Raw genomic sequence first — 134,305 nt, forward strand, 5'->3', positions numbered from 1 at the left:
CACACCAAGGTGCTGCTGCAAGCAAAGTTACAGAGGTTTCCCAGAGTGTTGCTTTTCTCGAGAAAAGAGCGCTTTACAGCGCTTTCTGGCTGCTAGAGACATGCAGAAAGAGCAAGTGTGGCAGAATGTGTTCCAAAGCAGCTGGAGCTACCACGGGCTCCGGACAGGCTTATTTTCACTTGGAGAACACAGAAAACACACCAAGGTGCTGCTGCAAGCAAAGTTACAGAAGTCCCCCTGAGTGTTGCTTTTTTGGGGGAAAAGAGCGCTTTACAGTGCTTTCTGGCTGCTAGAGACATGCAGAAAGAGCAAGTTGTGGCAGAATGTGTTCCAAAGCAGCTGGAGCTACTTAAAAATGAAAACTACACGCTCAGGTCTGAACCCCTAAAGGGCATGCAATCACTCTCAATTTTTGTTGCATAAGGGCATGCAGATTGGAACAGTCACCTCTAGTGGCAGATGAATCCATTGTTTTCATTGTAATTGAATTCCAGTCCTTCACTTTATCAGCACAAAAAAAGAGAAAGGAAGTGTTTGCTACATTCTCAGCTTTAGTAAGATAAAAATTAAAAGAATCATCTGCAGATAATCCCTATCTCTTGCTAGCAATCCCATCTGGTATCCTGCTATAATTTCTGACCCATATATAAAGTCCAATTTGTAAGTGTCACAGCCAAGGATGAATGGCTTCAATGTGAAATATTTTTTTTAAAACTCAATTTCAATTGAACTAAGATTCTGCAATCACTGATGTGTTTATATGTGTCAGACTGCTGTCAGTCATTCCTTCCTCCAGATGACTATTGGAACCTCTTAGCCAAATTAGCTGCCTAACTTCTCACAGGGCCTCCAGTCTCAAAGCACTAAAAATGTCTACAAATTTCATTAAAAGAGCTGGGCACGTTTAAGAGATTCGGTAACTTACTGAGTTCAGTAAGTATGCCGCAGTATCTGCTTCACGCAAAACTCAACTACATTAGGCACAAAAATTGTCTGCGGATGTGGCATTACAGCCGAAAGCTCCAGCTAGGACCCACAGTATTCCAAACTGGAGTGTCCCACAATGGGATATTTAGCCATAAAAGCAAGGTTTCATAGTTACCACTAGGTCACAGAATAATATTCACAGCACCAGTTGAAGAAAGGAAGCAGGATGCAGCTTCAGCATGTTATTTTTCTCTCTTACCTGGCTGGTTGGAAGACTTCACTCCCACTGTATTTGTGCTCTTGCCCTGTCCCAGCAGGCAAGAAGATGTATTAGTTGTTCCTGTTGGACGGATGTTCTCTCCTGAAAACTTCTCAGATGTCCTGGTTACTGCAGTAACAGGAAGGTGGGGCATCTGTAAGGTGACTGCAGGGGCATGGGCTTCAGGGGAAGAAGGTTCTGACATCTGAAAACAGGTCAGTTCACGAGTGACTTTTGCCTGACCTGAATAAAAAACGGGAGAGAGGCAGAAAATTTGCTTGCAGATTTGTAACAAAGTTACAAGCCAATGTCCAGGCAACATTTTACAAATCATTGGACTTAATCCCCTGTGAAACATTGTACCATCTATGTAGCAGAAACAACCCTAGTGCAAGTGATCCTAGCAGCTATCAAACTTACTCTACGTGAATCTCAGCAGGAACAATGTCTATAGATCATTAATATACTAGCATTTGCATTCAGTGAGCTTCTCTTCCTCTGCGCAGCCCTCACTCCCAATCTCCTGCCCCTGTTAAGGAAGCAGCATTTTTGTTCTTTTCATGGTTTTTCGAAACACTGTATGACTCTCTAAACTGGAGATGGTTAAGTCCTTCCTCCGCTGACGGATGATGGAAGTGGAGGGGTGACTTGCAAGATGTTTTGGATGCAAGACTACAATGGCACCCAGCATAGCAGGCCTTATCACTCGTGTCTCAAGTTAATGCAGCAGTAATAGCCTCTAATTTATGAAACATTATAGCACATGCTTTACAGTAAAGCCAAAGTTTTAGCATTAAACTCGAAATTATGAAATAAAGTGTCGGCGCCACAGGACAATATCCATCCTGAAACTACAGCAAATTCTAACCCTTCCCAAATGTGAGATTTGCTCTATGACTGACAAGATCGTGTACTTTACAGGCAGTGATGCTTCATTTCATGCCCTGTTCCTACCTGATGATGAAGATCGATGCCCATTTTCAATGATGGAAGAACTAAACACTCTTCTAAACTCAGGTTTCTGGTGGTCATCCAGGTCTACGCTCTGTCAGAACAGACAACAGACACGGCAACTAAATTTCAAACGGCAACAAAAGTGAGAAGAGTATCCAGAAACACCTGCCAAGAACAGATCTTCCTCATGCAAGTGACCTCAAAATAAGAAAGGAACAATTACCTAACCCCAGGAGCCAAGGCTGCATACAAAACATTGGCAATGCATAACTTAAATCAATCTTCACACACTTGTCCTTAACAGACCCCAAGCACCTAGGAGGTGTTATCTTTTATTAGATAAAGGTATCACCATCCACTGTGATGGTGATAAACAGAAGACCTTGTGTAACAGTGGAGAAATTGATTGAGATTGCCTGGAATACTGCTCTGCATTTTTTTTTCTATTTGCTGCAGAAAGAAATTACACTGTGAAAACATATTGTACAAGCATTACAAAGTAATTCCAGTCCTAGCACATTACATATTATATTATAATCTGTAACTTCTGTAAGGATAACTTTTTTTTCCTGGGAAAAGCATAAATTTTCCTCATAATGTCTGTCAATATAATTCCAGAAAAATCAGCCAGGAATTTTTTCGTGGGTTTAGTGGGAAGTTGCCGTTTTGTTTTTTGGGTTTTGTTTGAGTTTTTTGGCTGGCTGGGCTGGGGGTTTTTGGGGGGTTGAAGCGGAACATTAAACCACGAGAAACTGCGCAATTTTTGGCTGCATAACTAAAGGAAGAAGAAAACTGCTTCACGGATGCATGATTACTGCAGTTAAGTTTCCAAGAAGCAGGAGCTACAATTAGTAGTGAGAAATTCTCCAACACGCAGTTCACAAAAAGTCTCATTGATTGTGTAGTTGCATCAACATGTTTTAAATTCTGGAAAAAACCCAACTATTTTGAAACTTTTGTATTTATCAAGAAAATGGTACTGTGTGAGAATACATTCAGTTATCACTAGCTGCCAGGATTGAGAGAATTACAACAAATACTAGTTATAGAAACCATGCAGAGTCAGGACTTCGAAGCTTTTATTGCTGCATTTAGCGCAATTGAGATCCCAGTCAACAATTATTGCCCATATTCACAACTGAAATGTAAAGCATAGCTAATGCAGCTCCCTAGAATCTACCCATGGTATACAGTTAGAACCGTTTAGCCATTCATGTCAGCCATTATGACCTGAATGTGAAGAATGCCTGTGCAGGCTGTAAACATCAATCTACTTTTATAAGCTGGGGAGGTGTGGGTGAGTAAAATCGTCAAACGACATAGTCATTGCAAAGGTCACGCAGCATTCTACACACTGCACTGGCTTTCCAATGCAATGACAAGTCCTGCATTACCTTATTTCATGCAAACCCGACCGCTATGGTTTGGCTAACGGTGCCAAAAGATAAACTGATACCAGGCTGGAGGATGGGGAAGAAGGCCCACGTGCTGACAGAACAGTGGGATCAGATTCTGATGTGCATTTAGTGGTGTCAGGCTGAAGTACTTTCAAAATCCACTTTGGAGATGCCAAGATTCTGACAAACCCATGTGTTTAGCAACACTTCTATCAGGGGTGGTCACATAGATTATAAATAGCAGAGTGATAACTACATATATCTGTACTTCATAATAAAAAGCACTCATTTGTACAACTCATGTGACAACAACACGAAGAACTGGTCAAGTTGAAGAAAAGAAAGTGAACACTAATATTTCAGATGCCTTATCCAAGCCTGCTTGCAGAACTAATCTCTGTGTAGCTCAGATCTCCATGTAATGGATGATAAGACTTTCCATAGTTGTAGGGCTGCTGGAATTCCTTCTTTGCTGCAAAGAAGTTATACTTTGGAGATCCATAACCGGAAGCTGCAATTATTGCAAGCCAGTGGCAAAAACTCAACACGTTCAGAAAAAGTAAGCGCCAGATCACAAGATTAGAAACAAAAGAAATATCACTTATTTCCTCGCTGAACCTCTAAGGTGCATGTCTGTTATGTCTTCAAGATTTTGTCCACAACAAGGTCAATTTCTAGAAGGATGACAGACACAAATGATACTACTCTCTCAAATGAGAGATTTCAGTCATTCAGTGTCTTTCATAAAACCACCAGCTACCACAAGGGTCACAATAAAAGTCTTCGGCTCTAGAAATGCTGTTTATCTAGGAGAAGTACATCCACAGAAAGGTTTGGGTCAGAAGGGATAGTAAAGATCACCCTGTTTCAACCCCTTGCCACGCACAGGGATTCCACGCATCAGATCGGGTTGCTCGGGAGCCCATTCTGGCCTCAAACACTGACAGGGATGGGTCATCCACAACTTCCCTGGGCAACCTGTGCTTCACCACCCTCTGAATGAACAGTTTCTTCCTAACAACCAATCTAACCCACCCTCTTTCAGTTTAAAACCATTGCCCCTCGTCCTGTTGCTATCTGCCTGTACAAAAACAAGTCCCTCACCCCCCTTTTTGTAAGCCCCCTAAAGTACTCAAAGGTCGCAATGAAGTCTCCCTGAAGCCTTCTCTTCTCCAGGCTGAACAACTCCAGCTCTCTAAGCTTATCTTTGCTGGAAATACGTAGGTCATTATGTACACCTGAGTCACGTCTTATGCAGTTACTCACAGGCTGACTAACTGCTGGGTGCCATTGGGTCACCAGGGAGCCAATGGGAAATACTCGTTTAGACCTTCATAGGTGGTCATAGCCAGCTATCTCTCTCTCTCTGCAGCTTTGACCACTGCAGGCAGACTCTCTGCAGCCGTCTGTCCAACAGACAGAAACTTCTCTGACGGTTTTAAAACAGAACACCCTTAAAGTACTTTTAGTCCTCCCTCTTAACAAAGGCATCACACTCAATCACAAAAACTACGGAAATATCATAACTTGCAAAGCTCCTGCCAAAATGTAAAATCAGATCAAGAACAACAAAAAAGATATCAAAACTCTTCTTTTGTAAGTGCTCAGTAGCTCAGGTATGGCTCCACGATCCAGATTTTCAAAACTAACTCTTCAAATATCTCCTATTTTCCACCTTTGTGGAAGCAGCTCTCAAGATTCTGGTCTAGTTAAGAGAGCTGAATTGAAGGCTGGTATCAAACCAACAGGAAGACTCACCTCCAAATCAGAACAGCTAATGGCCATTTAAAATTTCACCTAAACCAGCTTTTAGACCACTGTATAACAGCTTTCGAGGACATCATAGCAGAAACTACCCAGATTAAAATTAAATGGAGATTTGTGTCCTTACTTCTGAACTATGCTTGGAACTCCCTGGATTCATTTTTTCCCCCCCAGTTAAATTACCATGAAAAAATCTAGCAATATTAGAAAATAATGCTTCAGATACCAAAGATGCTCAGAATCTCCAGTATCTAATTAATGCTGCATCAACCACACAGTAAAAAGGAATTCAACTGATAAATCTTTTCGGGAGCAAAAGAGCTCGTCTTGGTTTGCTGCTATTTCCAGGTCAGTATTATTTGCTTCTCATATCTCACACTTACGTAGAAGTATTTACTAAGATAAAAGTATCATCAGTTTTACCATAGATATTCGTGTTTCTGAAAACATACACAGTGCCATTTATGTTATTCCATTTGAAATGTTTTGGTCATATAACCAGAAACTGGAATCAACTGAAGGAACAGTGTTCATTACAGAGAACGCAGGTGACTGGCACAGCAACCAAAGCTCGCTCTTTTGCCATTTGTGTGCAGCCACATCAGAACCTGACCCACAAATTCATGTTTTCACTGCACAAATTTGGTGTGTATAGCTGTAGCGGCACCTCCCATAGTTCTCAGTACTGAAATTCCCTTTTGGTCAGCTCTGCTAACTTGGGAACTTCTCCAACCTAAATTGTTGGGAGGGCACTGAATAACGATCAGCACCTAATTGATCTTCCCTGAACCCTCAAAGCAAAGCAGGAGGGTACTCACACAAACAAAAGCTCATACTGAGCTTTAACATGGACACGGATACCTAAAGCTGGACATTACCGTAACATTGACGCGAGATTCTCCATACTGGGAAGTATACTAGACCGTGAAATGGAACGGGGAACAACAATCCCTTGTCCCTTCCGTATCACCCAGCTTACACCTATTCCTTGCAATATAAGCAAGCGTGGATAGCTCCGCAGAACAGAAAGGAAGCAGTCTATAAATTGTATGGATGGTGTTTACCTTTTTCACATGGGGGGAAAAGTGGCAGTTTCTACAATGTATCAAACGGCAGCTTTACCTTTTACCCAGAGGTAGGAAGCCCAATGTCCGCATTCACGGGTCAGTAGGAATGAAGAGGGCAGGAATGCAATACAGACTCTCTGCTCATTCCCAATTCTAGTGAATTTAATTTCCAAGCTTTTACTTTTTAACTCCAAGTCTGCATAGACCGCAGACCAGTTTTTTAAGCTTCAACAGTCTTAAACCCCCCTCAAGACATGCTTAACCAAGAGGACCTAAACAAGCTGTCTAAACAAGCTGTCATCTGTGAAAGCCAAGTCTCTGGTACCCCGGTTTTATGTGCCCAAATCACAGCGTACTGTCCGGTAGTACTCTCCTGGCATCAAGGTTTGCACAGGAACTCTCAACTCTTCTCGCAGAGACAGACACTGAAAAAGGATTACATAAAACATCTCAGTACCAGATGAGCTTTCCACTAAGTGGTGTTTCTATGCGCCACGCGTTACAACGTTCTGTTACACTGCAGGAAGTTTTATCACTGGGAGGAATGACTGACTACGTCTGTGCGAGTTTAGCTACCACTGACCCCGCGCCGCAGAAGAGGAACTCCGTGTCCTTAAACGTTACCCCGTGCCAACGCAGTCTGGCAACAGTCGTGAAGTATCCTCTTATGCATGCCCTTGGCCCTCCCTCCTGCCGTCTCCCAGGCCGCTTACTTGGCTCCGGCCAGCGACCGCTAGCTTGGCACGACTGGAGAATGTGTCGTCGGCCGAACCTTGCCCCGGCGAGCCGGGCCCCACGGCCGCCTCGTTCACCCAGTCCTGCGGCAGCCCCGCCGACCGGCCCAGGGCCTCCACCTGCCGAGACAGGCGCTCCAGCTGTACCCGCAGGCGCAGGTTCTCCTGCTGCAGCTCAGAGACAGCGTGTGCCAGGGGGCTGGTGAGGCGCAGCACCTCCTCCACCTGCCGGCCTACCCCCTGCTTGAACAGCTGGATGTCCACATGGATGTCCCGGACGGCGCCCCGCAGCATGTCCTCATAGCGTCCCAGGCCGTCACAGACGGTCTGAGCCTCCCGGCTGTTCAGATCCTCGATCTCGCCGGCCATGGTGTCCACGGGCCGCAGGCTACGCGGGCAAGGACGGAGGGGCTCGGGAGCGGCCAGCGGCGGAAGCCTGATTGTCTCCCCGCTCGCCGCCGCCTGTCCTTCTCTTCGAGAGCTCCCTGTGCCTCCTGGCGGCCCTGACCCGGCCCCCGGCGCCGCCGGGCACGGCCCGCTCTCCTGGGGCGCAGGAGGCACAGAAGCGGCGCGAGTGGCGCGGCTGCAAGGTCCGCCCCGCTCCGTGTTCACTCCTTCAGAGGGGGAGATGGAATTTGGGGAGGCAATGGTGGAACAAGCCGGGAGAAGGGGCGGGGCCACGGGCTCGTTCACAGCTGCCCAGGGACTTTAGGGCCCGAGAGGGCCGGGCGCTGCGGGCTGCGGGTGGGGCCGCGGGAGCGAGACGGCACGAAGCGGGCGCCAGCGCCGGGCTGGGTGAAGGAAGAAGTGGGAGATGTGGGTCGGAAAGGAATAGGAGAGAGACAGAACGAGGGGAGGAGCGGTTAGTACCAGAGCCTTCCCAAGTTGCTTGGTCGATGACCATGTGAAAGTATGCACAGGCTGTCTCTTTCGCGGGAACTCGGGGGCAAAAGTAAAAGAGAAAGGTCTTTGAGGGCATAGAGACAGAAATGCACGCACATACACCCTTAGACAAACCGCCAAGTTGCTGCCCATGAAAGCGCAGAAACTCATAACCGGCATGTTCACACTTAAACGTTTCCCATACTAGGCTGCAATTCGATGGGCATTAGTATTGAGCTGCCAAGTCGTCTGGCAGATCCAATCTGTGTGCATGCGGGAAGAGACACATTTCTGCCAAACTAGCCAGAGCCACAATGCAGAATGCTTTCAAGCATATTCTTTACTGCAGCACAAGACAAAAAAAAAGCCTCACAGAAAAAAGGAATCTGAGAAATACTTTAAAGACATTTGTGTCATCAAGTAGCCTATATCTGTCAGCCCTCTATGTCAAATAGCTACAACTTCTTTGGTAAAATTAAACAGTTGGCAATAGTAGTTCTCTTGCAGCAGCAAGTAGCTAAGCCTATAAACCTGGAATATGCAGGGAAAGTTGTAGTTCTGCCCTAGTCAGTATGGGTAAAACCCTAAAGCAATAATAACATAATTCAATTACCATTAGCTCACAGGCAATTTCTTAGCATATACAACCTTATCTAAAAATACATATATGTGTGTGTGTTTATTGATCTTGGCAGCTCATAGTCCTAATAGTGTAATTCTTTGGAAAATACTCTTCCTGGATGGTAAATATTTCCATTTTTACAATATTTTCAATTACTAAAGAAAACTTACACTTCATCACAGAATAACTATCTAGTAGAAAATTCAGCTTTCTGATAAAAGGTGTTTTGAAAAAAAGTTTCCAACCTATTCTCAGTTAGGTCTAGCAGAGCCAAGCAAATCAAATTTTGTTGCTTCTTATAGCTGACAGGCAACTTTTCTGTGTCTTTTTACTCATAGCAGGAATTATCGTAACATTGACATCACGGTGGCAGAAGGCAACAGAGTGTGCACAAGGCACGTGTCCGCAGATGTACGTGCAATCGCATACATCCAAAGGCAGCAATAGGAGAAGCCATTCCCTGATTTGTGCAAGGTATTCAGCTCCTTTGGCCCTGCTCGCTCACCACAAGAAGGACTAACGATCTCCGTTATACCTAAGGATGCCAAGCCCTGTAAAGGGTAACATTTAAGAGACAACAGCCGCTGCCATGGCTGCAAACTTTGTTTTCTCAATACTGATCTCGGGTATCTGAGACCTGGTCATCCTCTCCTTAGCAATCACTATCCGATCGTGTGTCTGACAGCGTTCCACAGGCTGTTCCAATTCTTTCCAGATCAGAGTTCTAGCTTTTCATGGCATAAAGCAACCCGATACTCTGGGATAGCTCCAGCTTACACAAAACTGCCAGCCAAGGGGAAGGCCTCAGCAGTAGGACTTTTTTTGTCAGCACCTGTCTCAAAGCTCTCTACTGCAGAAGAAGTGGAAAAAAATCTACAGTCACTTCGCCCAGACCAGTTCCTTATTCACACCTCCTCCTTAGCACTTGCTTCACCAAGCACAGCATCTTACAATGTGGTTTATTATTTTGCACAGCACTCAGCTTACCCCATCTGGAAAGAGGTGATACCACTTGAAATTCTGAGACCGGGGCAGAGGGGGGCAAAAAGGAGAAGCAACTGCAAAACTTATGGGGATCTGGTGCGCTGTGAGAGTGATTCACAGGCTAAGTATCTCTTGAGCAAATCTATTATTAGGAGGATCAAAACCTACTATTGTATTAATTCACTTTTGGGTTTTGCATTTGAAAGGAGTAGGATTGCCCAACACTATGCTATGGGAAGGCAACAGCACCCCGGCATTGTCCAGCTGGGATATTGCTGCATGTTTTCATGGCTGGGTTGTTTACCCTGTGGAGTTGCCAAAAGACGTACAAAACTCCCGCCAAAGCGTCCCCACACCAGCTAACTACAGTTCTCATTCTAAGAAACAACATTACCAAGCATCTGGAGACATTCGGGAATGCCAAAAGAGCAGTAGCAGGACGTTTTTCTCATTCCTCCAGTGTAATCTTCTGCTAGGTACCCCACTATTTCACTTTGCATTGTGTTACAGAGTTCATCAGGGCTATTTGACATTTATCGGGCCAGGGCTAGGTGATGGCTTTCCTGTCATGATAATGATCGTTGATGATCTCCTCAAGCACCCTTCCTAAATACTCCAACACATTCCTGTGTACCACGTAAGACTCCCACAGCTTGATAGAGGCCTGACCGGTATGTCTGTCTTTTCCTGACTGGGATTCACTTTTTCCTGAATGGTCTGTTTTTCCAACTTGTTATTCTTCCCACTTGCTACAATCTGTCCCACTCTCTTGTTCTATAGCAAACTAATTCCATTATGCCTCCTTTTAGGAGGGAGATCCCAAGCGCTAAAACATGTTTACAGTCTGTCACAAACCCATATAAAATTGATACTGTGCCAAACAGAGAGCAGCCAGCTTCCTTCCTTCAACAGGAGACCTGTAGCCCTTGGCTTCTGCTGTGGCATTTTGGCCCACGTAACACAGGTAACGTTCATCGTATGGCTGACCGGACATAGCAATTGACAATACAGTCAGACATTTGCCAAGGGCAGCCACGTAATGATCCCGGTACAGCTTCTAAAGGGTTGGGAAAAACTTCTACTGCAGATAGAACCCTGACTTTGCATTAAGCTTAACAGAAGGAATGATCTGAAGCTCCTAATTGAGGTAAATATGCACATGCTGGTAATTTAAAAGGTAACAGGGCAAATTTCAATCTCAGCTATAATATTATTATTAATGTGAAATTATTCTTTCAATTCATGCAGTTACTTGATATTTACTGTTATCGCCCTAAAATCAGAATGCAGGCCTTGGTCTTAATTTTGAAGAGTGCCCATACCAAGTACCGGATTTTTTTTTCCTCCCTTGTGTGCCAGAAAATAAACAACAAAGGAAGGTGATCTATATGTAGGCTTACAAGAACATTCACAAAAAGAGGCAGAGGAAAACACTTGTGTTTTGCTTCATCAAAAATATTTTATCCCAACTGTTATTCATTATCAGAGCAATGAACACAGATGTGGAGAGCAGCAGTGGGCTCAACGGTTTGGCTTCAACTCTTTTAATATAGAGCCAAGCTCATAATCAATTTCTTTGATGCATATACTTCTTATTGCAAGCGGAAGGGGCATCACTAAGTTCCTTAAGAAAGCAAAGACTTTTTTCCTGTCTTTATAGACAGGACAGAAACAGAGGCATTTCCTGAGTGCTGTAACTCACTAGTCTACAGCACCAGTGGTTAAACTGCTGAGTAAGAACTCCGCTTCGTACAGTTCTCATCTGGCTTTCTAGCGCCAGGCCTAAGCTTTGCCTCTCCGCTGCTTCCCTGAGTGTCCCGACAGCCGAGGCAGTGCACCTAGCCAACTGCATCTCTCAGCACCTTAAGCTATGTCCGTAAGCAAAGAAATATTTAGGACTTCCCTGACAGATTGAAGCCAATACAACTTCCTCATACTTCAACCCTAAAATGAGAGAAAATATGGGGACCTTTCATAAGCTTCTGGTTCAAAACTTTCCCATGAACATCAGCATCAAATCCCTCCAGAATCCTCCTGCCACCATTCCTCACAACAGGTTTAGAAAGGTGGCATTTCCTTCCATAATTTGCACAATTACGGCAGTTCCTTTACCCGTATATCCTGTACTGCTTGGTACAGGTTGGAAGCTTTGCTGCAAAATAACTTTGCAAGTAATAATCAGAAGCATTGAGATGCACGGCAGAACAGGAGGCATTTGACAAGTGTTATCCTGAAACCTGTGGAATATACAAAGCCTAGGTTCTCACCCTACTGTATTCCTAATGAGCTTCTTTACGGCATAGACCAGCACTGGGCTGCCCACACCAACAGTGGGCAGTTTGCGTCATGGGTAACAGCGGTATGCCTCTTTCTACATGGGAGCTTGCTTTCCCGTTGTGTTATTCCCATTGACAAATCAGAAGCTGTGTCAATGGGAATAACCGGTAGTATTTAGTACCGGTAGTCTGGACCTGAAGCATACCTTTCTTTAGAGTATATGCAGAGTAAACTAGGCCCTCATTTGAGAGATCATTGAAGATTTGCTAACATTCAGAAAGCTCACGGGCAGTTAGAGCCTAGCTCACACGGCCAAGGAACACGCAACTTTGTTCCGATTTGTTCCGAAGGTTTTTAGCAGTCAACAGAAATAGCGCTCGGTAAAGGTCAGCAACTCATCTTTCTAGACCTAATAACAATAACGGGGCCAGCAAGGTTGTTCTGTGATGACACCCGTGGTGATTTATGACCTACAAGGGGCTGTCTTACACCAGGGGCACACAAAATGCGGTAATGCTGGTTGCAGCTTGGAGGGGTTAACAAAACCTGCGGCCGAGGGTAGCAAAGGCTTTTCTGCCTTCGCTAGCTAATGTTTCCGTGTGGCTTTTAATAGGTTCCTTCTCTCACAGAGAACTGAGAGCCATTGAAGCCAACGAGTTTAGCGAGAAAGTTGTGAAAAGACCAGGAAGCTCAGCTTTCGATTATGACTTGCAAGTACACTTTTATGGCCTACAGGCAGTTCTGTTTTCATGTGTATTTTGTTGGCAGAAAGGAGAGAAGATGACAAAATTGGTAACTTATGGACTGAATAACTTGGTTGGGGGAAATACAGGGCAGAGTCGCATGCTGGAAGGACTGCCTTCTAATTTTGTGCCACAGATGGACAGATGGAAAATTACTCCTGACAGCTGAATGCAATGTGCATTCATTACATGCAGCTTCCCCTAGCAAGCATGACACTGTAGCATCAGGAGCGAAGACTGAGCTGAAGAATTACCTGCTATCAATCAAATTACAAAAGGGTGAGGGGCAAGAAAAAAGACAAAAAAAACCCTAACCAAACTCTCCTCTCATCTGTGCCAGGCAGGCCCATTAATGGGACTAGAATCTACGAGAGGCTGAAATAAAGTGAGCAAACTCATCCTCTGCACTTCATCAGCACAGCTGAAGAACTGATATGCAAAGAAACAGAACTAAAGGAAGAACAGGAGCACTGACGGCCAGGATGATAAAAGGATAAACTTGCCAGCTGTCACCAGCTGTCTTCCTACAACCCAAGTAGCTGTCAGTGAATCCTCTCTGGACATAGCACATGCTCCACAGATAGCCTTGTCAGTCACGGTGTGCTTCTAAGGGTAAGCTTAGTCTCTGACCATGTAACAAATCTTTTAAGAAAGGCAGTAACTGGCTCCAAATGAAAATTCCCTCCAGAGTGGAGACTGTAACTAAATGTGCAATGCAGAAAAGCCACTGTGTGAAGGACCCTTTGCTCACATGACAAACTCAAGGAGGCCTCTCTTGTAGAAATCTGGCAGTCAAGATAGATACACTAAAGATACGCTGAAAAGGCTCTTGGAAAAACTGGATTTAATGGCCCCATCAAGACTGTCCAGTACCAAAATAGGCCACTGACAGCTTTGGCTCAAGACTCTTGTTCAGACCTCAGTGCTTCTATAAGTCACAAGCCATTTGAACCTCTGCAGAAAGCTTGTTCCCCTCTCCTGTGGAACCACACTTCAGGTAGCACTTCCTCTGCCCACTCCTGAGGCTATCTAGCCTGCCTGAAAAGAGTAATGGCTGATCCCAGAATTACAGAAGGCAGAGACTGGAAAGGACCCTTTTTCTTCCAACCAGAAAGTCCAAAGCCATCAAAGAACCATTAAGTGAACACCTGAGCAATTACCTGAGCAGCACCTGGAGATGAGAGACCAGGCACTCCTGACTTCCAAGAGCTCCCAGAGCTGCCTTGCTACTCACCTTTAGCCTTGGACAGCAAGACAATCCTAGAGACAGAAATCCAGGTTCCTGCTGCTTCTGGAACGAGCCACCAAACAACTCCTGGCTGCTGGTGCCTGAACACAGCAGCAAAACCAGGATGCTCTTCCTTGGGCAACACTCCAGCCTCTAGAAAGCCAGGAACACAGGACAACCCTGCCTCTCCACTGGGGCATATAGATCCAGCTCCACTGCCATATGGACATTTGAGACAGGAATCCATAACCCTCTGTGAAATCAAATCACAGCCCCAGATGTTTTCCTGCTCGTGTCCTTAGCCCGTCACTTACCTTTCATAGGCTTCTGCCAAGTGCTTGCAAATGCTTTGCTTCTATCCAAAAAGATTAATACCACCTTATTTCAAGGTTTCAAGAAGTCACATCAAGTCATCTGGGTCACGTGTTCCACATCAGATTCTCCTGTAGAAAAAAAAAATATATTTTTCATTGCAGATCATTTCTTAAGCTCACAGGAACACCAGGATCTCACATATCCCCACAGAAATTCTCTCAATACCATTTGCTACTTCTCTCTCTACCAGGGCACCAACAAGTTCTGGGTCAGTTCTTGTTCCATGTTGGCCAGGGACCTTAAGAGATAAAAGAGGGCACTATTATTACTACTAATTACAGCCACAGGCTTTAAAATTTCCACAAATTACAAGCTTCTGGAAGCAGAAGCAGATACACCTCACCCTGCTGGAGCTGACTTGTCCATTCCCTGCTCTGCTCTCACAAACCCTTCAGCCTTGCTGCCAAACCCAGTGCTCATGTCCAGAGCACACATATCCAGAGCAGCCCCCAGTGCTTATTTTACATCCCCCCGAGCGTGGCCAAAGCCCCCCAAGTGCATAGGAACAACAAATCCTCACAGTGAACCAACAGCAGCACCAACAGGTTTAATCCATTCAGACAACAACTGATGCATTTCACTGCTGTGCACTGGCACTGCTCGGTGTGGGAGGGTCAACTGAGCTTCTGCACGTCCTGAAGGACAAAACATGAAAACAAAATTAATTCTTTCCACAAAACAAAAAGGCATAAAAATCATAAAAAAATATGCCCTAGAAATGCCCTCTTCATTTTGAAATTAGTGTCCTCGAACTTAAACAATCATTAAAAACAGAAAACACATGAGATGGACAAAAGCACCAGATAACGGACAAACCTTCAGGCTCACATCCTTCTGGAAAATGGTTTCTCCAAGTCTTTTCCCTCATTCCAAGCCCTTCTCCATCCTCAGGGATCACTGCACTCACCCCAAGGAGCTCACCAGGGAAAAGGAGCAAGTGGAGACTTGGTGGCTGCCCTGGGATCTCTCCTTGCACCACTCCAGGCAGTGACCAGTGACCGAGTGTTTTTCCGGTCCACAGTGGCAGGAGAATGGACACAGACACCAACAGGGAGAATGGCCTTATTTTACTATTAATGGGGAGGCAAAACAGAGGTAAAAGGACACATTTGGAAAAACAATGAGCTTATCACTCGCTTGGCTTTAACATTTCAGCAGGTCACAAATCACTGCAGGGACATTCAATCTCACGGGGAATACGATAAAATATGCTGCAGAGACAGGAACCTTGCACATGTTGATAGCAGCACATCAGCTACAGAGCATTCCAAACATTTGGAAGGAAAGGAACTGAAGTCTCTCAGCAGCAGCAAGTGCTGCTCGATCCCTTTAGGACAGAAGGTTACTCTAAGCCAGGACTAGAGAAAAACCCCACACATTCAAGGACCTTCCAGGGCTCCGTTCGTTTGCCCAAGCAATCCTGAGCTGTGGAGAGGTTGAGAAGCTGGCTGAGAAATGGGAAAGAAGATAAAGGACACAATAGCTTTCAGAAAAGACACAATGGCTCTCAGAACTAGAAGCTAGGACAAGGCCAGCATGAGGATGAGGGAGAGGAACTGAGATCATGAGAAAGAGGAGTTAAATGCTACAAGGTAATACAAACTGTTGCAATATGCTGATATAACATGAAGTAAACTACTGTATAGTCACTACCAATTAGGAGCTTAGCTTTTGCAATATGTATGAGTTAATTAAGCAAAGTATATAACTCAAGATTGTACTTAAATAAACTGAGTTCTGCTGATGACCATATGGTGTCGCGTTCTCCCTTCTCCAACAAATGGCGCCCGAACAGGGACCCAAACAGGAACCTGAATCTGAAGCTGCCTCTCGTCTCGACTAAAAGAAAAAGGGGGAGCACGTCTGCCTGCGCCTGGCGAAAGAAGAGCTTCCGCGAAAGAAGAGCTTCCGCGCCCTGGTGCACGTCTGCCACGGTTGGAGAAGTAGGGTTGGGGCCTGATGCAACCGGGTCGGCGTTAAACGAGGAAGGGATAACGCCCTCAGGAGCCATATAGGTGGTCCTGAGCCATACGTGCTGCCGAAGCCGGAGAGTTGCAACAGCGCGCGCTGACGACATAATGGACAGGCAAGCAGCATATGATTTATTTATAACAGGGTTAGAGAAACGGGGGGTTAAGGAGATAAGGAAAGACCTCCCGGGGTTGTTAGAATGGGGATATGCTAAAGGTTATTTTGTTAATCCACATTCGGTGCATGAACTCACTGAGTGGAAAAAGTTAGGTGATGAGTTATTTACTTTAGTTTTGGGGGAGGATAAAACAGCAAAAAAGTTAGCTAAGACATGGCAAATTGTTCAAAATACTTTGTTGCAACAAGAGGCTGAAAAGCGGGCTGCTAAAGAAGCCTTAAAGGCACAAACTAGGAATGAACAGTATACAGCTACTGAGGAGCCAAAAGCCCCAGCTGTAACAAAAGTGCTGATACCTTTGCCGGGAACATCGGGAGCCACAAATAGTTCGGTAGAACCCTCTGCGCCTCTGCCCGAAATATCTACACAGTCATCGCAGGTGTCTAGTGAGCCACAGGCGCCACAATTATCCCTTATCCCTAAGTCACAAAGTAGCCTGTGGGAGGAGACGGTAAGACAGCGCAAAGAGGCATGGAATGCAGTAGCAAAACATGGCTTTGAACAGGGAGATGAGGCGCAGATTGATGCAGGAAAGCTATGGGCTTTTCCAGTGGCTTATACGCAAGGTGTAGATGCACAAGGTAATCCGATTCAAGTAGGAGAATATACTCCGTTAGATTGGAAAATGCTGGTTCAATTGCGACAGACTGTTAGTCAATTTGGCTTTAAGAGTGAGCCTGCTCGACAGATGCTAGATTATCTTTTTAACACTCAGCTGTTAATTCCTACTGATTTGCGAAGTGTGGTAAAGCTGATACTCACACAGCATCAACAATTGGTTTTTAATGCACATTGGCAAGCACAGGTTAATGAATCTGTTGCAGTACAAAGAGGGGCAGGAGATCCGTTGCATGGGATAACAATAGATGAACTGATGGGATTGGGACCTTATCAGAGAACAGAAGCTCAGATGATTATGGGTCCGGATAAAATAAGAGAGGCTATGAGATTGGTGAGGGCAGCTTTGGATGCTGTAAAGGATAGTTCTGGGATACCTATGTATATGGGAATCAAACAAGGAAGAGATGAGTCTTTTGGAAATTTTGTGGATAAAGTTGCTTCTGCAATCCAGAGAGCAGGTGTTCCAGAATATATGTATGGAATATTGCTTAGGCAGTGTGTGTTGCAGAATAGTAATGATCATACGAAAAGAGTGTTAGCTACATTGGGTGCAAATTGGACTATTGAAGAGGCTATAGAAAGAATGTCACTACAGCCTGCAGGGTCACAGGTTTTTATAGTTGAGGCAATTAAGGAATTAGGAAAGGAAATTGGAAAAGGGTTACAAAAACAGTCAGAGTCAAATCAGGCTCAAGTCCTTGCAGCTCTTGCTCCTCTCCGTGCCTCAGCAGCAGCTCCTGTGGTTTCTACAAATCACAAGCCACCTTCCATACGATGTTACCGATGTGGAGTCAGTGGACATATACGAAGAAATTGCAGAGCAACTAAAGTTTGGTGTCAGTCCTGTCAGAGTGATAATCATAATTCCTCTGCATGCCGCCAACGATCGGGAAACTTCAGGCGGAGCGCGAACTCAGGCAGCCGCGCAAAGACACAAATTGCCGCCATAGCAACACCGCCCGTTCCCGCTCTACCGCCACCTCCTGCCTTCAGCCAGCCACAGCAGGGAGCCTGGGACTCGACTTGGCAGCAGCAATAAAGGTTACGTTAATGACTACGAGGCCCACTAAAATTCCAACAGGCGTGTTTGGACCTATACAAATACAAGGAATAAATTATGGGGGGCTGATTTTGGGGCGATCTTCAACAACACTTTTGGGACTGACTGTGCTAACAGGAGTTATTGATGCTGATTATACAGGTGAAATTCAAATAATGGCTTACACCCTATATCCTCCTCTTGCTATTGAAGCAGGTCAACGTATTGCTCAATTTATACCTTTGCCACAAATTACAACAGGATTAATGCCAAAACAAAAAGAGTTGCGAGGAGAAAGGGGATTTGGTTCATCAGGGGTAGCAATGCTCACACTGGATTTAAGCACTAGGCCAAAGACTAAAGTCACAATCACTTATGTCAAGAAGTCAGTAGACTTATGGGGACTTTTGGATACTGGAGCAGATACTAGTATTGTCTCCCCTGAGAATTGGCCCTCTGATTGGCCAATAAAACATACCACAGATACAGTCACAGGGGTCGGGGGGTTTACCTTAGCCAAGAAAACTCCCCTGGTCTCAGTAACAATTGATGGACAAACATTAGTTACAGTATTGACTGTGGTGCCTTTGCCCCCGACAGTACAATTGTTAATCGGAAGGGACATCTTGTCACAGCTTGGAGTTGTACTGTCAAACCAGCACCCTTTAGGGTAATTGCCATTGCTTGGACTTTCCCAATTCCACTCACCTGGACAAGTGATACCCCAGTGATGGTTAAGCAATGGCCTTTAAAAAGGGAAAGTTTAATCCATGCCCATCAATTAGTGGAGGAACAATATTGTCAGGGTCATCTCCAGCTGTCCACTAGTCCATGGAATACTCCCATTTTTGTTATTAAAAAGAAATCTGGAAAATATAGACTGTTACATGATTTACGTGCAGTGAATGCTCAAATGGAAGCTATGGGAGCCTTGCAACCAGGTTTACCTAATCCAGCTATGCTCCCACAAGACTGGTCTCTTTTGGTGGTGGATTTAAAAGATTGCTTTTTTACTATTCATTTGCACCCTCAGGACACCAAGCGATTTGCCTTTACTTTACCTGCAATTAATCGTGGGGAACCAGATAAACGTTTTGAATGGAAGGTTCTTCCACAGGGAATGCGGAACTCCCCCACACTTTGTCAATTATATGTTGATGCTGCGATACAGCCATTACGACAGCAGTGGCCTGAGGTAATTATTTATCACTATATGGATGATATTTTATTCTCGCAGCCCACTCCTTTTTCCCCACAACATGTACAGATGATCAGAGAGACTCTAGCTAGAGCTTCTCTGATAATTGCAGATGAAAAAATTCAACATACGGCCCCTTGGAAATATTTGGGTTGGTCAATTACAGAACAGGTTATTCGACCTCAGAAATTGCAACTGCATACTAAACTTTCTACCTTAACAGATGCACAGAAACTTTTAGGAGATTTACAGTGGTTGAAACCTGTGGTAGGCATACCTAACTCCTTGTTGGAGGTGTTGCGCCCATTGTTAAAAGGTACCGACCCTGCTACTCCTATCACTGTTACAAAGACACAACGTCAAGCGCTTCAGAGCATCATAGACTGTGTTCAAAAAGGGTTTGTCTCGCGTCGTATTCCGGACCAGCCAGTTGGACTTATTCTGTGGTCCACGTTGCATCATTTATTGGGAGCTTTAGTCCAATTGCAACCAAAAACTGGGGAACTGAGGGTTTTGGAGTGGCTCTCCCCACCATTGCAAACTCACCGAACAATTAGTACAAAAATAGAGCAAATGGCAAAACTTATTGAAAAAGGCCGCATGAGAGTAATTGAACTCTTGGGAGTAGAACCAGACAAAATATATCTCCCGATGAAACAGGAGACTTTAGACTGGTATTTACTTAACTCAGAACAATTGCAAGTAGCATTATTGGGGTCTGGAGCACAAATACTAACAGGTTCGGTTGCTCCCCGCCAATTGCAATGGTTAAAAGACTGGGACTGGATAGTCACACCATTGCGTTCAGACACTCCCATAGCAAATGGACTTACAGCCTTCACAGATGCAGGAAAGAAATCTCGAAAAGCAGCTGTGACGTGGAAAGATGGACTCAAATGGAGACATCAACTGATAGACGCTACTCCACAAGACAGTTTACAGACATTGGAACTGGTTTCTGTAATTTGGGCTTTAGGCAATTTGGAAGACCCATTAAATGTGGTAACAGACTCTCTTTATGTTGCAGGAGTTACTACAAGGATAGAAGATGCATCAATAAGGGAAGTTCAAAATCAGAGACTTTATATGTTGCTTTTACAATTGAGAAGGACAATAGCTCAGAGAAGTCAGCCATATTGTGTTATCCATATTAGGAGTCATAAGTGGGACAGTGGATTAGGAGAAGGCAATGCCAGGGCAGATAAACTGGTGATGCACAGCACAGAAAATCAATTATTGCAAGCAAGAATATCTCATGATAGAATGCATCAAAATGCTAAGGGGCTGGTTCGAGAGTTTAAAATCACAATACAAGATGCTAAAGCAATAGTGCGGGCATGCCCAACTTGCAGTTTTCACAATACAGGAGTGGGTTTAGGTTGTGGTGTAAACCCCCGAGGTTTAAAAAGTAATGCATTGTGGCAAATGGATGTAACTCACTTTGCAGAATTTGGAAGGCTCAAATATGTACATGTCACTATTGATACATATAGTAAATTTATTTGGGCAACTGCACAAGCTGGGGAAAAAGCAATACATGTGATTAGACATTTAACAAGCTGTTTTGCTGTAATGGGATTGCCCAAGGAAATCAAGACAGACAATGGACCTGCATATGTTAGCAGGAAAATAGGGCGATTTCTAGAAGAATGGGGAATTAAGCACATCACCGGTATTCCTCACTCTCCCACAGGACAAGCGATTGTAGAGCGTGCCAATGGTACATTGAAACAATACTTAGCAAAACACAAAGGGATAGCAGATCCACAAGAGAGACTTTCTAAGGTGCTTTATGTTTTAAATTACTTATGTGTGTTTGGCGAGGGCCAAGAACCACCTGCAATACAACATTTTGAAGCACCTGACAAGAAACAGAAACAATGTTCTGTGTGGGTCCATTACAAAGATCCAAAGACAGGTTTATGGTCTGGCCCTGCAGAAGTCATATATTGGGGAAAAGGTTATGTTTGTGTGCTTACTCCAGCAGGTACACTGTGGGTTCCAGCTAAGTGGATCAAACCAGCCCTAAATGTACAACCTGTGGAGAAGTCTATCTCTAGAGGATCAGAACAGGATTCAACAGAAGCTGACGCTTGTCTTGCGACCGTATTTGGACATCTTGGCGACGACAGATAAAGATGCGCAATCAGCCTTACTGAATCCTCCTCTGGACTGGTTAAGTTGGTTCCAAGCAGCAGCACAGCAATTTTGTTGTTGGAATCAACAGGCTTGTGCAGCATGCAATAATCATTTATGTAGTGCATGGATAGCTTTTAAATGTGGTTTATGTAATAGGCTATTTTGGGCTAATCAATTGCTTATTGTTGAATTGCTGTGTCGTAGGTGTCTATCGGAAGTCCTGAGACGAAGAGATTGGGCTAACGCTTTTGAAAGGGAATCTGGGATATCAATAGACCGCTGGCAAGAGGTTTATGATTCCCCTGAACAAATAATCTTAGCATGGATGAGATGGGAATTTAGGTTTTTGCTTTGGAAGCGACACATATTGACAAATTCTCATATTGTAAAAGCAAAATGTTGTAGTAAGGTACCACTGAAGGATGCAAGGTGGATTGGGCCTATCAGACAAGGCCAAGACCCGGAGCAAATATTACAAAATCAGATTGATAATTTGAGACGATTATCTATTGGGAAACATTATAAGAAAAAATGATGACACCTTTGGAGTTATTGGGAGTATTTGGTTATATCTGCATAGGTTATTGTTTTTATGTTCCTCCACAGCCAAAACAAAATGTATGGGTAACTTTGGCAAATCAAACAGGTCAGGATGCAATTTGTTTATCTTTAAGTTCTCCAGGTAATCCCTTCTCTACTTGTTTGGTGGGAGTGCCTTTGGAGGAATGGCCATGTCCCAATTTGCAGCCTTTGTCGTGCCCTTCGGGAATTGACACAACATCTACAAGTTAGCAATGGATGGGATATTTTCGATTGGCTAAAAAGCTTAGGATTGTCAGGATGGTTGCGTTCATTACTCATGTTTGGACTGTTGTGTTTAGCTGTGCTTATAATGCTAGTTGTTTGTATTCCATGTTTTTGTTCGTGTATACAACAAGTGATGAAACAGACAATGACTAAAATGTGGCATAACACACTGTTGGCACAAAAAGAAAATGGGAAAAATATGGAAGATTTGATTGAGGAGTGGTTAAAAGGAAAAGGCCACAGTCGAATAGATTTAATAGCGATGTAAGTTTAAGGTAAGCCTAAGAACAAGATGCTGAGACGGCAGCTGTTTGCAAATTCACCTCGGACAGACGAGTTCCAAGAGCTCAGAACTCGTCTCCTGTAATCTGCAGGACGGTGATCAGGAAACTTCCGAACTGAATTTGAGAACTCTTGCAATGTGAGTGGAACAGCCAGTTATGTGTTAACCACAAAAATGTAAAAGTTTGGCTTCCAACAGTGCCTATGATGATAATAGCTGATAACCAATGATGAGCTATGATTTTTGTTTATGATTTTAATTATCATTCTATATGTAGTCAGTCTTTAATGCTAGTAATTCTTAAAAGAAAAAGGGGGAATTGTGGAGAGGTTGAGAAGCTGGCTGAGAAATGGGAAAGAAGATAAAGGACACAATAGCTTTCAGAAAAGACACAATGGCTCTCAGAACTAGAAGCTAGGACAAGGCCAGCATGAGGATGAGGGAGAGGAACTGAGATCATGAGAAAGAGGAGTTAAATGCTACAAGGTAATACAAACTGTTGCAATATGCTGATATAACATGAAGTAAACTATTGTATAGTCACTACCAATTAGGAGCTTAGCTTTTGCAATATGTATGAGTTAATTAAGCAAAGTATATAACTCAAGATTGTACTTAAATAAACTGAGTTCTGCTGATGACCATATGGTGTCGCGTTCTCCCTTCTCCAACACTGAGCTAGATGGAAATGTGCATCTCCCTACTCAAAGCAGCAGAGAACCCCCAAGGAGAAGCTCAGCAGTGTCCCTCAGCACTGCTACCCAAGATCACCTACAGGGACTGAGGTCCAACACCAGGGACTCTGAGGCTTCCTCACCCTCCATAGCCACACAGCAGCTGGGAATCCCCTGTCACAGCCCAGCCCTGGAGAACTGGGAATTCCCACGAGTGTGTCCACCATCAGGCAAAGAGGCTCTGGCCATGCCGGGACAGGGCCCAGGTCACACAGTTGCGGGCAATGAACGGGCTCACGCAACTCCCACTGCAGGCACAGCTGGGCTCAGCCTCCTCCTGGATGTGCCCAAAGCCTGGCCAGGGCTTCAAGAGCCACGCAAGAGCTGCCTTTGGCACTGCATCTCCCAACGAGGCCACAGGACTGATCTCGGGGCCCTGTCCGGCCTCTGAACGCAGGAAGGTCAAGCCATGCTTCACTAATGAGCACTGACCTAGTCCAGAACACTAATGATCCTGGCTATTTCACTACTGAGGGGATGCAAACACAACATCTGGTTTAAACCTTTATCTCCAGGTCAACTTGAGCTCAGGGCCTGTTGTTCAGGCCTTGGCACTTCACAAGTTATGGCAAACTTGCAGATGCCCAATACCTTGAAAAGGAAAACTTAAACTAGCAGAAATAACTCACATTACTCAAAAGCTGCCTCCTCTTCTAATAAGTACCTCTTACAAATTCTATAGTAACTTCCACAGAAATTTTATTATTCAAGTTACTTTATGAATCAACCTCAAAAGACTGTTTCTTCCTGCCATGTTCTGTCCCAGTTAAAGCCTAATTAATACATTCAGCATCAGACCCCAGCGAGACCCATGCACTGCAAGAGATTAAAGGGAAAAAACCAAGGTAGGCAAAGTTCTGTACCTTCCCCAAACAACATACCCCAAAAGTACGTGTCTCCCTCTCACTTGCAAAAACACCAAGGCTCAGCATATTCATACTCCCAGCATATTCCCAGCCGCCCAGAGGAAAAGGTCGTGCAATTCTAAGGCAAATTCCGACCAAGGCACAGAACAACGGGCTCTCAACCCAACCCCAGCTGCACCTGTTACTACCCACCATATAACGTATACCTCAATACAGTCCCACACACCATACCCTGCAGGGAAATAAATGAGGATAGTCTTACCGCACTAAAACAGCCCAGGGACACCCCACAGACCGCCCAGAGAGCTCCACACCGAGCCATAAACCCAGAAGCCTCTTCCGGGACCCTTTTGAAGCCCCGCCCAGCCCGCGATTGGCGGGCTCGCTCAGGCATGGGCAGCGCTGATTGGACAGCGGGCCCCAAGAACCGCCCCGGCCCCGCCCCGCCCCGCCCTGAGGGCCCGGGAGCTCCGCCCCTCCCTCAGCGCCGACCCCGGTTCCCCCCGGCCCCGGTTCCCCGGCCCTGGCACTGGCCTCGATCCCCCCGGCCCCGGTTCCCCGGCCCCGCCCCGCCCGCGCTGAGGGCCCGGGGGCTCCGCTCTCCCTCGGTTCCCCCCGGCCCCGCTTTCCCCCGGCCCCGATTCCCCCGGTCCCGATCCCCTGCCCCGGCCTCCCCCCAGCCCCGGCAGAGATCCCGGCTCCGGTTCCCCCCGGCCCCACTCCCCCACAGGTGTGAGCCACTAGGATGAGGAGGGGACAGACCAGGCTGTAATGGACAGTGGGAGCTGTAATGGATAATGAGGGGCGGTTCTGGCCGGGGACGGTTTAAGAGGGGGAGCCTCAGCTCGGTTTGGTATCGGCCGTGGGGTGTGAGGAGCTCATCCTGAGGTCTTGGACGTGGTTCATGGAGTGAAGGTGGGAGCACGTGGATTTGGAGCATCACTTTGGGAGGTAATGAGGGATAAGCCTTTATACCGAGCATCAGCAGAAGGTAAGCCAGTGTGGGTTTATAGAGGGGGCTTTGTTTCCTTTTCAGCTTTATCTTAGTAATTCCTCCCTGGTGCTCCTAGAAAAAAAAAGGAGTTATGGAAATAAAAGAAGTTGAAATTGCGAAAAAAAAAAAATTCCTCTTCTGTAGTTTTCTATGTTTGAACTGGAGGAAACTCATTTTCACCTAGAATTTTAATGAGTTGTGTATGTTTATGTGTTCTTTATTCAGTATTGAGTTCTTTGGTAGTATGTAGCATTTTGTTTGACTTTTTTGGTGTTATTTATTGTGTGCAACTTGGTTTTTGAGTAAAGATGATGTTATAGTGGATTTTTTTGTATTTGAGGTAGAACTAATTTAAGTAGCTTTTTTTTGAGAGGCTTCTGGTGTGTATTATTGGGGTTTTGTGTATTATATGTAGGGATTCAGGTTGGACAGAGCTAGTTTTTTCTTTTTTGTGGTTTTAAGGTGGTTTTTAATGTTTTATTGTGTAGTGTTATTTATTTTGTAGATGCCACATGATGAGGGAAATATGGTGTATTTATTTCATGTTGGGTTTCATAGTTTGCATGTTGGCCAGAGTATTTTTGAACTGAGTTTTGTTGTTGAACTGCTTTTTAGGGAAAATGTGTTTTTCAAGGGTATGTTTTCAAAGGTTTACAGTGGTGTAATAGGCTGTGGTGTGAGGTATGGGGGAGGTTTTTTTAGTGGTGGCTTTTATCATGGCAAGTGTGTTATGTTTGTTTTAGCGGCCTAGACACAGTGTGATGTAGGTAATTTTATAGGATTTATTAAAATTTATAATTAGATTATTGTTTATTGTATTATAGGGGGTTGTTTTTTTAGCGTGCTTGACTATGGTACATGTTTTATAGTTATGGATAATTTAGGAGATATCGTTTGTACTCAAATGAATCTCTTGGTTTTGTGTGAATTTAGGTGGTTTGTTTGTTTTGATGGCTTTGAGATATTGTGAGTTTATTAGAGTAGAAATAATTTGTTTTGGTGCTGTTAATTTTTGATAGGTTAATGAATTTATATAGGTCAAAAGACATGGGTTTTCTGCTTCTTATTTGTTTAGAGACAGGTCTTTAAGTTGGGGGGGTTCTGAGTCTATATTTTGGAGGCTTTTTGAGGGGAATGGACATTGGGTTATTTTTATTATATTTGGTAGCTTGGCTATAAGTACGAAGACTTGGTACTTTTTTTGGTGGACTTTTGTTTGTGTTTTTGTTTCTAAAATTGATATATTTGTGTGGTCAGGGTAGTGCTGTTTCTGGTGTAACTCTAAGCCTCCATTATTGTTTGGGTGTTTCATGTCGTCCACTTGTATTACACTGAGATCCTCTCACCCGCCTGCCAACAGCCCTGCTGAGATCATCCGTGGATGTTTGGTTTTCTTTATGGCACCTGACTGAGACAGCAGGAATTTCCCTGAGGCAGAGACAGCCTTCCTTGGCCCCTGATGTGGATTCTCATCCCTGAACATCCCAGAGATAAGTGAAGGGCTCAAAGCCACAGAGGGGGTGAAAGTGGGGTGTGGGTTGGGAGTCACCGGAAGGGATTTTTTGGTCGGGTTTGGAGATGGGGATGTCCAAGATGTGACCCCTTTAGGGCACGTGAAGGGAAGGTCTCACAGTGCTGAGGTGTGCAGGGCAGAGCAGTCCCAGGGCACGTCGTGTCACTTGTCTGTTGTGCACTCTGTGTCTGTTGTGTGTTTTGTTTTGTGTGTCTTTTGCCTTAACCCTTCAAGGGGTCTTTTGGAAACCCCAGGCATCGTTCTTAACATCTCCCTGTTCCTTGGACAGGCACTGATATCATTGAACTTTGACTCAGGTGCTCAGACACACATCAGAATCCATCTCTCTCCACAACCATCCAGGCTGGTGCCTTTCCAGGTCTTGTTCTGAGCTGTATCCACAGCTGTGCCCTGCTGTGATCCATTCTGGCGGATTAGGTCTTCTAAAAGTGCACAGCTCAGTGGAGGATTCTGACCGTAGGATTCTCGGGCATCCATCTCTGCATTTCTTGGGATCAGTGATCCCATTGGCATCTTCTTCCTGCAGGGTTCTCTGAGCCTGGTCAGCTCTCCATCGGTCTGACCTTGGTCATCTCATTGCGAGTTCTCTCGGTCCTCAGGGTCATTCTTCTTGCCCAGATATTTCTGTCCCTGTTGTGTCCCCCCTTTTGTCCTGTCCTGTGTCACGGGTGTTGGTGTGTTTGGCCTGGAGCTGCTCTGCCTTGTTGCTCAGTCTGGGTGTGGGGGGAATGGGACAAGTCCTGGGGACTTGAAATTTGTCATGTGGGGTGTAGTTGGGCTGTAGAGGGTATTCCTGGATTGACACAAAGTGTCTGGAGCTGTCGAGTTCTCCTTGGTAAAAATCAATTTAAGGACTGAAAACATGAGGGGCTGACAAGTTATGCACACCAGAGACACTTTTTTTTTTTTTTATATATAGCTGTGAGACTTACATCTTGATTTTGAGTCTCTTTCTTGGCCAACTTATTTTGTTAAAAATCTTATTTTGAAGTGCCTCAAACCAAGGACATCCTGTTTGAAACTTTATCCCTGTTGTTTTTCCTCTTGCAGGTAGTTGGCAAAAAAGGATGGAGCCAGTAGGAAGCAAAGCCCCTGGAAGGCCTTATCCCAGTCCAGCTGTTGTTTTGTGTTCTTTAAAAGATTTTATATTTATTTTTAATTTTTAACTTTTTTTTAATATTACGTTTAGGGTTTTTTTTATTTTTATTTTATTTCCATGGGGTTTTTTTTTTTGCATTTTTAATTTTTAAAACCTTTTTCCTAATTTTTATTCAATTTTATTTATTTTTATTTTTTCATGTTTTCTTTGTTCCTTTTAAAAATTCTATTTCTTACCCAGAGTAGGTGGAAGTTTGGCCCTACAGGAGAGGAAAACCAGGAAAGAATGACATGAAAGAACACTAAAATAATTTCTGCCATGCTTTAATATAAAAAGAATAAAGAATAACATGAATAAAGACCAACCATTCTCTGTTTTCCAGGAGCCTCCCATTCTCTGCACACTGACCACCCTTCTGGTGGACTTCTACACAGAAACCTTTAACTTTTTAATCCTATTTTTCCCTCCTCATGTTTTTTATGTTTTATTTGTTCATTTTTTTTTATTATTATTTTTCTCCATTCTCTTTCTTACCCCGGGTAGGTGGAAGTTTGGCTGTTGGCAAGAAAGAAGTTGAAAAATGACCTCCCTGTCCATTGGGTGTCTGGAAATAATTGAGAGTGCAGTTAGCAAAAAACCTCTGTATTATCTGCTAAATTAAAAAGCTTTAACAGCGAAAGGTGTAAAGACTGTGGTGCCCTTTTTTTCCTCTCAGGTCTCATTCTCCCCATGCACAGTATTACCAGGAGTAACTTGAGGTCAGGTGTTTTTCAGAGGTAGCAATAAAATTAAACCTTTTATTTTCTAACTCTCTGAACCTCCTTGTTAATTAGCCAAGAAATCCAAAACTAAGCAAACAAGAAAAACCCAGAACAAAACCCCCCCCCAAACAATTCCCCCCTCCCCAAAATCGAGATTATTATTTTAATAAAGATTAAATATTTACCCCTTAGAAAACCAGGGTCCTTCAATTCTAATTAAGTGTGGTTCTGATGTGTTTGGTGAATGAATTCATATAATTTAAAATATCAAGAAGTAAACAGAAATTGAAAAAAAAGTAGCAAAAAGAGAACTATAAAATACAAAAAATTATATCAATAGATGCAATCAATATTATTAAATGTTCCATATATTACAATATGTAAAATATATGGAATATAATGTACATGATATAATAGATAAATGGTAATGATTAACAGAAATATCCAACTAAGAAATAGAAGAAATATTGAAGTGTAGCCTAAAATGAAGGCTTTTTTGATTTTGGCTCGGTTGATGGCAGGGTTGTCGTAGTTGTTGTGGTTGGGGGTCTTTTGGGGCCTTTATTTTCGGGGATGTTTGGAAGGGGAATTTTGGCCACGTTCTTTTCTGCCTGCGCTCCCTGCGGCAGCTCTGCCACCGTGTGGACACAGAGCGGTACTGCAGCTCTCCCCCGAGCCTATCTGTAAGGCAATGCTGCCATCCTGTGGATAAAGATCGGTACTGCAGCTCTCCCCCAGGCTGTGATCTGTAAGGCAATGCTGCCATCTCGTGGATAAATTTCGGTACTGCAGGTCTCCGCCGTAGCAGCCCCGGGCAGTTTTGCCGCCCGAGCGCCGAAAGATCACGGCCAAAAAGGCCGGAAAACAAATGTGAGCAGCCGGACACGTGGCAGCCGGCTCCCTGCGCGCGACCTGGACTACGGAGCCGCCCGGGAGCGATTTTTCCGCGGCGTACGCAGGTGAGTGGACACGGGATGGGGGCTGAGCGGCGCCACGGAAGTGTTCGGGCAGGCGATGTGGTCCGGCGCCTGTGCGAGCAGCCGAGGGGCACATTTGGGGGGGGTGCCACAACCAAGATGGCGGCGCGGCTCGCGGCGCTTGACCTTTTAAAGAGGGCGGCCAAAAGGGCGGGAAACAGAGAGGACCTTTAGTGTGTCTATCTAACTGCCTGCATAAAAATCCCGACCACGGCGCCGCTCGGGGACAATTTTCTGTGGCGTTTCCAGATGTACGGACACGCGCTGTGGGTTCAGCTAGACGCAGCTGGGTTCAGGGTAGGCGTTTTCGTCAGGCGTCTGTGTTAAACATCGATGGGGTCCTTAAGTGTGCCACAACCAAGATGGCGGCGCGGCTCGCTGCGCCTGACCTTCTAAAGATGGCGGCAGGGAGGGGCGAAAGTGACGTAATGCTCTTAGCAATCGGAAAGAGCCGGAGAGTGACGAAAATGACCGAGTGTTGCCGAACAGCTGAGAATAGCCGACGGCTGACGGAAATCGCCGAACAGCCGAACCCAGCCGAGTTTCCCCGAACGTCGCCCCCTCAGCCGAACCGAACGAGCCCAGGGCAGTTCCGGGCCGGATTTGCCCCCTTTCTTATTTTCTGAGGTTTTACATATGCATAATGTCTTACAGGCTTTCTTCGTACATATTTATTTTTTGATCTTGGTTATTTTCGTTTGGAAGAGTAATTACTTTATCTTTTTCTGCGCACGGTCAGTTTTTAGTGGTGGTGGTCTCCAGGCCGTGGGGGGGGGTCTTTTTTTATTCATTTTTTCACCTTTCTCTTTCTCACGTGTGCTTTGGCTTTTTTGGCACAATTTTAAGAGAACATATTATTTTAGAGTCTGTTTCATTTCTTTATTTGTGCTCTTAATGCTGTTATTCTGTTGTTTGGGTTAGTTCTTCTAGTTCATTGTCTGATTATTTGAAGGTTTCTTATTTGTAATGTTTAAATATATGCAAAAAAGTAATAAGCACAGTGTTACTAAATATATTAATAATATATTAATATATATATAAAATATATTATGTATATGTAATATATAATAATAAATTTATCTTATATATTTTAAAATACTACTTGGAATGTATTCTAATATACTATATTGTATACTATATAATATACTATATACTATACTATACTAATATACATAATGTATATGGTCTTTAGTTTACTATAAAGAATTAGTTGTGATTTTTCAGTTTATGCCTCAGAGGCCGGTTTAGATTAAATATCAGGAAGGAATTGTTCCCTGTGAGGGCGGCGGGACCCTGGCACAGGTTCCCCAGAGAAGCTGTGGCTGCCCCTGGATCTGCTGGAAGGTGTCCGTGCCCTGGGTGGGGCTGGAATGGGATGAGCTTTCCCTTCCACAATTCAGTGATTCTGGTGGTCTGGCTGAGCTCAGTCAGCCTGAGGGGCTGTTGCAATTTCAGGCTGGAAGTTGAGTCCTCATAACTTACACTTGCATAAAAGCAAGAATGAACGCTTAAAAAAATTCTAATGCATGATTTTTTTTTAATATAAAAATACAAGGAGAGGTGCTTCCTTTTATTTTCTTCTGATTCAATTGTATTTCTCACAGCACGGTAGAAACCCTGTTCTGCTCTGGCTGCTGAAGGACACTGCAGCATCTCCAGGTGCACCTGAAGGCATCTCGACGCCGAGAGAGATTTGTTCTGTTTCTGCATTGACTCTGTTGAAAGGTGAACACAGAACGTCCATGGGTCACCCTGCCAGCTCCACTTGGCTCAGCAGGCATCGCAGGGAGGGCGCTCCTGTCATCTCTCTGGTGAGTCTGGAGGTGGGTTTTTCTGCCGCTCTGTCCCAGAGGGGTTTTCTGTATTGCTGCTGTTGGCATCATAGTGCTGAGTTGTGAGGAACATCACCTGTGTAGGGCAAATCCTACAAAAAAACCAAACAAAACAACCGTGTCTGCCTTTTGTATGAGAAATTGCATTTTGTCCAGGAAAATCTCACTGGGCCCCGGGCAGAGGAGGGTTCATTCCCATTAGATCAGGAGGGTGCACAAAGCAAACTCCTAAAGGGCCTGGCTGGAGCCTGTTGGGGTCAGCCTTAGCAGGGGGAAGGGTGGCTAGAGGGGCTCAGGCAGGGCTTGGGGTGGGTCTGACCTGCACTGGCCACGTCTGCTCTGTCCTTGCTGAGGTGGGCAAAGGCAAATCTGACAACTGAGTGTGTGCTTGAGACTCTCACTCAGCTGTCTGAGAATCTGTCTAGAGAATGGAAGCGGGGTTGGGTTTAGTTTGGTGTACAGCACTTAAAAGTGGTCTTCAGGTATTCTTCACTAACTGTATCCTGAATTAAGGCTCCATGCCAGAGTTCTTTGGTGAGAGCATTGTTCTAATGGAGGGTGGTTGTTCCTCTGACCTGGATTTAATGTCTCTGTTATTTTCTGGAGTTCCCATTTATTTTGCTGTGCTGTTGTGGATGTTCACCCTCGTACTCTGGACAGCGGTTTGGGGATTTTTTTCCTTCATTCCCCAACTATAATACTTTTTATTTATTTATTTATTTATTTATTATTTTATTTTTCCCCCCCATGGCAGTAAAATTCTCTAGAGCACTAAACCGGCTGCAGAATGGCATTTTCTCGGACAGAGTAATGCTGCTTCTCCCAGCCAGCACTGCACTGTTCTTGGTGCCATTTTTCACTGTTTCCTGTAGCCCCAGAATCCGTGGCTGTCCCTCAGGGTTCTGAAGGAGTGCTGTATTTGGATTTTTGGCTTCAGGATCTAAACTGTGGCATCTGGGCTCTATTCTAGGAACCCCGGAAAAGCAAGCTCTTATTCATGAGGAACCATTAACTCTTGAAAGTCGAGCTGTCTTGCAAGAGATGCTGCAAAGGGTGAGATTTAACCTGATATCATTTTTTTTTAATCATCTCTGTGAAATTTTAATGTGCTTCAACAGTTTCTGCAGAACAGATGATTTCACCCAGAGCATTTCAGTGCATTGTAACACGTACTGGACTGCTTCATGTCATTGCTGTCTTGTGTTATGGAAGATCTTCAGCAACTTTTCCTTCAATTTTCATGGAAATTAGCATTTTGTGTTTATCCAGCTCAGCATTAGGTTCCTATTTGTGTCTCAATAATTTGACAGGTTGTTTTTAGTTAGTTGTGATTCACTTCTCCAGATCTTGACTTAACTTTGAGTCACGTCTCTTCTGCCTTTTGTGCAAATGGACTTAATGTTTTTGCTGTCACTTTGTATTGAAATATCGAGCAGCTTTTACTTCTGGGGTTCCCAAAGTCTGCCCTTGGCAGGTGCAGCCTCTGCTTCAACTTGGAGCCCTCAGTCCGCAGGGAAATGGACCTTTGGGGAAGTTCTTCCAGCTCTATTTAATGCTTTATGGATGATGCTGATTTTCTGGAGGTAGGCTGTCCATTCTGACCCATTTTCTTCTCTCTCCTTGCAGACTGGACCTGCTGAAAGGCTGAGGCGAGACCAGGATCTGCAAAATCTCTGAGTCTGTCTTGCTGAGGCTGAAGCCATGTTTGCTGTCAACGGTGACATTGTGGAAGATGCTAAAGACTGAAAACTTTGGGGTTTTTCCCCTGAATCACCAGACTCTGTCTGCAGCTGTGCCCTGTGTGTCTCTTAAAAGAGTTTCTGGGTTTAGAAAGGTTTTTTACATTCTGCAATATTAATCTATGACTCAATTGAAAAGAATCATACTCTATCAGTGTGGTGTTAATTGCTCCGAGTTGGTTAATTAAAATAAATGGTAAGGGGTTTTACCAGCCCTTGGATGGCCCCTGGAGCTGGCAGCTCTTGTTTAATTTCTCTTCATTCCTTTCATGTCTTTCAATTATTTCTTAAGCACTTCCTGCAATTAGGATATAATTTCTGCCTTGTTGGATTGGGAAATCCAAGCCGAGGTCCTTGGAGGGATTGAAGGGATGGGGAGCTGAGCCTCAGGGTGGGTTTTGACAGTGGGAGTTTGGTGAGGAAGAAAAGAGAGATCCCCAAAAGTGATTAAGGCCAGTTCTGCTGGCTTTGGGTGCTCCTACCCCAAAAAATCATTCTGGTTAAATGGGACTTGAAGAAGGCGGGGCGCTGGGCGGACTCGGGGCGGAGCCAGGGCGCTGTGGGGCGGGGCCCAGAGGCGGCCGGGGGCGGGGCCGGGCAGTGCCGGGGGCGGGGCCCAGAGGCGGCCGGGGGCGGGGCTCCACGGGCGCGGGGCGGGTCCCAGGTGCCAGGACCCCGGACCCCACCGGAGAGTTCCACACCGAGCTCATAGAGCATCGGCTTTTTCCGGCACCGATTTGAATCCCCGCCCGGCTCCCAGTTGGCGGGCTCGTTGAGGAATCGGCAGCGCTGATTGGACAGCGGGCCCCGGGAACCGCCCCCGGCTCCGCCCCACGCTCAGCACCGACCCCGATTCCTCCCGGCCCCGCTCCCCCGGCACTGTGGAGATGTAATGGATAATGAGGGGACACACCAGGCACAGGTGGGAGTTGTAATGGATAACGAGGGGGCGGTTCCAGCCGGGGGCGGTTTAAGAGGGGGAGCCTGAGCTCAGTTCGGTATCCAGCTGTGAGCAGTGAGTGCTCAGGTCCTGGCTGTGGCTCTTGGAGTGAAGGCAGGAGCACGTGGGTTTGGAGCGTCACTTCTGGAGGCCACGAGGGACAAACCTTTATACCCAGCAGCAGCAGAAGGTAAGCCAGTGTGGGTTTATAGGGGGGACTTTTTTTTCTTTTTCAGCTTTGTCTCACCAATCCCTCCCCGGTGCTCCCAGGAGAAAAAGGAGTTATGGAGACAAAAGGAGTTCAAATTGATTGAAGAAACTCCTTTTTCTGTTGTTTTCTGTGTTTAAACTGGAGAGATTTTCTTTTCTCCTGGAATTTTAATTAATAGTGGCCCTTCTATGTGGCTTCTTTTCAATATGATGTTCTTAGGTGGTGTGTAGTGTTTTGTGTGATTTTTTTTTTTTTTTTTGGTATTATTTGTTATATATAATTTGGTTTTTGAGTGAGGGTAACTTTATGGATTGCTTTGTTTGTATTTGAGGTAGAATTAATTTAAGTAGCTCTTTTTGAGAGAGTTCTGAAATGTGTTATTGGGGTTTTGTGTGTTGTGTGGAGGGATTCAGGTTGGGTAGAGCTGTTTTTTTCTGTTTGGTGGTTTTTAATGATTTATTGTGTGGCTTTATTCTGTTTGTAGGTGGTGTATGGTGAGGGATGTGTGGTGTATTTATTTCATGTTAGAATTAATAGTTCACATGATCAGAGTATTTCTGAACTGAGTTTGGTTTTCAAGTGGTTTTTGGGGGATATTGTGTTTTTCCAGGGTTTGTTTTCTAAGGTGTACAGTGGTGTAATTGGCTGTGGTGTGAGGTATAGGGGAGGTTTCTATTTATTTAGTGGCTTTTATCATGGTGAGCATCTAGTGTTTGCTTTAGTGGGTTTGAGACAGTGTGAGGTAGTTCATTTTTTAGGGTTTCTTAATATTTATAATTAATTATTGTTTATTGTATTATAGAGTTTGTTTATTGAGCCTGCTTGACTACAGTGTATGTTTTATAGCTTTGGATAATTTGGGAGTTATTGTTTGTAGTCTAATGGATCATTTGGTTTTTGTGTGTATTTACAGGTGGTCTGTGTGTTTTGATGGTTTTGAGGCATTATTGGTTTATTGAGTTTGGAATAATTGTTTTTGGTGCAGTTAATTTACATTTGTGCTATTTTTATTTTTGTAGATTGATTTGTTTATTGTTGTGCTTCTCTGGGTTTTCCAGTCTGCAGCAGGTTTAAACAGCCTGAAGAAAAAGGGAAAAAAAAAGTCTTTGCTTTGGCTGGGTAAAACTAACAAAGAGCAAAGGAGATCTGTGTGCTGCAGTCTGTCTGTGCCTGGGCTGAATACCCTGGACAGGGAATGCACAGGAGTGACCACAGTTTTCTTAAAACAAGCTGTGTGGTTTTTCTTTCCTTGCTTTGCTCTCAAAATCAGTCCGGAATGTACAGAAGGCATTTCTGAAGGAGCTACTTTAAGTATTTGAGGGGTTTTGGCACTTAAAATATTTGTTTTGGAGGAAGTTTGGGGTTTTGAGTTAGTTATAATAGGATGATTTTACTGCTAATTAGGTGTTTTTATTGCAGTTAAAAGTTGAGACTTTTTTGTTATGTTAGTAATAGGAAATAGGTTTTGTTTTTGTATGTAGTGATGGGATTGGTGTGTACGGTGTGCTGGTGTGGACTAAGGATTTAAAATTCTGTGGTTTTGATGTGTTAGGTTAATGAATTTATATAGTTTAAAAGACGCGGGGTTTATGCTTCTTATTTGGTTAGAGGCAGGTCTTTAAATTGGGGGGTTCTGGGTGTATATTTTGGAAGGTTTTTGAGGGGAATGGAGATGGGGTTATTTTTATTATATTTGGGAAATGGACTAGCAGTAATAAGAGTTGGCTTTTTTTTGCTGCGCTTTTGTTTGTGTTTTCTAAAATTGATATATTTGTGTGGTCAGGGCAGTGGTGTTTCTGGTGCAACTCTGAGCATCCCTTATTGTTTGTGTGTTTCGGGTGGTCACTTGTCTCACACTGAGATCCTCTCACCCAACAGCCCTGCCGGCACCAGGAAATCGCCGCCGCCGTCCTCTCGTGCCCGGAGCCCCGGCAGGACGCCGGCGCAGCGCCGGCTGCGGGCGGAGCAGGAGCGGCTCCTGCCGCCCGCAGCGCTCCCGGTCCCGATCGCGACCGCAATGCCGCCGCGCCCTCAGCCCGGGCCCCGAACCCCCCGGCCCCGATCCGCCGGCCCTGGCGGGAGCGGGGCCATGAGGGGACAGCGGGGCGGGGGCTCGCCTGGCCGAGCTGGGATTGGCGGGGCCGGCGCTGCCTCCGCTTGTGATTGGTTGGGCTCACCTGGCCGGCGCTTCCTCAGCGGGGATTGGCGGGGCCGGCGCTGCATCCGCTTGTGATTGACTGAGCTGGCCGGTCCTGGGGCATAAATTACGCCCTGAGGAGCCGGGGGCGTCAGTCCGGCGGCGGGACGGGGAGCGGCGTTTGGAGCTGCGCGGTCGGTCGGTCGGTCGGCCGGGAGGAGCGCCGCTGCGCCGGGACGGGATGTCCGCAGCTGCCGGCCCGGGGAGCGAGGGTGAGCACGGACGCGACTCCCGCGTCCGCCTGCGCCAGTGTCTGGGGGCCGCCGGTGTCCTGGGGCAGTGGCGCCAGCCGTACCCAGGGCGGCCGGAGGCCTGGTGCGGGGCCTGGTGCAGCGCAGGACGACCGGCTGTGCTACCAGGGGCCGGCGAGAAGCGCTTCTGTAGTTTCTGGATTTAAAGCAGTGTTTACAGGATCAGAAATAAAGCAGCAGTTTATGCATTTTTTGTTATTTTATTTTGCTTTTATTAGAAGTAACTATGTTTTTCGTATTTATTGCATCTTTTAATTATTTTGCTTGTTTCAATGCACTATTTTTGGCTCGTGTTTTTTTTTTGTTGTTTGTTTGTTTTTGTTTCTTTGTTTTTGTTTTTGTTTTTGTTTTTTTCTAAATATCTGACGTTAATTCAGTAAAGGTTGTAGGGCTAGGGCTGAAACAGCAGTTGTGAGCCCAGTCGAGACAGAAAGCCCCAGGATGTGGAATAAAGCCCTTGGCACTAGAGGCAGTCCCAAAACAGTGTGGAACGGTGGAAATGCTGGGGCTGGAGGGTTCTCCCCACGGGAGAAGGGGATGGAGCTGCAGCTCAGGGCCTGCAGGAGATGCCTGGGGGGTTACCAGCCCTTGCCCCGTGGTACCAAGCAGAGGCTGAGGCTGTGGGGGCTCAGAGGGCTCCAGGGCCTGAGAATCAACCCGTGGACACCTTTTGGGATGGGGGAGCAGGGGCCCAGTGGCTCTTCCCAGCCCCTGGTGCTGCCTGGGGGAGCTGAGGGGGCTTTTGGACAAATGCTGGGCTGAGACCCAGGGGAAGGGGGGAGATACATGTTGGCCTTCGGGCTTCAAGTGTCCCCAAGGTTGAGAACCCAGGAGGGTGGGTGATACAACTCCTAAAGACATTGAAGTGATGACAATGACTGACTTGTGGCCTTCTCAACAGCCCCGGGCTGCAGTGAGAAGCAGTAGCAGTTTTAGCTGCAGGCAGTGGGAAGCTGAGGAGCTGGAGCTGAGACAGCAGAGCTGGAGGAGACACAAAGATGGTAGGCTTTGGGGTAAAACCCCTGGGGGGCTGGTCTAGGAAATATGGAGCCGGGACGGGAACTGCGGGCTGGAGCTGAAATCGCTGTAAGGGCTGGGGTAGGGACTGGAGAGCTGTTGCTGCAGTAAGGATTGGCAGGTTGGGGCTGGACTATGGGTACAAGAGGGGAGCTAAAACAACACAGAGCTACAAAAAATCCAAAAATCATACTCTGAGACCAAAAGCGGCACGATGTGTCACTGATGGGAAGATGTGAAGACAGAACTGAAACAGAAGAGCTGGCAGTGAAATAAAGCTTGTGCGTCAAGAGCTGAAATCACTGGGGCTGGGCAAGGGGACTCTGCAGGGCTCCGGCTCAAAGCCCTGCAGCGGTGCCATAGAGACTGCCAAGGCCATAGAAACTCTAGGGCTGACATAGAGCCTGTAGGATGGGTGTGCTGAAATAAATAGTCCTGTGATACTGCTGTTGGGGCTGGGTCTCGAGGCTGAACATGGGAGAGGGCGTGTGGACAGCTGAAAGTGGGAGGGGCTGGAAGAGGGCTGAAATGCCGACGCTGCTGGGATATTGCCTGCGTCCTTGGGGGGGACGTGCTGTATGGCCAAGGCTGAAATCACTGTTGGGGCTGGGCTATTGACTGCACGGTGGGCACAGACACTCTCGGGTCGGAGCTAAACCGTGGCAGAGCTGGGGCCAAGACAACCATCCTGCCCCGTGACGGTGGAGAAATTGCTGCTGCCGGAGTTGGAGAAACCCGTGCATGCTGCTAGAAGAAACCAGCTGGCTGTCAAATAAAGCTTGTGGGTCAACAGCTGAAATCACTGGGGCTGGGCAAGGGGAGTCTGCAGGGCTCCGGCTCAAAGCCCTGCAGCGGTGCCATAGAGACTGCCAAGGCCATAGAAACTCTAGGGCTGACATAGAGCCTGCAGGATGGGTGTGCTGGAATATATAGGCCTGTGATACTGGTGTTGGGGCTGGGTCTCGAGGCTGAACACGGGAGAGGGCGTGTGGACAGCTGAAAGTGGGAGGGGCTGGAAGAGGGCTGAAGTGCCGGCGCTGCTGGGATATTGCCTGCGTCTTGGGGTGGAAATGCTGTATGGCCAGGGCTGAAATCACTGTTGGGGCTGGGCTATTGACTGCACGGTGGGCAGAGACACTCTCGGGTCGGAGCTAAACCGTGGCAGAGCTGGGGCCAAGACAACCGTCCTGCCCCGTGACGGTGGAGATATTGCTGCTGCCAGAGTCGGAGAAACCCGTGCATGCTGCTAGAAGAAACCAGCTGGCTGTCAAATAAAGCTTGTGGGTCAACAGCTGAAATCACTGGGGCTGGGCAAGGGGACTCTGCAGGGCTCTGGCTCAAAGCCCTGCAGCGGTGCCATAGAGACTGCCAAGGCCATAGAAACTCTAGGGCTGACATAGAGCCTGTAGGATGGGTGTGCTGAAATAAATAGTCCTGTGACACTGGTGTTGGGGCTGGGTCTCGAGGCTGAACATGGGAGAGGGCGTGTGGACAGCTGAAAGTGGGAGGGGCTGGAAGACGGCTGAAGTGCCGGCGCTGCTGGGATATTGCCTGCGTCTTGGGGTGGAAATGCTGTATGGCCAGGGCTGAAATCACTGTTGGGGCTGGGCTATTGACTGCAGGGTGGGATTGTGAGTGAAAATGGAATCTGCAGAGCTGAGAAAGGGACTGAGAGATGCCTGCTGAAATGATGGAAGGGCTGGAATAGTCACTATGGAGCAGGGATGGGGACTCTAGGGCTGCAGCTGAAAAGGACTGTGTGGCTGGGATATTGACTCTGGGCTGGACTCAGTGATCGTAGGGGGGGAGCTGAATTTTTGCAGAGCTGGAGTCAAGACAAAGATCTCTAGCAGTGTGCTTTTTGCATGGTGGAGCTGCTACCTAGAGCCCCATAAGCATCTCCTGTGGAAAAGCCACTGGCGGAGGATTCGGGCTAAGCAGTCAGACTCACATCACACACGCCGTGGCTAGGCTCAGCAAAGAGAGGCAAGAAGGGCCTTTTTGTACGATGAATTCCAGCAAGGTTTTTTCCAGCACCCTAAAGGGATCAGCGATAAAAAGACCTGGCCATGTGCTGTGCACAGGCCTAAATAGGGATCAGGAACCAATGGTCTAAGGGCACGGGGGTGCTACTAAGAGCAGGGCAGGGCTCAGTGATCTAGAGAGGGGACAGGAGCGGACACTGGGATACCACCACCAATAGGGAAGCAGGGAAAAGAGAAACTACCAGGACCGGGGGAATGGGCACACAAGAAACTGGGGCAAAGCACCCAGGAAGCGCCATTCTTTCAGCCTAGGCAGGCAAGACTCTATGCTGCGTCCTTCCAAGGCAGGAGCCTGGAAATTGCCCCAAGGGGTTCCAGGGACTCCACAAGAGAGCAAAGACTTACTGCTCTGTGGGCAACCAGGCCTCAAATGATGAACTCTTGGCTCTCCCATGCAGCCTCATTCCCCTTCCTGCAAAGGCTATGTGTGAGCTGTGATGGCACTCAGAGAGTTCACCCCTACAGAGCTGCTGCTGCTGCTGCTGCTGCAACCCCTGCACCGACCTACGTGCCCATAAATCTTACCGCAGCTGATGGGAGGGAGAGCTCACCTGTGCTTCCGCCACCAAAATACCCAAGCAGAGGCTGTGGCCACAAGAAGCAGCACCACAATGCTGATGCTGATGGCGGGGAGCGGCGGGATTTGGGGGGTCCCGGGGCCGGCACGGGGGTTCCCCGCGGCCCGGCCCGGCCCTGCCGGCACCAGGAAATCGCCGCCGCCGTCCTCTCGTGCCCGGAGCCCCGGCAGGACGCCGGCGCAGCGCCGGCTGCGGGCGGAGCAGGAGCGGCTCCTGCCGCCCGGAGCGCTCCCGGTCCCGATCGCGACCGCAATGCCGCCGCGCCCTCAGCCCGGGCCCCGAACCCCCCGGCCCCGATCCGCCGGCCCTGGCGGGAGCAGGGCCGTGAGGGGACAGCGGGGCGGGGCTCGCGGAGCCGAGCTGGGATTGGCGGGGCCGGCGCTGCCTCCGCTTGTGATTGGTTGGGCTCACCTGGCCGGCGCTTCCTCAACAGGGATTGGCGGGGCCGGCGCTGCATCCGCTTGTGATTGGCTGAGCTGGCCGGCCCTGGGGCATAAATTGCGCCCTGAGGGGCCGGTGGGGGGGTGTCAGTCCGGTGGCGGGACGGGGAGCGGCGTTTGGAGCTGCGCGGTCGGTCGGCTGGGAGGAGCGCCGCTGCGCCGGGACGGGATGTCCGCAGCTGCCGGCCCGGGGAGCGAGGGTGAGCACGGACGCGACTCCCGCGTCCGCCTGCGCCAGTGTCTGGGGGCCGCCGGTGTCCTGGGGCAGTGGCGCCAGCCGTACCCAGGGCGGCCGGAGGCCTGGTGCGGGGCCTGGTGCAGCGCAGGACGACCGGCTGTGCTACCAGGGGCCGGCGAGAAGCGCTTCTGTAGTTTCTGGATTTAAAGCAGTGTTTACAGGATCAGAAATAAAGCAGCAGTTTATGCATTTTTTGTTATTTTATTTTGCTTTTATTAGAAGTAACTATGTTTTTCGTATTTATTGCATCTTTTCATTATTTTGCTTGTTTCAATGCATTAAATTTTGGCTCGTGTTTTTTTTTTTGTTTTGTTTTTTTTTTGTTGGGTTTTTTTTCTTTGTTTGTTTGTTTGGGTTTTTGTTTCTTTCTTTGTTTTTCTTTTTGGGTTTTTTTTTTTTTTTTTTTTTTTTTTTTTTCTAAATATCTGACGTTAATTCAGTAAAGGTTGTAGGGCTAGGGCTGAAACAGCAGTTGTGAGCCCAGTAGAGACAGAAAGCCCCAGGATGTGGAATAAAGCCCTTGGCACTAGAGGCACGCCCAAAACAGTGTGGAACGGTGGAAATGCTGGGGCTGGAGGGTTCTCCCCACGGGAGAAGGGGATGGCGCTGCAGCTCAGGGCCTGCAGGAGATGCCTGGCAGGTTACCAGCCCTTGCCCCGTGGTACCCAGCAGAGGCTGAGGCTGTGGGGGCTCGGAGGGCTCCAGGGCCTGAGAATCAACCCGTGGACACCTTTTGGGATGAGGGAGCAGGGGCCCAGTGGCTCTTTCCAGCCCCTGGTGCTGCCTGGGGGAGCTGAGGGGGCTTTTGGACAAATGCTGGGCTGAGACCCAGGGGAAGGGGGGAGATACATGTTGGCCTTTGGGCTTCAAGTGTCCCCAAGGTTGAGAACCCAGGAGGGTGGGTGATACAACTCCTAAAGACATTGAAGTGATGACAATGACTGACTTGTGGCCTTCTCAACAGCCCCGGGCTGCAGTGAGAAGCAGTAGCAGTTTTAGCTGCAGGCAGTGGGAAGCTGAGGAGCTGGAGCTGAGACAGCAGAGCTGGAGGAGACACAAAGATGGTAGGCTTTGGGGTAAAACCCCTGGGGGGCTGCTCTGGGGAATATGGAGCCGGGACGGGACCTGCGGGCTGGAGCTGAAATCGCTGTAAGGGCTGGGGTAGGGACTGGAGAGCTGTTGCTGCAGTAAGGATTAGCAGGTTGAGGCTTGAATATGGGAACAGGAGCTGAGCTGAAACAACACAGAGCTAGAGCAAAAATAAAAAAATCATACTCTGAGAACCAGAAGCAGCATTTTGTGCCACTGCTGGGAAGATGTGGAGACAGAAGTGGAATAGAAGAGCTGGCAGTGAAATAAAGCTTGTGGGACTGAAGCTGAAATCACTGGGCACTGCAGTGCTGCAATTGCAGTCACTGTTCAAAGGGGATAGTGAATGTAGACCTGGGAAGCGACTGTGAAATGGGACATGTGCCCAGGGGTTGGTAATGGAATAAAGATTAATGGAATGGAGGTGGAATACCATTTCTAGAGCTGAAGCTGAAACCGCACAACTAGAGACAAAAAAAGGACCCTGTTGTCTCAACCTGCAGCAGCTACACCTGGCAGAGACAGGCAGAAAAACGCACGCAGAGCTGGAAGAACTGTGCTGGACTTGAAATAAAGCTTGCGGGTCGAGAGCTGAAATCACTGGGGCTGGGAAGGGGACTCTGCAGGGCTCCAGCTGAAATCGCTGCAGCGGTGGCATAGAGACTGCCAAGGCCATAGAAACTCCAGGGCTGACATAGAGCCTGTATCATTGCTGTGCTGAAATCATTGTAGGCCTGTGATATTGATGTTGGGGCTGGGTCTTGAGGCTGAAATTGGGAGGAGAGGGGTGTACAGATGAAAAGGGATTGCTCTAAGATGGCTCCTTAGAAGCTGGCGCTGCTGGGATATTGCCTGGCTCTGGGTGTGGCACTAAAGGGCTGGGGCTGAAATCACAGTGGGGCTGGGATATTGACTGCAGGGTGAGCATAGACACTGTAGGGCTCAGAGCTGAATTGTTACCGGGCTGGTGCCAAGATGAAGATCCTGCCTATTTAAAGCAGGACAAGATTCAGGCTGCGGAGGTGGAGAAACACACACGTAGGGCTGGATGAAGAAGAACCCAGCTGGCCGTGAAATAAAGCTTGTGGGTTAAGAGCTATAACCACTGGGGCTGGGAAGGGCTTTCTAGAACTCCACTTGAAATCACCAGAGGGTGGGATAGACATTGTTAATGGCATAGGAACTATAGGACGGGTGTAAAGACTGTAGGATTTGTGTGCTGAAATCTCTGTAGGCCTGTGATATTGATGTTTGCACTGCCTATTGTGACTGAAAATGGAACAGGATCACTAGACCTGAAAAGGGGAATGGAAGATTGCACCAGAAATCCCAGGCTTGCACAGATATTGTCTGGGCCTGTGATAGCCACTGTAGGGCTGCTGCTGAAATCACTGTGGGGCTGCAATTGTGAGTGGTAATGGAAAGAAACCGCAGAGCTGAGAAAGGAACTGAGAGGTGCATGGTGAAATGATGAAAGGGCTGGCATAGTGACTGTGGGGCAGGGATGGGGACTCTAGGGCTGCAGCTGAAAAGGACGGTGCGGCTGGGATATTGACTCTGGAGTGGACTTAGTGATGATATTCAAATCAGCTGAATTGTTGCAGAGCTGGAGCCGAGACAAAGATCTCTAGCAGTGTGCTTTTTGCATGGTGGAGCTGCTACCTAGAGCCCCATAAACATCTCCTGTGGAAAAGCCACTGGCGGAGGATTCGGGCTAAGCAGTCAGACTCACATCACACACGCCGTGGCTAGGCTCAGCAAAGAGAGGCAAGAAGGGACTGTTGTTATGATAAATTCCAGCAAGGTTTGTTCCAGCACACCAGAGGGTTCAGGGACAGAAAGACCTGGCCATGTGCTGTGCACGGGCCTAAATAGGGATCAGGAACCAATGGTCTAAGGGCACGGGAGTGGTCCAAAGAGCAGGGCAGGGGTCAGTGATCTAGAGAGGGGATGGGGGTTCCAGGGACTCCACGAGAGAGTAGAAGAGTTGTTGCTCTGTGGGCAAACAGGCCTCACATGATAAATTCTTGGCTCTCTCATGCACCCTCATTACCCTTCCTGCAAAGGCTATGTGTGAGCTCTGATGGCACTCGGGGGCTTAACCCCTACAGAGCTGCTGCTGCTGCTGCAACCCCTGCACTGACCTACATGCCCATAAATCTTACCGCAGGTGATGGGAGGGAGAGCTCACCTGTGCTTCCGCCACCAAAATACCCAAGCAGAGGCTGTGGCCACAAGAAGCAGCACCGCAATGGTGATGCTGATGGTAGGGGATGTGCTGTGCTTTGCTGGGACAGGGAGGGAAGAGGGCGACTGTGTGAGGGTGACAGCGCCCATCAGGTGCTGCCCCTCACAGGGCCAGTGGCTGTCATCTGCAGCCTGCACCCCATGTCTGAATGGAACCTACCCCACGGGATGAGAAGGCTGCGGGCGCCCAGGCTCTGGTGGCTCACACGGCTGACACAGCTGTGCCCAGCACGGGGGGCCACGGCCAGGACACTGCAGAGCTGGTGGGTGAGGTCAGCCTTGGGCAGGATGGGGCTGCTGTTAAACGCCGGGCCCGGAGGCACCTCCTGGCCGTCCCGCAGCCAGGCCACGCTGATGGGATTGGGGTGGAAGCCGCTGGCGTGGCAAACAGGCAGCAGCCGCTCTAGCCTGGGGCTGTGCGCAACGACCGTGGCCACAGGCAGCTCTGGGGAATGAGAGCAATAGCGTGGGGCAAGTTCTGTGGGGCAGGGCTGGGCCCCAGCGTGGGGGTAGCTCTTGCAGGGTCACGGTGGGCTCACCTTGTCTCTCCAAAATTGCCATCCCATACCTCTTCAGCCTGAGGAAGTTGCTCTGCATATCCACATGGAGACAAAGTGCTCCATGAGCACTCTGACCTCTGCTTCTTGAGGCTCTTGCTGATCAGCTCTGCCACCTGTGATGGCTGCCATGACCCCCAGTGCTGTCTATCTACCTCAAAATCAGCGAGGTCTCTGCCACCCCAACTGACATTCAGCAAGCCCTGCCTTGTCGTATTGGGCTGCAGCACAGAACCTGCACAGAACTGCACCAGCAATGGCTCTGTCAAGGGAAAAGCCAGTGGAGAGGTCCCCTGAGTGTGTGGGACATGGATGGCATGAACTGGGGTCTGGCTGATGGCACATACAGGGATGGAGTGGAAAGCAGGGTGCAATGGCCAGCAGGGGGTCACGCCATGCTTCAGGAGACCCCAGACACCCTGCAAGCCTACAGAAGCCTCTTAAGAATAGAGTAGATACTGGTGTGCGGTGCTTCTTTAAAAAGAATTCTGTCCTCCAAAAGATTTGCCCCCAGTTTTCTCTTTCGTGATTCTGGCTGTGTCAATCCTGCAGTTCCAGGAAATTTGGTGGCAGCTTTCTGACACGCAGAGGGGTTCCTTGTGCCACATGGCAGGAGCTCTGAGGGGCATTTTTGGTCTGCTGCCCTGCCCAACCCTGCTAGTCATATGCCCCAGCAGCTGCAGGGTTTCAGGAGCTCTTGCACCCGATGAGACATCAGATGCCATCCTGCTGAGGAGGAGGGCTCTGGCAGGGCTCCTTCCTCTACTCACACTGCTCTTCTGTCTGCTGAACTGTGGCGTGCACAAATTGGATGATATTGCACAAACCGATTTTGTACTGGGACGTGATCTTTTCCCCATCACCTTCAGCTGCAGCCTGGCTGGCCTGGGGCCAGTGGAAGCAGATGCTCCAGTGGGCAGGATGCACTGCTAAGATGCATATGTCCCCTACGAGTGCCACGCATGACACCTCAGCAGACCCGATGTTGGCAAAGAGGCCACTCAGGAGCTACTGGATAACCTGCAACTCTGCTAGGAGGGAGGATGGAGACAGGAAAGGGTGCAGGAAGGAGATGACTGGAGGTGCTAAAGGGGAAATGGCAAATGGAGGTGCTGGCAGGGGAACATGGGATTCAGATCAGATAGTAAGAAATTAATTTTCTGTGTGAGGGATAGATAAACACTGCCATATGTTACCCAAACGTATGGTGGAGCCCCATCCCTGGAAACGTTCAAGGCCAGGTTTTTTTGGAGCTCTCAGCAGGGAAGGTGTCCCTGCCCATGGCAGAGGGCTTGGACTGAATGGCCTTTAAAGGTCCTTTTCACCCCAAAATCATTCTGTGCTTCTATGATTCTATGCTCTTCACCCTCCTCAGAGTTGCTTTCTTGTTTGACTTCACGCTCTTTTTGATTCTCTGTTTTACTTTCAACAATGGTTGTCTGCTGCAGATTTTAGCCATTTTATCCCCTCCCTCCCAGCTAGAGCTGCTGTCTGACTGCGAGAACAGCACCCTTGCTGCTTATTTGGGGTGATGGTTCCCCCCAGGAGAAGCACCTGTGCCAGGACCTGTGTCTGCCAAAGACCTGGACATGGTACGCAGGATAGAGGATGCTTGATAGGAAAGAGCATTTTTGTCCAGGCTTGGGGCTCCCTGATAGGGCCAGAACACCAGCCCAGCCCAGAGATCAATCCTGCCTTTCTGTGGCTGATGCTGCCTGCCCTGGAAGCATAAAGTCTCATGGGCTTGTGGTAAAAATCTCTGTGTGACAGCAGTGCCTGAAACACCGTTTAGCAGATGCAGCTCCCTAATAAATTAGGGGCTGCTCTAAGGGGCCCTCAGCACCCTGTGGATCTCAGATTTGCCTGGCACCCATAAGCTCCCTGCAGGGGGAGGACATCTTGCAGGCAAACTCAAGCCTCAAGGCCTCTTTTGGCACCACTCTTGTTTCTTCTACCCGTGTGCCCAAGGCTCTGTGTTGGAGCTGGTGGGACAGAAGTCCTGAGCTGGAGGCAGGAAGAGAGAGGGTGGGCAGGGACAAAGCATGCTTGGCTGGTGCATGGTGGGAGGTCACCCTCTGATGCTGGGAATTATCTGCTCCCCCATACGGCCCAGTGGCCTGGCCGTGCCTCCCCTGAGTGAACTTGTGGGGTCCTGTGACAGGGCGGGGGATGAGAACGGTTGAGGTGAGCCAGGGCTCCCACTTACCCTCTGGGTCTGCCCACATCCCAGGGAGGAGGATCGGGAGAAAGAGGAGGAGGAGGAGGAGATGGGGCTGCACGGTGCACGCGGCAAGGCTGAAGCAGCAGCAGCAGCAGCGACTGCGGGATCTCAAGCTTCAGGCCAGCGCAGCAGTCACTGCGGCGGCTCTCCACCAATTGGAGAATCGGTGTATGAGGGAGGGGCCCAGAGCTCCCAAGCTGAAGGCTGGAGATGTGTGGGAGGGACAAAAGCGCCTCGCTCCTCACGGCCGGCCGCCGCCCGTCCCCGGTGCCCCCGGCTGAGGCGGAGAGCCCGGGCCCGCTGGAGCCCGGCCGGGCGGCGCCGCGGACACCGGCCCGTCGTGCGGCCCGCCGGAGGCGAGATGCCGCCGCCCTCCCGGGGTCGCGCCCGCCCGAGAGGCCTCCGGACGGCTCCGGCGCCCGCCGGCCCCGCTCCGCTCCGCGCCCGCCGCTCCCGCCGCACACACCGAGCCCTCGCCTGCGGCCGGGGCTGCGGAGCGAGCGGAGCCGAGTGCCGCTTGGCCGAGCGCGGCCGAACCGCGCCGGGTGGAGCCGAACCGAGGCGAGCCCGGCCCGAGCCCGCCGAGCCCGGCTGCAGGTAGGGAGGGGACCGTGGGCCGGGGCGCGCAGCCCCTCTCCTCTGAGGGGGAGCGGGGCAGGAAGGGCCGGGGGGGCTGCCGGGCTCGGCCGGGGCCGGGCCGCTGAGGTCTTTCCTTTTCCCGCAGCGTTCGTATCCAGGGACGGACGGAGCCTCCCTCGCCACCCACTCGGTGAGGTGAAGTCCAGTTCCTAGAAGCAGCTGCATGATGGTGCCCCTCAGCATCGGTAAAGACACGAGGCAGAGAATAATTCAGCAGCTGCGGAACCATTTTGGATTGATTTTCACTCTCTTTTTCTTTAAATGAAAAGCAGAATGAGCTTTGGGAGTCAGGAAGTAAATTGATGCATTGATTTCATGCACAAGAGGGAAATTGGTGAATACGGGGAAATGATGTTGAAGCAATCAGATAACACAGTGGAAAACAGCTTCACCAACAGCTCTGACCTTCACTGGTGATTCTGAGCCAGCTTTCTGGGGACATCTCAGCAGGAAGGGCTGAATCCTGTTTGAGCAAATAGGAATCCTACTGCCCTCCTGCCAGATAAAGTGATCTCAAAGGCTGGAATTCAAATTTTTTTTTTTTTTTAAGTGTCTTAGCAATTACAGTATCTCCAAGTCCTGGCTGCTTCTGAGGAGAATCTGCCAAGGCAGGGAAAGGTACTTGGGAATTCTGAATATTTATTTGTGCATGCTCCGAAAAATGTATTAAGTCAACTCGAGTGTAATACTTGAAAACCTGTGAATATTGCCAATGTGATAATTTAATGGTGTGGTTGTATTTTTATTTTAAAGAAAATGTTGTTTTTCTGTAATTTTTAGGGGATTATTATGAATTTTCTCTAGGCAGGTAGTACCACCTTGCTGTGCCTTGGTAAGAAACCCCTGGGTCCTTCAGCCAGTTCTGCTTTCATGGGCCTACTGTGTTAGAAAAACAATTTGTTTCTTTTCAATATTTGTCAGACCACCCACCCAAAACTTTTGCTTCCTTCTCCTGCTGTTATATATCTAGGTGTGACTTGTTTGAATCTCTTACAAACAACTTTTCTGGTTTAGCTTTCCTTTCTGCAGGATTTCTGTGGAGGAGAAAAGCCTCAGATGGGGAATGCTTGAAGATCTACCAGAAACATTTCAACACTGGGCAGAAGTTCTCAGAGAGAAGCTACTGTCGTCAAAGGCAGGCAGATGATTGCTGTAACTTCTGTCCGAGAGGTAAATTCATTCGGGTAAGGCTTTTCATTTCTTGTGTAGGTAATTTTTCAGTACGTAGCTGAAAAGACCAAGAAGTGTGCTGTTGTCTTAATCCATATCATAATCCATCAACAAAATACTAAAATATCTGCATCAGACAGGAGACAACTGCTTGGAAGAAGTTCGAAGTGAAACCGGACCTTTGCAAATATTTGTTCTTGTCCAATATACACTCCAGAAAGTGGATACATTCAAATCTTATTGTAGCGACAGGAGGGTCTTGTAATTTGCTGTATTCACAGGAGACATCAAAGCAATTACCAAATAGATTTTCTATACCTTTTGGTATTTGATAAAGGTCTGCGTTATATATGCAAGAATATAATTTTTAATGCCATTATGTATCACAATTCTTTTATTTTGAGGTGTAATTGATTAAAATTGTGATTTCTCAGGGGTTTTACAGTCAGGAGCTGTAATTTAACCAAAAGTGTGGTAAATTACAGATAGACCCCAAACTGCACGTTATCGGCTTATGATTAGTTTCCTTTGAATAGCAGATTATGAGACATATTGGTTTGTTATATATTGCCATTCAAAATATCCTAAATAACATAGGAATGTGATTACGGCCCCTCCATGCTTGTGCAACCGTGGACATCATCAGACCTAAAATAAACGCAAAATTTCTGCTCCTATTCATTTATGTATTAAAAGCTGTGAAGTACTTGTGTCCCCTCTGGAATAAATCCCTGTGTCTCCTCGGAGCTGCTGCTTTGCAGTAGAGCTTGGACACATTTTGTTTCTTAATAACTAGAGATCCACCAGTGGATGATTCCCATAGGTTCTCCTATTTTGTAGGAGCTGCACGGCGAGGTCAGCATTCTGAGGGAGGCAAAGCAGCTAAAGGCAAGGAACGTGGAGCATCCGGGGGCTTCTCCCACCCGAGTTTCTCCTGGAGCGTGCTGCATGTCACGCAGGATGTTTAACCCGGCTTTGGGGCGTTCTCCTGCGGTCCCGGCTCTAACTGCTGCCCCTGAGCCGAGGCCTTGCTGTGTCCCAGCACTAAACCCGGCAGGTGGGTCCTGCTTTTCCAGCCCTTTAATTCCACGGGCAATCCCAGATTCCCGGAGCTCCCCTGGGCCCAGCCTGGACTCGCTCCCTGGGAGCTGCACTTCAGTCTGCCTGAACCAAGGACCTCCTGTTTGAAACTTTATTCCTGCTGTTTTTCCTCTTGCAGGTAGTTGGCAAAAAAGGAGAGAGCCAGTAGGAAGTGAAGCCACAGGAAGGCCTTATCCCAGTGCAGGGTTCCCACTTTTCTCTCTGACTCCTGGAGAAATGCCTGAGCATGACCAGAGACTGTCCATTTGATTTCCAGCCCTTTCCAATAAATCGTTGCTTTCAGCTGGTTTGTGTTCCTGGTGTCATCCTCCTCCTCCTCCTCCTCCATGCATTTGTCAATGGAATTGCTGTCTTTTGCTGAGTTGCATTTTGTTTTTCCAGGAATTGTGGCTCTTTTGTTCCGCTGAAACTTCGCAACTCTGCTGAGAGTTTCAGCTGTCAAATCCAAGTAAGATTGGAGTTCCTTTGGATTGTTACTCCCATAAATGAGAGATCCTTTTTCGAATAGGAGTAAACAGGCATGTTTAACTCCCTCTTCCCTTGAAAATCAGAGCAGAGGAAGCAGATTTGAAATCCTCATTCCATGGGCTTCCACCGACTTCCTGACCGTTCCAAAAGTTTTCAGCGTTAGAAATTTCCGGGCTTGTTTTGCAGGCAAGCTGGGAGTTAGATATTATTCCTTCCTTTTATTTGATGTTTAGCCTCTCTCTGATTTTAGTAAGTCAGCATTTATTTTTTCCTATTTTCCATCCAAGTTGGAATTTTGCTACTTCTTAGGGGACATTTCCAAGGAAATTTACCCAATTAATGTTGGTAAATCCGGAATTGTTCAGCGCCATATCCGCAGAATTCTGGGAATTCCCAGGAAAACTCGTTAAGTGTTTAATTGCCGTGATTCGTCTCTTTGTGAAGTTCAATTTGGTGCGTTTTTTATTATATAAGTTCCATTAAAACTTAAATCCCGGCCTAGTTGCTGTCCCTTGGACACAAGGGGGTGGTTCTTTCCTGCCTTGGCACATGTGGATGTTCATCCAAAGTGAACTTCCCGTTAAAACAGAATTCGTTTCCAAGCAAAACTGGGATTTGTCTAGAAAACCTTATTTTCTGGGAGGCACTGGGTTTGTTTTCCCTATCCCTGCATAATCCAGGATGCTCCCAGAGCTGTGGTAGTCAGTGGCATAAAGGGGAAAGCTGTGTTTATTTAGTTTCATATTTTATTTTAATTATTATTTTCCTTTTTACTTTTTGATTTTTGTATTTTTTATGTTAAATATTGTATTGTGGTTAATGTTTTCATGGGGGGTTTTTTTGTTTTGTATTTTTAAAATGATTTGGGTTTATTTCTTTTATTTTTATATTTTTGTTCTGTTATTTACTTTTTAGTTTTTATTTTTCTTTATTACTATTTAAAATCCTAATTACTCTTAATTTTTTCATTTTTCAATTTATGGATATTTTAGATTTTACTTTCGTGATATTTTTTATTTTAAACAATTTATTATATTTTTAATTTATTTTAAATTTTATTTCTTTTTTACTCTTTTGAGGTTTTTTTTTTCAACTTTTATTTTATTTGTTTTATATTAATTTTTTTTTCATGTTTTCTTTATTCCGTTTTTTTTTTTTATCCTACTCTTTTTTTCCCCTGAGCACGTGGAAAGTTGGCTGTGGGCAAGGAAGGAGTTGAGAAATGACCTCCCTCTCCGCTGGACGTCTGGATATAATCAAGAGCGCAGTTAGCAAAACTCCTCTGTATTTTCTGCTGAATTAAAAAACCTGAACGGAGAAGGCTGTGAACACCGTGGTGCCTTTCTTTTCCTTTCAAACCCTAAACAGGTCTCCTTCTCCCCGTGCACAGTATTGCCAGCAGTGAGTCAATGCCGAGGTGTATTTCAGAGGCAGCGATAAAACTGTGCGGACATTTTATTTTGTAACTCTCCGAACCCCCTTGTTTATTAGCCAAGAAATCCAAAATTCAGAAAAAAAAAAAAAAAAAAAACCAAAAAAACAACCCCCCCCCCACAAACAACCCCCCTCTCCCCCAAAGCACGCAGAAAGAGAAAATGTGCCCATAATATTTTAATAATGATTAAATATTTACCCCTTAGAAAACCAGGGTCATTCAATTCTAATTAACTGTGGTTCTGATCTGTTAGGTTAATGAATACATATGTTTAAAATATCAAGAAGAAAACACACACAAAAAAATAAATATATATATATATAAGCAAGAAAAGGAGAACTATAAAATATGAAAAGTAATATCAATAAATCCACTCTATATTTTTACATGTTCCCTATATTATAATATATAAAATATACCTACTATAATGTACATATCATAGATAAATTGTAATGATTAATAGAAATATCAAAATAAGAAATAGAAGAAATATTGAAGTGTAGCCTAAAATGAAGGCTTTTTTGGTTTTGGCTTGGTTGATGGCGGGGTTCTCGTACTTGTTGTGGTTGGGGGTCTTTTGGGGCCTTTATTTTCGGGGATGTTTGGAAGGGGAATTTTGGCCACGTTCTTTTCTGTCTCCGCTCCCTACGGCGGCGCTGCCACCGTGTGGACACAGAGCGGTACTGCAGCTCTCCCCACCCGAGGCGTGTAGCAGCCCCGGGCTGTGATCTGTAAGGCAATGCTGCCATCCTGTGGATAAAAAGCGATACTGCAACGCTCCGCCGTGCCCGTCCCCGCGGGCCCGCAGCAGCCCCGAGCTGTGAGCTCACGGGCAGTGCTGCCGCCCGAGCGCCGAACGTTCACGGCCAAAAAGGTGGGAAAAAATGCGAGGACCCCGGGCGCGTGGCAGCCGGCTCCCTGCGCGCGACCTGGACCACGGAGACGCCCGGGAGCGATTTTTCCGCGGCGTACGCAGGTGCGCGGACACGGGATGGGGGCTGAGCGGCGCCACGGCAGTGTTCGGGCAGGCGATGTGGTCAGGGGCCTGTGCGAGCAGCCGAGGGGGACATTTGGGGGGGTGCCACAACCAAGATGGCGGCGCGGCTCGGGGCGCTTGACCTTCTCAAGATGGCGGCGAAAAGGGCGGGAAAATGAGAGGACCCTATGTGTGTCTAGTTGACTGCCTGCACAATACCCCGACCGCGGCGCCGCCCGGGGGAAATTTTCTGTGCTTTCTCCAGATGTAGGGACACGGGCTGTGGATTCAGCCGCGCAGCAGCCGGGTTAAGGTTAGTGGATTTAGTCAGGCGTCTATGTTAAACACCGACGGGGGCCTTAAGGGGGTGCCACAACCAAGATGGCGTCTCGACCAGAATTGGCTTCAGCCACAACTAAGATGGCGGCAGGGAGGGGCGAAAGTGACGTAATGCTTCTCGCAACCGAAAAGAGCCGGGGGGGTGACGAGAACGACCGAGTGTTGCCGAACAGCCGAGAAGAGCCGACGGCTGAGGGAAAGCGCCGAGTTTCCCCGAAGAGCCGAAGCCAGCCGAGTTGCCCCGAACGTCGCTCCCCAGGACCCTGATTTTGGAATGCTTTATGGAATTAGCCGAGCAGCTTTTACTTCTGAGGTTTCCATAGAGAGGAAATGAGCTGTTCCATAGATTTATTTTTCGCAATGCGTTTTGAAATTATACCAGAATCTCCGCTCTCCCGTCAGACCCCGTGTCCCCGAGTTTTGAGGTTTCTCGTAAAGATTTTTCTGCCTATGCTGGAAACAGATTCCCCGGCACCACGGGGAGCGGCAGGATTTGGGGGGTCCCGGGGCCGGCACGGGGGTTCCCCGCGGCCCGGCCCGGCCCTGCCGGCACCAGGAAATCGCCGTCGCCGTCCTCTCGTGCCCGGAGCCCCGGCAGGACGCCGGCGCAGCGCCGGCTGCGGGCGGAGCAGGAGCGGCTCCTGCTGCCCGCAGCGCTCCCGGTCCCGATCGCGACCGCAACGCCGCCGCGCCCTCAGCCCGGGCCCCGAACCCCCCGGCCCCGATCCGGCGGCCCTGGCGGGAGCGGGGCCGTGAGGGGACAGCGGGGCGGGGCTCGCGGAGCCGAGCTGGGATTGGCGGGGCCGGCGCTACCTCCGCTTGTGATTGGTTGGGCTGACCTGGCCGGCGCTTCCTCAACAGGGATTGGCGGGGCCGGCGCTGCCTCCGCTTGTGATTGGCTGAGCTGACCTGGCCGGCGCTTCCTCAACAGGGATTGGCGGGGCCGGCGCTGCCTCCGCTTGTGATTGGCTGAGCTGGCCGGCCCTGGGGCATAAATAGCGCCCTGAGGGGACCGGCGTTTGGAGCTGCGCGGTCGGTCGGCTGGGAGGAGCGCCGCTGCGCCGGGACGGGATGTCCGCAGCTGCCGGCCCGGGGAGCGAGGGTGAGCACGGACGCGACTCCCGCGTCCGCCTGCGCCAGTGTCTGGGGGCCGCCGGTGTCCTGGGGCAGTGGCGCCAGCCGTACCCAGGGCGGCCGGAGGCCTGGTGCGGGGCCTGGTGCGGCGCAGGACGACCGGCTGTAGCTAGCAGGGGCCGGCGAGAAGCGCTTTTGTAGTTTCTGGATTTAAAGCAGCGTTTAAAGGATCAGAAATAAAACCGCGTTTTTTGCATTTTTTGTTATTTTTTGCTTTTATTAGAAGTAACTATGTTATTCATATTTATTGCATCTTTTCACTATTTTGCTTGTTTCAATGCACTATTTTTGGTTCAATTTTTTTTTTCCCTGTTTTTTTCCCCATGGCAGTAAAATTCTCTAAAGCACTAAACTGGCTGCATAATGGCATTTTATCGGACAAAGTAATGCTGCTTCTCCCAGCCAGTACTGCACCGTTCTTGGTGCAATTTTTCACTGTTTCGTGTAGCCCCAGAATCCGTGGCTGTCCCTCAGGGTTCTGAAGGAGTGCTGTATTTGGATTTTTCGTTTCAGGATCTAAACTGTGGCATCTGGGCTGTATTCTAGGAACCCTGGAAAAGCAAGCTCTTATTCGTGAGGACCCATTAACTCTTGACAGTCGAGCTGTCTTGCAAGAGGTGCTGCAAAGGGTGAGATATCTTTTTTTTGTAATCATCTCTGTGAAACCTTAATATGCTTAAACAGTTTCTGCGGAACAGATGATTTCACCCAGTGCATTGCAGAGCATTGTAACACGTACTGGACTGCTTCATGTAATCGGCATCTTTATTTTTCCCAATGCGTTTTGAAATGATACCAGGATCTCTCCTCTCCCCTCGGACCCGGCTCGGCTGAGCTGTGAGGGGCGGGGCCGGCCCAGGGAGAAGGGCGGGGCCGCGGGCGATGGTCCCGCCCCCATCTCGGGCAGGGCGGGCGCTGGGCGGGCTCGGGGCGGGGGCGGGGCCGGGCAGGGCCGGGGTTCTCGGTGTTTGGGTTTTGTCTGGGCTTGTCAGCCAAGTCATAAACAAGCCAACTCGGCTCCTGAACTCTCCAATGAATGTTTAAAATGCTTCCACAGAAGGACAAGTTAAGAGTGATTCCAAAGGAATGTTTGTAAATGAAGGGTAACGATTTCTGGGGAATTTCCTTGGGAATTATGAACCTCATGCATACGGACTTTCGGGGGTGGAATCCCCGTTCCAGCCTCGGGCACCTGCAGGAGAAGAGGGGTCCTTATCCACAGCAAGGGAAGCCCGGTGCCCCATCGTGTCAGCTGCAGACCATGAACCGTCCCGGGAATGAACAGCAAGTCCCCTCTGCCCTCAGCCTCGGAGTGGCAGCAGCTGCAGGTGAGAGATGCCACAGGATGGTGAGGGGAGAGAGCAGCCCCAGGTGTGAGCTGGGAACAGTGAGGGGGGACAGAGCAGGCACAGGTGGGGCTGTGATGGATAACGATGGGGCGGTTCCAGCCGGGGACTGTTTAAAAGGGGAGCCTCAGCTCAGTTGAGTATGGAGCTGTGAGGAGTGAGGAATTTATCCTGAGGTTCTGGGTGTGATTCATGGGGAGACTACAAGAGCATTTGGATTTGGAGCATTTCCTCGGGAAGTGCCGAGGGACAAACCTTTGTGCCAAACAGGTAAATAACCCAGTGCGGGTTTATTGGGGGGACTTTTTTCCTTTTCAGCTTCGTCTCACCAATCCCTCCCCGGTGCTCCCAGAAGAAAAAGGAGTTATGGAGACAAAAGGAGTTCAAATTGATGGAAGAAACTCCTTTTTTCTGTTGTTATCCGTGTTTAAAGTGGTGAGATTTTCTTTTCAGCTGAAATTTTAATTAATAGTGGCCCTTCTATGTGGCTTCTTTTCAATATGAGGTTCTTAGGTGGTGTGTCGTGTTTTGTCTGTCTTTTTTGGTATTATTTATTGTGAGTAATTTGGGTTTTGAGTGAAGGTAACCTCATGGGTGAGTTTGTTTGTATTTGAGGTAGAACTAATTTAAGTAGCTTTTTTAAAGAGACTTCTGAAATGTGTTATTGGGGTTTTGTGTGTTGTATGGAGGGATTCAGGTTGGGTAGAGCTGGTTTTTTTTCTGTTTGGTGGTTTTTAATGATTTATTGTGTAGCTTTATTCTCTTTGTAGGTGGTGTGATGATGGATATGTGGTGTATTTATTTCATGTTCGGTTTCATAGCTCACATGATCAGAGTATTTTTGAACTGAGTTTTGTTACTGAGTTGTTTTTGGGGGATATTGTGTTTTTCAAGAGTTTGTTTTCTAAGGTTTACAGTGGTGTAATTGGCTGTGGTGTGAGGTATAGGGGAGGTTTTTATTTATTTAGCGGTGGCTTTAATCATGGCAATGGTGTTGTGTTTGTTTTAGTGGGTTTGAGTCAGTGTGATGTAGTTCATTTTTTAGGGTTTCTTAATATTTATAATTAAATTACTGTTTTATGGGATTTGTTTATTTAGCATGCTTGACTACAGTGTATGTTTTATAGTTTTGGATAATTTAGGGGATATTGTTTGTAGCCAAATGGATCTTTTGGTTTTGTGTGTATTTATAGGTGGTCTGTTTGTTTTGGTGGTTCTGAGGTATTATGGGTTCATTGAGTTAGGAATAGATGGTTTTGGTACTGTTAATTGAAGTATATTTGTGCTGTTTTTATTCTTGTGGATTGATTTGTTTGTTGTTGTGGTTTAGGGTAAACCTGAGAGGAAACTTTTGAATAGGGTTTTTTTTAGAGAGTAAACCAAAATGGTCTCTCTTTTAAATTGGTTTGTGAAAGAATTTCTTTAGGAAGAAATGGAAAAAACTATTTATTTAACAAACAAAGTGGTCATAAGCATAAAGAATAAATAACAAAAAATAATAAAACACTTTGTTTTTCTGAAAGGAGATGGTAAATTCAGCAAGTCCTTGCTGTGGGTTGTAGCTCATCTCCTTTGGTCTCTTATCTGCTGTTCTGGTGTTGATAAAATGCTGAGGTCCAGGCCCCGTGGCTGCAGGTGCAGCTCTCGGTGCTTCTCTGGGTTTCTCAGTCTGCAGCAGGTTTAATGAACCCAAAGAAAAAGGGGAAATAATCAGTGCAGGGAACTTCTCTGCCCTAAAACTAACTAAGAGCGAAGGAGATCTGTGTGCTGCAGTCTGTCTGTGCTTGGGCTGAATACAGTGGACAGGGAATGCACAGGAGTGACCACTGTTTTCTTAAAACAGGCTGCGTGCTTTTTATTTCCTTGCTTTGTTCTCAAAATCAGTCTGAAAGGTACTGAAGGCTTTTTTGAAGTAGTTATTTTGAATTTTTGAGGGGTTTTGGTGTTTAAATTATTTATTTTGGAGGAAGTTTGTTTGAAGTTTTTGCTTAGTTATAATGAAATTATTTTATTTTTAATTAAAAGTTTTATTGCAGTTAAAGGTAGAGGCTTTTTTTGTTCTGTTAGTAATAGAAAATAGGCTTTGATTTGGTATGTAGTGATGGGATTGGTGTATATGGTCTACATGTGTGGACTAAGGATTTAAAAGTCTGTGGTTTTGACGTACTAGGTTAATAAATTTCTATAGGTCAAGGAATATAGGTTTTCTACTTTTTATGTGGTTAGAGGCAGGTATTTCAGTTGGGGGTGTTCTGGGTGTATATTTCAGAGGTTTTTTGAGGAGAATGGAGATGGGGTTATTTTTATTATATTTGGAAAATGGACTAGGAATAATAAGAGTTGGCTTTTTTTTAATGGACTTTTGTTTGTGTTTTGTTTTCTAAAATGGATATATTTGTGTGGTCAGGGCAGTGGTGTTTCTGGTGCAACTCTGAGCATCCCTTATTGTTTGTGTGTTTCAGGTGGTCACTTGTCTCACACTGAGATCCTCTCACCCAACAGCCCTGCTGAGATCATCCGTGGATGTTTGGTTTTCTTTATGGCACCTGAATGAGAGACAGCAGGAATTTCCCTGAGGCAGAGACAGCCTTCCTTGGCCTCTGATGTGGATTCTCATCCCTGGAAATCCCAGTGATAAGTGAAGGGCTAAAAGCCACAGAGGGGGTGAAAGTGGGGTGTGGGTTGGGAGTCACTGGGAGGGATTTTTGGGTCAGGTTTGGAGGTGGGGATGTCCAAGCTGTGACCCCTTTAGGGCACGTGAAGGGAAGGTCTCACAGTGCTGAGGTGTGCAGGGCAGAGCAGTCCCAGGGCACGTTGTGTCACTTGTCTGTTGTGCCCTCAGTGTCTGTTGTGTGTTTTGTTTTGTGTGTCTTTTGCCTTAACCCTTCAAGGGGTCTTTTGGAGACCCCAGGCATCGTTCTTAATATCTCCCTGTTCCTTGGACAGGCACTGATATCATTGAACTTTGAATCAGGTGCTCAGACACACATCAGAATCCATCTCTCTTCACAACCTTCCAGACTGGTTCCTTTCCAGGTCTTGTTCTGAGCTGTATCCACAGCTGTGCATTGCCACCATCCATTCAGGCAGATTAGGTCTTCTAAAAGTGCACAGCTGAGTGGAGGATTCTGACCGTAGGATTCTCAGGCATCCGTCTCTGCATTTCTTGGGATCAGTGATCCCATTGGCATCTTCTTCCTGCAGGGTTCTCTGAGCCTGGTCAGCTCCCCATGGGTCTTACTCGGTCATCTCATTGCGAGTTCTCTCGGTCCTCAGGGTCATTTTTCTTGCCGAGATATTTCTGTCCCTGTTGTGTTCCCCCTTTTGTCCTGTCCTGTGTCATGGGTGTTGGTGTGTTTGGCCTGGAGCTGCTCTGCCTTGTTGCTCAGTCTGGGTGTAGGGGGAATGGGACAAGTCCTGGGGACTTGAAATTTGTCATGTAGGGTGTAGTTGGACTGTAGAGGGTATTCCTAGATTGACACAAAGTGTCTGGAATTGTCAAGTTCTCCTTGGTAAAAATCAATGGTAAGGACTGAAAACATGAGAGACTGGCAAGTTATACATACCAGAGACACGTTTTTCTTTTTTTTTTTTTTTTTTTTTTTTTTTTTTTAATAGCTGTGAGACTTACATCTTGATTTTGAGACTCTCTTTTTTGTCCAACTTTTTTGTTAAAAAATCTTATTTTGAAGTGCCTCAAACAAGGAGATCCTGTTTGAAACTTTATCCCTGTTGCTTTTCCTCTTGCAGGTAGTTGGCAAAAAAGGATGGAGCCAGTAGGAAGCAAAGCCCCTGGGAGGCCTCATCCCAGTCCAGCTGTTGTTTTGTGTTCTTGAAAAGATTTTATATTTATTTTTTATTTTTAACTTTTTTTTAATATTACTTTTAGATTTTTTTTTATTTTTATTTTATTTCCATGTTTTTATTGTATTTTTAATTTTTAAGAACTTTTTATTAATTTTTATTCAATTTTTTTTTTTTTTTCATGTTTTCTTTGTTCCTTTTTTAAATACTATTTCTTACCCGGAGTACGTGGAAGTTGGACCCTAAAGGAGAGAAAAACCAGGAAAAGACTGACATCAAAGAACACTAAATTCATTTGTGCCACGCTTTAATAGAAATAGGATACAGGATAGCATGAATAAAGACCACGCATTCTCTGTTTTCCAGGAGACTCCCATTCTCTGAACACTGACCACCCTTCTGGTGGATTTCTACACAGAAACCATTAACTTGTTTATTGTATTTCTCCCTCTATGTATTTTAATGTGGGGGTTTTTTTGTTTGGTTTTTTTTAGGTTTTTTTTTGTTTGTTTGTTTTGTATTGTTTGTTTGTTTGTTTTGTTTTGTTTTTTTTGGTGGGTTTTTTTGTGGCTTGTTTTTTTTTTTTTTTTAATTTTTTTTTCCATACTCTTTCTTACCCCTGTGTAGGTGGAAGTTTGGCTGTTGGCAAGAAAGAAGTTGAAAAATGACCTCCATGTCCATTGGAGGTCTGGATATAACTGAGAGTGCAGTTAGTGAAAAACCTCTGTATTTTCTGCTGAATTAAAACCTGAATGGAGAAAGCTGTGAACACTGTGGTGCCTTTTTTTCTTTTAGGTCTGATTTTCCCCATGCACAGTATTGCCAGCAGTAACTTGATGTCAAGGTGTATTTCAGAGACAGCACTAAAACTAAGTAGACATTTTAATTTGTAACTCTCTGAACTGCCTTGTTTATTAGCCAAGAAATCTAAAGCTAAGCAAACAAAAAAACCCCAAAACAAAGCCCCCCACAAACCCCCCCCTCAAAAAGCAGGCAGAATGGGAAAATTATTTTATATTATTATTTTAAAATCATTTTTATTATTATTAATTACTATTTTAATAAAGATTAAATATTTACCCCTTAGAAAACCAGGGTCATTCAATTCTAATTAACTGTGGTTCTGGTGTCTTAGGTTAATCAATTCATATGGTTTAAAATATTGTTTAAAATATCAAGAAGTAAATAAAAAAAAAATACAAATACAAAAAAAAAAAGGAAAATAAAAGTAAGAAGAGAACTATAAAATATGAAAGATAATATCAATAGATACACTAGATATTATTACCTGTTCCATATATTATAATATGTAATGTATACCTAATATAATGTGCATGATATAATAGGTAAATTATAATAATATAAATAGGTAGGTAATATAAATAGATAAATCATAGTAGATAAATACATGATATAATGGAAATATCATAATAAGAAATAGAAGAAATATTTAAATATGGCCTAAAATGAAGACTTTTTTGGTTTTGGCTTGGTAGATGGTGGGATTCTCGTACTTGTTGTGGTTGGGGGTCTTTTGGGGCTTTTATTTTCGGGGATGTTTGGAAGGGGAATTTTGGCCACATTCTTTTCTGCCTCCGGTCCCTGCGACAGTGGTGCCACCGTGTGGACAAAGAGCGGTACTGCAGCTCCCCCTTCCTGGCACCGGGCTGTGATCTGTGAGGCAATGCTGCCATCTCGTGGATAAAAAGCGGTACTGCAGTTCTCCCCCTTGCCCGTAGCAGCCCCGGGCTGTGAGCTCACGGGCAGTGCTGCCGCCCGAGGACCGAAAGATCACGGCCAAAAAAGGGGGAAAAAAATGAGGGGACGCAGGGCACGTGGCAGCCGGGTGCCTGCGCGCGACCCGGACCACGGAGCCACCCGGGAGCGATTTTTCCGCGGCATACGCAGGTGCGTGGACACGGGATGGGGGCTGAGCGGCGCCACGGCAGTGTTTGGGCAGGCGATGTTGTCAGGCGCTTGTGCGAGCAGCCGAGGGGGACATTTGGGGGGGGTGCCACAACCAAGATGGCGGCGCGGCTCGCGGCGCTTGACCTTCTAAAGATGGCGGCCAAAAGGGCGAGAAAGAGAGAGGACCCTATGTGTGTCTATTTGACTGCCTGCATAAAAATCCCGACCACGGCGCCGCCCGGAGACAATTTTCTGTGGCGTCTCCAGGTGTAGAGACATGGGCTGTGGGTTCAGCCGCGCTGCAGGAGGGTTGAAATTACTCATTTTAGTCAGGCGCCTGTTTTAGACACCTATGGGGGCCTTAAGGGGCTCCACAACCAAGATGGCGGCTCGGCTCGCTGCTCTTGACCTTCTAAAGATGGCGGCGGGGAGGGGCGAAAGTGACGTAATACTGTCTGCCAACAAAAAAGGCGAGGTGTGACGAAAATGACCGAGAGTTGCCGAACAGCCGAGAATAGCTGACGCCTGACGGAAATGACCGAGTTTAGCCGAACAGCCGAAAATAGCCGACGGCTGACGGAAATCGCCGGGTTTCCCCGAACAGCCGAACCCAGCCGGGTCTCCCCGAACAGCCGAACACGTCCGACTTTCCCCGAACGTCGCCCCCCTCAGCCGAACCGAACGCGCTTGCGGGCAGTTCCAGGGTGGCCCCGGACCGGTGTCCGCCCTCACTGCCGCTTCCTCGGCGGGCCATTCAAGGCGGTGTCGGGGCCGCTGCCGATCCCCCGGCGGGCGGGCGGGACACGCTGGCGCTGTGCCCGGAGCTGGAGCACTCGCTGTCGGCGCTGGAGCCGAGCCCGGGGTTCCCGGGGAAGGTGGCAAGGATCAGCCAGTAAAACGCCCGGATTGCTCGTGTGGCCCTGAGAGCCCCCAGAACATTGATTTGGGGGGGTCTGTGCCAGCCGCTTATGCCCTAATGGAGAGGGATTTCTCACAAGGACACGCAGTGAGATGGACAAGGGGAAGGGCTTCATCAGGATGAAGGGAGGCTGAAACGACGCGGAAAGAACTCCACAACTAATCCGAGTTGTTAGAGCGGTTTGTATTTATTGACGTGGGGAATAATTTTATCAAAGACACGCATACCCCCCAGGGGATTTGCCCCCCTTCTTATTTTCTGAGGTTTTACATATTCATGATATCTTACAGACTTTCTTCATACATACTTATTTTTTGATCTTGCTTATTTTCCTTTGATATGGTAATCACTTTATGCTTTTCTGGGCACGCTCAGTGTTTAGTGGTGGTGGTCTCCAGGCCGTGGTGGGGGTCATTTTTTATTCATTTTTTCACCTTTATCTTTCTCACGTGTGCTTTGGCTTTTTTGGCACAATTTTAAGAGAACGTATTGTTTTAGAGTCTGTGTTGTTTTCTTTACTTGTGCTCTTAATGCTGTTATTCTGTTGTTTAGGTTAGTTCTTGTAGTTCATTTTCTGATTGTGCTGAAGGTTTCATATTTGTAATGTTTAAATATATGCAAAAAAGTAATAAGCACAGTATTACTAAATGCTGTCTTATATATTTTAAAATATTACTTGGAATATATTCTATTATACTGTATATGCTCTTTAATTTACTATAAAGGATTAGTTGTGATTTTTCAGTTTATGCCTCAGAGGCCGGTTTAGATTAAATATCAGGAAGGAATTGTTCCCTGGGAGGGCGGCGGGGCCCTGGCACAGGTTCCCCAGAGAAGCTGTGGCTGCCCCTGGATCTGGTGGAAGGTGTCCGTGCCCTGGCTGGGGGCTGGAATGGGATGAGCTTTCCCTTCCACAATTCAGTGATTCTGGTGTTCTGGCCGAGGTCAGTCAGCCTGAGGAGCTGTTGCAATTTCAGGCTGGAAGTTGAGTCCTCATAACTTACACTTGCATAAAAGCAAGAATGAACACTTAAAAAAAATCTGATGCATGATTTTTTTAATATAAAAATACAAGGAGAGGTGCTTCCTTTTATTTTCTTCTGATTAAATTGTATTTCTCACTTACAGCACGGTAGAAAGCCTGTTCTGCTCTGGCTGCTGAAGGACACCCCAGAGCATCTCCAGGTGCACCTGAAGGCATCTCGACGCTGAGAGAGATTTGTTCTGTTTCCGCATTGACTCTGTTGAAAGGTGAACACAGAATGTCCATGGGTCACCCTGCCAGCTCCACTTGGCTCAGCAGGCATCGCACGGAGGGCGCTCCTGTCATCTCTCTGGTGAGTCTGGAGGTGGGTTTTTCTGCTGCTCTGTCCCAGAGGGGTTTTCTGTATTGCTGCTGTTGGCATCGTAGTGCTGAGTTGTGAGGAACATCACCTGTGTAGGGCAAATCCTACAAAAAAACCAAACAAAACTGCCTTTTGTATGAGAAATTGCATTTTGTCCAGGAAAATCTCACCGGGCTCAGGGCACAGGAGGGTTCCCTCCCATTGGATCAGGAGAGTGCACAAAGCAAACTCCTAAAGGGCCTGGCTGGAGCCTGTTGGGGTCAGCCTTAGCAGGGGGAAGGGTGGCCAGAGGGGCTCAGGCAGGGCTTGGGGTGGGTCTGACCTGCACTGGCCATGTCTGCTCTGTCCTTGCTGAGGTGGGCAAAGGCAAATCTGACAACTGAGTGTGTGCTTGAGACTCTCACTCAGCAGTCTGAGGATCTGTCTAGAAAATGGAAGTGGAGTTGGGTTTAGTTTGGTGTACAGCACTTAAAAGTGGTCTTCAAATATTCCTGAGTAACTGTATCCTGAATTAAGGCTCCATGCCAGAGTTCTTTGGTGAGTGCATTGTTCTCATGGAGGGTGGTTGTTCATCTGAACTGGATTTAATGTCTCTGTTATTTTCTGAAGTTCCCATTTATTTTGCTGTATTGCTGTGGATGTTCACCCTCGTACTCTGGACAGCGGTTTGGGGATTTTTTCCTTCATTCCCCAGCTATAATACTTTTTTTTTTTTTTTTTTTTTTTTTTTTTTTTTTTTTTTTTCACGGCAGTAAAATCCACTAGAGCACTAAACCGGCTGCAGAATGGCATTTTCTCGGACAGAGTAATGCTGCTTCTCCCAGCCAGCACTGCACTGTTCTTGGTGCCATTTTTCACTGTTTCCTGTAGACCCAGAATCCGTGGCTGTCCCTCAGGGTTCTAAAGGAGTGCTGTATTTGGATTTTTGGCTTCAGGATCTGAACTGTGGCATCTGGGCTCTATTCTAGGAACCCCGGAAAAGCAAGCTCTTATTCGTGAGGAACCATTAACTCTTGAAAGTCGAGCTGTCTTGCAAGAGGTGCTGCAAAGGGTGAGATTTAACCTTATATCATTTTTTTAATCATCTCTGTGAAACCTTAATAAGCTTCAGCAGTTTCTGCAGAACAGATGATTTCACCCAGAGCATTTCAGTGCATTGTAACACGTACTGGACTGCTTCATGTCATTGCTATCTTGTGTTATGGAAGATCTTCAGCAACTTTTCCTTCAATTTTCATGGTAATCAACATTTTGTGTTTATCCAGCACAGCATTAGGTTCCCATTTGTGTCTCAGTAATTTGACAGGTTGTTTCTAGTTCTGATTCACTTCTCCAGATCTTGACTTAACTCTGAGTCACGTCTCTTCTGCCTTTTGTGCAAATGGACTTAATGTTGTTGCTGTCACTTTGTATTGAAATATCGAGCAGCTTTTACTTCTGGGGTTTCCATAGTCTGCCCTTGGCAGGTGCAGCCTGTGCTTCAACCTGGAGCCCTCAGTCCGCAGGGAAAGGGACCTTTGGGGAAGTTCTTACAGCTCTATTTAATGCTTTGTGGATGATGCTGATTTTCTGGAGGTAGGCTGTCCATTCTGACCCATTTTCTTCTCTCTCCTTGCAGACTCTACCTCCTGAATGCCTGAGGCGAGACCAGGATCTGCAAAATCTCTGAGTCTGTCTTGCTGAGGCTGAAGCCATGTTTGCTGTCAACGGTGACATTGTGGAAGAGGCTAAAGACTGAAAACTTTGGGGTTTTTCCCTTGAATCACCAGACTCTGTCTGCAGCTGTGCCCTGTCTATCTCCTAAAAGAGTTTCTGGGTTTAGAAAGGTTTTTACATTCTGCAATATTAATCTATAACTGAATTGAAAAGAATCATACTCTATCAGTGTGGTGTTAATTGCTCTGAGTTGGTTAATTAAAATTATTGGTAAAGGGTTTTAGCAACCGTTGGGATGGCCCTTGGAGCTGGCAGCTCTTGTTTAATTTCCCTTCATTCCTTTAATCTCTTTCAATTATTTCTTAAGCAATTACTGCAATTAGGATATACAATAAGTACAGCAGCATTGTTGGATTGGGAAATCCAAGCCGAGGTCCTTGGAGGGATTGAAGGGATGGGGAGCTGAGCCTCAGGCTGGATTTGACAGTGGGAGTTTGGTGAGGAAGAAAAGAGAGATCCCCAAAAGTGATTAAGGCCAGTTCTGCTGGCTTTGGGTGCTCCTACCCCAAAAATTCATTCTGGTTAAATGGGACTTGAAGAAGGCGGGGCGCTGGGCGGACTCGGGGCGGAGCCGGGGCGCTGTGGGGCGGGGCCGTTCAGGGACCGGAGGCGGGGCCGGGCAGTGCCAGGGGCGGGGCCCAGAGGCGGCCGGGGGCGGGGCCGGGCAGTGCCGGGGGCGGGGCTCCACGGGCGCGGGGCGGGTTCCAGGTGCCAGGACCCCGGGCCCCACCGGAGAGTTCCACACCGAGCTCATGGAGCATCGGCTTTTTCCGGCACCGATTTGAATCCCCGCCCGGCTCCCAATTGGCGGGCTCGTTGAGGAACCGGCAGCGCTGATTGGACAGCCGGTCCCGGGAACCGCCCCCGGCTCCGCCCCGCGCTCAGCACCGACCCCGATCCCCCCCGGCCCCGATCCCCCGGCACCCACAGGTGAAGCTGTAATGGATAACGAGGGACAGGCCAGGCACAGTTGGGAGCGGTAATGGATAACGAGGGGGCGGTTTAAGAGGGGGAGCCTCAGCTCAGTTCGGTATCGAGCTGTGAGGAGTGAGTGCTCGGGTCCTGGCTGTGGCTCTTGGAGTGAAGGCAGGAGCACGTGGTTTTGGAGCATCAGTTCTGGAGGCCACGAGGGACAAACCTTTATATCCAGCAGCAGCAGCAGAAGGTAAACCAGTGTGGGTTTATAGGGGGGACTTTTTTTTCTTTTTCAGCTTCGTCTCACCAATCCCTCCCTGGTGCTCCCTGAAGAAAAAGGAGTTATGGAGACAAAAGGAGTTCAAATTGATTGAAGAAACTCTTCTTCTGTTGCTGTCTGTGTTTAAACTGGAGAGATTTTCTTTTCTCCTGGAATTTTAATTAATAGTGGCCCTTCTATGTGGCTTCTTTTCAATATGATATTCTTAGGTGGTGTGTAGTGTTTTGTGTGACTTTTTTTGTGTTATTTGTTATATATAATTTGGTTTTTGAGATAAGGTAACTTTATGGGTGGGTTTGTTTGTATTTGAGGTAGAATTAATTTAAGTAGCTCTTTTTGAGAGAGTTCTGAAATGTGTTATTGGGGTTTTGTGTGTTGTGTGGAGGGATTCAGGTTGGGTAGAGCTGGTTTTTTCTGTTTGGTGGTTTTTAATGTTTTATTGTGGCTTTATTCTATTGGTAGGTGGTGTATGGTGAGGGATATGTGGTGTATTTATTTCATGTTTGGTTTCGTAGTTCACATTGGTCAGAGTATTTTTGAACTGAGTTTCATTGTTGAATTGTTTTTGGGGGGATATTGTGTTTTTCCGGGGTTTGTTTTCTGAGTTTTACAGTGGTGTAATTGGCTGTGGTGTGAGGTGTAGGGGAGGTTTTTATTTATTTAGGGGTGGCTTTTATCATGGTGAGGGTGTTGTGTTTGTTTTAGTGGGTTTGAGACAGTGTGATGTAGTTCATTTTTTTAGGGTTTCTTAATATTTACAATGATTGTTTACTGTGTTATTTGGGTTAGTTTATTTAGCATGCTTGACTACAGTGTATGTTTTATAGTTTTGGATAATTTAGGGGATATTGTTTGTAGTCAAATGGATCTTTTGGTTTTGTGTGTATTTATAGGTGGTCTGTTTGTTTTGATGGTTTTGAGATATTAAGAGCTCATTGAGTTTGGAATAATTGTTTTTGGTGCTGTTAATTTGAGTATATTTGTGCTGTTTTTATTTTTGTGGATTGATTTGTTTATTGTTGTGCTTCTCTGGGTTTTTCAGTCTGCAGCAGGTTTAAACAGTCGGAAGAAAAAGGAAAAAAGAAGTCTTTGCTTTAGCTGGCTAAAACTAACAAAGAGCAAAGGAGATCTGTGTGCTGCAGTCTGTCTGTGCTTGGGCTGAATACACTGGACAGGGAATGCACAGGAGTGAACACTGTTTTCTTAAAACAGGCTGCGTGCTTTTTCTTTCCTTGCTTTGCTCCCAAAATCAGTCTGGAAGGTACAGAAGGCATTTTTAAAGTAGTTATTTTAAATATTTGAGATTTTTTGGCGCTTAGAATATTTATTTTGGAGGAAGTTTGTTTGAAGTTTTGGCTTAGTTATAATGGAATTATTTTATTTTTAAGTAGGTGTTTTTAGGTCTTATTGCAGTTAAAGGTTGAGGCTTTTTTTGTTATGTTAGTAATAGAAAATGGGTTTTGATTTTGTATGTAGAGATGGAATTAGTGTATGTACTAGTGTTGACTAAGGATTTAAAATTCTGTGGTTTTGATGTGTAAGGTTAATGAATTTATATAGTTTAAAAGATGTGGGGTTTATGCTTATTTAGTTAGAGGCAGGTCTTTAAATTGGGGGTATCCCCAGATATATAAGATATGCATCTTGGAGGTTTTTTGAGGGGAATGGACATGGGGTTATTTTTATTATATATCATACTATACATTATTATATTATATATTATAATATATATATATTATATATTGTTATATATATTATAGTATACATCATTATATTGTATTATTGTATTATATTGTATTAGGTAGTTTGACTATCAGTACTAAGAGTTGGCTTTTTTTTTTTGCTGGACTTTTGTTTGTGTTTCCTACAATTGATATATTTGTGTGGTCAGGGCGGTGGTGTTTCTGGTGCAGCTCTGAGCATCCCTTATTGTTTGTGTGTTTTAGGTGGTCACTTGTCTCACACTGAGATCCTCTCACCCAACAGCCCTGCTGAGATCATCCGTGGATGTTTGGTTTTCTTTATGGCACCTGACTGAGACAGCAGGAATTTCCCAGAGGCAGAGACAGCCTTCCTTGGCCCCTGATGTGGATTCTCATCCCTGGACATCCCAGAGATAAGTGAAGGGCTCAAAGCCACAGAGGGGGTGAAAGTGGGGTGTGGGTTGGGAGTCACCGGGAGGGATTTTTGGGTCAGGTTTGGAGATGGGGATGTCCAAGATGTGACCCCTTTAGGGCATGTGAAGGGAAGGTCTCACAGTGCTGAGGTGTGCAGGGCAGAGCAGTCCCAGGGCACGTCGTGTCACTTGTCTGTTGTTCACTCCGTGCCTTTTGTGTGTTTTGTTTTGTGTGTCTTTTGCCTTAACCCTTCAAGGGGTCTTTTGCAGACCCCAAGGTTTGTTCTTAACATCTCCCTGTTCCTTGGACAGGCACTGATATCATTGAACTTTGATTTAGGAGCTCAGACACACATCAGAATCCATCTCTCTTCACAACCCTCCAGGCTGGTGCCTTTCCAGGTCTTGTTCTGAGCTGTATCCACAGCTGTGCACTGCTGTGATCCATTCTGGCAGATTAGGTCTTCTAAAAGTGCACAGCTGAGTGGAGGATTCTGACCGTAGGATTCTCAGGCATCCATCTCTGCGTTTCTGGGGATCAGTGATCCCGTTGGCATCTTCTTCCTGCAGGGTTCTCTGAGCCTGGTCAGCTCCCCATGGGTCTTACCTCGGTCATCTCATTGCGAGTTGTCTCGGTCCTCAGGGTCATTCTTCTTGCTGAGATATTTCTGTCCCTGTTGTGTCCCCCCTTTTGTCCTGTCCTGTGTCACGGGGGTTGGTGTGTTTGGCCTGGAGCTGCTCTGCCTTGTTGCTCAGTCTGGGTGTGGGGGGAATGGGACAAGTCCTGGGGAGTTGAAATTTGTCATGTGGGGTGTAGTTGGGCTGTAGAGGGTATTCCTGGATTGACACCAAGTGTCTGGAGCTGTCAAGTTCTCCTGCAGCACTTTGACTTTTGTCCTGACTTTGTTTCAGGTGCAGATGGATTAAATCCATGGCAGAGTGCCCCATCCCGGGTGAGGGGGCTCCCCTGAGAAGGTCAGTCACTGTTTGTGTTTGCAGGGGAGTGTAAATGGTGGCCATGTTACAGCACTGCTCTTTGTCTTTATTTTTAGGAGGTAAGGCTGGATCTCTGCAGTCAAGGTGAAGTGGACGAGGTGAGCAGTGATGGGTGGACAGAAGCAGTTGCTGCTGCTGGAGTTTCACTTGCTGGTGCAACTCTAAGCATTCACTGTTTTTTTTTTTTTTTTTAATTTATTTTAGGTGGTTCCCTTGTCAGATGTGCTGGCCCAGGATACCAGAGGAGGGTAGATGGGTGGAACATTAAGGTTCACTTGTGCTGTGCTTCAGTCAGAGCGGGGACATTGCTGTTTCACAGGAACTCAGCATGATTTTTCCTTTTTTGTTTCTTTGCAGGTGCTGCTGCTTCCCCAAGTGTGCCAAGGAATAGAGGGAGGGGGTGAGTTGGCACTTGGGCAGGTGGCCCACAGGTGAGTGCTGTGCTCAGTGTGTCTCTTTTCCTTTTGCTGGGTTCACTCTGGGCAGCCTCTGGAGTGGGGGGAGATCTGAGGGGGAGCCGGGACAGCGGGGCAGAGGAGCCCCAGGGGTAACTCTTCTGGAGGGGAATAGTCACATTTTCTGTTCTGTGGTCCCAGGTAGTGTGAGGAGGTGCACAGCTGGAGTTTGGATATGGCAGCACTGAGAGAACGTCTTCAAATCCACGGAGCCAACACGTTCATTTCTGTCGAGGATGGATTTTGTCTGCTCGTTTTCCAAAAGCTGAGTGTTGGGGCTGGTGGTTGGGAGAAGGGGAAAAACCTTTTCAGTCCCAGGAGGCAATTTAAAGTTTCCTTAGAGGAGAGGGCTTCAGTGGGATGGACCCCTCAGGAGTAAAAAGAGAGAGGGTGACACAAAGTGTCTGGAGCTGTTGAGTTCTCCTGCAGCACTTTGACTTTTGTCCTGACTTTCTTTCAGGTGCAGATGTATTAAATCCATGGCAGAGTGGCCCCATCCTGTGTGAGGGGGCTCCCCTGAGAAGGTCAGTCACTGTTTGTGTTTGCAGGGGAGGTGTAAATGGTGGCCATGTCACAGCACTGCTCTTTGCCTTTGTTTTTAGGAGTCAAGGCTGGATCTCTGCAGTCAAGGTGAAGGGGACGAGGTGAGCAGGGATGGGTGGACAGAAGCAGTTGCTTCTGCTGGAGTTTCACTTGCTGGTGCAACCCTAAGCCTCCTTTATTGTGTGTTTCAGGCAATGTACTTGCACTGCACTGAACTCCCCTCTCACCAACTGGACTGCTGTCCCAGTCTGCCTCATTCATGAGCCCTTGGGGAGCATTACAGGACTCTTTGGTGAAGCCTTGACCTTCTCCATTTGGAGGGGCCATCCAGGTGGGCTTTGGTAACAGCCGAGGAGTTGAGGTGTGTCAGGGAGGAGGAGCGAGGGGCTGCTCAAGTTTCAGCAGTGCCACATCGCCTTGTCTGCTCTTAACCCAGGCACACCCCGCAGTGTTGGTGTCTGAGCAGAGCTGGAGCACAGGGCCCGAGGACCTGGGTGTGCTCAGGAGGTGGTGAGTAGCAAAATTGCTGGGTTTTGGCCCATGTGCTGCTGAGATCACAGGGTCACGTTTGCTTTTCTTTATTGTAGCTGACGGAGAGACACCAGCCCAGTGACAGCAGGAATTTCCCAGGCAGAGGTGGCCTTCTTTGGCACCTGATGTGGATTCTCATCCCTGGACATCCCAGAGATAAGTGAAGGGCTAAAAGCCACAGAGGGGGTGAAAGTGGGGTGTGGGGTCAGGGGTCACCAGGAGGGGGTTTTAAATCAGGTTTGGAGATGGGGATGTCCAAGATGTGACCCTCTTAGGGCACATAGAGGGAAGGTCTCACAGTGCTGAGGTGTGCAGGGCAGAGCAGTCCCAGGGCATGTCCTGTCACTTGTCTGTTGTTCACTCCGTGCCTTTTGTGTGTTTTGTTTTGTGTGTCTTTTGCCTTAACCCTTCAAGGGGCCTTTTGGAGACCCCAGGCATTGTTCTTAACATCTCCCTATTCCTGGTGCTGCTACCAGGCCAGGCATCAAACCTTTGACTCGGGAGCTCAGACACACATCAGAATCCATCTCTCTTCACAAGTGTCCAGGCTGATGCCTTTCCAGGTCTTGTTCTGAGCTGTATCCACAGCTGTGCGCTGCCACCATCCATTCAGGTGGATTAGGTCTTGTTAGAATGCAGAGACAGGTACAGGATTCTGACTGTAGGATTCTCAGGCATCCATTTCTGCTTTTCTTGGGATCAGTGATCCCGTTGGCATCTTCTTCCTGCAGGGTTCTCTGAGCCTGGTCAGCTCCCCATGGGTCTTACCTCGGTCATCTCATTGCGAGTTCTCTCGGTCCTCAGGGTCATTCTTCTTGCTGAGATATTTCTGTCCCTGTTGTGTCCCCCCTTTTGTCCTGTCCTGTGTCACGGGTGTTGGTGTGTTTGGCTTGGAGCTGCTCTGCCTTGTTGCTCAGTCTGGGTGTGGGAGGAATGGGACAAGTCCTGGGGAGTTGAAATTTGTCATGTAGGGTGTAGTTGGACTGTAGAGGGTATCCCTAGATGGACACAAAGTGTCTGGAGCTGTCAAGTTCTCCTGCAGAACTTTGACTTTTGTCCTGACTTTCTTTCAGGTGCAGGGGGATAAAATCCACCCTCTTTTTTCCCCCGAGTATGTGGGAGGTTGGCTCTCAGCAAGGAAGAAGTTGAGAAATTACGTCCCTGTCTACTGGACGTCTGGATATAATTGAGAGTGCAGTTACTAAAAATCCTCTGTATTTTCTGCTAAATTAATAAACCTGAACCGAGAAAGCTGTGAACACCGTGGTGCCTTTTTTTTTTTCTTTTCAGGTCTCATTCTCCCCATGCACAGTTTTACCAGCAGGAGCTTGATGTCGAAGTGTATTTCAGAGGCAGAGATAAAATAATATAGACATTTTATTTTGTAGCTCTTTGAACCTCCTTGCTTATTAGCCAAGAAATCCAAAACAAACCCCCTCTCCCCAAAAGCACAAAGAAAGAGAAAATATGCCGATATTATTTTAATAAAGATTAAATATTTATCTCTTAGAAAACCAGGCTCATTCAATTCTAATTAACTATGGTTCTGATGTGTTAGGTCAATGAATTCATATAGTTTAAAATATCGATAGAAATGGAAAGAAGTGAATACAAATAGAAAAAAATTACAAATGCAAGAAAATAAAAATATAAGTAACAAAATGAGAACTATAAAATATGAAAGATAATAGGAATAGATACACTATTGATACACTATATTATTTCTTGTTCCATTAATTATATGTAAAATATACTTAATATAATGTACATGATATAATAGATAAATTTGTAATGGTTATTAGATATATCAAAGTAAGAAATAGAAGTTATTTTGAAATGCAGCCTAAACCGAAGGCTTTTTTGGATTCAGTTTGGTTGATGGCAGGCGATCTGTAAGGCAATGCTGCCATCCTGTGGATAAAGATCGGTACTGCAACTCTCCCCCGAGCCGATCTGTAAGGCAATGCTGCCATCCTGTGGATAAAGATCGGTACTGCAACTCTCCTCCGCGCCCATCCCGAGAGCTGTGCGGCAGTGCTGCCATCCTGTGGACATAGAGCGGTACTGCAATTCTCCCCCGTGCCGGTACCCGAGGTGAGCAGCAGCCCCGGTCTCTGAGCTCACGGGCAGTGCTGCCGCCCGAGGACCGACAGATCACGGCCAAGAAGGCGGGAAAAAAAAAGAGGGGATCCAGGGCACGTGGCAGCCGGCTGCCTGCGCGCGACCTGGACCAGGGAGCGGCCCGGGAGCGGTTTTTCCGCGGCAAAAGAAGGTGCGTGGACACGGGATGGGGGCTGAGCGGCGCCACGGCAGTGTTTGGACAGGCGATGTTGTCAGGCGCTTGTGCGAGCAGCCGAGGGGGACATTTGGGGGGGGTGCCACAACCAAGATGGCGGCGCGGCTCGCGGCGCTTGACCTTCTAAAGATGGCGGCGAAAAGGGCGGGAAAAATGAGGACCCCCCCCCATGTGTGTTTATCAGACTGCCTGCACAAAAATCCCGACCACGGCGCCGCCCGAGGACAATTTTCTGTGGCGTCTCCAGGTGTAGGGACACGGGCTGTGGGTTCAGCCACGCCGCAGGCGGGTTGGGGTTACTCATTTTAGTCAGGCTTCTGTGTTAGACACCTACGGGGGGCCTTAAGGGGCGCCACAACCAACATGGCGGCTCAGCTCGCTGCTGTTGACCTTCTAAAGATGGCGTCAGGGAGGGGCGAAAGTGACGTAATGCTCTCTGCCACCAAAAAAGGCGAGGTGTGACGAAAATGACCGAGAGTTGCCGAACAGCCGAAAAGAGCCGACTGCTGACGGAAATAGCCGGGTTTCCCCGAACAGCCGAGCCCAGCCGGGTTTCCCCGAACAGCCGAGCCCAGCCGAGTTTCTCCGAACGAGCCGCGCCCGCCCGAGCCGGGGGCAGTTCCCGGGCGGCCCCGGGCTGGTGTCCGCCGTCACTGCTGCTTCCTCGGCGGGCCATTCAAGGCGGTGTCGGGGCCGCTGCCGATCCCCCGGCGGGCGGGCGGGACACGCTGGCGCTGTGCCCGGAGCTGGAGCCGAGCCGGGGCTCCCGGGGAAGGCGGCAGGAGAAGCCGGTAAAGGGCCCGCAGTGCTCGTGTGGCCCCGAGAGCCCCCGGACCATTGATTTGGAGGGGTCTGTGCCAGCCGCTTATGCCCTAATGGAGAGGGATTTCTCACAAGGACACGCAGTGATGGACAAGGGGAATGGCTTCATCAGGATGAAGGGAGGCCGGTTTGGATTAAATATCAGGAAGGAATTGTTCCCTGGGAGGGCGGCGGGGCCCTGGCACAGGTTCCCCAGAGAAGCTGTGGCTGCCCCTGGATCTGGTGGAAGGTGTCCGTGCCCTGGGTGGGGCTGGAATGGGATGAGCTTTCCCTTCCACAATTCAGTGATTCTGGTGGTCTGGCTGAGCTCAGTCAGCCTGAGGAGCTGTTGCAAATTCAGGCTGGAAGTTGAGTGCTTGTAATTTACACAGTGTAAAGCAAGAATGAACGGTTAAAAAAATTCTGATGCATGATTTTTTTAATATAAAAAGCATGGAGGGAGAGGTGCTTCCTTTTATTTTCTTCTGATTCAATTGTATTTCTCACTTACAGCACGGTAGAAACCCTGTTCTGCTCTGGCTGGTGAAGGACACTGCAGCATCTCCAGGTGCACCTGAAGAGATCTCGACACCAAGAGAGATTTGTTCTGTTTCCGCATTGACTCTGTTGAAAGGTGAACGCAGAATGTCCATGGGTCACCCTGCCAGCTCCACTTGGCTCAGCAGGCATCGCAGGGAGGGCGCTCCTGTCATCTCTCTGGTGAGTCTGGAGGTGGGTTTTTCTGCTGCTCTGGGGCTGTGCTGGGAGCCCTCAAATTCCAGTCAGAGGTGCTGGGCACTGCTGGGCCTTGGGGACACCACTGAGAGGCGACTGCTTTGGTTCTTAATACCTGGAAATCCATGGATTGCTGGGTGATTCCCATAAGTTCTCCTATTTTGTAGGAGCTGCAGGGTGAGGTCAGTATTCTGAGGGAGGCCCTGGCAAAGATGCCGAGGGCAAGGAACACGGAGCATCCGGGGGCTTCTCCCTCCTGAGTTTCTCCTGGAGCGTGCTGCGTGTCATGCTGGATGTTTGACCCGGCTTTGGGGTGTTCTCCTGCAGTCCCAGCTCTAACTGCTGCCCCTGAGCCGAGGCCTTGCTGTGTCCCAGCACTAAACCCGGCAGGTGGGTCCTGCTTTTCCAGCCCTTGAATCCCACGGGCAGTCCCAGATTCCCGGAGCTCCCCTGGGCCCAGCCTGGACTCGCTCCCTGGGAGCTGCACTTCAGTCTGCCTGAACCAAGGACCTCCTGTTTGAAACTTTATTCCTGCTGTTTTTCCTCTTGCAGGTAGTTGGCAAAAAGGGAGAGAGCCTGTAGGAAGTGGAGCCACTGGAAGGCCTTATCCCAGTGCAGGGTTCCCACTTTTCTCTCTGACTCCTGGAGAAATGCCTGCGCATAACCAGAGAGTGTCCATTTGATTTCCTGCCCTTTCCAGTAAATCGTTGCTTTCAGCTGGATTGTGTCCCTGGTGTCATCCTCCTCCTCCTCCTCCATGGATTTGTAAATAGAATTCCTGACTTTTGCTGAGTGGAATTTTGTTATTCCAGGAATTGTGGCTCTTTGGTTCCACTGAAACTTCCCATCTCTGCTGGGAGTTTCATCTGTCAAATCCAAGTAAGATTGGAGTTTCTTTGGATTGTTACTCCCACAAACTAGAGATCCTTCTGGAATAGGAGTAAATTGGCATGTTTAACTCCCTCTTCCCTTGAAAATCAGAGCAGAGGAAGCAGATTTGAAATCATCATTCCATGGACTTCCACCGACTTCCTGGCCGACTTCCTGGCTCTTCCAAAAGTTTTCCATGTTAGAAATTCCTGAGCTTGTTTTCCAGGCAAGCTGGGAGTTGGATATTATTCCTTCCTTTTATTTGATGTTTTTCCTGTCTCTGATTTTAGTAAGGCTATATATTTTTTTTTCCTATTTTCTATCCTAATTTGAATTTTGCTAATTCTTAGGGGACATTTCCAAGGAAATTTCCCCAATTAAGGTTGGTAAATCAGGAATCTGTCAGCATCATATCCACAGAATTCTGGGAATTCCCAGGAAAACTTGTAAGGTGTTTAATTGCCTTGATTCATCTCGTTTTCAAGTTCAACTGAGTGTGTTTTTAATTACATAAGTCCCATTAAAACTTAAATCTTGGCCTAGTTGCTGTTCCTTGGACACAATGAGGTTGTTCTTTCCTGCCTTGGCACATGTGGGTGTTGATCCCAAGTGAGCTTCCTGCTAAAACAGAATTTGTTTCCAAGAATTGTCTAGAAAACCTTATTTTCTGGGAGGCACTGGGTTTGTTTTGCCTATCCCTGCCTAATCAAGAAAACTCCAGGGGCCTGTGTTAGGCAGTGGCATGAGGGGAGGGCTGTGTTTATTTAATTTCGTATTTTATTTTTAATTTTTGATTTTTGTATTTTATGTTAAATATTGTATTGGGGTTAATGTTTTAATATATTTTTTGTTTTGTCTTTTTAAAATGCTTTTGGTTTATTTCTTTAATTTTTATATTTTAGTCTATTATTTATTTTTTAAATTTTCAAATTTTTCTTTATTACTATTTAAAATCGTAATGACTTTTATTTTTTTAAAAATTTATGGATAATATTTCAGTTTTTACATTCATGTTATTTATTTTGTATTTTAAATTTTTAAATTATATTTTAAATTTATTTTAGATTTTATGGTTTTTTTTCGTTTTTAATAACTTGTGAGGTTTTTTTAAAATTTTTATTTTGTTTTATTTTATTTTATAATATTTTTTTTCATTGTTCCTTTTTTTTTTTCTTATTCTTTTTTTTTCCCCGAGTATGTGGAAATTTGGTCCCGCCCCCATCCCAGGCCGGGCACGGCGCTCGGCGGAGGAGCCCGGGGCGGGGCCGAAGGCGGGGCCGGGGGCGGAGCCAGGGGCGGAGCCAGGGGCGGAGCCAGGGGCGGAGCCAGGGGCGGAGCCAGGGGCGGAGCCAGGGGCGGAGCCAGGGGCGGAGCCAGGGGCGGAGCCAGGGGCGGAGCCAGGGGCGGAGCCAGGGGCGGAGCCAGGGGCGGAGCCAGGGGCGGAGCCAGGGGCGGAGCCAGGGGCGGAGCCAGGGGCGGAGCCAGGGGCGGAGCCAGGGGCGGAGCCAGGGGCGGAGCCAGGGGCGGAGCCAGGGGCGGAGCCAGGGGCGGAGCCAGGGGCGGAGCCAGGGGCGGAGCCAGGGGCGGAGCCAGGGGCGGAGCCAGGGGCGGAGCCAGGGGCGGAGCCAGGGGCGGAGCCAGGGGCGGAGCCAGGGGCGGAGCCAGGGGCGGAGCCAGGGGCGGAGCCAGGGGCGGAGCCAGGGGCGGAGCCAGGGGCGGAGCCAGGGGCGGAGCCAGGGGCGGAGCCAGGGGCGGAGCCAGGGGCGGAGCCAGGGGCGGAGCCAGGGGCGGAGCCAGGGGCGGAGCCAGGGGCGGAGCCAGGGGCGGAGCCAGGGGCGGAGCCAGGGGCGGAGCCAGGGGCGGAGCCAGGGGCGGAGCCAGGGGCGGAGCCGGCGTTCTCGGTGTTTGGGTTTTGTCTGGGCTTGTCAGCCAAGTCATAAACAAGCCAACTCGGCTCCTGAGCTCTCCAATGAATGTTTAAAACGCTTCCACAGAAGGACAAGTCAGGAGTGATTCCAAAGGAATATTTGTAAATGAAGGGTAACGATTTCTGGGGAATTTCCTTAGGAATTATGAACCTCAGGCATATGGATTTTCGGGGGTGGAATCCCCGTTCCAGCCTCGGGCACCTGCAGGAGAAGAGGGGTCCTTATCCACAGCAAGGGAAGCCCGGTGCCCCATCGTGTCAGCTGCAGACCATGAACCGTCCCGGGAATGAACAGCAAGTCCCCTCTGCCTCACCCTCGGATTGGCCGCAGCTGCAGGTGAGAGATGGCACAGGATGGGGAGGGGAGAGAGCAGCCCCGGGTATGAGCTGGGAACAGTGAGGGGGGACAGAGCACGCACGGGTGGAGCTGTGATGGATAATGATGGGGCGGTTCCAGCCAGGGGCGGTTCCAGGTGAAGAGGGCAGCCCCAGCTCATTTTGGTATCCAGCCGTGGGGTGTGAGGAGCTCACGCTGAGGTTCCGGCTGTGGTTCATGGGGAGCACGTGGGTTTGGAGCGTTACTTGGGAGGCGATGGGGATCAAACCTTTACACTGAGCAACAGCACAAGGTAAACCAGTGTGGGTTTATAGAGGGGACTTTTTTTTCCTTTTCAGCTTCATCTTAATAAACCCTCCCCGGTGCTCTCAGACGAAAAAGGAGTTATGGAGACAAAAGGAGTTTAAATTGATTGAAGAAACTTCTTTTTTTTCTGTTGCTGTCTGTGTTTGAAGTGGAGGGATTTTCTTTTCACCTGGAATTTAAATGAATAGTGGCACTTCTATGTGGCTTTTATTCAATATGATGTTCTGAGGTGGTGCGTAGTGTTTTGTGTGACTTTTTTTGGTGTTATTTGTTATATATAATTTGGTTTTTGAGCAAAGATAACTTTATGTGTGGGTTTGTTTGTATTTGAGGTAGAACTGATTTAAGTAGCTATTTTGAGAGACTTCTGAAATGTGTTGTTGGGGTTTTGTGTGTTGTATGGAGGGATCCAGGTTGGGTAGGGCTGGTTTTTCTGTTTGGTGGTTTTTAGTGATTTATTGTGTAGTTTTATTCTGTTTGTAGGTGGTGTGACGAGGGATATGTGGTGTATTTAATTCATGTTTGGTTTCATAGTTCCCATGGTCAGAGTATTTTTGAACTGATTTTTGTTGGTGAATTATTTTTTGGGGATATTGTGTTTTTCCAGGGTTTATTGTCTAAGGTTTACAGTGGTGTAATTGGCTGTGGTGTGAGGTATAGGGGAGGCTTTTATTTATTTAGTGGTGGTTTTTATCATAGGGAGCATCTAGTGTTTGTTTTAGTGGGTTTGGGACAGTGTGATGTAGTTAATTTTTTAGGGTTTCTTAATATTTACAATTAAATGATTTTTTTATTGTGTTATAGGGGTTTGTTTATTTAGCATGCTTGACTACAGTATACATTTTATAGTTTTGGGTAATTTAGGAGATATTGTTTGTAGTCTAATGGATCTTTTGGTTTTGTGTGTATTTATAGGTGGTTTGTTTGTTTTGATGGTTTTGAGGAATTAAGAGTTCATTGAGTTAGGAATAATTGTTTTTGGTGCTGTTAATTTAAGTATATTTGTGCTACTTTTATTTCTATGGATTGAATTGTTTGTTGTTGTGGTTTAGGATAAACCTGAGAGGAAACTTTTGAATGGGTTTTTTTTTTAGAGAGTAAACTAAAATTGTCTCTCTTAAATTGGTTTGGGAAAGAACTTCTTTGGAGAAAAATGGGAAAAACTTTGACTTTTGTCCTGACTTTCTTTCAGGTGCAGATGGATTAAATCCATGGCAGAGTGCCCCATCCCGGGTGAGGGGGCTCTCCTGAGAAGCTCAGTCACTGTTTGTGTTTGCAGGGGAATGTAAATGGTGGCCATGTTACAGCACTGCTCTTTGTCTTTATTTTTAGGAGGCCAAGCTGGGTCTCTGCAGTCAAGGTGAAGTGGACGCGGTGAGCAGTGATGAGTGGACAGAAGCAGTTGCTACTGCTGGAGTCTCACTTGCTGGTGCAACTTGAAGCATTCACTGTTTGTTTTTTTTTTTTTAATTTATTTTAGGTGGTCCCCTTGGCAGATGTGCTGGCCCGGGACGCCAGAGGAGGGTGGATGGGTGGAACATTAAGGTTCACTTGTGCTGTGCTTCAGTCAGAGCAGGGAGGTTGCTGTTTCACAGGAACTCAACATGATTTTTTCCTTTTTTGTTTCTTTGCAGGTGCTGCTGCTGCCCCAGGTGTGCCAAGGAATAGAGGGAGGGGGTGAGTTGGCCCTTGGGCAGGTGGCCCAGAGGTGAGTGCTGTGCTCAGTGTGTCCCTTTTCCTTTTGCTGGGTTCACTCTGGGCAGCCTCTGGAGTGGGTGGAGGTCTGAGGGGGAGCTGGGACAGGGGTGCAGAGGAGCCCTGGGGGTGACTCTTCTGGAGGGGAATAGTCACATTTTCTGTTCTGTGGTCCCAGGTAGTGTGAGGAGGTGCACAGCTGGAGTTTGGATATGGCAGCACCGAGGGAACGTCTCCAAATCCCCGGAGCCAACACGTTCATTTCTGTCCAGGATGGATTTTGTCTGCTCGTATTCCAAATGCTGAGTGTTGGGGCTGGTGGATGGGAGAAGGGGAAAAACCTTTTCAGTCCCAGGAGGGAATTTAAAGTTACCTTAGAGAGGAGAGGGCCCTAGTGGGATGGACCCCTCAGGAGTAAAAAGAGAGAGGATGACACAAAGTGTCTGGAGCTGTTGAGTTCTCCTGCAGCACTTTGACTTTTGTCCTGACTTTGTTTCAGGTGCAGATGGATTCAATCCATGGCAGAGTGCCCCATCCCGGGTGAGGGGGCTCCCCTGAGAAGGTCAGTCACTGTTTGTGTTTGCAGGGGCGTGTAAATGGTGGCCATGTTACAGCACTGCTCTTTGTCTTTATTTTTAGGAGGCAAAGCTGGATATCAGCAGTCAAGGTGAAGTGGACGAGGTGAGCACTGATGGGTGGACAGAAGCAGTTACTATTGCTCCAGCCTCACTTGCTGGTGGAACTCTGAGCATCCAGTGCTGTGTGTTTTAGGTGTTCCACTCACACGATGCCGAGCTCCCCTCACCAGCTGGACCCTGGGAACATTACAGGACTCTGTGGTGAAGCCTTGACCTTCTCCATTTGAAGGGGCCATCCAGGTGGGCTTTGGTAACAGCCGAAGAGTTGAGGTGTGTCAGGGAGGAGGAGGGAGGCTCTGCTCAAGTTTCAGCAGTGCCACATCACCTTGTCTGCTCTTAACCCAGGCACACCCCGCAATGTTGGTGTCTGAGCAGAGCTGGAGCACAGGGCCCGAGGACCTGGGTGTGCTCAGGAGGTGTTGAGTAGCAGAATTGCTGGTTTTTAGCCCATGTGCTGCTGAGATCACAGGGTCACGTTTGTTTTTCTTTAGTGTAGCTGACTGAGAGACACCAGCCCAGTGGCAGCAGGAATTTCCCCGAGGGAGAGGCACCTTCTTTGGCTTTTGACATGGATTGGCATCCCCAGATGTCCCAGAGATAAGTGGAGGGCTGGGAGCCACAGAGGGGATGACAGTGGGGTGTGGGGTCAGGGGTCACCACGAGGGGGTTTTAAATCAGGTTTGGAGATGGGGATGTCCAAGATGTGACCCCTTTAGGGCACATAGAGGGAAGGTCTCACAGTGCTGAGGTGTGCAGGGCAGAGCAGTCCCAGGGCACGTTGTGTCACTTGTCTGTTGTGTACTCTGTGTCTTTTGTGTGTTTAGTTTTGTGTGTCTTTTGCCTTAACCCTTCAAGGGGTCTTTTGGAGACCCCAGGCATCGTTCTTAACATCTCCCTATTCCTGGTGCTGATACCAGGCCAGGCATCAAACCCTTGACTCGGGAGCTCAGAGGCTCCTCAGAATTCATCTCTCTTCACAAGTGTCTAGGCTGATGCCTTTCCAGGTCTTGTTCTGAGCTGTATCCACAGCTGTGCACTGCTGTGATCCATTCTGGTGGATTAGGTCTTGTCAGAATGCAGAGACAGGTACAGGATTCTGACCATAGGATTCTCAGGCATCCATCTCTGCTTTTCTTGGGATCAGTGATCCCGTTGGCATCTTCTTCCTGCAGGGTTCTCTGAGCCTGGTCAGCTCCCCATGGGTCTTACCTCGGTCATCTCATTGCGAGTTCTCTCGGTCCTCAGGGTCATTCTTCTTGCTGAGATATTTCTGTCCCTGTTGTGTCCCCCCTTTTGTCCTGTCCTGTGTCACGGGTGTTGGTGTGTTTTGCCTGGAGCTGCTCTGCCTTGTTGCTTAGTCTGGGTGTAGGGGGAATGGGACAAGTCCTGGGGACTTGAAATTTGTCATGTAGGGTGTAGTTGGCCTGTAGAGGGTATCCCTAGATGGACACAAAGTGTCTGGAGCTGTCAAGTTCTCCTGCAGCACTTTGACTTTTGTACTGACTTTCTTTCAGATGCAGGGGGATTAAATCCACCCTTTTGTTTCCCCCGAGTATGTGGGAGGTTGGCTCTCAGCAAGGAAGAATTTGAGAAATGACCTCCCTGTCTGCTGGACGTCTGGATATAATTGAGAGTGCAGTTACTAAAAATTCTCTGTATTTTCTACTAAATTAATAAACCTGAACTGAGAAAGCTGTGAACACCATGGTGCCTGTTTTTTCCTTTCAGGTCTCATTCTACCCATGCCCAGTGTTACCAGCAGGAGCTTGATGTCGAAGTGTATTTCAGAGGCAGAGATAAAATAATATGGACATTTTATTTTGTAGCTCTTTGAACCTCCTTGTTTATTAGCCAAGAAATCCAAAACAAACCCCCTCTCCCCAAAAGCACACAGAAAGAGAAAATATGCCCATATTATTTTAATAACGATTAAATATTTATCTCTTAGAAAACCAGGCTCATTCAATTCTAATTAACTGTGGTTCTGATGTGTTTGGTCAATGAATTCCTATAGTTTAAAATATCGGTAAAAATGGAAAGAAGTAAATACGAATTGAAAATAATACAAAAAAATAAAAATATAAGTAACAGAATGAGAACTATAAAATATGAAAGATAATAGGAATAGATGCACTATTGATACACTATATTATTACTTGTTCCATTTATTATAATATGTAAAATATACTTAATATAATGTACATGATATAATAGATAAATTTGTAATGGTTATTAGATATATCAAAGGAAGAAATAGAAGTTATTTTGAAATGCAGCCTAAACTGAAGGCTTTTTTGGATTCGGTATGGTTGATGGCAGGCGATTTGTAAGGCAATGCTGCCATCCTGTGGATAAAGATCGGTACTGCAACTGTCCCCCGCGCCCGCCCCGAGAGCTGTGCGGCAGTGCTGCCATCCTGTGGACATACAGCGGTACTGCAACTCTCCCCCGTGCCGGTACCCGAGGTGAGCAGCAGCCCCGGTCTCTGAGCTCACGGGCAGTTTTGCCGCCCGAGGACCGAAAAATCACGGCCAAAAAGGCGAGAAAAAAAAAGAGGGGACCCAGGGCACGTGTCAGCCGGCTGCCTGCGCGCGACCTGGACCAGGGAGCGGCCCGGGAGCGGTTTTTCCGCGGCACACGCAGGTGACGGACACGGGATGGGGGCTGAGCGGCGCCACGGCAGTGTTTGGGCAGGCGATGTTGTCAGGCGCTTGTGCGAGCAGCCGAGGGGGACATTTGGTGAGGGTGCCACAACCAAGATGGCGGCGCGACTCGGGGCGCTTGACCTTCTAAAGATGGCGGCGAAAAGGGCGGGAAAAATGAGGACCCCCCCATGTGTGTTTATCAGACTGCCTGCACAAAATTCCCGACCACGGTGCCGCCCGAGGACAATTTTCTGTGGCGTCTCCAGGTGTAGGGACACGGGCTGTGGGTTCAGCCACGCCGCAGGCGGGTTCGGGTTACTCATTTTAGTCAGGCTTCTGTGTTAGACACCTATGGGGGGCCTTAAGGGGCGCCACAACCAACATGGCGGCTCGGCTCGCTGCTGTTGACCTTCTAAAGATGGCGGCGGGGAGGGGCGAAAGTGACGTAATGCTCTCTGCCACCAAAAAAGGCGAGGTGTGACGAAAATGACCGAGAGTTGCCGAACAGCCGAAAAGAGCCGACGGCTGACGGAAATGACCGAGTTTCTCCGAACAGCCGAGCCCAGCCGGGTTTCCCCGAACAGCCGAGCCCAGCCGAGTTTCTCCGAACGAGCCGCGCCCTCCCGAGCCGGGGGCAGTTCCCGGGCGGCCCCGGGCTGGTGTCCGCCGTCACTGCCGCTTCCTCGGCGGGCCATTCAAGGCGGTGTCGGGGCCGCTGCCGATCCCCCGGCGGGCGGGCGGGACACGCTGGCGCTGTGCCCGGAGCTGGAGCACTCGCTGTCGGCGCTGGAGCCGTGCCGGGGGTTCCCGGGGAAGGCGGCAGGAGAAGCCGGTAAAACGCCCGGAGTGCTCGTGTGGCCCCGAGAGCCCCCAGAACATTGATTTGGGGGGGTCTGTGCCAGCCGCTTATGCCCTAATGGAGAGGGATTTCTCACAAGGACACGCAGTGATGGACAAGCGGAAGGGCTTCATCAGGATGAAGGGAGGCCGGTTTAGATTAAATATCAGGAAGGAATTGTTCCCTGTGAGGGCGGCGGGGCCCTGGCACGGGTTCCCCAGAGAAGCTGTGGCTGCCCCTGGATCTGGTGGAAGGTGTCCGTGCCCTGGGTGGGGCTGGAATGGGATGAGCTTTCCCTTCCACAATTCAGTGATTCTGGTGTTCTGGCTGAGCTCAGTCAGCCTGAGGGGCTGTTGCAATTTCAGGCTGGAAGTTGAGTCCTCATAACTTACACTTGCATAAAAGCAAGAATGAACACTTAAAAAAATTCTAGTGCATGATTTTTTTAAAATATAAAAATACAAGGAGAGATGCTTCCTTTTATTTTCTTCTGATTAAATTGTATTTCTCACTTACAGCACAGTAGAAACCCTGTTCTGCTCTGGCTGCTGAAGGATACTGCAGCATCTCCAGGTGCACCTGAAGGCCTCTTGACACCGAGAGAGATTTGTTCTGTTTCTGCATTGACTCTGTTGAAAGGTGAACGCAGAATGTCCATGGGTCACCCTGCCAGCTCCACTTGGCTCAGCAGGCATCGCACGGAGGGCGCTCCTGTCATCTCTCTGGTGAGTCTGGAGGTGGGTTTTTCTGCTGCTCTGTCCCAGAGGGGTTTTCTATATTGCTGCTGTTGGCATCGTAGTGCTGAGTTGTGAGGAACATCACCTGTGTAGGGCAAATCCTACAAAAAAACCAAACAAAACTGCCTTTTGTATGAGAAATTGCATTTTGTCCAGGAAAATCTCACCGGGCTCAGGGCACAGGAGGGTTCCTTCCCATCTGATCAGGAGAATACACAAAGCAAACTGATAAAGGGCCTGGCTGGAGCCTGTTGGGGCCAGTATTAGCAGCGGGAAGGGTGGCCAGAGGGGCTCAGGCAGGGCTTGGGGTGGGTCTGACCTGCACTGGCCACGTCTGCTCTGTCCTTGCTGAGGTGGGCAAAGGCAAATCTGACAACTGAGTGTGTGCTTGAGACTCTCACTCAGCAGTCTGAGGATCTGTCTAGAAAATGGAAGTGGAGTTGGGTTTAGTTTGGTGTACAGCACTTAAAAGTGGTCTTCAGATATTCTTCAGTAACTTTATCCTGAATTAAGGCTCCACGCCAGAGTTCTTTGGTGCAAGCATTGTTCTAATAGACGGCTTTTCATTTGGGCTGGTTTTAATGTCTCTATTTTTTTTCTGAAGTCTCTATTTATTTTGATGTCTTATTGTGGATGTTCACCCTCAGACTCTGGACAGTGGTTTGGGGATTTTTTCCCTTCATTCCCCAGCTATAATACCTTTTTTTTTTTTTTTTCCCTCCCCCATGGCAGTAAAATTCTCTAAAGCACTAAACCGGCTGCAGAATGGCATTTTCTCAGAGAGTAATGCTGCTTCTCCCAGCCAGCACTGCACTGTTCTTGGTGCCATTTTTCACTGTTTCCTGTAGCCCCAGAATCCGTGGCTGTCCCTCAGGGTTCTGAAGGAGCGCTGTATTTGGATTTTTGGCTTCAAGATCTCAACGGTGGCATCTGGGCTCTATTCTAGGAACCCTGGAAAAGCAAGCTCTTATTCGTGAGGAACCATTAACTCTTGAAAGTCGAGCTGTCTTGCAAGAGGTGCTGCAAAGGGTGAGATTTAACCTGATATCATTTTTTTTAATCATCTCTGTGAAACCTTAATGTGCTTCAGCAGTTTCTATGGAACAGATGATTTCACCCCGAGCATTTCAGTGCATTGTAACACGTACTGGACTGCTTCATGTCATTGCTATCTTGTGTCATGGAAGATCTTCAGCAACTTTTCCTTCAGTTTTCATGGTAATCAGCATTTTGTGTTTATCCAGCACAGCATCAGGTTCCTATTTGTGTCTCAATAATTTGACAGGTTGTTTTTGGTTAGTTCTGATTCACTTCTCCAGATCTTGACTTAACTTTGAGTCACGTCTCTTCTGCCTTTTGTGCAAATGGACTTAATGTTGTTGCTGTCACTTTGTATTGAAATATCGAGCAGCTTTTACTTCTGGGGTTTCCATAGTCTGCTCTTGGCAGGTGCAGCCTGTGCTTCAACCTGGAGCCCTCAGTCCGCAGGGAAATGGACCTTTGGGCAGTTCTTACAGCTCTATTTAATGCTTTGTGGATGATGCTGATTTTCTGGAGGTAGGCTGTCCATTCTGACCCATTTTCTTCTCTCTCCTTGCAGGCTGGACCTGCTGAAAGGCTGAGGCGAGACCAGGATCTGCAAAATCTCTGAGTCTGTCTTGCTGAGGCTGAAGCCATGTTTGCTGTCAACGGTGACATTGTGGAAGATGCTAAAGACTGAAAACTTTGGGGTTTTTCCCCTGAGTCACCAGACTCTGTCTGCCGCTGTGCCCTGTGTGTCTCTTAAAAGAGTTTCTGGGTTTAGAAAGGTTTTTACATTCTGCAATATTAATCTATAACTCAATTGAAAAGAATCATACTCTCTCAGTGTGGTGTTAATTGCTCTGAGTTGGTTAATTAAAATTATTGGTAAGGGGTTTTAGCAACCGTTGGATGGCCCCTGGAGCTGGCAGCTCTTGTTCAATTTGTCTTCATTCCTTTCATGTTTTTCAAATATTTCTTAAGCAATTACTGCAATTAGGATATAATTTTTGCATTGTTGGATTGGGAAATCCAAGCCGAGGTCCTTGGAGAGACTGAGGGGATGGGGAGCTGAGCCTCAGGGTGGGTTTTGACAGTGGGAGTTTGGTGAGGAAGAAAAGAGAGATCCCCCAAAAGTGATTAAGGCCAGTTCTGCTGGCTTTGGGTGCTGCTATCCCCAGAAAATCATTCTGGTTAAACGGGACTTGGAGAAGCAGGGGGATGTGCCGGGGGTCCTGTGCTGGGACCCCCAAACACTGGTCAGGGCTGCTGGGAAGTGTCAACTCCAGAGGAGGAACACTCCAGAGGGGCTGTGCTGGGACCCCTCAAATTCCAGCCAGAGGTGCTGGGCACTGCTGGGCCTTGGGGACACCACTGAGGGGCTCCGCTGCCTGATCCAGGGAGTTCTCCCATTATTTTCTGTCGTGCTTAGACTCTGGCAGGTCATTGCAGCTCCACAGGCTGAAAATGCCATCAGAGCAGTTGGAGTCACAGACGATCACACAGAAGCCAATCTGGGAGAGGAAATGAGCTGTTCCATAGACTTATTTTTCCCAATGCGTTTTGAAATTATACCAGAATCTTTCCTCTCCCCTCGGACCCGGCTCGGCTGAGCTGTGAGGGGCGGGGCCGGCCCAGGGAGAAGGGCGGGGCCGCGGGCGATGGTCCCGCCCCCACTCCGCTGGGCGGAGCCGGGGGCGGGGCCGGGCAGGGCCGGGGGCGGGGCCGGGCGTTCCAGGGGGCGGGGCCGGGCCGGGCCGGCGTTCTCGGTGTTTGGGTTTTGTCTGGGCTTGTCAGCCAAGTCATAAACAAGCCAACTCGGCTCCTGAACTCTCCAATGTATGTTTGAAACGCTTCCACAGAAGGACAGGTCAGGAGTGATTCCAAAGGAATATTTGTAAATGAAGGGTAACGATTTCTGGGGAATTTCCTTAGGAATTATGAACCTCAGGCATACGGACTTTCGGAGGTGGAATCCCCTTTGCAGCCTCGGGCACCTGCAGGAGAAGAGGGGTCCTTATCCACAGCAAGGGAAGCCCGGTGCCCCATCGTGTCAGCTGCAGACAATGAACCGTCCCGGGAATGAACAGCAAGTCCCCTCTGCCTCACGCTCGGACTGGGAGCAGCTGCAGGTGAGAGATGCCACAGGATGGGGAGGGGAGAGAGCAGCCCCGGGTGTGAGCTGTGAACAGTGAGGGGGGACAGAGCAGGCACAGGTGGGAGCTATGTTGGATAATGAGGGGACGGTTCCAGTTTAAGAGGGGAACCTCAGATCAGTTTAGCATGGAGCTGTGAGGAGCTCACGCTGAGGTCCTGGCTGTGGTTCATGGGGAGCACGTGGGTTTGGAGCGTTACTTGGGAGGCGATGGGGATCAAACCTTTCTACCCAGCAGCAGCACAAGGTAAACCAGTGTGGGATTATAGAGGGGACTTTTTTTTCCTTTTCGGCTTCATCTTAATAAACCCTCCCCGGTGTTCCCAGAAGAAAAAGGAGTTATGGAGACAAAAGGAGTTCAAATTGATTGAAGAAATCCCTTTTCTGTTGTTGTCTGTGTTTAAAGTGAAGGGGTTTTCTTTTCAGCTGGAATTTTAATGAATAGTGGTACTTTCATGTAGTTTTTATTCAATGTTATGTTCTTAGATGGTGTGTAGTGTTTTGTGTGCCTTTTTTGGTATTATTTGTAATATATAATTTGGTTTTTGAGATAAGGTAACTTTATGGTTGGGTTTGTTTGTATTTGAGGTAGAATTAATTTAAGTAGCTCTTTTTGAGGGACTTCTGAAATGTGTTATTGGGGTTTTGTGTGTTGTGTGGAGGAATTCAGGTTGGGTAGGGCTGGTTTTTTCTGTTTGGTGGTTTTTAGTGATTTATTGTGTGGCTTTATTCTGTTTGTAGGTGGTGTATGATGAGAGATATGTGGTGTATTTATTTCATGTTTGGTTTCATAGTTCCCATGGTCAGAGTATTTTTGAACTCAGTTTCATTGTTGAATTGTTTTTGGGGGATATTGTGTTTTTCCAGGGTTTGTTTTCTAAGGTTCACAGTGGTGTAATTGGCTGTGGTGTGAGGTATAGGGGAGGTTTTTATTTATTTAGTGGTGGCTTTTATCATAGGGAGCATCTAGTGTTTGTTTTAGTGGGTTTGGGACAGTGTGAGGTAGTTAATTTTTTAGGGTTTCTTAATATTAATAATTAGATTATTGTTTGTTGTTTTGTAGGGGTTTGTTTATTTAGCCTGCTTGACTATGGTATATGTTTTATAGTTTTGGATAATTTAGGAGATATTGTTTGTAGTCAAATGGATCTTTTGGTTTTGTGTGTATTTATAGGTGTCTGTTTGTTTTGATGGTTTTGAGGAATTATGGGTTTATTGAGTTAGGAGTAATTGTTTTTGGTGCTGCTAATTTGAGTATATTTGTGCTGGTTTTATTTTTGTGGATTGATTTGTTTATTGTTCGGTGCTTCTCTGGGTTTTTCAGTCTGCAGCAGGTTTAAACAGTCAGAAGAAAAAGGGAAAAAAAAGTCTTTGCTTTAGCTGGCTAAAACTAACTAAGAGCAAAGGAGATCTGTGTGCTGCAGTCTGTCTGTGCTTGGGCTGAATACACTGGACAGGGAATGCACAGGAGTGAACGCTGTTTTCTTAAAACAGGCTGTGTGCTTTTCTTTCCTTGCTTTGCTCCCAAAATCAGTCTGGAATGTACAGAAGGCATTTCTGAAGGAGTTATTTTAAATGTTTGAGGTTTTTTGACGCTTAAAACATTTGTTTTGGAGGAAGTTTGTTTGAAGTTTTTGCTTAGTTATAATGAGATTATTTTATTTTTAATTCGGTGTTTTTATGGTTTTTTTGTAGTTAAAAGTTGAGACTTTTTTGTTATTTTATTAATAGAAAAGAGGATTTGTTTTTGTATATAGTGATGGGATTGGTGTGTATGGTGTTGACTAAGGATTTAAAATTCTGTGGTTTTGATGCATTAGGTTAATGAATTTATATAGTTTAAAAGATGTGGGGTTTACGCTTATTTGATTAGAGGCAGGTCTTTAAATTGGGGGTATACCCAGATATATAAGATATGCATCTTGGAGGTTTTTTGAGGGGAATGGACATGGGGTTATTTTTATTACATATTATATTATGCTATACGTTTTTATATTATATATTATATAATATATAATATATTATATTATAAGTTATTATATATATTATAGTATACATCATTATATTGTATTATTGTATTATATTGTATTATTGTATTGTATTAGGTAGTTTGACTATCAGTAATAAGAGTTGGGGGTTTTTTTGCTGGACTTTGGTTTGTGTTTCCTACAATTGATATATTTGTGTGGTCAGGGCAGTGGTGTTTCTGGTGCAGCTCTGAGCATCCCTTATTGTTTGTGTGTTTCAGGTGGTCACTTGTCTCACACTGAGATCCTCTCACCCAACAGCCCTGCTGAGATCATCCGTGGATGTTTGGTTTTCTTTATGGCACCTGACTGAGACAGCAGGAATTTCCCTGAGGCAGAGACAGCCTTCCTTGGCCCCTGATGTGGATTCTCATCCCTGGACATCCCAGAGATAAGTGAAGGGCTCAAAGCCACAGAGGGGATGAAAGTGGGGTGTGGGTTGGGAGTCACCGGGAGGGATTTTTGGGTCAGGTTTGGAGATGGGGATGTCCAAGCTGTGACTCCTTTAGGGCACGTGAAGGGAAGGTCTCACAGTGCTGAGGTGTGCAGGGCAGAGCAGTCCCAGGGCATGTTGTGTCACTTGTCTGTTGTGCCCTCAGTGTCTGTTGTGTGTTTTGTTTTGTGTGTCTTTTGCCTTAACCCTTCAAGGGGTCTTTTGGAGACCCCAGGCATCGTTCTTAACATCTCCCTGTTCCTTGGACAGGCACTGATATCATTGAACTTTGACTCAGGTGTTCAGACACACATCAGAATCCATCTCTCTTCACAACCATCCAGGCTGGTGCCTTTCCAGGTCTTGTTCTGAGCTGTATCCACAGCTGTGCACTGCTGTGATCCATTCTGGTGGATTAGGTCTTCTAAAAGTGCACAGCCGAGTGGAGGATTCTGACCTTGGGATTCTCGGGCATCCATCCCTGCGTTTCTTGGGATCAGTGATCCCGTTGGCATCTTCTTCCTGCAGGGTTCTCTGAGCCTGGTCAGCTCCCCATGGGTCTTACCTCGGTCATCTCATTGCGAGTTCTCTCGGTCCTCAGGGTCATTCTTCTTGCTGAGATGTTTCTGTCTCTGTTGTGTCCCCCCTTTTGTCCTGTCCTGTGTCACGGGTGTTGGTGTGTTTGGCTCAGAGCTGCTCTGCCTTGTTGCTCAGTCTGGGTGTGGGGGGAATGGGACAAGTCCTGGGGAGTTGAAATGTGTCATGTGGGGTGTAGTTGGGCTGTAGAGGGTATTCCTGGATTGGCACAAAGTGTCTGGAATTGTCAAGTTCTCCTGCAGCACTTTGATTTTTGTCCTGACTTTGTTTCAGGTGCAGATGGATTAAATCCCTGGCAGAGTGCCCCATCCCGGGTGAGGGGGCTCCCCTGAGAAGGTCAGTCACTGTTTGTGTTTGCAGGGGAGTGTAAATGGTGGCCATGTTACAGCACTGCTCTTTGTCTGTATTTTTAGGAGGCCAAGCTGGGTCTCTGCAGTCAAGGTGAAGTGGACGAGGTGAGCACTGGTGGGTGGACAGAAGCAGTTACTATTGCTCCAGTCTCACTTGCTGGTGGAACTCTAAGCATTCACTGTTTTTTTTTTTTTTTTTTAAATTTATTTTAGGTGGTCCCCTTTGCAGATGTGCTGGCCCAGGATGCCAGAGGAGGGTAGATGGGTGCAACATTAAGGTTCACTTGTGCTGTGCTTCAGTCAGAGCAGGGAGGTTGCTGTTTCACAGGAACTCAACATGATTTTTCCTTTTTTTGTTTCTTTGCAGGTGCTGCTGCTGCCCCAGGTGTGCCAAGGAATAGAGGGAGGGGGTGAGTTGGCACTTGGGCAGGTGGCCCAGAGGTGAGTGCTGTGCTCAGTGTGTCCCTTTTCCTTTTGCTGGGTTCACTCTGGGCAGCCTCTGGAGTGGGGGGAGATCTGAGGGGGAGTCGGGACAGCGGTGCAGAGGAGCCCTGGGGGTGACTCTTCTGGAGGGGAATAGTCACATTTTCTGTTCTGTGGTCCCAGGTAGTGTGAGGAGGTGCACAGCTGGAGTTTGGATTGGGCAGCACTGAGAGAACGTCTCCAAATCCACGGAGCCAGCACGTTCATTTCTGCCCAGGATGGATTTTTTCCACTCATATCCCAAAGTTAAGTTGTTGGGGTTGGTGCTGGGGTGAAGGAGAAAAACCTTTTCATTTCCAGGAGGGAATTTAAAGTTACCTTAGAGAGGAGAGGGCCCCAGTGGGATGGACCCCTCTGGAGTAAAAACAGTGAGAGTGACACAAAGTGTCTGGAGCTGTCGAGTTCTACTGCAGCACTTTGACTCTTGTCCTGACTTTGTTTCAGATGCAGATGGATTAAATCCCATGGCAGAGTGCCCCATCCCGGGTGTGGGGGCTCCCCTGAGAAGGTCAGTCACTGTTTGTGTTTGCAGGGGAGTGTAAATGGTGGCCATGTTAGGAGGCAAAGCTGGATCTCTGCAGTCAAGGTGAAGTGGACGAGGTGAGCAGTGATCAGTGGACAGAAGCAGTTACTATTGCTCCAGCCTCACTTGCTGGTGGAACTCTGAGCATCCAGTGCTGTGTGTTTTAGGTGTTCCACTCACACGATGCCGAGCTCCCCTCACCAGCTGGACCCTGGGAACATTACAGGACTCTGTGGTGAAGCCTTGACCTTCTCCATTTGAAGGGGCCATCCAGGTGGGCTTTGGTAACAGCCGAGGAGTTGAGGTGTGTCAGGGAGGAGGAGGGAGGCTCTGCTCAAGTTTCAGCAGTGCCACATCACCTTGTCTGCTCTTAACCCAGGCACACCCCGCAATGTTGGTGTCTGAGCAGAGCTGGAGCACAGGGCCCGAGGACCTGGGTGTGCTCAGGAGGTGTTGAGTAGCAGAATTGCTGGTTTTTGCCCCGTGTGCTGCTGAGATCACACGGTCACGTTTGCTTTTCTTTATTGTAGCTGACTGAGAGACACCAGCCCAGTGGCAGCAGGAATTTCCCCGAGGGAGAGACGGCCTTTTTTTGTACCTGACATGGATTTGCTTCTCCAGATGTCTGAGAGATAAGTGGAGGGCTGGGAGCCACAGAGGGGATGAAAGTGGGGTGTGGGTTGGGAGTCACCGGGAGGGATTTTTGGGTCAGGTTTGGAGATGGGGATGTCCAAGCTGTGACCCCTTAGGCTGTGTAAAGGGAAAAGTCTCATTTTTGATCCCAGTGCTGAGGTGTGCAGGGCAGAGCAGTCCCAGGGCAAGTCATGTCACTTGTCTGTTGTGCACTCTGTGTCTTTTGGCAACTCGTCTCTTTCATGTCTTTTCCCTTTGCCCTTCAAGGGGCCCTTCAAAAACCCTGGCATCAATCTTAGCATTTCTGATCTCTGCATTTCTCAGCCAGGTGACTTTGACTCAGGTGCTCAGACACACATCAGAAGCCACCTCTCTTCACAACCATCCAGGCTGGTGCCTTTCCAGGTCTTGTTCTGAGCTGTATCCACAGCTGTGCACTGCTGTGATCCATTCTGGCAGGTCAGGTCTTCTAAAAGTGCACAGCCGAGTGGAGGATTCTGACCTTGGGATTCTCAGGCATCCATCCCTGCGTTTCTTGGGATCAGTGATCCCGTTGGCATCTTCTTCCTGCAGGGTTCTCTGAGCCTGGTCAGCTCCCCATGGGTCTTACCTCGGTCATCTCATTGCGAGTTCTCTCGGTCCTCAGGGTCATTCTTCTTGCTGAGATATTTCTGTCCCTGTTGTGTCCCCCCTTTTGTCCTGTCCTGTGTCATGGGTGTTGGTGTGTTTGGCTCAGAGCTGCTCTGCCTTGTTGCTCAGTCTGGGTGTGGGGGGAATGGGACAAGTCCTGGGGAGTTGAAATTTGTCCTGTGGGGTGTAGTTGGGCTGTAGAGGGTATTCCTGGATTGGCACAAAGTGTCTGGAATTGTCAAGTTCTCCTTGCTAAAAATCAATTTAAGGACTGAAAACATGAGGGGCTGGCAGGTTATACACACCAGAGACAGCTTTTTATTTTTTTTTTTTTAATATCTGTGAGACTTATATCCTGATTTTGAGACTCTCTTTTTTGGCCAACTTTTTTTTTGTTAAAAATCTTATTTTGAAGTGCCTCAACCAAGGAGATCCTGTTTGAAACTTTATCCCTGTTGTTTTTCCTCTTGCAGGTAGTTGGCAAAAAAGGATGGAGCCAGTAGGAAGCGAAGCCACTGGAAGGCCTCATCCCAGTCCAGCTGTTGTTGTGTGTTCTTTAAAAGATTTTATATTTAGTTTTAACTTTATTTTATATTACTTTTAGGTTTTTTTTACTTTTTATTTTATATTACTTTATTATTTTTATTTTAGTTTTTTATTTTATATTACTTTTATATTTTTATTTTATTTTTATTTTTTATTTCCATGTTTTTATTTTTTGTGGTTTTAATTTTTTAAAAACTTTTTATTAATTTTTATTCAATTTTTTAATTTTTTATATTTTCATGTTTTCTTTGTTCCTTTTTTAAATACTATTTCTTACCCAGAGTACGTGGAAGTTTGACCCTGAAGGAGAGAAAAACCAGGAAAAGACTGACATCAAAGAACACTAAATTCATTTGTGCCACACTTTAATATAAAAAGAATAAAGGATAACATGAAAAAAGACCAAGCATTCTCTGTTTTCCAGGCGACTCCCATTCTCTGAGCACTGACCACCCTTCTGGTGGACTTGGACACAGAAACCTTTAACTTGTTAATCCTATTTTTCCCTCCACATATTTTTTATGTTTTCTTTGTTCTTTTTTTTTTTTTTTTTTTTTTTTTTTTCTCCGTTCTCTTTCTTACCCTGAATAGGTGGAAGTTTGGCTGTTGGCAAGAAAGAAGTTGAAAAATGACCTCCATGTCCATTGGGTGTCTGGATATAATTGAGAGTGCAGTTAGGGAAAAACCACTGTATTTTCTGCTGAATTAAAAAACACTGTGGTGCCTTTTTTTCCTTTCAGGTCTCATTCTCCCCATGCACAGTATAGCCAGCAGGAACTTGATGTCGAGGTGTATTTCAGAGGCAGCAATAAAACAATTCAGACATTTTATTTTGTAACTCTTTGCACCTCCTTGTTTATTAGCCAAGAAATCTAAAATTAAGCAAAAAAAAAAGAAACCCCAAAACAAACCCTGAACAAACAACCCCCTCCCCAAAAGGATGGAGCACAAGAAAATAATTTTAATTATTAAATTATTTTTAGATTATTTTTATTATTAATTATTATTTTAATAAAGATTAAATAGTTACCCTTTAGGAAACCAGGGTCATTCAATTTTAATTAAGTGTGGTTCTGAATTCTTAGGTTAATTAATTCATATAGTTTAAAATATTGTTTAAAATATCAAGAAGTAAATTTAAAAAAAAATACAAGTACAAAAATATGTAAGTAACAAAAAGGGAACTATAAAATATGAAAAATAGTATCAGTAGATACACTATATTCTTATTATGTGTTGCATGTATTATAATCTGTAAAATATACCTGCTATAATGTACATGATATAATAGGTAAATTATAATAATAGAAATAGGCAGATAATATAAATAGATAAATTATCATAGATAAATACATGATATAATAGAAATATCATAATAAGAAATAGAAGAAATATTTAAATATAGCCTAAAATGAAGGCTTTTTTGGTTTTGGCTTGGTTGATGGTGGGATTTTCGTAGTATTTGTGGTTGGGGGTCTTTTGGGGCCTTTATTTCCGGGGATGTTTGGAAGGGGAATTTTGGCCACGTTCTTTTCTGCCTCCTTTCCCTGCGGCAGTGCTGCCACCGTGTGGACACAGAGCGGTACTGCAGCTCCCCCTGCCTGGCATCGGGCTGTGACCTGTGAGGCAATGCTGCCATCCTGTGGATATAGAGCGGTACTGCAGTTCTCCCCCAGGCTGTGATCTGTAAGGCAATGCTGCCATCTCGTGGATAAAAAGCGGTACTGCAGCTCTCCGCCGTAGCAGCCCCAGGCTGTGAGCTCACGGGCAGTTTTGCCGCCCGAGGACCGAAAGATCACGGCCAAAAAGGCGAGAAAAAAGTGCAAAGACCCCGGACACGTGGCAGCCGGCTCCCTGCGCGCGACCTGGACCACGGAGCCGCCCGGGAACGATTTTTCCGTGGCGTACAAGGTGCGCGGACAAGGGATGGTGGCTGAGCGGCGCCACGGCAGTGTTCGGGCAGGCGATGTGGTCAGGCGCCTGTGCGAGCAGCCGAGGGGGACATTTGGGGGGGATGCCACAACCAAGATGGCGGCGCGGCTCGTGGCGCTTGACCTTCTAAAGATGGCGGCCAAAAGGGCGGGAAAAATGAGGACTCCATGTGTGTTTATCTGACTGCCTGCATAAAAATCCCGATCACGGCGCCGCTCGGGGACAATTTTCTGTTGCGTGGCCAGGTTTACGGACATGGGCTGTGGGTTCAGCCACGCCGCAGCCGGGTTCGGCTTAAGCAATTTAGTCAGGCGCCTGTTGTAGCCACCGATGAGGTCCTTAAGTTTGCCACAACCAAGATGGCGGCGCGGCTCACAGTGCTCGACCTTCCAAAGATGGCGGCGGGGAGGGGCGAAAGTGATGTAAGGCGCGACGTCACCGTAAAGAGCCGGAGAGTGACGAAAATGACCGAGTGTTGCCAAACAGCCGAGAAGAGCCGACCGCTGACGGAAATCTCCGAGTTTCCCCGAACAGCCGAGAGTAGCCGACGGCTGACGGAAATCGCCGAACAGGCGAACCCAGCCGAGTCTCCCCGAACGTCGCCCCCTCAGCCGAACCGAACGAGCCCAGGGCAGTTCCGGGCCGAATTTGTCCCCTTTTCTTATTTTCTGAGGTTTTACATATGCGTAATGTCTTGCTGACTTTCTTCGTACATATTTATTTTTTGATCTTGGTTATTTTTGTTTGGAATAGTAATTACTTTATGCTTTTCTGGGCAAGCTCAGTTTTTAGTGGTGGTGGTCTCCAGGCCGTGGGGGGGGGTCTTGTTTTATTCATTTTTTCACCTTTATCTTTCTCCTGTGTGCTTTGGCTTTTTTGGCACAATTTTAAGAGAACATATTATTTTAGAGTCTGTGTTCTTTTCTTTATTTGTGCTCTTAATGCTGTTATTCTGTTGTTTAGGTTAGTTCTTCTAGTTCATTGTCTGATTATTTGAAGGTTTCTTATTTGTAATGTTTAAATATATGCAAAAAAGTAATAAGCACAGTGTTACTAAATGTATTAATACATTAATATATAAAATAATATATATATATAATCTTATATATATGTAATATATAATAATAAATATATCTTATATATTTTAAAATACTACTTGGAATGTATTTTTATATACTATATCATATACTATATTATATACTGTATAATATACTATATACTATACTATACTAATATACATAATGTATATGGTCTTTAATTTACTATCAAGGATTAGTTGTGATTTTTCAGTTTATGCCTCAGAGGCCGGTTTAGATTAAATATCAGGAAGGAATTGTTCCCTGTGAGGGCGGCGGGGCCCTGGCACGGGTTCCCCAGAGAAGCTGTGGCTGCCCCTGGATCTGGTGGAAGGTGTCTGTGCCCTGGCTGGGGCTGGAATGGGATGAGCTTTCCCTTCCACAATTCAGTGATTCTGGTGTTCTGGCCGAGGTCAGTCAGCCTGAGGAGCTGTTGCAATTTCAGGCTGGAAGTTGAGTCCTCATAACTTACACTTGCATAAAAGCAAGAATGAACACTTAAAAAAAATCTGATGCATGATTTTTTTAATATAAAAATACAAGGAGAGGTGCTTCCTTTTATTTTCTTCTGATTAAATTGTATTTCTCACTTACAGCACGGTAGAAACCCTGTTCTGCTCTGGCTGCTGAAGGACACCCCAGAGCATCTCCAGGTGCACCTGAAGGCATCTCGACGCTGAGAGAGATTTGTTCTGTTTCCGCATTGACTCTGTTGAAAGGTGAACACAGAATGTCCATGGGTCACCCTGCCAGCTCCACTTGGCTCAGCAGGCATCGCACGGAGGGCGCTCCTGTCATCTCTCTGGTGAGTCTGGAGGTGGGTTTTTCTGCTGCTCTGTCCCAGAGGGGTTTTCTGTATTGCTGCTGTTGGCATCGTAGTGCTGAGTTGTGAGGAACATCACCTGTGTAGGGCAAATCCTACAAAAAAACCAAACAAAACTGCCTTTTGTATGAGAAATTGCATTTTGTCCAGGAAAATCTCACCGGGCTCAGGGCACAGGAGGGTTCCCTCCCATTGGATCAGGAGAGTGCACAAAGCAAACTCCTAAAGGGCCTGGCTGGAGCCTGTTGGGGTCAGCCTTAGCAGGGGGAAGGGTGGCCAGAGGGGCTCAGGCAGGGCTTGGGGTGGGTCTGACCTGCACTGGCCATGTCTGCTCTGTCCTTGCTGAGGTGGGCAAAGGCAAATCTGACAACTGAGTGTGTGCTTGAGACTCTCACTCAGCAGTCTGAGGATCTGTCTAGAAAATGGAAGTGGAGTTGGGTTTAGTTTGGTGTACAGCACTTAAAAGTGGTCTTCAAATATTCCTGAGTAACTGTATCCTGAATTAAGGCTCCATGCCAGAGTTCTTTGGTGAGTGCATTGTTCTCATGGAGGGTGGTTGTTCATCTGAACTGGATTTAATGTCTCTGTTATTTTCTGAAGTTCCCATTTATTTTGCTGTATTGCTGTGGATGTTCACCCTCGTACTCTGGACAGCGGTTTGGGGATTTTTTCCTTCATTCCCCAGCTATAATACTTTTTTTTTTTTTTTTTTTTTTTTTTTTTTTTTTTTTTTTTTTTTTTCACGGCAGTAAAATCCACTAGAGCACTAAACCGGCTGCAGAATGGCATTTTCTCGGACAGAGTAATGCTGCTTCTCCCAGCCAGCACTGCACTGTTCTTGGTGCCATTTTTCACTGTTTCCTGTAGACCCAGAATCCGTGGCTGTCCCTCAGGGTTCTAAAGGAGTGCTGTATTTGGATTTTTGGCTTCAGGATCTGAACTGTGGCATCTGGGCTCTATTCTAGGAACCCCGGAAAAGCAAGCTCTTATTCGTGAGGAACCATTAACTCTTGAAAGTCGAGCTGTCTTGCAAGAGGTGCTGCAAAGGGTGAGATTTAACCTTATATCATTTTTTTAATCATCTCTGTGAAACCTTAATAAGCTTCAGCAGTTTCTGCAGAACAGATGATTTCACCCAGAGCATTTCAGTGCATTGTAACACGTACTGGACTGCTTCATGTCATTGCTATCTTGTGTTATGGAAGATCTTCAGCAACTTTTCCTTCAATTTTCATGGTAATCAACATTTTGTGTTTATCCAGCACAGCATTAGGTTCCCATTTGTGTCTCAGTAATTTGACAGGTTGTTTCTAGTTCTGATTCACTTCTCCAGATCTTGACTTAACTCTGAGTCACGTCTCTTCTGCCTTTTGTGCAAATGGACTTAATGTTGTTGCTGTCACTTTGTATTGAAATATCGAGCAGCTTTTACTTCTGGGGTTTCCATAGTCTGCCCTTGGCAGGTGCAGCCTGTGCTTCAACCTGGAGCCCTCAGTCCGCAGGGAAATGGACCTTTGGGCAGTTCTTACAGCTCTATTTAATGCTTTGTGGATGATGCTGATTTTCTGGAGGTAGGCTGTCCATTCTGACCCATTTTCTTCTCTCTCCTTGCAGGCTGGACCTGCTGAAAGGCTGAGGCGAGACCAGGATCTGCAAAATCTCTGAGTCTGTCTTGCTGAGTTTTGTCTGCTGTCAACGGTGACATTGTGGAAGATGCTAAAGACTGAAAACTTTGGGGTTTTTCCCCTGAGTCACCAGACTCTGTCTGCCGCTGTGCCCTGTCTATCTCTTAAAAGAGTTTCTGGGTTTAGAAAGGTTTTTACATTCTGCAATATTAATCTATAACTGAATTGAAAAGAATCATACTCTCTCAGTGTGGTGTTAATTGCTCTGAGTTGGTTAATTAAAATAAATGGTAAGGGGTTTTTGCAACCCTTGGGATGGCCCCTGGAGCTGGCAGCTCTTGTTCAAATTCCCTTCATTCCTTTAATGTCTTTTAGTTATTTCTTAAGCAATTACTGCAATTAGGATATACACTAAGGAGAGCAGCATTTCTGCCTTGTTGGATTGGGAAATCCAAGCCGAGGTCCTTGGAGGGGCTGAGGGGATGGGGAGCTGAGCCTCAGGCTGGGTTTGACAGTGGGAGTTTGGTGAGGAAGAAAAGAGAGATCCCCCAAAAGTGATTAAGGTCAGTTCTGCTGGCTTTGGGTGCTCCTATCCCCAAAAATTCATTCTGGTTAAATGGGACTTGAAGAAGGCGGGGCGCTGGGCGGACTCGGGGCGGAGCCGGGGCGCTGTGGGGCGGGGCCGGGCAGTGCCGGGGGCGGGGCCGGGCAGTGCCGGGGGCGGGGCCCAGAGGCGGCCGGGGGCGGGGCCCAGAGGCGGCTGGGGGCGGGGCCGGGCAGTGCCGGGGGTGGGGCCCAGAGGCGGCTGGGGGCGGGGCCGAGCAGTGCCGGGGGCGGGGCCCAGAGGCGGCCGGGGGTGGGGCCGGGCAGTGCCGGGGGCGGGGCCCAGAGGCGGCCGGGGGCGGGGCCCAGAGGCGGCCGGGGGCGGGGCTCCACGGGCGCGGGGCGGGTCCCAGGTCCCAGGACCCCGGACCCCACCGGAGAGTTCCACACCAAGCTCATAGAGCATCGGCTTTTTCCGGCACCGATTTGAATCCCCGCCCGGCTCCCAATTGGCGGGCTCGTTGAGGAATCGGCAGCGCTGATTGGACAGCGGGTCCCGGGAACCGCCCCCGGCTCCGCCCCACGCTCAGCACCGACCCCGATTCCTCCCGGCCCCGATCCCCCGGCACTGTGGAGGTGTAATGGATAACGAGGGGACAGACCAGGCACAGGTGGGAGCGGTAATGGATAACGAGGGGGCGGTTTAAGAGGGGGAGCCTCAGCTCAGTTCGGTATCGAGCTGAGAGCAGTGAGTGCTCAGGTCCTGGCTGTGGCTCTTGGAGTGAAGGCAGGAGCACGTGGGTTTGGAGCGTCACTTCTGGAGGCCACGAGGGACAAACCTTTATACCCAGCAGCAGCAGAAGGTAAGCCAGTGTGGGTTTATAGGGGGGACTTATTTTTCTTTTTCAGCTGCGTCTCACCAATCCCTCCCCGGTGCTCCCTGAAGAAAAAGGAGTTATGGAGACAAAAGGAGTTCAAGTTGATTGGAGAAACTCCTCCTCTGTTGTTTTATGTGTTTAAACTGGAGAGATTTTTCTTTTCACCTGGAATTTTAATGAATAGTGGTACTTTTATGTAGTTTTTATTCAATATTGTGTTCTCAGTTGGTGTGTAGTGTTTTGTGTGACTTTTTTGGTTTTATTTATTATATATAATTTGGTTTTTGAGTGAAGGTGACTTTATGGGTGGGTTTGTTTGTATTTGAGGTAGAATTAATTTAAGTAGCTCTTTTTGAGAGACTTAAGAAATGTGTTATTGGGGTTTTGTGTGTTGTATGGAGGGATTCAGGTTGGGTAGAGCTGGTTTTTCTGTTTGGTGGTTTTTAGTGATTTATTGTGTAGCTTTATTCTATTTGTAGGTGGTGTATGGTGAGGGATATGTGGTGTATTTAATTCATGTTTGGTTTCATAGTTCACGTGGTTAGAGTATTTTTGAACTGAGTTTTGTTGTTGAATTATTTTTTGGGGGATATTGTGTTTTTCCGGGGTTTATTTTCTAAGGTTTACAGTGGTGTAATAGGCTGTGGTGTGAGGTATAAGGGAAGGTTTATTTATTTAAGAAATAAATAAAATAAATAATAAATAAATAAATAAAAAAGTCAGGTGGCTTTTATCATAGGGAGCATCTAGTGTTTGTTTTAGTGGGTTTGAGACAGTATGATGTAGTTAATTTTTTCGGGTTTCTTAATATTTACAATTAAATGATTTTTTTTTTTTTTGTTATTGGGGTTTGTTTATTTAGCCTGCTTGACTATGGTATAGGTTTTATAGTTTTGGATAATTTAGGGGATACTGTTTGTACTCAAATGGATATTTTGGTTTTGTGTGTATTTATAGGTGGTCTGTTTGTTTTGATGGTTTTGAGGCATTATGGGTTTATTGAGTCAGGAATAATTGTTTTTGGTGCTGTTAATTGAAGTATATCAGTGCTATTTTTACTTTTGTGGATTGATTTGTTTATTGTTGTGCTTCTCTGGGTTTTTCAGTCTGCAGCAGGTTTAAACAGTCTGAAGAAAAAGGAAAAAAAAAGTCTTTGCTTTAGCTGGCTAAAACTAACAAAGAGCAAAGGAGATCTGTGTGCTGCAGTCTGTCTGTGCTTGGGCTGAATACACTGGACAGGGAATGCACAGGAGTGAACACTGTTTTCTTAAAACAGGCTGTGTGCTTTTTCTTTCCTTGCTTTGCTCCCAAAATCAGTCTGAAAGGTACAGAAGGCATTTTTGAAGGAGTTATTTTAAGTATTTGATGTTTTTGGCACTTCAGGTATTTGTTTTGGAGTGTTTGGGGTTTTGACTTAGTTATAATGGGATAATTTTACTTCTATTTAGGTGTTTTTAGGTTTTATTGCAGTTAAAAGTTGTGACTTTTTTGTTATGTTAGTAATAGAAAATGGGTTTTGATTTTGTATACAGTGATGGGATTGGTGTATATGGTGTGCTGGTGTGGACTAAGGATTTAAAATTCTGTGGTTTTGATGTGTTAGGTTAATGAATTTATATAGTTTAAAAGATGTGGATTTTATGCTTCATTAGTTAGAGGCAGGTCTTTAAGTTGGGGGGATTCTGGGTGTGTATTTCAGAGGTTTTTTGAGGGGAATGAAGATGGGGGTATTTTTATTATATTTGGTGGTTTGACTATCAGTAATAAGAGTTGGCTTTTTTTTTGCTGCACATTTGTTTGTGTTTCCTACAATTGATATATTTGTGTGGTCAGGGCAGTGGTGTTTCTGGTGCAACTCTGAGCATCCCTTATTGTTTGTGTGTTTCAGGTGGTCACTTGTCTCACACTGAGATCCTCTCACCCAACAGCCCTGCTGAGATCATCCGTGGATGTTTGGTTTTCTTTATGGCACCTGACTGAGACAGCAGGAATTTCCCTGAGGCAGAGACAGCCTTCCTTGGCCCCTGATGTGGATTCTCATCCCTGGACATCCCAGAGATAAGTGAAGGGCTCAAAGCCACAGAGGGGATGAAAGTGGGGTGTGGGTTGGGAGTCACCGGGAGGGATTTTTGGGTCAGGTTTGGAGATGGGGATGTCCAAGCTGTGACTCCTTTAGGGCACGTGAAGGGAAGGTCTCACAGTGCTGAGGTGTGCAGGGCAGAGCAGTCCCAGGGCACGTCGTGTCACTTGTCTGTTGTGCCCTCAGTGTCTGTTGTGTGTTTTGTTTTGTGTGTCTTTTGCCTTAACCCTTCAAGGGGTCTTTTGGAGATCCCAGGCATCGTTCTTAACATCTCCCTGTTCCTTGGACAGGCACTGATATCATTGAACTTTGACTCGGGTGCTCAGACACACATCAGAATCCATCTCTCTTCACAACCATCCAGTCTGGTGCCTTTCCAGGTCTTGTTCTGAGCTGTATCCACAGCTGTGCACTGCTGTGATCCATTCTGGCAGGTCAGGTCTTCTAAAAGTGCACAGCCGAGTGGAGGATTCTGACCTTGGGATTCTCAGGCATCCATCCCTGCGTTTCTTGGGATCAGTGATCCCGTTGGCATCTTCTTCCTGCAGGGTTCTCTGAGCCTGGTCAGCTCCCCATGGGTCTTACCTCGGTCATCTCATTGCGAGTTCTCTCGGTCCTCAGGGTCATTCTTCTTGCTGAGATGTTTCTGTCTCTGTTGTGTCCCCCCTTTTGTCCTGTCCTGTGTCATGGGTGTTGGTGTGTTTGGCTCAGAGCTGCTCTGCCTTGTTGCTCAGTCTGGGTGTGGGGGAATGGGACAAGTCCTGGGGAGTTGAAATTTATAATGAAGAGTGTTATAAGTCTGTAGAGGGTATTTCCAGATTGAGAAAAAGTGTCTGGAGTTTTCAAGTTCTCCTGCAGCACTTTGACTCTTGTCCTGACTTTGTTTCAGGTGCAGATGGATTAAATCCCTGGCAGAGTGCCCCATCCCGGGTGAGGGGGCTCCCCTGAGAAGGTCAGTCACTGTTTGTGTTTGCAGGGGAGTGTAAATGGTGGCCATGTTACAGCACTGCTCTTTGTCTGTATTTTTAGGAGGCCAAGCTGGGTCTCTGCAGTCAAGGTGAAGTGGACGAGGTGAGCACTGATGGGTGGACAGAAGCAGTTACTATTGCTCCAGTCTCACTTGCTGGTGCAACTCTAAGCATTCACTGTTTTTTTTTTTTTTTTTTTTTTTTTTAATTTATTTTAGGTGGTCCCCTTTGCAGATGTGCTGGCCCAGGATGCCAGAGGAGGGTAGATGGGTGCAACATTAAGGTTCACTTGTGCTGTGCTTCAGTCAGAGCAAGGAGGTTGCTGTTTCACAGTAACTCAACATGATTTTTCCTTTTTTGGTTCTTTGCAGGTGCTGCTGCCGCCCCAGGTGTGCCAAGGAATAGAGGGAGGGGGTGAGTTGGCCCTTGGGCAGGTGGCCCAGAGGTGAGTGCTGTGCTCAGTGTGTCCCTTTTCCTTTTGCTGGGTTCACTCTGGGCAGCCTCTGGAGTGGGGTGAAGATCTGAGGGGGCGCCGGGACAGGAGTGCAGAGGAGCCCTGGGGGTGACTCTTCTGGAGGGGAATAGTCACATTTTCTGTTCTGTGGTCCCAGGTAGTGTGAGGAGGTGCACAGCTGGAGTTTGGATACGGCAGCACTGAGAGAACGTCTCCAAATCCATGGAGCCAACACGTTCATTTCTGTCCAGGATGGATTTTTGTCCACTCGTATTCAAAAGTTAAGTTGTTGGGGTTGGTAGTTGAGAAAAAGAGAAAAAAGGAGAAAAAACCTTTTCAGTCCCAGGAGGCAATTTAAAGTTACCTTAGAGAGGAGAGGGCCCAGTGGGATGGACCCCTCAGGAGTAAAAAGAGTGAGGTTGACACAAAGTGTCTGGAGCTGTCGAGTTCTCCTGCAGCACTTTGACTCTTGTCCTGACTTTGTTTCAGATGCAGATGGATTAAATCCATGGCAGAGTGCCCCATCCCGGGTGTGGGGGCTCCCCTGAGAAGGTCAGTCACTGTTTGTGTTTGCAGGGGCGTGTAAATGGTGGCCATGTCACAGCACTGTTCTTTGTCTTTATTTTTAGTAGGCAAAGCTGGATCTCTGCAGTCAAGGTGAAGTGGACGAGGTGAGCAGTGATCAGTGGACAGAAGCAGTTACTATTGCTCCAGCCTCACTTGCTGGTGGAACTCTGAGCATCCAGTGCTGTGTGTTTTAGGTGTTCCACTCACACGATGCCGAGCTCCCCTCACCAGCTGGACCCTGGGAACATTACAGGACTCTGTGGTGAAGCCTTGACCTTCTCCATTTGAAGGGGCCATCCAGGTGGGCTTTGGTAACAGCCGAGGGGTTGAGGTGTGTCAGGGAGGAGGAGCGAGGCTCTGCTCAAGTTTCAGCAGTGCCACATCACCTTGTCTGCTCTTAACCCAGGCACACCCCGCAGTGTTGGTGTCTGAGCAGAGCTGGAGCACAGGGCCCGAGGCCCTGGGTGTGCTCAGGAGGTGGTGAGTAGCAGAATTGCTGGGTTTTGGCCAATGTGCTGCTGAGATCACACGGTCACGTTTGCTTTTCTTTATTGTAGCTGACTGAGAGACACCAGCCCAGTGACAGCAGGAATTTCCCCGAGGGAGAGGCGGCCTGTTTTTGTACCTGACATGGATTTGCATCTCCAGATGTCCCAGAGATAAGCGAAGGGCTGGGAGCCACAGAGGGGATGAAAGTGGGGTGTGGGGTCAGGGGTGACCAGGAGGGATTTTTGGGTCAGGTTTGGAGATGGGGATGTCCAAGCTGTGACCCCTTAGGCTGTGTAAAGGGAAAAGTCTCATTTTTGATCCCAGTGCTGAGGTGTGCAGGCCAGAGCAGTCCCAGGGCACGTTGTGTCACTTGTCTGTTGTGTACTCTGTGTCTTTTGTGTGTTTAGTTTTGTGTGTCTTTTGCCTTAACCCTTCAAGGGGTCTTTTGGAGACCCCAGGCATCGTTCTTAACATCTCCCTGTTCCTTGGACAGGCACTGATATCATTGAACTTTGATTTAGGAGCTCAGACATACATCAGAATCCATCTCTCTTCACAACCATCCAGTCTGGTGCCTTTCCAGGTCTTGTTCTGAGCTGTATCCACAGCTGTGCACTGCTGTGATCCATTCTGGCAGATTAGGTCTTCTAAAAGTGCACAGCTGAGTGGAGGATTCTGACCGTAGGATTCTCAGGCATCCATCTCTGCGTTTCTTGGGATCAGTGATCCCGTTGGCATCTTCTTCCTGCAGGGTTCTCTGAGCCTGGTCAGCTCCCCATGGGTCTTACCTCGGTCATCTCATTGCGAGTTCTCTCGGTCCTCAGGGTCATTCTTCTTGCCGAGATATTTCTGTCCCTGTTGTGTCCCCCCTTTTGTCCTGTCCTGTGTCACGGGTGTTGGTGTGTTTGGCCTGGAGCTGCTCTGCCTTGTTGCTCAGTCTGGGTGTGGGGGGAATGGGACAAGTCCTGGGGACTTGAAATGTGTCATGTGGGGTGTAGTTGGGCTGTAGAGGGTATTTCCAGATTGAGAAAAAGTGTCTGGAGTTTTCAAGTTCTCCTGCAGCATTTTGACTTTTGTCCTGACTTTGTTTCAGGTGCAGATGGATTAAATCCATGGCAGAGTGCCCCATCCCGGGTGAGGAGGCTTCCCTGAGAAGGTCAGTCACTGTCGATGATGAGAGTCACATATTTCACATCTATTGGCACTCCAGTGCAGGGCACCTGCATTTACAGCTCCAAACAAGTGAGTCCCTTGGTAACCCCCTCTGGGGAGCAGCTGGAGCCTGCTCTGGGCTGGGGGACCAAACACTTGGGGCTGACACAGCTCCACACTGAGGGGGCTTGGTAAAATGCCTTCCTATGTCCTGTGGTTGTTTATTTATTTATTCATTTATTTATTTATTTATTTTTATTTTTTAAGCTTTCTACAAGGCTTTAACCATCAACCTGGTAAAAATAAACTGTAATGACTGAAGACATGAGGGGCTGGCAGGTTATACACACCAGAGACAGCTTTTTTTTTTTTTTTTTTTTGTTTTTGTTTTTGTTTAATAGCTGTGAGACTTACATCTTGATTGTCAGACTCTTTTATGGCCAACATTTGTTAAAAACCTTATTTTGAGATATGCTGCTTCAATAACCAATTTATTGTAAAAATACCTTTAATGTCAGAAGATTAAGGCACTAACACCAACATGCCACCGCCTTAATGTTTAGCAGCAAAACTTGATCTTTACTGAAGTTAAAACTTCATTTTTTTTTCTGCTAATAGAAGTTAATGAAGGTGTTTATCAGCTTTTGCTGCCCTTTGGTCATACTCAAGGTCATTAAAAAATTGCTCTACTGCTCTAAAATAATTACAGATTTTAGACCTCCCTCATTTTCTCCAGACTAGAAACATGTGAATTGATTTTTGATCTCCTTCCTTTTGGTTTGTGTGGGTTTTAAGCTGCATGGAGAAGGTGTCAGTGGACACGGCACCCAGGGCATGGTGCTGGGGAGGGCAGGAGGGGAAGGAACTGCTCAGAAATCCAGGAGCAGCAGTGGATTGGGAGCTGGTGATCCTGCCTCAGTCACACTCTCCTGGACAGTCTGTGCAATGATAATATTCCTATTTCCCCTCCTGAACATGGAGTTGGAGGAGAACAGAAGTCTTCGCATTGGTGGGAAGGGGAACACCAGGGAACAACTGCTGTTTGTGTCCAACTGCTGTTTGTGTCCTCAGAGAGCAGTGGGGAGAGCCTGAGAGAAACACTGGCTGGCTGAGGGATAGTTGTGTCCCCTCTGGAATAAATCCCTGTGTCTCCTCAGAGCTGCTGGTTTGCAGTAGAGTTTGGGCACATTTTGCTGCAGCTTTGGTTTCTTAATAACTGGAGATCCATGGATTGCTGGGTGATTCCCATAAGTTCTCCTATTTTGTAGGAGCTGCAGGGTGAGGTCAGTATTCTGAGGGAGGCCCTGGCAAAGCTGCCAAGGGCAAGGAACACGGAGCATCCGGGGGCTTCTCCCACCTGAGTTTCTCCTGGAGCGTGCTGCGTGTCACGCTGGATGTTTAACCTGGCTTTGGGGTGTTCTCCTGCGGTCCCAGCTCCAACTGCTGCCCCTGAGCCGAGGCCTTGCTGTGTCCCAGCACTAAACCCGGCAGGTGGGTCCTGCTTTTCCAGCCCTTGAATCCCACGGGCAATCCCAGATTCCCGGAGCTCCCCTGGGCACAGCCTGGACTCGCTCCCTGGGAGCTGCACTTCAGTCTGCCTGAACCAAGGACCTCCTGTTTGAAACTTTATTCCTGTTGTTTTTCCTCTTGCAGGTATTTGGCAAAAAAGGAGAGAGCCAGTGGGAAGTGGAGCTACTGGAAGGACTTTTCTCTCTGACTCCTGCATAATTCTTTGACCATAACCAGAGCCTCGGTTTAATTTCCTGTCTTTTCCAATAAATCATTGCTTTCAGCTGGAATGTGTTCCTGGTGTCCTCCTCCTCCATGGATTTGTAAATAGAATTCCTGATTTTTCCTAAGTGGAATTTTGTTATTCCAGCAGTTGTGGCTCTTTTGTTCCACTGAAACTTCCCAACTCTGCTGAGAGTTTCTGCTGCCAAATAAAAATAAGATTGGAGGTTTTTTTGATTGTTACTCTCACAAATGCAGATAATTCTTGGATAGGAGTAACTAGACCTGTTGAATTCCCACTTCCCTTTAAAATCAGAGCAGAGGCAGCAGATTTGAAATCATCGTTCCATGACCTTCCACCAAAAGTTTTCAATGTTAGAAATTCCTGAGCTTGTTTTCCAGGCAAGCTGGGATTTAGATATTATTCCTTCCTTTTATTTGATGCTTTTCCTCTCTCTGATTTTAGTGAGGGAATATTTATTTTTTTTCCAATTTTCCATTCTAATTGGAATTTTGGTACTTCTTAGGGGACATTTCCAAGGAAATTTACCAAAATAAGGATGGTCAATCAGGAATTGTTCAGCACCATATCCACAGAATTCTGGGAATTCCCAGGAGAACTTGCTAAGTTTTAATTGCCACGATTCATACCTTTGTAAAGTTAAATTTACTGCATTGTTAATTACATAAATCCCATTAAAACTTAAATACTGGCCTAGTTGTTGTTCCTTGGACACAATGGGGTGGTTCTTTCCTGCCTTGGCACATGTGGCTGCTCATCCCAAGTGAGCTTCCCCATAAAACAGAATTTGTTTCCCAGCAAAACTGGGAATTGTCTACTAAACCTTATTTTCTGGGAGGCACTGGGTTTGTTTTTCCAATCACTGCATAATCAAGGAAACTCCTGGAGCTGTGTTAGGCAGTGGCATGAGGGGAGATCTGCATTTATTTATTTTCTTCTTTTTATTATTTTTTTTTTATTTTTGTATTTTTTATGCTCTTTTATTTTATTGTGGTTTTTATGGGATTTTTTGTTTGTTTTGTATTCTCTCAAAAAATTATATTTTTTCTTCTATTTTTTAATTTTTAAATTTTGAATTACTTTTAGATTTTTATTTCATTATTTTTATTTTCATGTTTTATTTAGCATTTTTAATTTGTATTTATTTTAATTTTTTATTAACTTTTATTCAATTTTATTTATTTTTATTTTATTTTTTCTTGTTTTCTTTTTTTCCCATACTCTTTCTTACCCAGAGTATGTGGAAGTTTGGCTGTAAGGAAGAAAGAAGTTGAAAAATAGCCTCAATGTCCACTGGATGTCTGGATACAATTGAGAGTGCAGTTAGCAAAAACCCTCTATTTTCTGCTAAATTATAAAACCTGAACGGAGAAAGGTGTCAACACTGTGGTGCCTTTTTTTTTCCTTTCAGGTCTCATTCTCCCCACGTACAGTATTACCAGGAATAACTTGATGTCAAAATGTTTTTCAGAGGTAGCAATAAAACTAAGTAGACATTTTATTTTGTTACTCTCTGAATGTCCTTATGTATTTACAAAGAAATTCAAAACAAAGCAAACAAACCCCACCAAAAGCCCCCATGAACAACCCCCCCCCCAGAAAACACAGAAAGAGAAAATATGCCAATATTATTCTAATGAAAATTAAACCTTTTCCCCTTAGAAAACCAGGCTAATTTAATTCCACTTAATTGTGGTTGTGATGTGTTAGGTTAATGAATTTATATAGTTTAAAATATAATTTAAACAAACAGGAATTAAAAAATAAATACAAACAAAAATACAAGTAATAAGGACAAAAATATATGAAAAATATCAATAAAATAAATTATTCCGTGTTATGTATAATATATAAAAGAGATATTAATATAAAAGATAATTTGTAATGATAAATATAGATATCAAAATTATAAATATAAAAAAAATTGAAATATAGCCTAAAATAAAGGCTTTTTTGGTTTCAGTTTGGTTGATGGCAGGGTTCTTGGCGTTGTGGCTGGGCGTCTTTTGGGACATTTATTTTAGAGGATGTTTGGAAGGGCATTTTTGGCCACCTTTTTTGCCTCCGCTCTGCCTGTCCCCTTGGCCCGAGGTGAGCGGCAGTGCTGCCACCCTGTGGGCACAGAGCGGTACTGCAGCTCAGCCCCGGGCAGAGGAGAGCGGCAGTGCTGCCACCCTGTGGGCACAGAGCGGTACTGCAGCTCAGCCCCAGGCAGAGGAGAGCGGCAGTGCTGCCACCCTGTGGGCACAGAGCGGTACTGCAGCTCTCCCCCGTGCCTGTCCCTAATGTGTGCAGCAGCCCTGGGCTGAGGGGAGCGGCAGTGCTGCCACCCTGTGGGCAAAGAGCGGTACTGCAGCTGTTCCCCGTGCTGTTCCCAGCAGCCAGAGCAACCAGGATGTGGCTGCTCTCTTTGCCAGGAGGTGAGGGGTGCGGAGCAGGGTGCCTGGTTTGCCCCGCTGCATTATGTTGCGGTGCTGCTGCATCACAGGAGGAAAGAGCTTGAGGTGCAAAGGTCTGAGTGGCATGGTGGGAAATGGGAGGTGAGGAAGGGTCGTGCTAAGGATGGAGTTAGTCAAGGAAGAGACATTTCTCGTCCAAACGAAAGATCTGTAAAATCCTAGCACTGCCTCGTGTTTAATGTGTTTTTACTTCATATTTATGTCATCACAAAAAGCAAGGAATGTGGATGTGACTGGTTCCCACTCTTGCAATGTGAAGATGTAAAAGCCTGTTGTGGTTTGAAAGCAAAGTGAGTGAGAGCCTCCAAGTCAAAAATACAATTTAACAGGTAGAAAGGTAAAAAAGTAAAATAAAATAAATGCAATAATACCAAAGACCACTGACAGAGTCAGAATACAACCTCAGCAGGATGGTGGAACAGTCCAGATGAGGTGATGTGTGATCCTGTAGAAAGGTCTGGTATCTCTGCTCCTCTGGGAATCCAGTGGGTCGGGGCTGCTTGTACTGTCCCAAATCCCAGATTATATCCAGGTGAGAATGCTTAGCTCCTCCCCCTGGGTGGAGCATCTCACCAAGGGATGATGAGTCATGAAGTGGGTCCTTGATGGCCCATTAAACAGAGAGAGCTCCTGGAGGGAGTTCCCTGTGAGTCCTGGGCAAGGCATTGATGGGCCATGAGCAGAAGAGCGCAAAGGAGGGGCCTGGGAAAACACTGCCCCACCTGGTTCCAACAGCTCATGAAGATGGTGATGGAATAAATACTTGCGTACATCCTACACTACAACCCGGGACAGAGCCTGAATGAGAGAGAGGGGACTCCAGGCGGCTCTTTAAAGGTGCTGTTTATTTCATAGATTGAAGTCACAGCAGTCATGGGTCGTGGGTAAGAGAGCCAAGCCTACAGCTGTCAGCATCAGCTTATAGGCAAACCTGAAGCCACTTTAGCTCCGGTTACAATGCATTATGTAGTTTTCTTTATTGAGCATCTTAATACATAAAATCCAATCAGCATTGTACACAATACCTTTAAATTTATAGCCTATCACAACTACTATTATTACCGTATTATGGTTAGTACTATCCAATCACATTGAGTTAGCATGTTACATTTTAAGCTTAAAGTTGTTTTTTCTCTTTTCTTGCAGTGGAAAATTCTTTGACTTTTTTTTACTTGGTAAAAACATGGTTTTGTTCAGCTGGGTTTCTCTCTTTACTTGGTAAAAGCATGTTATTTTTTGTAGATGCCTTATCCTTTGATCTCAACCATAAATGTTTTCTTCCAACTCATCCTAACCTTTGTTCAGAAACAACTAACTCAGCAATCCCTAACTTAAACATTTTTTTTATTCTCCTGTATCCAAACTTGCTTTTATTTCTATTCTGCTTTCAGGTTCTACATTCAGAGAGCTTCTGCTAAGCATTCATATCTGTAAAACTCTACCTGCAAACCTTCATTGTTCCCAACATGAAGGTTTTTTACAGGCTCATGTATTACTCTGTCTTTTACTGCTTCAAGCTTGGCTTTTCCCTGGTTTTTCGATATCTGTGGCATCGGGTGTCACAAGGGGTTCCTCAGCAGGGGTTTTAGGAGTCGGTGCTCATTCTGCTTTTTCTGAAGGTGTGTGAAGGTGTGCTACCCCAATGGCTATTTTTTCCAGTGAAAAGTTTTCCACCTACGACCACCAAGGCATGCACGCGTTTTAATCTTGTAGCCAGATGTACTAAGGTTTTTACTTTCTAATCCAACACCCGTAGCAGATTTCTGTTTGGATTGTGTCTGCGAGAGTTGGGATTTGTGCTGGAGAGGTGCCATTGGGAAGAAAAGATGGAGCAAATCCTGAGTTACAGGGAAGAGGCCTATGTATGAACTCTATTAATATTTCCCTGTAATTCTGGGTATTAGGATTTGGCCTGGGCTGTCAGGACGAGTCTCAAACAATCAAACCGAGCCCCTGAACCCGAGCGTCTGCCGCTGTTTTTGGGAGGCTGCACCCACCATGGAAGCCAAAGCCTTTGAAGACCACAGGTAAGGGTAACAACTGTGCCTTTTTTTATCTTCTCCAGGTCTCTGGCAAGTGTCAGACAAGAAGGAACCAAAACTCCTCGGGGCCCTGAGAAAGAGACAAGCAGAACATCCAGACGTCGGGAGAGTTTCTGCGAGTGCCTGTTGGTGAGTCTCGTTCGGTGCCATCCCTCAGTCAGCTCCAGAGGCGCTCCCGGAGCACATTCGAGCCGTGCCACGTCCGCACCCAGCCGGGTGTGGGCGTTTGCCCCTCACCAGCCCCGGCAGTTGAGAGCCGCAGGTGCCCCTCTGGTGGCAGAGGAGGCATCAGACCTGGCACGGTCTGAGACTCCTGGTCTGGGAAAAGAGAAACAAGAGAAGGAAGGATGAGAACCTAATGAACCTGGGAGGCAAAGAGATTAATAACCTACAGGATAGCAAAGAAGTAAGGACTCTGTAACTTGGGACCGAGGAGCACAGAACCAATGCTTTTCTCTGGGTAATTTTGACCGCACCAGTCTGTGAAAAAGCCAGTAAAAATCCTGCGTGATGGAATGACTTTCTCTGTACGAGCCAGGCAACGTAATGATAAAATGATTCCCGTTGCACGTCCTGGCTAGAAAGAAATCACGCCTTGATTCTCTAAGCCCCAAAAAACTGTTGTTTCAATTCCCGAGTTTTTGCTTTTCCTGCAGTTTCTGTGACACGAGCCAGAGATCATGTGCATTGACTCGAACGGTGCGGTGTAAATTTTCTTTCAGAATCTCTGTAAAAAAAATGAAATGCAGTCCCATGAAACTGGGTTAGGCCAGGCTTAGACACCAGGCCACAGCTCACGGGCCAGCGATAATGTCCAGGTTTTAAGGTAAGAGTTTAGGGCCAGAGGACAAGGCAAAGCTATAGCCTAAGTGACTGATGTTCTGCAGGGTGCTGGAAGAGACACTTTCCAGAGCCACACTTAAAGCCAATTTGCCTTCCAAGGTAGTTCAGCCACTGGATTTCCTCTTCCCACTCGGATGGCAAGGCTCGGCATACCCACAGTGGAGAGGAAACTGAGTTTAGCCTGGTGGGGTCTCCTCTTCAGCAGAGAACAGAGCGTGCTCAGGGCAGCCACGCTCACCTTCCTGACGGTGTACCAGGGACCCAAAAAGCTACAAAGCAAAAAGACTCCTTCAAGTGACTCACTTTCCATCATAACTGAGGAGTAAGTAAAGAGCTTTCCAAAGGAGGTGAGTACACATGGTACCAGAAAGGGAGTGTCTGAGGTAAAAAGAGGACATACATTCCTGGGGGTAGAATATATAAACAGTATGCTGAAATAAAGAATTGATAAGGGGAAAGAGAGAAATAGTAAGTAAAAACAGATCAGCTCTTTATGTAAATCATAAAAATCTGCGGGTTTGACTGGTATTCTGTGTCTTTGAATTCAAATTTTGTGGTAGGAAAATTGACGATGAGAACTTTGGAACAGGAACAAAACCTTTAAAGGGCGGCCCAGCGCTCGTCCAAAACCTATCGGACCTGCGCGTAAAGCTTTCTTCCTACGGTATCGTACCCACATTGCATAATCTCATATTCAAATATGAAATGAAATAGGAGCTAAGTAATTTTAAACCCTCCCACTGACACACCGGTGATTGCGGAAGCCCAACAAGCTACAAAATGCCAACTCTACTGCTTTAATACCACATTAAAAGAAAGGTGTAATTATAATGTACTTTGCCACTATTACCTCCTCATGTTCCATGCGCTCATGTTGTCAGTGATAACACTTAATCAAATGGAAAAAAAAGATAGTCTATAAGATAAACCTCTGAGCATCTTCCTTAAGGAAGGCTAAACACTGTACCAGCTCTTAATGGAAACTCTTTTGCTCAGAGAATTGTAAAACTATTTGCTAAAAAAGAAAAAAATTAATGGATTTTAGCTAAAGAAAAGAGTAGATTTTTTTAAGCCTACAACTCCATCTTGGAGGAAACCTCCACCCTCTGTGCTGCCTGTACTGTTACCGCCCCAGTCATCCTCACCAAATTAGAACTTTAACTTTTACAAGTACATGGATGCTCAATAACGTGTCACTGCTTTATTGCATGCCTGCTCTGAGTCTTTTATTTATACTTGAGAGGACTTTTCTCTGCATTCATACTCAGCTGTCACTCTGAGTGTACCCCAGGGGCTGCAGGGGAGCAGGACACGCACCCTGGAGCACAGTACAAAGCTGGGGATGCTCTGAGCGGGACACAGGTTAGCCGTGACCCCCCAGCACACAGTGACAGGTGTCCTTAGCCCACCCCAGGGGTGCCAGGAGCTGGGTTCCCTGGAAATGACACCTAGGACAAGTATTCAGCCGCTGTCTGATCAGGCTGGAAGGGACTGACACTGACCCTGTGGGACTGCACAGCTGTGAGCACATCACCCACCAAAGACAAATAGAGGAGTTCCTGACAGGTACCACCCCCCAGGCAGCCCACAGCACTCCAGGGACCAGCACTTGTCCTGGGACACCTGGACAAAGCACCTGTGCAGCACAGGCCAGGTCACCTGCACACACGAGGTGTGTGTTTTACAGCTGGAGCAGGGAGAGGCTTGCTTTTTATTTCTGACTTTTTAGTTTTCAGAGGATGAGGGTTTTTCGAGTTCCTAATGTTTACTGTTTTGTTCCACAGCAACACCTCGGTGATGCATTCCCGGTAACAATCGGTGCCTGTCCGGGAAAGCCTTGGTCGGTAGGGCCAGGTAGCGCTACCCAAGATGTACGTCAGCTTTATGCTGAGAAGTGGGAAATTCAGAAGAATACAGCCAGGTTCTTTTTGCTGATGACACTCGTATAGATGTGTCTTGTGTTCCCTTGTTCTGTGTGCTCCCCCTCCCACTTCCTTTCACTCTGTCTTGTTCTTTTTCTTGTAAGGAACGAATCCTCAATATTTATTTAATAAATGTTGCTCAATCCCTCTCCCTGTTCTGTCCTGCTTTTTGTCTCCCTCCCTCATTCCCCACATCTTTGTCTTTCCTTTTTCATTCCTCTTTTCCCTTTGTCCCTCACTGTGACTCTTTCTTTGTCCCTCTCGTCATCCTTTTGCCCGTACCCGTCCGCACCTGTCGCCCAGTCCTTTGCACTTATTGTACCCTTCTCTCCATAAGCCTCCCCCCTTTCAGCCACACCTCTCCGTCTCCATCCCTGCACTGTGCCTTGCCCGTCTTCCCCCCACCAGCACCTGCCGTGGTCGTTTCCTCTCCGGTTCCTCGTTTCCCTCTTTGTCGCCATATGCATCTGTCCTTGCCATGTGTCTGGCACTCTGTCTTTTTCTCTGTCTTTTTCCATGCCTCACTCCCATTCCTTTTTTTATTCTCTGTGGCTCTGTGGTGCTCCTTGTGCCACTTTCCCACAGGAAATCTGGGATCCTGGTGTCCCATTTGCTATTTCTGTTCTTTTTAAATCCCTCTATGCTCTGCTGGCCATCTAAGGTTTTTTGTTTGGTGTTTTTTTTTTTTTTTTTAAAGTTTCATCCTGCACCCTGATCTTAATTTCCCCCCCCCCATCTTCTCTGCTGCCAATCCTTTGTGTCTCTTGCCTGTGACTGCAGGGGTAAGGAGGGACCGCAACCCTTCTGGGGGCTGTTCCCCTTTCTTGTTGCAGCAAAGTCCCTTTTTGGGGGGATGTACACTCGGAAAGGGCTGGAATAAAGCACCGTGCTGCTGTCCAGGGCAGTTTGACTCATTCTGTGCCTTCTTTGGGGGTGAGGAAAAAAAGCTGAGGGGGAGGGGGTGGAGACTTGGGGGCTCTGATGTCATTTGGGGCACCATTTGGGACCAAGAGGAAGCCACCTGGCAGTGGAGGAGCAGGTGAGTGAGGAATGAGGAGGGGTCATGCTGGGTGCCCTCCCCCGGATGATCCCAAAGCTGCCAGAAAATTCACAGGCACGGGTGGTTGTAGAATACTAAAACCTGTTAAATTTTTGTTTTTATAGATATTGTCAAAAATAGGAGCTTGTCTCTAAATTCTTTTGGAAAGAAACCCTCTCTCTATCCACTCTATTGTACACAGGAATGTAGGAAACTCTGACCAGGGATGGGTAATAGTTTTGAAAATAATGCCTATTGGTTTTGTGTAGGAATGATCCAATCAAGTGCTTTGAAACCATCAGAACAGATGCTGAGGCTGAAGGGAATAAAACAGGCTCTCCGGCAAATTTTGTCTCCGTTCTCCACCCGCCCCCAAAGCTCGCCGCAGTCCCCGGCCGACCTCAGCGGCAGTGTCGCCCCCTCGTGGACAGAGAGCGGTACTGCTGCCCCCCCGACTCAGAACCAGTTTTAGTTCCGCTTGTGAAATCGCAGTGCTCGTCTGACATCAGCCGTTCTAGGAAGTTAAGGGGTAGGTGGCCTTGGCATCCCTTCAGCCCTCTCGTCAACTTACTCTGAAACATTCGGGTGCCAGTTATTCTAGCTCTTGAACAGAGGTATCTTTTCCTTACAGGTGGCATAGTTTGGATTCTGCTTCCTAAAATTTCTAGTGTTTCAGGTTTTACCACAGAGACCATCTGCCAGGATGTAGCTCTTTGTGAATCACGGCAGTCCCGGGTGTATATTTTGAACTCCTTCCGAATGTCAGGTTTGAAGTATTTCTTACCTCAGGAAAACAGCAGTCTTTTGCATCTACGTATCAGGTGTTGAACTTTTGCATTTCTTGAATTGTGCACGTCACAGAATTCCTCCCGGATGACAGCTGCCAGCAACTATGGCTCTGCTCGGTCACGGAGTTCAGGGGCTGTCTCCAAAGCCACCTACAGACACCGGAATGGAAATCTTTATTTACTGTGTAAAAGAATCACTCTGATGCATCAGCCAGGGTCTAAATTCTACCTTTCAAAAATACCAACGTTACATGAGTTCTTTCAGATTAAAGCTTCTGTGGAGTCAGGTCTGCCCAGCCCTCGAGCGTCACGCACTTCCCACGAACCGGTCTCGCCAGGACAGCTCGCTGACTTTTCCATCATGGGGAAAGAAACTCCCATTTGGAGTCAGAAGCCTCGTGTGTCCTGTGGGGTTCCCCTCCTAAAACTGCAAATTTTGCAGGATTTCTTATAGTAGAAGTTTCCTGGGAGCTATGTCTCTGGCTGGATTTGGGCTCCTGCGACCGTCACGTGAAGCGACCTCGAGACCCCAGGGTGTGTGGATTTCCTTACCATTGAAAGGACTTATCGTTCGCATCCGGGAGCCACGGTGTGAAAGGGGGTGTCACCTCTTAAATTTGCAAATATCACAAGAGTTTTTCTAAATGAATGGTGCTGAGAACACAAGCTCCAGCCTGCTTTGGCCTTAGAGTTGCCTCCTCTAAATGGCTCTTTAGACACTAGGTTGGAAAGTTCCTAAATATGCCAAATAGCCCTTGTTTACAGCCAGGAGCCCAGATCTGACCTTGGGATTACACGTCTTAAAGTTCAGATCATCAGAGGATTTCTCCCAGGTGAAGCCTGCTAGGGACAGCTTTCTCGCTGGCCTTAGGTATTCGGAAGGCTACTTCAAACCCCGTAAAGATCCAATCAGAAATCTTTCCTACCTGTGGAATCCAGCCACTTTTCTACTCAGGTGCTATTGTAGAAAACCAGGAATGCGCTTATCAAAATTGCAAATGTCAGACAATTTTTACCGGACCGGGACTGGCAGATGGTACACCGCCGTTGTTGAGACAGCCACAACACCCCGAGTGCTTCTTTAAAACCTCAGAAGGCTTCAGGCATCAGCACCTTGTTATCTAGAAGTCTTTCATATCTCTTCTATGTAGCCTCCCATGAGCAGATCCACACAGCTCTGGCTCTTTCTCTTTCTTCTCTCGTCCTTCTGCAGTTCTAGCTCGCTCCTTCCCGTCCCTAGCACGGCCACCTAACCCCGTCCGTCCCTCACGTGCCCTGCAGTCCCCTCCTCCTCGTGGCACGGCCGGCAGACTCCAACTGTCCGTCTACCAGGTAAGTCAGTCTTTTATTGCACCCATAGCTGTGAGGGCAAGGCTGGTCTCACTCTTGACTAATTAACATAGCTGCAATATATGAGAGGCAAGACTGCCTTTACCCTGTCTCTATCTGTATCCCCACAGTACACCTCCGGGTGGCCTCAGATTCTCATTTCCTCTCTATCCCTGAGCCCCCGAGGGGCTCACAACATCAGTTTATCAGGAGAGTCCACGAGGCACATTATGTTACAACTCGTGCGGCTGGCAGGGGAGTAATTTTCTGTTCAGAATCATCCCTATCCCAGCAGACCAGAACATTTGGTGCTCCATTAAGTCTTGGCAAAGTTTCAGGGACCTCATGACCTCCAGGGATACCATAGATGTCATCAGGTCCCTCTAGCAGGCCATCAGAGGTTTCTGAGTGGTATTCCAGGGCCTAGGAGGACTTAGGAGGTCCTACAAACTTTTCAGGGGCCTCTAGAAGCCCCCAAATCCACAGTCACCTTCTTTAAATCCTGACCGGCCTGCTTCAGAACACCTAAACTATTTCCACCAGCTCCTAAAAAGCTTAAGCATCCCAGACCTGGTCCTAAAACCACTGAAATTATCCCAGCAACTGCATGTCCTTCCCAAATCTTTCTAAATCACCCCTGGACCCAAGGGACAGCTGTTTTCCATGGCGTGGACACCCCAGAGCCCTCAAGCTTCAGAGGCAGACACCAGGCTGTGCAGCGAAGCCAATGACCTCCAGGACTTTTCTTTACCTCTCCCCAGCCATCCAAGTTCAAGCAGTTCCAGGTGTGACTTGCAAGGATTACAAGGCACTGGGTCCCCCAGGGGTCATTTTTAAGGGGTTACCTCTGCCTGCCCGCACAGGGAACCAGTAGGTGAGAGGGACTTCTGCTCTCCAGCTAACTCTTTTCTGTCCCTAGCACACCTGCCTATCCCCTTCTGTCCCTAGTACTGTAGCTTATGTCATTTTTCCCTCGACAGACCTCCTGTCCTCTCCTCCACACAGCACGGCTAGCAGACTCCAACTGACCCCCCTCCCAGCTAACTCACTCTCTATCACACCCATAACTGGGAGGGCTAGACTGTTCCCACTCTTTGATAATTAACACAGCTGCAGTGTAGCAGAGCTAGGATTGCCTTTAGCATTACTCCTAGTTATCTTCCCACAGGAAAACTCCTCTTTTGCCAATATTTTAGGGGACTAAAGCAAAGGGGAGAAGCCTTTTATCACCCATTGTGTCAGTTTAAGGGGGGCATCTCCCCCATTTCCTCAGTTTAATGGGTTCAGTTAGAGGAAGGTGTCCCTTTTCAGCATTTTAAAACAGCATTTCAGGGCACTTTTACCCACAGCCCGGTCCCAAATATCTCAGATGGGAGCGAGTCCGGCACATAACGCTGCCTGGGAGTCTGTTATTATTTCTTATTTTTTTCTATAATGTAGATACAACTAAGGGGACCCTAATTAAAAGTCCTAATGAGATTTATACCATTCTTATCAGCAGTACTCTTCTCCCTCCTATTTAGTCACATGTGGAGTACCACTTAGTAATCACTTAGGAATAATAACACAAGTCAGCAACAAGTTATCCAATTTATCTAGCTACCTTACCAAAACACAAAGCTTTCTTTTTCACCCATTTGCTGCCCTTTTGCTCAAAGTTGTTCCAGCAAAAAAGAAAGCACTATTATTTCTCTGAAGAGTTTATCACTACATGGGGCCCTTTACTCACCTGGAATTTAAGTCAGAGGAGCCAAACAACAACAGCCTTTCCCAAGGCTTTTATACCCGGTGGGATTTGTCTCCTCCCTTTTCTCAGGGACTTGTGGGAAAGGGAGGCGGCCCCCCAACAGGGGTATATAAACCCCAGCTTTTGCTAAGGGCTTCATTCCCTCCTGGGGATCAGCTGGGATAAGAGCTCTCTTCTCTTTTCAGTGAAGGGGCTCTTTCAGTTTGTCTCAGCTTCTTTTCAGTAGGTGCTTTTGGGCACCTGCAAGTAAGGGAGGCTTTGAAGACTCCATGAAGAAGACACCATTGAATACAGGGAGTATTTAAGTTTAGGGGTTTGGGTTGTGTGTTCAGGGGTGGTAAGGTACTTTTGTAATTTCTGGGTTTGTTTTTTTTTTTTTTAGGAGGAGTGCAGCTCCTGAAATTCCAGGTTGTGTCAAGTATGATACTTCAGATTCTTTCAGCAGATTCATTGCCACAAAAGGGTTTGTGTCAAAGGTGATGTTTGTGATCAAGGTTTCTAATAGGTAAGTCAAGGATTGTGAGCTGGGTACCTGGTTAGGAATTACAGTTCGGGGATTTTGAAGACCACAAAGTGAGAAAGGGTGTTCACTTGAGGGCCTCCCCCAAGGCTTTTTCACAAGAAACAGCAGGTTTGTTGATGTGTCTTACAGCACATCCACCATGTTCAGAGAAGTGCTGTGCAATTTTGCCCTTCACTAACCTGGGTATCAAACATTCTAACAGCCCTCGCCTTCAAAGTGGGGTGAAACCACAGACGCAAGGGCCCAGGCACACTTAGCAGAGGGCAAGTAGCCACCTCACTGGGGTTTGGCCCACGTGCCACTAAATTTGTACATTGATCTTCGCTTTCTTTTTTGTAGCCGGTTGAGGCTAACCGGCGAGCGCGGGGTCTTCTGAGGCAGACTCATTTCAGGTCCAAAGTGGGTTCACCTCAAAGATAAGTCAGGGGCCATAGCCTGGAGATATAATGATAGGACCACATTGTGGTGTAAGTCTAACGATTTATTGTCATTTGTGTGTCTTAGGTGGTCCAATCCTATTACACTGAGACCCCCCTCATCAACCACCCAACAGACCCAGTTGGCTTCTCTCATGACCCCTCTGAAAGCGTTCAGGGACTGTCTGAAGAAGCCTTATTCTTTCCCTTTTGAAGGTGTCATTTGGGTAGACTTTGGTAACAGCCAAGGCATTGGGGTGAGTCGGGGAGGTAGGGAGGAGGAGCGAGGGTCCTCTCAAGTTTCAGCAATGCCACATTACCTTGTCTGCTCTTAAACCCAGGTATACCTTGTGACCTTGGTGTCAGCCTCTGAACTCAGCTGAAGTGTGTGGCCTGAGGACCTGGCTGTTCTTAGGAGATGGTGAGTGGCGGAATTGTTGGGTTTTGGGCAATGTGCTGCTAAGAGCACGCACTGATATTTGGTTTTATTTATTGTAGCTGACTAAGGGAGAGCAGCCTGGTGATAGCAGGAATTTCCCAGAGGGAGAAGCAGCCTTCTTTTGCACCGGATGGGAGTTTGCATCTCCAGCTGTCTCAGAGATAAGTAGTGGGCTAATGAGCCACAGAGGGGATAGGAGCAGGGTGCTGGGTTGGCTTCTGGCCGAGAGGGGTTTTTGAGTGGGCTTTGGAGACGGGGCTGTCCAAGAAGTGGCCCCTTTAGGCTGCATAAAGGGAAAGTCTCACTTTTGATGTCAATGCTGAGGTGTGCAGGGCAGAGCAGTCCCGGTGGTTGTCATGTCACTTGTTTGTTGTGCACTCAGTGTTTCATGTCATTTCCCTTAGCCCTTCAAGGGGTGCGTCAAAAACCCTGACATCATTCTGAGCATCTTCGGTCCCTCCTTTTCTTGACCAAGTGCCGATACCATTGAACAGTTTACTTGAGAGCTCAGGTGGGCATGGGGATTGTATGTCTCTTCAGAAGCATCCAGACCGATGCCTTTCCAGGTCTTGTTCTGAGCTGTATCGACAGCCGTACACCGCAACGATCCATTCCGGCGGATTTGGTCTTGCAAGACTGCAAAGTGAGGTAGAAGATTCCAACTGGAGTGTTCTCAGGCGTCCATCTTTGCGATTTTTGGGACAAGTCATCCTGTTGGCTTCATCTTCTTCCTGCAGGGCATTCTGAGCCTGGTCAGCTTGCCATCGTTCTTACCTCGGTCATCTCATTCTGAGCTCTCATGGTCATTCTTCTGGCTCAGAGTTTTTTGTCCCTGTTGTGTCTCCTTGTTTGTTGTCTCTTGTGTCACAGGTGTTGCTGGTATTTGGCCCTGAGCTGCTCTGCCCTGCTGCACAGCTGGGTGTAGGGGTAATAGGACAAGGCCTGGGGACTTGAAATTTGAGTTGTAGGGTCCATTGGATTCTAGGTGGTATCTGTAGATTGACAGAAGATGCCTGGAGCTGTCAAGTTATCCTGCAGCACTTTGAGTTTCGTCCTAACTTTCTTTCAGGTGCAGATGGCTTAAATCAGGTGAATTGAAAACAGATCACTCTGTATTGGTGGAGTCCATAGCTCTGAGAGGGTGAGTCTTAGTTGGTGTTTGCAGGGGAGGAGTAAATGGTGGCTATGTTACAGCACTGGTCTTTGTTTTTGTTTTTAGGAGGTAAAGCAGGATGTTGCCAGTCAATCTGAGGAGGGCAAGGTGAGCGGTGACCAGTGGATGGGAGCAGTTGTTATTGTGGTGGTGTCAATTTCTGGTGCCACTCTAAGCCTCTATTATTGTGTGTTTTAGACAGTGCACTCTCATTGTGTTGAATTCCCCCCACCAACGAGATGATGGGCCTGGGTTTGAGCCCTGTGGAAGCAATACAGGATGCTGTGCTGAAGCCTTGATCTTCTCCATTTGAAGGTGCATTTCCAGGTAGGCTTTGAGAACAGCTGAGGAGTTGGGGAGGTAGGGAGGAGGAACAAGGACCCTCTCAAGTTTCAGCAATGCCGCATTACCTTGTCTGTTCTTAAACCCAGGTATACCTTGTGACCTTGGTGTTGGCCTCTGAATTTGACTGATGTGTATGGCCTGAGGACCTCAGCCTTCTTAAGAGATGGTGAGTGGCGGAATTGTTGGGTTTTGGGCAATGTGCTGCTAAGAGCATGCACTGATGTTTGGTTTTATTTATTGTAGCTGACTAAGGGAGAGCAGCCTGGTGATAGCAGGAATTTCCCAGAGGGAGAAGCAGCCTTCTTTTGCACCGGATGGGAGTTTGCATCTCCAGCTGTCTCAGAGATAAGTAGTGGGCTAATGAGCCACAGAGGGGATGGAAGCAGGGTGCTGGGTTGGCTTCTGGCCAAGAGGGGTTTTTGAGTGGGCTTTGGAGATGCAACTTTCCAAGATGTTGCCCCTTTGGGTGCATAAAGGGAAAGTCTCACTTTTGATGTCAATGCTGAGGTGTGCAGGGCAGAGCAGTCCCGGTGGTTGTCGTGTCACTTATTTGTTGTGCAGTCAGTGTTTCATGTCATTTCCCTTAGCCCTTCAAGGGGTGCGTCAAAAACCCTGACATCATTCTGAGCATCTCCGGTCCCTCCTTTCCTCGGCCAGGTGCTCATGCCATTGAACAGTTTACTTGAGAGCTCAGGTGGGCATGGGAATTGTATGTCTCTTCAGAAGCATCCAGACCGATGCCTTTCCAGGTGTTGTTCTGAGCTGTATCGACAGCCGTGCACCGCAACGATCCATTCCGGCAGATTTGGTCTTGCAAGACTGCAAAGTGAGGTAGAAGATTCCAACTGGAGTGTTCTCAGGCGTCCATCTTTGCGATTTTTGGGACAAGTCATCCCGTTGGCTTCATCTTCTTCCTGCAGGGCTTTCTGAGCCTGGTCAGCTTGCCATCGTTCTTACCTCGGTCATCTCATTCTGAGTTCTCATGGTCATTCTTCTGGCTCAGAGTTTTTTGTCCCTGTTGTGTCTCCTTGTTTGTTGTCTCTTGTGTCACAGGTGTTGCTGGTATTTGGCCCTGAGCTGCTCTGCCCTGCTGCACAGCTGGGTGTAGGGGTAATAGGACAAGGCCTGGGGACTTGAAATTTGAGTTGTAGGGTCCATTGGATTGTCGGTGGTATCTGTAGGTTGACAGAAGATGCCTGGAGCTGTCAAGTTATCCTGCAGCACTTTGACTTTCATCCTAACTTTCTTTCAGGTGCAGATGGCTTAAATCAGATGAATTGAAAACAGATCACTCTGTATTGGTGGAGTCCATAGCTCTGAGAGGGTGAGTGTTATTTGGCCTTTGCAGAGGAGGTGTAAATGATGGCTATGTTACAGCACTGGTCTTTGTTTTTGTTTTTAGGAGGTAAAGCAGGATGTTGCCAGTCAATCTGAGGAGGGCAAAGTGAGCGGTGACCAGTGGATGGGAGCAGTTGTTATTGCTGTGGTGTCAATTTCTGGTGCCACTCTAAGCCTCTATTATTGTGTGTTTTAGACAGTCCACTCTCATTGTGCTGAACTCCCCCCACCAACGAGAGGATGGACCTGGGTGTGAGCCCTCTGGAAGCATTACAGGACTCTGTGATGAAGCCTTGATCTTCTCCATTTGAAGGTGCTTTTCCAGATAGGCTTTGCTAACAGCTGAGGAGTTGGGGAGGTAGGGAGGAGGAGCGAGGGTCCTCTCAAGTTTCAGCAATGCCGCATTACCTTGTCTGCTTTTAAACCCAGGTATATCCTGTGACCTTGGTGTTGGCCTCTGAACCTGGCTGAAGCGTGTGGCCTGAGGTACCTGAACCCTGGGTGTTCTTAGGAGATGGTGAGTAGCAGAATTGTTGGGTTTTGAGAAAGAAATTGTTGGGTTTTGCTGATGAGATCATGCCCTGATGTTTGGATTTGTTTGATTGACAGAAGATTGCTGGAGTTGTCAAGTTATCTTGCAGCTGACTAAGTAAGAGCAGCCTGGTGATAGCAGGAATTTCCCAGAGGGAGAAGCAGCCTTCCTTTGTGGTGGATGGGACTTTGCATCTCCAGCTGTCTCAGAGATAAGTAGTGGGCTAATGAGCCACAGAGGGGATGGGAGCAGGGTGCTGGGTTGGCTTCTGGCTGAGAGGGGTTTTTGAGTCAGCTTTGGAGATTGGGCTGTCCAAGAAGTTGCCCCTTAGGCTGCATAAAGGGAAAGTCTCACTTTTGATGTCAATGCTGAGGTGTGCAGGGCAGAGCAGTCCGGGTGGTTGTTGTGTCACTTGTTTGTTGTGCACTCAGTGTTTCATGTCATTTCCCTTAGCCCTTCAAGGGGTGCGTCAAAAACCCTGACATCATTCTGAGCATCTCTGGTTCCTCCTTTCATTGGCCAAGTGCCGATACCATTGAACAGTTTACTTGAGAGCTCAGGTGGGCATGGGAATTGTATGTCTCTTCAGAAGCATCCAGACTGATGCCTTTCCAGGTGTTGTTCTGAGCTGTATCAACAGCCATGCACCGCAACGATCCATTCCGGCAGATTAGGTCCTGCAAGACTGCAGAGCTTGGTAGAGGATTTTGACCAGAGCACTGTCAGGCATCCATCTTTCCAGTCCTTTGAAGAAGTCATCCTGTTGGCTTCATCTTCTTCCTACAGGGCTCTCTGAGCCTGGTCAGCTTGCCATCATTCTTACCTCAGTCATCTCATTCTGAGCTCTCATGGTCATTCTTCTGGCTCAGAGATTTTTGTCCCTGTTGTGTCTCCTTGTTTGTTGTCTCTTGTGTCACAGGTGTTGCTGGTATTTGGCCCTGAGCTGCTCTGCCCTGCTGCACAGCTGGGTGTAGGGGTAATAGGACAAGGCCTGGGGACTTGAAATTTGAGTTGTAGGGTCCATTGGATTGTCGGTGGTATCTGTAGGTTGACAGAAGATGCCTGGAGCTGTCAAGTTATCCTGCAGCACTTTGAGTTTCGTCCTAACTTTCTTTCAGGTGCAGATGGCTTAAATCAGATGAATTGAAAACAGATCACTCTGTATTGGTGGAGTCCATAGCTCTGAGAGGGTGAGTGTTATTTGGCCTTTGCAGAGGAGGTGTAAATGATGGCTATGTTACAGCACTGGTCTTTGTTTTTGTTTTTAGGAGGTAAAGCAGGATGTTGCCAGTCAATCTGAGGAGGGCAAGGTGAGCGGTGACCAGTGGATGGGAGCAGTTGTTATTGCTGTGGTGTCAATTTCTGGTGCCACTCTAAGCCTCTATTATTGTGTGTTTTAGACAGTCCACTCTCATTGTGCTGAACTCCCCCCACCAACGAGAGGATGGACCTGGGTGTGAGCCCTCTGGAAGCATTACAGGACTCTGTGATGAAGCCTTGATCTTCTCCATTTGAAGGTGCTTTTCCAGATAGGCTTTGCTAACAGCTGAGGAGTTGGGGAGGTAGGGAGGAGGAGCGAGGGTCCTCTCAAGTTTCAGCAATGCCGCATTACCTTGTCTGCTTTTAAACCCAGGTATACCCTGTGACCTTGGTGTTGGCCTCCTGAACCTGGCTGAAGTGTGTGGCCTGAGGACCTGGCTGTTCTTAGGAGATGGTGAGTAGCAGAATTGTTGGGTTTTGGTCAATGTGCTGCTAAGAGCATGCAGTGATGTTTGGTTTTATTTATTGTAGCTGACTAAGGGAGAGCAGCCTGGTGATAGCAGGAATTTCCCAGAGGGAGAAGCAGCCTTCTTTTGCACCCGATGGGACTTTGCACCTCCAGCTGTCTCAGAGATAAGTAGACTGCTAATGAGTTACAGAGGGGATGGAAGCGGGGTGCTGGGTTGGCTTGTGGCTGAGAGGGATTTTTGAGTCAGCTTTGGACATGGGGCTGTCCAAGAAGTGGCCCCTTTGGGTGCATAAAGGGAAAGTCTCACTTTTGATGTCAATGCTGAGGTGTGCAGGGCAGAGCAGTCCCGGTGGTTGTCGTGTCACTTGTTTGTTGTGCACTCAGTGTTTCATGTCATTTCCCTTAGCCCTTCAAGGGGTGCGTCAAAAACCCTGACATCATTCTGAGCATCTCTGGTCCCTCCTTTCCTCGGCCAGGTGCCGATACCATTGAACAGTTTACTTGGGAGCTCAGGTAGGCATGGGAATTGTATGTCTCTTCAGAAGCATCCACACAGATACCATTCCAGGTGTTGTTCTGAGCTGTATCGACAGCCGTGCACCGCAACGATCCATTCCGGCAGATTTGGTCTTGCAAGACTGCAAAGTGAGGTAGAAGATTCCAACTGGAGTGTTCTCGGGCGTCCATCTTTGCGATTTTTGGGACAAGTCATCCCGTTGGCTTCATCTTCTTCCTACAGGGCTCTCTGAGCCTGGTCAGCTTGCCATTAGTCTTTACATTGGTCATCTCATTCTGAGTTCTCATGGTCATTCTTCTGGCTCAGAGTTTTTTGTCCCTGTTGTGTCTCCTTGTTTGTTGTCTCTTGTGTCACAGGTGTTGCTGGTATTTGGCCCTGAGCTGCTCTGCCCTGCTGCCCAGCTGGGTTTAGGGGACTTGAAATTTGAGTTGTAGGGTCCATTGGATTCTAGGTGCTATCTGTAGGTTGACAGAAGGTGCCTGGAGCTGTCAAGTTATCCTGCAGCACTTTGACTTTTGTTCTAACTTTCTTTCAGTTGCTGATGGATCAAGTCAGATGGATTAAAAGTGGGGCACTCTGTATTGGTGGAGTCCATAGCTCTGAGAGGGTGAGTGTTATTTGGTCTTTGCAGGGGAGGAGTAAATGGTGGCTGTATTTCAGCACTGCTCTTTGTCTTTATTTTTAGGAGGTCAAGCGGGATATCGCCAGTCAATGTGAGGAGGGCAAGGTGAGGCACTGCATGGGAGCAGTTGTTATTGCTGTGGTGTCAATTTCTGGTGCAATTCTAATCATCCCCTCTTGTGTTTTTTGTTTCAGGTGGTTCATGTGTGAGGTGTCCTGGTTCTGGATGCTAGTGCCCAGGTGGGTGTGAGTTTAAGTCTCTGCAGTGGCCGTGTACATGGTGCCTGTGTTACAGCATTGTTCTTTGTCTTTATTTTTAGGAGGTAACATGGGATACTGGCAGTCCAGGTGAAGCAGACAAGGTGAGTGTTGTCTGGTGGATGGAAGCAGTTGTTGCTCAGGTCTCAATTTCTGGTGCAACTCTAAGCATACACTGTTGATGATTTTTTTTTTTAGGTGGTCCACTTGCAAGGTGTTCCAGTCCTGGATCCCAGCAGCTTGGTGGGTACAAGTTTAAGATATACATGTTTCAGAGTTCTGTCAGACTGGAGCAATTGTGTTTTCACAGTAACTCAGCCTGCTTTTTGCTTTGTTTCTTTGTAGGAGCTGCTCTGGCCCTACGCATACCAGGGAAGAGAGGCAAGCAGGTGAGTTGACATTTTGGCAGGATGACTCAGGTGAGCGGTGTCTAACAGCATGCTAAATGTGTACCTTTTCCTTTTGCAGGTACCCTCCGGGCAGCCTCAGGAGTCAAATGGCGATCTGAGGTGAGCTGGGGTAGCGGTGCAGGGGAGGCTTGGGGATTATGTTTTCTGTCAGGCAATTGTCACATTTTCTGTTTTGTTGTCTTAGGTACCATGAGGTGCGGAGCCCAAGACTGGATCTGGCAGCACTGAAGCGGATGTGTTCTTTTCCATTGAAGATGGATTTTTGTCCGCTCGTCTTGTGAAAGATAAGTGTTTGGGCTGGTGTTTGGGTGAAGGGGAAAAAGCTTTGCAAAAGGAGGCAATTCAGAGTTAGCTTAGAGGAGAGGGCCCTAGTGGGAAGTAACGGGAGAGGGTTTCACCTCGGCCTCACCGGAGGCTTTGCTGGGCAGGGCAGTTCCGCGTCCTCGCGTGTTTTGCGCCGTCATCCATCTTCAAGTCTCAACATCCTCGTGGACGTTTTCACACGAGGAGCTTGCCTTCGGGTCCAGAGCTATCGCCACGGTCACCCGGCAGTCATCGCTTACTTCTCTCGGCCTACCCAGCTTCTCGAGCATCGTATTAACAACTTAGGCACTAGTTCTTGTAAGGAGTTCTGTTTCATCACGTGCTATTGCCTTAAAGCTTTTTTTCCTTTGGCATCATCAGCCTGTGGCTCATCTTGTGCTAGGAGTCTTGGGTCCATAAGGTGAAGCTGCCTGGCAGTTTCAAGTTGTATCTGCTGTGTTGTCTGTGTCTGCATTGTGTTGTTTGTCCCTCGTCTTCTGTGTGATAGGCCTTTGTTACATCCAGACGCTTTATCTGCATCCTTCCGGCCCACGTCGGCCGTACTCTCCTCACATACTTTCCCGGATCATCCTTATTCTGGCCTTGTTACATTTTGACTTTTTGAGGCCAGCACATGGACACTCGAGCGTTCTCATCCATTTTCATTCTCAGCTTTGGTAGTGCTGCCTTTTCAGATGCCATTCTCTTGGACTTTTATCGGGAGAGTATTAGATTCCCCTCACGTGCCTGCAGTATCTTCCAGAGTCATATGAAGTCAGCACTTGTATTCTACCTCTCTCGGCTCACGTCGTATGTGCCAACGTTGAATGTGCCAATATTGTGTCTCTCAGTGTTGGCTTATATTGTATGCGCCTACATTGTATCTGAGTCTATTGTATCTCAGTATGTTGGTTTATATTGTATGTGCCTACATTGTATCTGAATATGTTGTATGTGACTATGCTGGTTTATGTTGTATTGTACTGTATGTGACTATGCTGTATCATACTATGTTGGCTTATACTGTATCCTATTGTATGTGACTATGCTGTATTGTATTGTATGTGACTATGCTGCCTTATGGTGTATCCTATTGTATGTGACTGTATTGTATCATACTATGCTGGCTTATGCTGTATCCTATTGTATGTGACTATGCTGGCTTATGCTGTATCCTATTGTATGTGACTATATTGTATCATACTATGCTGGCTTATGCTGTATGCTATTGTATGTGACTATGCTGTATCCTATTGTATGTGACTATGTTGTATCAGGCTATCTTATGCCACTTATGTATGAGCTGCCCTGCCCTGGCACATAGTCTTAGTGAGGTAGAACAGTTGTAAAACTTCACAGTTCACCTCTTTTCTGTGGAGTTTTGGGCATAGGAGATATGGGCCTGGAGTGGGGGTAACTTGCTGTCAGATAAGCCCTTGTTGACCACCTCTTGTTGTCTTCCAGGTCCCTGAGGACGATTAGCATCTCTGCGGTTGCTGATGCTACAAGTTTCCTGGAATCTACCATGTGTGCTGAAGAGTGACTGTGTGTGTATGAGAGTTGTCTGTGTCTGCTTGTGTTTGCCTCTGTGTGTGTGTGTGTGTGTGCTGACTGGTTTGACTGGTTCTAACCTTGTGTGCGTGACTTTTGCCTTTCAGGTTTTTCATCACATTTTAAATTTAGAATAAAAAATCCCCAGCTGGGGGGGTTTTTTTAATTTTCCCCCCGGCTGGGTTTTTTTTTCCTCGGTCCCGGCCAGTCTGCGAGGCGATGTTCATCGCCAAAGTTTGGGTGCCGACGGCCTAGGGACCGGGGTTTTTGTCAGGCAGGCCGGTTTGTGTCGAGGCTCCCGGGAACCACGTTCCCGAGGAGTGCTGCGAGTGTGTGTTGATGACTGGGGGTTGTTGGGAGGTGCTTTGAGGTGAGAGCGAGGGTGGGTTTGTGTATAAGATGAAGGAGGTGCATGTGTTGACTGGTTCTAACCTTGTGTGCATGACTTTTGCCTTTCAGGTTTTTCAACACATTTTAAATTTAGAATAAAAAATCCCCAGCTGGGGGGGGTTTTTTTAATTTTCCCCCCCGGCTGGGTTTTTTTTTCCTCGGTCCCGGCCGGTCTGCAAGGCGATGTTCATCGCCAAAGTTTGGGTGCTGACGGCCTAGGGACCGGGGTTTTCGTCAGGCAGGCCGGTTTGTGTCGAGGCTCCCGGGAACCACGTTCCCGAGGAGTGCTGCGAGTGTGTGTTGATGACTGGGAGGTTCTTTGAGGTGAGAGCACGGGTGGGTTTGTGTGTAAGCTGAAGGAGGTGCATGTGTTGACTGGTTCTAACCTTGTGTGTATGACTTTTGCCTTTCAGGTTTTTCAACACATTTTAAATTTAGAATAAAAAATCCCCAGCTGGGGGGGTTTTTTTTAATTTTCCCCCCCGGCTGGGTTTTTTTTTCCTCGGTCCCGGCCGGTCTGCGAGGCGATGTTCATCGCCAAAGTTTGGGTGCCGACGGCCTAGGGACCGGGGTTTTCGTCAGGCAGGCCGGTTTGTGTCGAGGCTCCCGGGAACCACGTTCCCGAGGAGTGCTGCGAGTGTGTGTCGGTGGTTGGGGGTTGTTGGGAGGTGCTTTGAGGTGAGAGCGAGAGTGGGTTTGTGTGCAAGCTGAAGGAGGTGTGTGTGGTGGATGACTGTTCTATTTTACATGTGCTGCTTTTGTGTTGCATTTCCTGTACCAATAAAATGAGATATAATTAATGTTTCAGAAGTAGAAAAACTGTTCTATTGTCTCAATATGTATTTGGCTTGCGGTTCCCCGTATTGTTCCGTATTTGCATTTGCTGCCGTGTTTCCATGTATCGTTCTGTACGAAGCTGTACTTTTATCAGCGTGTCTACGGGTTGTATCTGTACTTGCATTTGTATGTGTTGTTTCCGTGTGTTTTGCTGATGTGTAAATAAAAATGTTCATTCAATAAAAGTTGAATCCACCCTAATAAAGATTCCCCCCTGCCCCCTCTGCCCCCCTTTGGCTCCTGTCTTTATTTGGTGTCATTGAGTCATTTTCTCTCACTCTATTTCTTGCTTTCCCTCACTCTCTTTCCCTAATTCCAGGTAAGTCTATTTATTTTCCTCTCTATATCTTCATGCTATTTCCTTTTCTCTCTCACTCTGCTTCTTTCTCTCTTAACTCTTTGCTTTCCTCTGTTGTTCTATTTCTAGCTGTTTCTCTTTCCCTGTGTTTCACTGTAACTGTTTTTCGGTCTAAGTCTGTTTCTCTTTCTTTCTCAGTCTCTCAGTCTGTTTCTCTGTTTCTGTCTCACGCTCACTCTGTCTCAGTTTCACTCTAATGCTGTTTCTCTTTTATTTTCACTCTAACAACTGTTTCTCTCGAAGTCTCACTCTCTTTCGCTCTGTCTCACTCTCTTTCGCTCTGTCTCACTCTCTTTCGCTCTGTCTCACTCTCTTTCACTCTACGTCTGTCTTTTGCTTTGTTTCTCTCTCTTTGTCTCACTTTGTTTTTCTCTGTTTCTCTTTCTCTCACTTTGTTTTTCTGTTTCTCTCTCTCTCTCACTTTGTTTTTCTCTGTTTCTCTCTCTCTCACTTTGTTTTTCTCTGTTTCTCTTTCTCTCACTTTGTTTTTCTGTTTCTCTCTCTGTCTCTCTTTGTTTTTCTCTGTTTCTCTTTCTCTCACTTTGTTTTTCTGTTTCTCTCTCTCTCTCTCTCTTTGTTTTTCTCTGTTTCTCTTTCTCTCTCTGTTTTTCTCTCTTTCTTTCTCTTCCTTTGTAATTTAAAGTTATAAATAAAGTTTAACTTTATTTCTAACTCTGGTGCAGTGGTAGGAATTTTCATGCGGCCAGGGAATAAATATTAAAAAAAACTTTAAATAAATAAAAATATTTACTCCCTGGCCGCATGAAAATTCCTACCACTGCACCAGACTTATTATTTTTATTCTTTTTTTATTTATATGTACCCCCTATATAGGGGGTATGCTCACCCTATACTCCCCCTATAGACAGGATATACCCACTATATAGCCCCAATCTATATAGGGTGTATATATACTATATAGTGCACGCACACCCCCCCACACCCCCCCCACCTGAACAGCTAATGACCCAATTAGTCAGCTGCATAATTAATTACCCTAATTATGCAAATGATCAAACAGCTAATTACCCACACATATGCAAATTACTCAATTAATTATGCAGCTAATCTAATTAATTATTCAATTAGGGTTTAATTATAATCTATAATTATATAAATTATACTAATTATTTATGCTAATTACTAATTATATATATTAGTAATTATTATACTATTAATTATTACATAATATATATAAAAATATATATTTACATAAATATACATACATATTTATATAAATTTAAATATATTTAAATATATCAAATATATTTATAACCTAATTTAATATATATTAAATATATTTATTTATAATAAAAGTATATTAAATATATTCATAATATAATATATATTATAATTTAAAAATATATTTATAAATATAATTATTATATTTATAATAAATATGTATATATAAATATATATAAAATATATAACATAAAATAATTATTATACTAATTAATTATGCTAGGGTAGCGGGTTAGGGTAGCGGGTTAGGGTAGCGGGTTAGGGTAGCGGGTTAGGGTAGCGGGTTAGGGTTGCGGGTTAGGGTTAGGGTAGCAGGTTAGGGTAGCAGGTTAGGGTAGCAGGGTTAGGGTAGCGGGTTAGGGTAGCGGGTTAGGGTAGCGGGTTAGGGTAGCGGGTTAGGGTTAGGGTAGCAGGGTTAGGGTAGCGGGTTAGGGTAGCGGGTTAGGGTAGCGGGTTAGG

At 47.0% G+C, this 134,305-nt stretch overlaps 1 protein-coding gene and 2 long non-coding RNA genes across 5 annotated transcripts; 1 reads left to right on the top strand and 2 right to left on the bottom strand.

The window, feature by feature from the left end:
* Positions 1-370: 370 nt before the first annotated feature.
* LOC310906228 (smoothelin-like protein 2) lies at positions 371-7,471 on the bottom strand (the record flags this gene model as incomplete). The annotated part of the gene is made up of 4 exons (XM_083855289.1): positions 371-501; positions 1,187-1,429; positions 2,141-2,231; positions 7,082-7,471. The coding sequence occupies 4 exons, from the start codon at positions 7,469-7,471 to the stop codon at positions 371-373; spliced, it is 855 nt and encodes a 284-aa protein (XP_083711415.1).
* Positions 7,472-13,966: 6,495 nt separating this feature from the next.
* LOC310906037 lies at positions 13,967-24,367 on the bottom strand. 2 transcript variants are annotated; one of them, XR_014589330.1, is made up of 5 exons: positions 24,312-24,367; positions 15,121-15,283; positions 14,734-14,848; positions 14,379-14,451; positions 13,967-14,281 (listed from the first exon to the last, which is right to left on the bottom strand). It is a non-coding gene; the product is annotated as an uncharacterized lncRNA (long non-coding RNA). The 2 variants fall into 2 exon arrangements; XR_014589331.1 differs by lacking the exon at positions 24,312-24,367 and having other exon boundaries at positions 14,734-15,122.
* A 23,464-nt stretch (positions 24,368-47,831) lies between these two features.
* Positions 47,832-51,954, top strand: LOC310905955. Of its 2 annotated transcripts, XR_014589307.1 has the most exons (4): positions 47,832-48,825; positions 49,666-49,882; positions 50,045-50,212; positions 50,308-51,954. It is a non-coding gene; the product is annotated as an uncharacterized lncRNA (long non-coding RNA). The 2 variants fall into 2 exon arrangements; XR_014589308.1 differs by lacking the exon at positions 50,308-51,954 and having other exon boundaries at positions 47,832-48,839; positions 50,045-50,208.
* The last annotated feature ends 82,351 nt before the right edge of the window (positions 51,955-134,305 follow it).

Source organism: Zosterops lateralis (genome assembly GCF_965231275.1).
Source record: "Zosterops lateralis genome assembly, chromosome: 2".
Lineage (NCBI taxonomy): Eukaryota > Metazoa > Chordata > Aves > Passeriformes > Zosteropidae > Zosterops > Zosterops lateralis.